This window comes from Trichosurus vulpecula, chromosome 7 (genome assembly GCF_011100635.1).
Source record: "Trichosurus vulpecula isolate mTriVul1 chromosome 7, mTriVul1.pri, whole genome shotgun sequence".
NCBI lineage: Eukaryota > Metazoa > Chordata > Mammalia > Diprotodontia > Phalangeridae > Trichosurus > Trichosurus vulpecula.
In genome coordinates this window covers 265,760,193-265,864,833 of record NC_050579.1, presented here as the reverse complement: position 1 = coordinate 265,864,833, position 104,641 = coordinate 265,760,193, and the positions used below count along the sequence as shown (strand labels likewise).

General features: G+C 40.5%; 6 protein-coding genes, 1 non-coding gene and 1 pseudogene across 7 annotated transcripts in view; 5 read left to right on the top strand and 3 right to left on the bottom strand.

The window, feature by feature from the left end:
- Positions 1-35,752: 35,752 nt before the first annotated feature.
- LOC118858505 (olfactory receptor 2H2-like) lies at positions 35,753-36,691 on the bottom strand. Its single transcript, XM_036769042.1, has one exon. It carries the CDS (start codon positions 36,689-36,691, stop codon positions 35,753-35,755), a length of 939 nt encoding a protein of 312 aa, XP_036624937.1.
- Positions 36,692-43,551: 6,860 nt separating this feature from the next.
- Positions 43,552-43,688, top strand: LOC118858847. Its single transcript, XR_005010970.1, has one exon. It is a non-coding gene; the product is annotated as a small nucleolar RNA SNORA16B/SNORA16A family (small nucleolar RNA).
- Positions 43,689-50,963: 7,275 nt separating this feature from the next.
- On the top strand, positions 50,964-53,811 carry LOC118857249 (ubiquitin D-like). The gene is made up of 2 exons (XM_036767914.1): positions 50,964-51,169; positions 53,049-53,811. Exons 1-2 carry the CDS (start codon positions 51,143-51,145, stop codon positions 53,514-53,516), a joined length of 495 nt encoding a protein of 164 aa, XP_036623809.1. The 5' UTR covers positions 50,964-51,142; the 3' UTR covers positions 53,517-53,811.
- Positions 53,812-54,960: 1,149 nt separating this feature from the next.
- On the bottom strand, positions 54,961-62,959 carry LOC118857980 (putative olfactory receptor 2I1). The gene is given in 3 exon segments (XM_036768426.1): positions 54,961-55,053; positions 55,092-56,033; positions 62,933-62,959. Coding segments are annotated over 3 exon segments (1,062 nt in total).
- Positions 62,960-65,748: 2,789 nt separating this feature from the next.
- Positions 65,749-66,687, bottom strand: LOC118857243 (olfactory receptor 2H2-like). Its single transcript, XM_036767910.1, has one exon. The coding sequence runs from the start codon at positions 66,685-66,687 to the stop codon at positions 65,749-65,751; it is 939 nt and encodes a 312-aa protein (XP_036623805.1).
- A 2,973-nt stretch (positions 66,688-69,660) lies between these two features.
- On the top strand, positions 69,661-70,333 carry LOC118857979 (annotated as a pseudogene).
- Positions 70,334-78,346: 8,013 nt separating this feature from the next.
- Positions 78,347-85,442, top strand: LOC118857128 (ubiquitin D-like). The gene is made up of 2 exons (XM_036767765.1): positions 78,347-78,385; positions 84,670-85,442. Exons 1-2 carry the CDS (start codon positions 78,368-78,370, stop codon positions 85,135-85,137), a joined length of 486 nt encoding a protein of 161 aa, XP_036623660.1. The 5' UTR covers positions 78,347-78,367; the 3' UTR covers positions 85,138-85,442.
- A 13,158-nt stretch (positions 85,443-98,600) lies between these two features.
- Positions 98,601-104,641, top strand: part of LOC118857978 (putative olfactory receptor 2I1) — a 17,443-nt gene continuing 11,402 nt past the window's right edge. Inside the window, exon 1 of the mRNA XM_036768425.1 lies at positions 98,601-98,668. Within this exon, the coding sequence (XP_036624320.1) occupies positions 98,601-98,668 (68 nt within the window). The remainder of the gene's footprint in view (positions 98,669-104,641) is intronic.

Here is a 104,641-nt window from a genome sequence, read left to right as displayed (position 1 = left end):
CTTTAATAGGGATGGTCTCCACATCCTGGAGCATGTTTCCATCAGAGTTTGAGAAATCTCCTCTGCACTTAAAATATAAAGAGAATATGTATAGGAGATGAATGCAATAGCATTATAAGGAATCCTTCAGCAGTAAGATTCTTTGAACACTGCTTCCTAGGGGAAAACAAAGTATGAGAGCAGTGAAACAAAATCTTTATTATTTAATGACCAAAAGACAAGACTGTGCTGCTTAGATTTTTGTGTCCTGTGAGCTCCCAGGCACTCATTCTTTGTAGGGAGATAGCTCTTGGCCCTTATTTTTCTTGTTCTAGAACTTGATTTATTGCCTCTTCCTGACCACATGACTTGGCAGAGAGGTGCTTGGCCCCTGACATCCTATTTAAAGCTAAAGAGAATTAATGATTTCTATTATAAAGGCATATTATATAATTATATATTCTATTATATAAAGACGTATTATATTATTATAAAGACAGAAGGAACATAGATAATTGATATCTACTGAATCCCATCTTCTTCTGATATAACTTCAAGGGAGGAAGGAGGAGGAAGAAAATAACTATGGCCTGGATAATTCCTCTTAGGCAGTGTACAGAAAGAGAAATGGTTTACCACCATCATCATGCGAAAATTAAAAGTTTGAAGGTGAAGTTTTTTCCAGTAGATGAGCTTACAAAGGAGAAATCAGAGTCTTCCTTAGCGTGAGTGGTGGTGATGGGGGAACCTAGTGGAGGAACACTGTCTGGTGGAATGACAATACATTGTCTACAGAAGAGTGGTTAGGAAGACTTCCTCCTGGCCCACCTGGCCCTGCCCTGCCCCCTTCACTCTGGGAAGGAGTTAGAGAATCATAGAAGCCTTAAATTAGAAGGGACCGTAGCAACTCTACTGCAACCCATTTCCCCCAAAGGCATCCTCTCTGCATCCATGCACTTCCTGAAGACCTCCAATGGAGGGAATCCCATTCCCTCCCAAGGGAACCCATCCTACTTCTGTACAGCTCTAACTATTGGGAAATTTTTCTTGACATCAGGTACAAATGGACTTCTTTGCAACTTCTACCCAGTCCTTCTCATTCTGCTTTCTGAAGTCTAATCCCTCCTCCACACAACAGCTCTTCAGAAACTATCCAGGGCCGTCTCTAGTTGTCCTGATGATATAGATCACCCCTGGGCCCAGATGGCTCCTGAGAAGAAAGTGAGGTTGGTGACTTTGCACAGCTCTCCTTCACTTAAATCCAATCCACTTGCAAGTCATGGTATCACCTCCCTGATTTCCTGGTCCTCTTCAAGAATGAAGGACAAACAACTTCAGATACTTAGGATCATTGATGTAGGGCCAGAAGGGAGCCATCTAGTCCAACTTTAAAGAGGACGTGACTGAGGCTAGGTGAGGTTATTAATTGCCCAAGGTCACACAAGTAATAGATATCAGAGATGGGATTTCAACATATGTGCCCTCATCGTCAGTGCTCTTTCTGATGTACCACTGAACACAGCTGTCGTGTCCCTGCTGCTTCCTCCCTGCCCCCTGCAATCTTCTCTAGGCCAAATATTACTAGTTTCTTCAACTGAACCTCAGGGGGTAGAATCAAGGTCCTTCACGACCCTGATCTCCCTCATATGGACACTCTTGGGTGTAATTACCAAAATCCTTCCTAAAATGATACAGAACAATACTATAAATATAAAATACCACGGGACTATCACCTGTTTCAGGAAGCTATGTTTTTCTTTTTTTTTTTTTTGCAGGGGGGAAGGCAGGGCAATTGGAGTTAAGTGACTTGCCTAAGGTCACACAACTAGTAAGTGTGTCAAGTGTCTGAGGCTGGATTTGAACTCAGGTCCTCTTGACTTCAGGGCCTGGTGCTCTACTCACTGCGCCACCTAGCTGCCCCTAAGTTTTTCTTAATGTACCCCCAAATGACATCACGTTGTTGACTCATTGAGCTTTCAGTGTATCAAAACCCCAAGATTTTTGTTTTCAGCAAACTACTATCTAAACGTGTCTCCCTCATCTGGTGGCTGTGAAGTTGAGTTTTTGAACTTAAGTGCAAGATGTTACATTATTTATTAAATTTCCTCTTACAAGATTCAAGTATTTCTAGATCTTTTTAGATCCCCTGTCATCCAGTGATTCAGTAAGATTTATTTAGCACATATTACTATGGACCAGGCACTGTACTAGGCATACAGAGAAAAAAAAAGAAATAATCTTGTATCCTCAAGGAGTCTGTATTCTATTGGGGAATATAACATGTAAATATGAAATTATGTCCCAATTGGTTTTAAGGAGGAGGAGTTTTTTGTTGAATGTGACATTTGAGCTGAGCTTTGAAGGAAGCAAAAAGATTCATGGAGATAGATGTAAAGAAGGAGTGTATACTAGGTATGGGGGACAGCCTATGCAAAGACATAAAGACAGGAGATGAAACATCTACAAGGAACAGCAAGTAGTTTGATTTGACCAAAGAAGACATGAAGGGGAATAACGTACAATAAGCCTATAAAGCTTTAAACATCAAACGGAAGCTCGCATTTTATCCTGGAGGGAGGAGGAAGCCCCTGGAGTTTTTTGTGTGAAGAGAATGACATGGTCAGACCTGTGCTTTGGGAATACCACTTTGGCAGCAATGTGGATGGGCAGTTAGGTGGTGCAGTGTTTAGAGAGCCAGGCCTGGAGTTAGGAAGACTCATCTTCCTGAGTTCAAGTCTGGTCTCAGACACTTACTAGTTGTGTGACCTTGGGCAAGTCACTCAACTCTGCCTCAGTTTCCTCATCTATAAAAATGAGCTGGAGAAGGAAACGGCAAACCACTCCAGTATCTTAGTGAGAAAAACCCAAATGAGATCACGGAGAGTCAAACATGACTGAAAAATGACTGAATGAAGCAGCCATGTGGAGGGTGGGCAGGAGTGGGTAGGAAAGGAGCCCACTTGGAAGGCTGTTGTTAACTATTTCTTCCTAACTGGGTTATCTGCAAACTTGATGAGCCTTTTATGCTTTACACATGAAATGATTTATGTTCCTTGCCTCCCCCCCCCCCCCCCCCCCCAGTAATTGATTAAAATGTTAAATAGTGCAGAGGCCCGGGGCATGCCACTGGAGACTTGCCAAGTTTACATTCAACTATTAGAGACTACTCCTTGAGTCTGTCTGTTCATCCAGTTCTGAATCTGTCTAATTCTGTTCTTGTCTAGCCTATAGCTCTCAATTTTTTTCAACAAGGATAGCGTAATATATTTTATTGATCACTGATTAAAAATCTACATAAGCACTTTATGGCATTCCCCTGGCCCACTAATTTAGTAACCCTGTCAAATAAAGTAAAAAAGATGATTACGGTGGGACTTGTTCTTGAAGCCTCTTTGTGATCACCATTTCCTTTTCCAGCTATTCATTAATAATATATTTAACAAATGATTCCAGAATTTTGCCAGGAAACAAAGTGATCACAGTTGGATAATGTGTAGACTCCAATAATTAGCATTTACATAGCACTTTATGGTTTGGAAAACACTTCACAAATATTAACTCATTTTATTCTCACAGCAACCCTGGGAGGTAGGTGCTATTACTTATCTCCATTTTACAGAAGGGAAAACTGAGGCAGAGGTTAAGTGACTTGCCTAAGTTTATGCAGCTAGTAAATATATGAGGCCACATTTGAACGCAGCTCTTTCTGACCCCAGGTCCAGAGCTCTATTCCCTGTACTACCTAGCTGCCTCTAGAGACATTATACTCATTTCCATCTTTTTTGAAGGGGAAAACATGTTTACATTTCATTGTCCTTTAGTTGAAAGGAAAATTCTTCATTTTGGTTTTTCACCCTGATTAAAAGGCAAAACTCAAGACAAAGAGAATTAAAAAGATTTCACTATGAAGTATGTCAAGTTGACAGGCTCATCACTGGAGATCAGCAACGGCTTCAAGATGGGAGACAGCTTTAATAGGTAACTTTAGGGCAATCCAGACTGGTCCACCTCAGCAAAAGAGGCTGGGCCTTTGCATCTCAGTTCATCCCCAAGGTAGCAAGAATGTGACACTTCGCAGGTAATACGAAAAGCTGCAGGCTTGGTGTCTCCTTCTCCACCAGAATCCTCCCCAACGCTGATTGATGAGCAGAGCTGGAGACAATGGGTTGCTGTGTCAACATAATTTTAACTTTCCTCACTAGTCTCAGCTCATTTTGAACTTTAGCATTCCTGACATTGTTCTTATAGGACCGTGCCATGCTTTATATTCATCATCTTATCAGCCCTTGCTTCCATTTTCCATACATATCCTTTTAAAATATATTAGTTGGAGAGTTGTTCATTCATCCACTTAAGATCTCTTCAGACAATTCCCATGTTTTCCTCAGTAGAATTGTTGATATCCTTAAGGCTTATAAAGCAACCCTAACATCTGTTTCCCTGCCCTGCTCCTGCCCCACTCTGGTCTTATCTACTTTTTAAAAAAAATTTAAGTTCCATATTCTCTCCCTCTCTCCTTCCCCTCCCCACCTTGAGAAGGCAAGCAATTTTGTATAAATTATTCTTGTGAAGTCATGCAAAACATTTCCATATTAGCCATGTCACAAAAGAAAGAAAAAAAACAAGAAACAAAGAGAAAGTTAAAAAAAAAGTATGCTTTGATCTTCATTCAGACTCCATTAGTTCTTTCTTTGGAGGTGGATAACATTTTTCATCACAAGTCCTTTGAAATTGTCTTATATTGCTTAGAATAGCTAAGTCATTTACCGTTGATCATCAGGCAATATTGCTGTTACTGTGTACGTGTTCTGGTCCTGCGCACCTCATTTTGCATCAGTTTATACGTCTTCCCAGGTTTTTCTGAAATCCTCCTGCTCATTATTTCTTATAGCACAATAGTGTTCCATCACAATCATACCACAACTTGTTCAACCATTTTCCAGTTGATGGGCATCCCCTCAGTTTCCAATTCTTTTTTTTCCACCATAAAAAGAGCTGCTATAAATATTTTTGTACATATAAGTTCTTTTCCCTTTTCTTTGATCTCTTTGGGATACAGGCCTAGTAGTGGCATCTCTGTCTTTTCATCAATCTGGGACAGGATTCCCCTTCAGGATTCTGACCTCCTTCCTGCCCTAGTTAATACTTTTGTGCTCAGAACTGCCAACATCAAGTTTAAAATAGCAGAGAGGAAATAGCTTTTGCTTAAGATCAGAGTTTACCATCCAAATTGCCAATTCTGCTCTAGCTGACTTTCTGACCTTTTGGACTCTGGAACTGTCTGCCTAGAGTGAAATGCAGATACTTGTCCTCCCTGCCTTAAGTAGCTTTCCTTTGTTTCTGGTTCAGTCCTCAGGCATTAGAGAATGTCTTGTTATTATGATGTCATAAAACATGAATGACTTCTAATTTGAAATGCAAAATTTTCTTGCCTGACCTATTCCTCGGGGATTATTTATCATATATGGGTTATGGCCTCAAAAATCCTTTCAACTCCTAAGAATAGATTCTTGCCCTTTTTTGGATAGCTCTTTTCTATTGCTGCCCTTGTATGACAGAGCTTTATTCAGGCTCACTTGTACTTAGGTGTTGGAATATATCTCTACTTCCATAGTACCCTATCCCTGAACACGGGCCCTATTTTTTTTCAGCATCACCTAACCCCACTTTCCCCCAACTTGGCTATTAGAGAAAATTGCAACTTCTAGGGCACCTTGGACCATGCATTAGGTGACAGGCCTGTAAGAAATTTGTATCATTTGTACCTCATGGCTTTTACTATATTATTTCTAGTTTTGTATTGTATGTGTATGTTGGGGAGGGATGGATATAGAAGAAGCACTAGCAGCTGGAGACCAGGAAAGGCTTCTTTCAGCTTTGAAGGAAGCTAGGAATTCCATAAGAGATGGAGGTGAGGGAATAGTACACCCCAGACGTGGAGGACAACCTATGCAAAGACATGGAGATGAGAGACTGAATGTCATAGGTGAGAAACAGAGACAAGGCTGGTTTAGTTAGACCATGAAGTCTGTGAAATATCATAAGCCTTGAAAGGTAGGTTGGAGCCATGTTATGAAGGGCTTCCTTCTAGCTTCTGGCCCTTTACGTCAACCATTTTCCCTCCATGGCTTGCCTTAATTCCTCTCCTCCCCATTAATTAGTCAAATATTCATTGAATGTGATATATACTAGGTGTATCCATCCCCTTTCAAACCACCACCAGGAGGCCTTTGTTGATTCTCCCCTAATCTATCCTAGTCTTTTATTACTCGTACACACACACACACACACACACACACACACACACAGAAAAGCCAAAACACAAAGCACTTTCAAATTTTGCACACAGTGGAAATGTTTCCCTTTTCTGTCATTAGACTGGACCTTACTTTTCTTGTTCCAGAGCTTAAGATTTATTGCCTCTCCCTGACCACATGTCTTGGCAGAGAGGTGCTTGGCTCCTGACATCCTGTTCAAAGCTAAAGAGAATTAGTTTTGTCCAATTCTCTATATTATTATAAAGACATCATGCAACTATATGCTATATTCTATTACTATAAAGAAAGAAGGAACATAGTTGATATCTACTGAATCATATCTCCTTCTGATGTAACTTCAAGGGATAAAGGAGGAGGAAGAAAACAACTATGGCCTGGATAATCCCTGTTAGGCAGTGTACAGAAAGAGTAGTTTACCACCATCCTCATTCAAAAATTAAAAGTTTAAAGGTGAAGTTTTTCAGTAGCTGAGCTCACAAAGAAGAAATCAGAGTCTCCCTTAGCATGAGTGGTGGTGATGGGAGAACCTAGTGGAGGAACACTGTCTGGTGGAATGACAATACATTGGCTACAAAATAGTAGTTAGGAAGACTTTTTTTCCCCAGGTCCCCCCTAAACCCCCCCCCCCCCCGCCTTCACTCTGGGAGGCAGTTACGGGATCATGGAACTCAAGTTGGAAGGGACCTTAGCAACTCTACTGCAACTCTTTTCCCCAAAGGCATCCTCTCTGCATCCATGCACTTCCTGAAGACCTCCAATGGAGGGAATCCCATTCCCTCCAAGGGATCCCATTCTACTGGTGTACAGCTCTAATCATTAGGAAAATTTTTCCTGACATCAAGTACAAATGAACCTCTCTGCAACCTCTACTCAGTCCTCCTTATTCTGCTTTCTAGAGTCTAATCCCTCCTCCAGATGACAGCACTTCAGATACTTCATCCAGGGCCATCTTCAGGCGTCCTGATCTATATTTGGGCACTGGGCCCAAATGACTCCAGAGAAGAAAGTGAGGCTGGTGACTTTTCACAGTCCTTCCTCACTTAAATCCAATCCACTTGCAAGTCATGGCATCATCTCCCTGATGTCATGGTCCTCTTTGAGAACAAAAGACAAACAACTTCAGATTAGATTGAACATTTCTAAAGGGAGAATCATAGAACCATAAAATTTGAGAGTTGGAGGATATCTCAGCATCCATCTTGTCTAACCCATTCATGAAATGAATTCCCTCTATAATATACGGACAGCCCATTCTGCTTTTGGATAGCCATAATTGTTGGAAGTTTTTCATGAGATCGGGCCTAAATTTGCTTTTTCATAATTTCTACTTATTGTTCCTGGTTCTTCTTTCTGGGACCAAATGGAATTAGTCCTTACTCCACATGGCAGCCCTGCCCTTCAAATACTTGAAGATAGTCATCAAGTCTCCTCTTCTCCCAAGTTGTAACAGCAACCACACTGGTATACCTAGGATGGCTGCTAGCATAGGTTCTTTGATCTGCTTTTCTAAAGGAAATCAACTTTAAAGGGGTCAACAATCTTGCCTTAATTAAACATGTGTATCATTTACTTAGTTCAGGGGAAAAGTCAGCATCCTGAATTTCAGAGGAAATACAAACAGAAATTACAAGCAGAGAAAATACACATAGCAAAGACCAACTGTAACAACAATATTGCTAGCAGCTACTGTGGCTGTGTAAGACCAATAACACTAGCACACAGAAGGGCTGCCAACACAGGTTCTTTGATCAGCTTTTCTAAAGAAAGCAACTTTAAGGGGTTAACAATCTCAGTTTAATTAAACATACAAATATCATTCATTTAGTTCAGGGGGAAAAGATTAGCCCCCTGAACTTCAGAGGAAATACAAACAGAAATTACAAGCATACTTATATAAACAGAGCAAATAACACAAACCAATATCCATAGCAATACATAGTTACCAGAGAAGCACCAATATCTGGGTTATCAAAGCTAGGGGGGCTGTTTCAACTGCTTGCCCAGAGTCTTGTCACCAACACTCTTTCAATGAGGCAAAATGCCAACCTCAGAGCTCTTATACCCTGTTCAGGACCCTGAGGGCTGGGGCCAACTTAGCATTTAGGGTATGAGAAAGTTCTTCAATCACTAGCACCATATCATATACATATCAATGACTACTTCGGATTGCTTAGTGCAGAGAAACTCCAAAATAAAAAGATCCCACTTTACCTGCCCCATTCAAACAAAGATGAGACTCATTAAAGGTACTTGATAACCTTAGCATCCCAAAAGAGAAGAACAGCAAAAAGTCCTCCCCTGATTACCATTACACCAACAGACAGGGCTTCTGTCTGAGAAATTAGCACAGATCAACAGACATATCCAACTGTCTGACCGAAGCTATATATACATAGTTACCAGAGAGAGAAGCACCAGCATCTGGGTTTTCAAAGCCAGAGGCTCCTTAACACCTACCCAGAGGTTCATCTGGTCAAATCATGCAAACACTCTTCCAGTGAGTGATCCCCAAAGCAAAATGCTAACCTCAGAGTATATATACACTTCTCAGAGCCAGAGGACATCACAACCCTAATGACCCAGTGCCTCATTAAAAATTAGCAAAAGGTGTGGGCCTTCCCACAAGCAAGCTTCCCCCTTAGGCAAGTTCCTCCCCCAGTGGGCTCCATGTGAGGCCTATGAATGGGTGTGGAAAATTCTCAAATCCCATTATCATTACACAAGTCTTATTTTCTATAGGTAAATTATGCTTAGTAACCTCAAACCATCCTCATATGAAGCGGACTCAACTTTTCACTATCCTCATTGCCCTTCTCTGGACAATCTCAAGCTTATCAATATCTTTTTTTAACTGTAATGCCTGGAACTGGACACAATATGAGGGCAGAGTACGGAGGAACTATCACCCTTATTCCTGGAAGCTTTGCTCCTCTTAATGCAGTCCAGGTGCCTGTCAAAATCTCTAATCAGCTTGGTCTTTATGATCAGAGACCTCCAAAAATGTGCACCCCACAAGGTCAAAAGGGTCTAGGAGCAAAGACTACTGAATGCCTCACTTTAGGTCTCCTAGAGTTCTAACCTTTTTGGGGATGCCTCATTAAATGATGGTTCTCAGGATATCCAGGTGGGGAATGTGGGCTCTTCAAAAGCTAGAGTCCATTAAGACTCTAGGCTCCCTTCTTTATTATGGGAAACAGAGTGTCAGATTATTCTGGACTATTTTTGGAATTATCTGCCATGTTCATGGCAGGTTGCATAGATCCAATTTATCAAGCCCATTTTTCTTAGTAATTGTATTTCTTTGCTTTTAGAATCCCATCTGAAAACTGGCTGCAATGGCAATTCATTTTTACGGGTGTTGTGGGCTGGGTCTGACTCAGCCAGTTCCTTGTTAGTTAAGTATCATATTAGAGCAAAATGAGACATTCAAGACATTCGATGGTTAACAAAAGGAGATTCACTAAGGATATGGTCTAGGACAAGGGTGGAGAACCTGTGGCTTCAAGGCCACATGTGGCCTTCTAGGTCCTTTGGTGTGGCCTTCTGACTGAGTCCAAGTTTTATAGAACAAATCCGTTCATTAAGGGGATTTGTTCTGTGAAGTTTGGATTCAGTCAAAGGGTCACACTTCAGGACCTAGAGAACCATATGTGGCCTTGAGGCTGCAGGTTCCCCACCCTTGGTTTAGGGACACTGAGAATTGATTCAACTGAGTGAAGCTCTCTTGCCTCTGAGTTCATCATAGGGGTCTACCAGCCAAGGGTGGAAGTGTCTGGCTCAAAGTTTGAGCCTTTTAGTACTCAGACAACCAGGAAATGATGCCTTGAGTCCTCTGAGCCAATTAAACCCGGAGGATGATTTCAATACCTTTTAAGGAAACACTAGCCTAACTTGCATGGGAGTGAGGGGCTACAGTACTGCACTCACCACACCCTACCCCTTGATGGTAAGGTCCTTAAGGTCTTCAAGGAAACTTTGTACCACTTAAATAACTTTTGGGCTATTATCGGTCACTGCTGTCCTTAGGAATGCAAGCAGTCTGATATAAGTAGCCCTAAAGGAGGGGAAAAAAACCCCACTACGCTAGAAAGATAACAAAAGAAAACAAATAATGTAAGCCTCCTAAAAGAGTGTCCACATATGAGAGAGCTAAGAACAGAAATTCCAGGCTTCATCTTCCCCTTTAGAAGGATTGGAATTCCTAGATCTGAACCATGGGGCAGGTGATGCCAAGTCTTTGCAGTTTAGATTACGTCTCCATATAAAGGGGTGACTATGAGTAGGAGCAGCACCAGGAAAATCAGGGCTGCAGAAAAAATGATGACACTTTCTATAAAGTCACTGATTCTTATCAGGGGTCAGGAAGAATTGTCTTACACCCATTTAGTGTTCCCAGGACCATCAGCCAGGACCTTACTTTCTCTTCAAGCCTCATGGGGGGAGGGGAATTTCAAACATTTGTGCCACTAGGGGCTTCTAAGGATTTGTCCCTCCTGTGGGGAATAGGTTTACATTCACCTCCCCTTTGATGCCGGAAAGCAAGCCATCTCCCAACAATGTCACCCATTGGTTCTCCAGGTCCTCCATGAGGAGGAATAGTTTTATAGCAATATGGAGCCAGTTGGTTTTAGATTACATTAAGCAAAGGGCTGGAGTGAGTCTGATTTTGCCAGGGCTTATGTCAGTTGCCACTTCTGAGGTTACTCACTCTGATATTGCTGTGCTGCCATTGCCATTTGTGCCTGCCCCCCTGGATCAAATGCTACCTCCATGTGGGACTGGGGCCCAAGTTGTATTATGATACTTCCACTTCTTCCATTTGCCAGGGCAGGACAACCGCCACTACTTGAGTCTGAGATCTGCCATAGGCAGAGGACTGACTATATCTCTATGTCAAAGCAAAGTGTGCCCCTCCCATGCTGAAGCAAGTGTTGTCCCTTGTTTCCTGGGCCAAATTCCCCTTCCTTCCCCACCCCACACCCTACCTGGCCCTCATGGGCCAGGTACTGTAGGCTAGAACATCATTGCCCCTGGTTGGTCCATCCTTGTTGATGAGGTCAGGTCCCCTCACATGGGGCAACTCAGACAATTCCAATGGATTTTGGTTGATCACGCCAGGGCTAGAGTTCTTGAGTTCTTCCTGTTAGTAGTCATCCTTTTCGTTGTAGGAAATTCTCTACACTGCTCATCTGGTCATCAGGGCAGAGTATGGAGACTTGTATTGTCTTGAGATATCCACCAAGTGTTAAGGGTCCTACTTCATGTGTGGGGGCTGTCTTATGGGTGACTATAAGATGATCAGAACACCATATTAGAATGACCTGATTCCACTAAAAAACTGTGGCTTGAGCCTAAGCCATTTGGGCCAACCATGATGTTTTGGGGTTACCATCTTTGTCTTTTAGGGAAAGAACTTGCCTAATCTACATTGTAGAGGGAAGGGAAGCAGAGAGAAACCCTGGAAGATTTTGATCCTAACATATCATATCTCCTCCATCTTATGCTTGTGATATTGAATTTTTTTGTACCCAAGAGCAATTGAATTTAGCCCAATGCTCTAGCCTGTGAAAATTCTTTTGGATTTTGTCCCTTTCATCCATTGTGGTAGCTATCACCTCATACCCAATTTTGTATCATCTTCAAATGCAATGAACATACAATCTATGTCATTGAGAAAAAGTGTTAAGTATCACAAGGCCAAGCACAGATACCACTGGAGACCTCCAACCATGTTGATATCGAACCATTAACTACTCTTTGAGTCCAGATACCCAACAAGATGTCAATATTGATTGCATTATTGCTAAATCTACATCTCTCCATTTTCATCTGAAGAAGAATGTAAGATATGTATCAAAAGCTTCACTAAAATCTAGGCAAAATGTATCCACAGAATTCCCCTCATCTACTAGCTTAATAATCCAGTGAAAAAAGGACATTAAGTTAGTCTGGCATGACCTGTTCTTGATGAAACCATGATGACTCTTTGTAATCCCTGGTTCCCTTTTAAGATGTTCTCCAAATACCTCTTTAATGATCCATTCTATAGTTTTTACAGAAGTAGAAGTCAAGCTTCTGATCCCATAGTTTGCAGACTCTGCTTTCTTTCCTTTATTTGAAAATCAGCACAACATTTGCCCTTCTCCAATCTTGTGGTAACTGTCGTATGAACCATGATCTTTTACACATCATTGAGGGTGGCTCAGCAATCACACCCGATAGTTCTCTTAGGGTCAGGGGATGTAGTTCATGTGGGCCAAGTGACTTGAATTCTCAATAGCCCTTCCCATTACTCAGGAAAAGCTTGTACAAAGGGTACATAGTGCATGATTTTGATTAATGCCAGGTGTAGAGGCTTTAGACTGAACTTAATTAAGCCTGGTCACAGCTTAAAGGAAGCCAGGCATTCAGTAATTTAATTAACGAAGCAGATTCACTGTAGCCTCTCTGTTTTGCTCATTTGCACTTTTCTGGGCCTTGTGACTGTAAAGGACATTTTGTGCATTTGCTTCATGTGGACATTAGCATCTTTGAATAGTGGGATATCAACAGAAGGAAGGAATTGGGGATTGCCTGGATGAGGTGGAGAGAAAGAACAGGGAAGCACCGCTGAAAATAGTCATCATTTTAAAATACTAAGTATGTTTATAAAATACCCACTATGTGTGATGCTCTGTGCTGAAGGGGCACTAGGGTTGCAATAATGAAAAATAATAGTCTTTGCCTTTGAAAGATTTATAAAGAGAGTATTGTAGTTAGGAGAGGTTTGCAAAAGCATGATTTTGGAAAGTGTTTTAAAAATTTATTAGTTTATTAAAAAATATTGCTCCTTTATTTTTAACCTCACCTTCATTTCTATGTACACACACACACACACACACACACCCCTTCCCCTCCTGTATCAAGGAAGTTACATTTCCTGTGACAAAGAATAAGAGAAAAAAGGCAGTTCAGCAAAATTAATAATCAATAATATATGTTTGACAAATACATTCAATGTTCTGTACCCACAGTCCCGCACCCCTGCAAAGAAGGGAGACATATTTTCTTATCTCTTCTTCAAACTTTTATTATAATTATTCAGGGTTCAGTTTGTTGTTCTTTTACACTTGAAGAATTGTATTTATTGTTTATATCGTTTTCATGGTTTTTCTTACTCTGCTTTGCAATAGTTTATATATCTTCCCATGCTTTTCTGTATTTTGTATATTCATCATTTCTTGTGGCTTAGTAATATTCTATTACATTCATGTACTAAAATTTGCTTAGCTCTTTCCCAATTTATGGGTTCTATTTTATTTCTAGTTATTTGCTAGATTTAAAGTAGGGTTAAGTTCTGAAGTCATGGTCAGGAAAATTTAAGAATAAAATGAAGATCAGGATTGGAATTAATCCCAAGTTCAATGCTAAGGTTATTATTAGAGCTGATGCAATTAGTGAAAATTTATGGTTCAATTCAGTTCAATAAGATTTATTAAAGCACCTACTATGTGCCAGGCACTGTGCTAAGTACTGTGGAGACAAATAAGGATGAGACTCTCTCTGCCCTCAAGGAGCTTACAATCTGTTCTTGAAGTTGAGAGGAAGTAGAGCCCCTGATGGAAAATGGAGAGTTATCTGGCACGATCTGAGCCTTCTATAAGGGAAGGAGAAGTTTATTGATCTGCCCTCCATAAAAGCAACTGAGGGCATTGAGAAGGTGTGGAGCGTCAAAAACTGAGTCAGTCTGCACAATGATGAGATTTCAGGTGATGAGCTTATCCTATGGGAACCACGATGTTCTGTGGGTGTCCACACCAAGCAGGCCCACTTGGAGAGTTGGTTAAGAATAGAGTTAGGACTACAATTAGAATTAATATTGGAATTAGGTTTATTTGGGTTATGATTTGAATTAAACTTGGGCTTTTGTCTTCTTTGTTCTGTTCTTTGTTCTTTATTTTGTCACCTGCATGTGGGCACTTTAGCACAAGGAAGGTTGCCTTAGGGAGGCAAGGAAATGGCATCTTTACAAATCTTATTTGAGCCTTCCTACTGGTTGCCTGAAAGGGAAGCCTGTCTCCCAACTCCTACATACCTACCTTCCACATACCTAACTTCAGCAAAACTCAGATGATTAGATAATGAACAAGAAATCCAATGAGAAACAATGTAAGTGTCTTTCTCTAATCTGGAAGCTTATAGACAATAGGAAATGGGGCTCCCACAGCAAAGCCAGTGACAGCACAGGGTAGCTTCCTAGCATAAACAGAGACTACCCAGATATGTAAGATGTGTAGCCTATGAAGCTCTGTGTTTAAAGGCAGAAAGAACGGAAGGTTCATTTGATAATGCCCCAGGATGGAAGCTTTGAAAGCCTTGGGGAACTGAAGTAGGCATCAACTAGTAACCAGCTAGGTGCCTCAGTGCTCAGGTCAAGGCCCAGGGGCTCTTACATACTTAATACTCTGTTCCAAGAAGTCAGAGAAGGCCCTGGATTCTGAACCTCAAAGATCCCAGTCTAACCCAGGCAGGTAGAGGTAATTTTTTCCCTCCATCTTTCCTTCCTGTTTCTTTCTTTTAAAAAATATTTATTTATTTTTAGTTTTCAACATTCACTTCCATAAGATTTTGAGTTCTAAATTTTCTCCCCCTCCCTCCCCTCTCCTTTCCCCAAGACTGCATGCAATCTGATATAGGCTATTTTCACATTAGTCATGTTGTAAAGAAGAATTAGAATCAATGAGAGAAACCACGAGAAAGAAGAAACAAACAAACAAAAAAAGAGAGCAAATAATATGCTTTGATCTGCATTCAGACTCCATAGTTCTTTTTCTGGATGTGAATAGTATTTTCCATTATGAGTCATTGCTGAGGAGAGCTAAGTCTATCAAAGTTAGTTATCATACAATGTGGCTGTCAGTGTGTACAATGTTCTCCTCTTTCTGCTCACTTCACTTAGCATCAGTTCATGCTGAGTTCAAGTCTTTCCAGGTTTTTCTGAATTCTGCCTACTCATCATTTCTTATGGAACAGTAGTATTCCATTACATTCATATACCATGATTTGTTCAGCCATTCCCCAGTTGATGGGCATCCCCTTATTTTCCAATTCTTTGCTATCACAAAAAGAGCTGCTTTAAATATTTTTGTATATGTGGGTCCTTTTCCCATTTTTATGATCTCTTTGGGATACAGACATAGAATTGGTATTGCTGGGTCAAAGGGTATACACAGTTTTATAGCCTTATGGGTATAGTTCCAAATTGTTCTCCAGAATGGTTAAATCAGTTCACAACTCCACCAACAATACATTAGTTTTTCAATTTTCCCACATCTTTTTCAACATTTATCATCTTCTTGTTCTGTCATGTTAGTCAATCTGATAGGTGTGATATGGTACCTCAGAATTTTTTTGTTTTGCATTTCTTTATTCAATAGTGATTTAAAGCACTTTTTCATGTGACTATAGATAACTTTAATTTCTTCATCTGAAAACTGCCTGTTCATATCCTTTGACCCTTTATCAATTGGGGAACAACTTGTATTCTTAGAAATTCTACTCAATTCTTTATATATTTTAGAAATGAGGCCTTTATCATTATATGCTGTATTATCAATATATGCTGTAAAAATTTTCTCCTAGCTTTCTGCTTCCCTTCTAATTTTTGTTGCATTGGCTTTGTTCACGCAAAAACTTTTCAATTTAATGTAATCAAAATTATCCATTTTGCATTTCATAATGTTCTCTATCTCTTATTTGGTCATAAATTCTTCTGTTCTCCATAAATCTGACAGGTAAATTATTCCTTACTCTCCTAGTTTGCTTATAGTGTCAGCCTTTATATCTAAATCATGTACTCATTTTGACTTTATCTTGGTATGTGATGTTAGATGGTGGACTATGCCTAGTTTTTGCCATACTATTTTCCAGTTTTCCCAGCATTTTTTTGTTAAATAGTGAGCTCTTATCCAAGAAGCTGGAGTTTTGTGTTTATCAAACAGTAGATGGCTATAGTTATTGACTACTGTGTCAACTACAGTACCAAGTATTTTGATGATTGCTGCTTTATAATACAATTTAAGATGCGGTGTAGCTAGGGAGGTAGAGGTCATTTCAGGAACCCAAAGGGCTTGGAGCCAACACCCCACCACAAATCTCAAAGAGCAGCAGGGGAAGGGACCTAGTCCTAGCATAAAGTCCCAATTCAGGAGCTAAAGTTGGATATATAAGTAAATCAAAGAAAATACCACCCAGAATAAAAAATTACTGCAAATCTAGAGATTCCCCCAAAGAAAGGCACACGTAACTCAGTAACAACTGCAGGCATAGATTGAAAAGGAAAAAATGAATTTTTAAAAGGATTACATTAATATTTAGGACAAATGAAGAAAGAGGTAGAAATGAAATAAAAACTTTAGGGGAAAAAATTGGAAGGAGAATAATTAGCTTAGAAGAAAAAGTGATAACATTTACCTCAGAAATGGAAATCCTGAAAACTAAATAGTTCAAACGGAAATAAATGATTTCATGAGACAGCAAGAAATGTTAGAACAAAATCAAAAGATTGAAAAAATAGAAAAAATATATCTGATATAAAAAACAACTGACTCAGAAAATATGACAGAGGGAATTTGATAATTATTGTAATCATAGAAGAAAATACCTGGCAGATCTATGAATGGGGGAAGAGTTCATGACAAAATAAAAAGTAGAGAGGTTCATGGGAGGCAAAATTTTGATTACGTAAAATTAAGAAGTTTTTGTGTAAACAAAACCAATGCAGTTAAAATTAGAAGGCGGGAAACTAAGAATAAAATCGTTGCAGCACGTGTGTCTGATAAAGGTCTAGTTTCTCAAATATATAGGGAACTGGATCAAATATTGATAAATGGACAAGGGATAAGAACAGGCAGTTTTCAGAAGAAATCAAAGCTATCAATAGTCCTATGAAAAATGCTCTATATCACTATTGGTTAGAGAAATGAAAATTAAAACCCTGAATTACCATCTCATACCCATCAGATTGGCTAACATGACAGAAAAGGAAAACGAGAAAAGTTGGTGGGGTTTGGGAAAATAGGTTGACTAATGCACTGTTGAAGGAGCTGTGCACTTGTTCAACTATTCTGGAAAGGAATTTGGAACTACACCCAACTGTGAATATAAAATTGTCCATACCCTTTGACCCAGCAATACTACCTTTAGGCCTATCCTTGAAAGAGACACAAAAAAGAAAAGGACCCAAATGTACAAAAATATCCATAGCAGCTTTTTTTGTGGTGGCAAAGAATTGGAAATTAAGGAATGCTTATCAATTGGAGAATGGCTGAACAAATTATGACATACGAATATGGTGGAATACTTTCTTACTATAAGAAATGAAAAAGAGGACGGTCTGAGAAAAACCTAGGAATACTTAAATGAACTGATGCAGAACCAGGAGAACTACTTACACAATAGTAATATTGTAAAGATAATCAACTATGAAAGGCTTAGTAACTCTGATTAATATAATGACCTACCACAATTCCACAAGACTCAAGATGAAAAATGCTACTCATCTCTAGATAGAGAACTGATAGACTCAGAGTACAGTTTGAAGCATATATATATTTTCTCTTTTTTCTGGGACATGGCAAACATAAAAAATTTGTTTTGCATGTCTTCATATTTGTAATGTGTTTTGTATTTCTGACTTACTCAATAGGTTAGGAAAGGGTGGGAGAAGGGATAAATTTTGAGCCAAAAGTAAAATAAAATTGAATAACTTAAAAAAGAATCATTGCAATCCCTGAACACTACAATAAAAAAGCCTGGACACCGTTTCAAGAAATTATTAGCAAAAATTGTCCAGATGTGTTAGAACCAGAGGACAAAGTAAAAATAGAATTGACAGCTCACTTCTTGAAAGGAAACACAAAAGGAGAAGTCCTAGAACATCATAGCCAAATTCCAGACTTCCACATTAAAAAAAAAATACTGTAAGTATCCTGAAAGAAGCAGTCAAAGAGCTAGGAATTACAGCAGGTTCACACAAGACTTGGAATATTTTTACTAAAAACAAGAGAATATTTTGGAACATAATATTCCAAAAGGCAAATGAGATAGGTTTACAGCAAATAATAACTTACCCCACAAAGCTAAGTATAATTCTATAGGAGGGGAAAATGCACAAATGACTAGAGGACCTTCAAACATTTCTTTTTTTTCTTAGTTAAATACAATAAAACTTTATTTAAAAATGTAAAAAAAAAACCATTTTTAGCTTGAGGGCCATACAAAAACATATGGTGGGCTGAATTTGGCCCATGTGCCATAATTGGCCTATTTTAGATGCTTTTAGCAGTGCTTAGCTGAACTGGGATGGGGGCTCAAGCCAAATGAGGCACAAGTCTATACGCAACACACTGCTCCCAGTAGGTCGTGTTAATCCAAAGGTAAATGGACCACAGTCCATAAGGTCCTTTTCATCTTCAAACATTTCTGATGAAAAGACCAGAGCTGAAGAGAAGCTCTGAAATGCAAATATAAGTCCAGTCCAATCCAGTATGGCTCATTCGTTTAGCCATTTGAAAGAGCTGCAAGATGATGCCATGGATGTAGAGATCCTTCCAGATCCTCAGATGTAAGGAGGGGACCCGTACAGCCTCCTCTTCATCTCCTACCAGGCTGCAAGACTTCATCATGTCCCTGTCCTTGGTACCCTCTTCTCACCTCCTCCTGCTTTTCAGTACCTTTTTTTGTGTTGTCTTGCTCCTCCTTCCTTCTCAGGAGATAGTTAGCATTTTTCATCATAAGTCCTTTGGAATTGTCTTGGATCATTGTACTGCTGAGAATAACTAAGTCATTCACAGTTGATAATTGCACAATATTTCTGTTATTGTATACTATGTTCTCTTGGTTCTGTTTGCTTCAATCTGTATCAGTTCATGTAAATCTTTCCAGTTTTTTTCTGAAAGCATCCTCCTCTTCATCTCTTATAACACCACAGTATTCTATCACAATCATATACCACAACTTTTTCAGCCATTCCCCAATTGATGGGCATCCTTTCAATTTCCAGTTCTTTGCCACCACAAAAAGAGCTCCTATAGAATTTTCGTACATATAAGTCCTTTCCTTTTTTTAAATCTCTTTGGGATATAGACCTAGGAAAGTGGTATTGCTGGGTCAAAGGGTATGGACAATTTTATAGCCCCTTGGATATAGTTCCAAATTGCTCTCCACCAACTTCACCAACTCCACCAACAGGGCGTTAGTATCCCAATTTTCCCATATCCCTTCTAACATTTGTCATTTTCCTTTTCTGTCATATTAGCCAATCTGATAAATGTGAGGTGGTACCTCAGAGTTGTTTTAATTTACATAGTCAATAGTGATCTAATACATTTTTTCATATGGCTATAAATACCTTTATTACTTCATCTGAAAACTACCTGTTAATATTATTTGACCATTTATCAATTTGTGAATGAAGGCTATTTAGGGGCAAAAGACCTTTGGTGCATCTCAACTATTCAGTGCTGATGGAGCCACACTGATCAATGATAAGGATATGATAAGAGATGGGCTGAACACTTCCCTATTGTTCCCAACAGACTGTCATCAGGCAATGCCAGAGGCATTGACTGTTTACCTCAGGTTAAAGTCAATCTCTCTCTAGTCTAACCTCCAACTGAAGAAGAAGTTTTTTTTGTTTGTTTTTTTTTTTTTTTTTTTTTTTTTTGCTTTTTGGCAGGGCAATCGGGGTTAAGTGACTTGCCCAAGGTCACACAGCTAGTACCTGTGTCAAGTGTCTGAGGCCGGATTTGAACTCAGGTCCTCCTGACTCCAGGGCTGGTGCTCTACTCAATGTGCCACCTAGCTGCCCCTGAAGAAGAGGTTTTGAATGCCATTAGGCTCCTCTCATGTGGCAGAATGCCTGGTGCTGATTCCGTTCCACCAGAGATCTACAGGGCAGGGGGTCCACTGATCATTAGAAAAGCTGATGAGAATATGGCAAGAGGAGGCTATCTTCCAGGACATCAATGATACCTCCATTGTCCATCTCTATAAAGGTAAAGGAAATAGATTGTCCTGTGATAATCACAGGGGTGTCTCTTTCTTAATCCTTGCTGGCAAGATTCTTGCCAGAGTCCTCCTTCATATGCTGATCCTTCACCTGGAAGATGGTCATCTACCTGAGAGCCAGTGTGGCTTCAGAAAGGGCCGAGGAATGTTTGATGTGGTGTTTGCCGCCCGACAACTCTAGAGAAACGCCAGGAGCAGAACAGCGGTCTGTACGTAATGTTTGTTGACCTAACAAAGGCCTTTGATACTATCAATTGCGAGGGCCTATGGAAGATCATGGGAAAATTTGGTTGCCTGGAGAAGTTCATCAATATCAAATGCCAGTTTTATAATGGCATGCTTCCATGGGTTCTGGATAATGGATGGTGCCCTTGTGCTTTCCCAGTCACCAACAGAGCGAAGAGGGCTCTTTGCTTGCTCCCATGCTTTTTAGCATGGTGTTTTCAATGTTATCTTGACGTTGTCGCACACCTTCGATGAGGACAAAAGTGGCATGAAGGTCAGCTATTGCACTGATGGTACATCATTTACCTTGAAAAGGCTATAAGCCAAGATTAAAGTGGAGGAATAGTTGATGCATGATTTTTTGTTCACAGATGACTGTGCACTCAATGCAGCCTCTGAAGCTGGGATGTGCTAATTTTGGCCTAACAATTAACACCAAAAAACAGAAGTTCTCTCCCGGCCAGCACCACACCATCCATGTGTGGAACCATCATTTACAGTAAATGGAGAAATTTTCAATGTGGTAGATAAGTTCACTTACCTTGCCAGTATACTTTGCAGGGATGTACACATAGATGATGAGGTTGACTTTCACTTTGCCAGAGCCAGCTCAGCACTTGGAAGACTCTAAAAGAAAGTGTGGGAGAGGAGGTATTAGGCTGCCTACCAAATTGAATACCACAGAGCCGACCTCATTGTGCTGACCTCATTGTGCTATGAAACCTGGACAGTATACCAGCACCATTCCAGGAAACTGAATTGATTCCATTTGAATTGTCTTAGGAACATTCTGAGGATCACCTGGCAAGATAAGGTGCCGGACCCTGAGGTCCTTTCTGGAACTGAACTGCTAAACTTTCAAACTCTACTGCAGAGAGTGAAACTCCAATGGACTGGCCACTTTGTTCAAATGTCCAACATATGTTTGCCTAAAAGACGTTAACAGAAAAATTACACAAAGTAGATGTTCACACGGGGGTCAGAAGAAGTGATAGAAGGACACTCTTAAGTTCTCTCTGAAGAACTTTGGTATTGATTGTGAGACATGGGAAACACTGGTATAGGAACACTCAGCATGGTGTGCCCACATCAAAGAAGGCACTGTACTCTCTAATCAAAGCAGAATAAAAGTAGTTCAAAAGAAAAGCGAGATGTACAAATTTAGAGATCTCCATTCTGAATGTTTCCTACGGACTATTTGTGCCTGACTCGTGGTAGCACCTTCTAAGCTCATATTGGTCTGATCAGCCACTGTCAGATACAATGTACCTTGACCCTGACATCATGGTGTCATTTTGGTCCTCTTTGAACCAGAAGGACAAACAACAATTGGGGAATGGCTTGTATTCTTATAAATTTAATTCAGTTCTTTATATGTTTGAGAAATGAGGCCTTTATCAGAGGAACTTGCTACAAATCCCACCCATGTAGTTTCCTGCTTTCCTTTTAATCTTGGCTATATTGATGTTGTTTGTGCAAACCCTTTTTCACTTAATATAATCAAAATTATCCATTTCACATCCCATAATGCTCTCTTTCTCCTATTTTCTAATAAATTCTTCCTTATCCATAGAGCTGACAGGTAAACTATTCCATGCCTTCCTAATTTGCTTATTGTATCACCCTTAATGTTTAATCATGTGCCCATTTGGACCTTATCTTGGTATATGTTGTGAGTATCTTAGTATATAAAGAAACTGGGAAGCCTCCCTGGGCAAAGAAACTAATCTTTATTAATAGAAACAAAGGTGGGGTCTATAGTCCACCCAGTATGGTCTGAGAACTCAAATAGCAGAATTCAGTTTTTTATAATTCTCTTGATTCATGTTTGGTGCAAATGGACTGCTTATTGACCATTTGGTCAATGCCCTTTTATTCAAGCAGGCTCTTGGCTCAAGAAGGCCATGATGTCTCAACACATAGCTCATTTCTTATGATGTTACAATAAAGCTGCTCGTTACCTTTGATGTTATGGTAAATCACATGTACATTTTTCATGGTGTTACAATAAGCACTTTTACATAATAGGTTAGGTCCACCTTTTACCCAGTATTTTAATATAAAGATGATTATAATTATACTCCTAAGATGACTACATCTTAGTTTCTGTTATACGCAGGCTTTCACCTGGGATTATACTCTTCCTGTAAATCGCACAGTTCCTTCTTATCCTATTAGAATGATAGATGATTGGCAAGGCAATGCAAAACAAAGTACTCAAGGCATTGATTATTGATTTTACCTGCTACAGATGTTAGTCTATACCTAATTTCTGCCAAACTGTTTTTCAGTTTTCCCTGAAGTGTTTGTTAAATAGTGAGTTCTCCTCCCAAACACTGGGGTCTTTATGTTTATCAAATACTAGATTACTAGGGTAATTACTTCTAGGCATTGTGTACCTAATCTATTCCTCTGATCTACCATCCTATTTCTTAGGCAGTACCAGATTGTTTTGATGATTACCACTTTGTAATGGACTTGCAGTATGGACTTGCAGGAGCCAAGATGGTGGAGTACACAAGAAACTGTCTTAACTCTCTCATATTCACCTTGAAACAACCATAACATAGTACTCCCCACCCTCAATAAATCCTTGAACAACAGGACAAGAAAAAAGATGAGGTGAAACAATCTTCTAGCTCAAGAAACTTGGAAGGTCAGCAGGAAGGCTGTCTCACTTGAATAAAAGGAGAGCACAGTCTGGGACAGAAAACATCCTGGCAAGCTAGCAGCAAGCCCTACCTCAGCAAATCATTGGGAGGTCCTGAACCCTAGTGCAGTGGAGCAGGCAAACACCAACAACAGGACCCCCCACATGCCTCAGCATAGCCAGGCTGATCGACAGATGGCAGTGCTGGGAAGTACCATGTGCTTCAGAGTAGGCCCCTGCAAACAAGCAGATGCCAGGGCTGGGAGCCACCCACATATGTCATCAAACCTGGACCCTGCACATGCCTAAGCAAACAGGCAGACACCAACTCTCGGACCCCTATAGGCTTCAGCACACCTGCAGATGACAATGCAAGGACTCCCCATTGGCCTTAGTACATGGGCAAACACCAGCCCTGGTAGCCCACTTCAGCACCAGGTAAGCTGCCAGACACCCCTATGGCTTCCAGAAGTGCTAGCTGCCTTCCCAACTCACTCCCTTAGCACAGCACCAGACACAAGGGTCCCCCATGGGTTTCAGAGCAACACCATGTAATAGTAAAAGGAGGGACTTTTTGCTGTTGACCTTTAATGATTCTGGCCTTTGTTTGAATGGGCAGATAAAGTGGGATGTTTTTGTGTTTCTCAGCACTGAGACAATTGGGAGCCATTGATTTGTATCTGATGTGATATTGGGGGTGGGGAACATCTCCACACCCAGCCTGGGTAAGGTCAGGGCCCTCTGGCCCTGAACAGGATAAATAAACACAAAGGTTAATGTTCTTGCTCTGAGCTCTTAGCCACAGCAAGAGTGGCGTGTGACTCTGGGCCCGTCTGGAGACTCAGATGTTGACAACTATGAATTGTATTTGGTCTGTAATTCAGGGTTCTGGCTTTTCCCCCTGAACTAGGTGGATGTTATTTGTATGCTGGATTAAAGTAATATTGTTAACCCCTTAACGTTGCTTTACTTAGGTAAAGCAGATCAAAAGGACCTGTGTTGGCAGCTTTCTGGGTGCTGGTTGTGGGTGGATCTTACACCCCCACAGAAACTGCTAGCTGGATTGTTGATACACACCAGGGCAGCACCAGGTTAATAGCCAGGGCCTGTAGCCACTGGCACAAGAAGCTTGGGACAGTGAACCTTCCATCCCAGGAGCAGAATTCAAGTAAGGATAAGATGAGCAAAAAACAACAAAAAAGAATATGACCATAGAAAGTTATTATGGTGACAAGGAAGATCAAGACACAAACTCAGAATAGGACAACAATGTCAAAACACCTACGGGCAAAGCCCCAAAGAAGAACCAGAATTGGTCTCAAGCTCAAAAAGAACTCATGGAAGAGCTCAAAAAGTTTAAAAATCAAATAAGAGAGGTAGAAAAAAAATTGGGAAAAGCAATGAGAGTGATGCAAGAGAATTATGAAAAAAGAGCCAACAGCTTGGAAAAAGAAAACAATTCCTCAAAAAGTAGAATTGGCCAAATGGAAAAAGGGGTATAAAAGCTGAGGAAAATAATTCTTAAAAATTAGAATTGGGCAAGTGGAAATTGCCCTGAGAGACATCAAGAATAAATCAAACAAAATCAAAAGAATGAAAAAATAGAAGAAAATGTAAAATACCTCATTGGAAAAACAACTGACCTGGAATATAGATCCAGGAGAAATAATGTAAGAATCATTGGACTGAGGGGTGGAGCCAAGATGGCGGCAGGAAAACAGGGACTCGCTTCAGCTCTCCCCCAAATCCCTCCAAACACCTGTAAAAAATGACTCTAAACAAATTCTAGAGTTACACAACCCAAGAAATGACAGAGTGTAACAAGTCTCCAGCCCAAGATGGCCTGGATGGTTGCTGGGAAGGGTCTATCACACTGTGCTGGGAACAGAGTAGAGCCTACCATGGGCTGCATGTGGACAGACCAGGCTGGAGCAGACCAGGTAAAGCAGGCCTCAGGGCACTGAATCACTGGCAGCTGTCATAGTTACCAGACTTCTCAACCCACAAACACCAAAGACAACATAGCAGGTGAGTAGGAAAACTGTTGGACCTGGGTGAGAGAAGGGCAAGATCTGGCCCTAGCCTTGGGGCAGCAGAGGTGGCTACAGCAGTGGTGGCTGCTTCTGGAGTTCCAGGCCCACAGACAGTGGGGGGAATTACACAAATGATCAGAGCAGGAGTGCAAGGATCTCTTTGCTGGCATTGAGGCAGGGTTCTCTTGCTTTGCCCTGCTTGGATCTGGGTTGCAGTTCTGGTTGGTGGTCCTTGGGGGAGGAGGAGTGCTAGTGTGGCAGAGCTTATGGTGGCTGTGGAGAAGGAGTCCTCCTGGTAGTTACAGGGCATAAAGGAGTGCTTACACTCACAGACCAGAGCACAGGCCAGGAGAGGAGTATCATACCACTTCAGAATAGAAGTAGCTCTGAAAGCAGCAGTGCAAAACCCCTGAAACTTGGGACAGAGCATTCTCCACTCTGAAAGCAGTCATACCTTGTCAAAGAGCACAAAAGTCAAGTAATTGGCTGGGAAAATGAGCAGGCAGCATAAAAGGACTCAGACTATAGAATCTTACTTTGGTGACAAAGAAGATTAAAACATATAGCCAGAAGAAATCAATAAAGTCAAAGATCCTACATCAAAAGCCTCCAAGAAAAATACGAATCGGTCTTAGGCCATGGAAGAGCTCAAAAAATATTTTGAAAATCAAGTAAGAGGAGTAAAGGAAAAATTGGGAAGAGAAATGAGAGTGATGCAAGAAAATAATGAAAAACGAGTCAGCTTGCTAAAGGAGACCCCCCAAAATACTGAAGAAAATAACATCTTAAAAATACACTAACCAAATGGCAAAAGAGGTCCAAAAAGCCAATGAGGAGAAGAATGCCTTAAAAGGCAGAATTAGCCAAATGGAAAAGGAGGTGCAAAAGATCACTGAAGAAAATACTGCCTTAAAAATTAGAATGGAGCAAGTGGAAGCCAGTGACTTTGTGAGCAATCAAGAAATTACAAAACAGAACCAAAAGAATGAAAAAATGGAAGACAATGTGAAATATCTAATTGGAAAAACCTGGAGAATAGATCCAGGAGAGACAATCTAAAAATTATTGGACTACCTGAAAGTCATGATCAAAAAAAGAGGCTAGACATCATCTTTTAAGAAATTATCAAAGAAAACTGCCCTAATATTCTAGATAGAATAGAAATTGAAATTGAAATAGAATAGAAATGAAATAAAATAGAAATTGAAAGAATCCACAGATAACCTCTTGAAAGAGATCCCCAAAAGAAAACTCCTAGGAATATTGTAGTCAAATTCCAGAGTTCCCAGGTCAAGGAGAAAATATTGCAAGCAGCCAGAAAGAAACAATTCAAGCATTGTGGAAATACAATCAAGATAACACAAGATCTAGCAGCTTCTACCCTAAGTGATCGAAGGGCTTGGAATATGATATTCCAGAGGTCAAAGGAGCTAGGATTAAAACCAAGAATCACCTACCCAGTGTAATATCAATTAAGGTGGGACTTTCTTACTATTTTAAAATGATTAATTAAGTATCTTTGATTGAGCCTTACTAGGTGCAAAGCCCCAGACCCCAAACCCCTATCTACTAGATGCTTAAGCCTATGTGGGTATGAAGCCCTCAGGGTCCTAAGGGGAGTTGCTAAGGCCAGAGCCAATAGTAGGAGCCTAAGTTCTGGTCACTCAGATGACATTTGATGATGACTAAAGAGGGTATAAAAAGCTAGAACAGAGCTATTTGCAAGGGCTTTCGCTCTTGGAGGCGTGTTGAAGTGGAGACTCTGGGCAGCTGTAGTTAAGAGTCCTCCAGCTGGATGTTCAGACTTTGTTAAACTCTGGTAACTATGTATTGAAATTTGAATCAGACAAGGTCTGTCTGTTGATGTTTGTAATTTGTTTGTATTTGCTTTTAAGTTCAGGGTGCTGACTTTTTCCCCTGAACTAAGCGAATGATATTTGTATGCTGGATTAAAGTAAGATTGTTAACCCCTTAACGCTGCTTTCCTTAGTAAAGCAGATCAAAAGAACCTGTGTTGGCAGCTTTCTGTGTGCTGGTTATTGGTGGGTCTTACACCCCTTCAGCAGCTGCTAGCAGATTGTTGAAACACTCAGTAAAACTGACTATAATACTTCAGGGAAAAATATGGATTTTCAATGAAATATAGGACTTTCAAGCATTCTTGATGAAAAGACCAGAGCTGAATAGAAAATGTGACTTTCAAATACAAGAATCAAGAGAAGCATGAAAAGGTAAACAAGAAAGAGAAATCACAAGGGACTTACTAAAGTTGAACTGTTTACATTCCCACATGGAAAGATGATATTTGTAACTCATGAGACCTTTCTCAGTTTTAGGGTAGTTGAAGGAAATATATATATATATACATATACATATACATATACATATACATATACATATATATGTATGTATATGTATATGTGAGTTGAATATGAAGGGATGATATCTAAAAAATAAAATTAAGGGGTGAGAGAGGAATATATTGGGAGGAGGAGAAAAAGAGAGATAGAATGGGATAAATTATCTCACATAGAAGTAGCAAGAAAAAGCTGTTATAATGTGAGGAAAGAGGGGTAAGTGAAAGGGAGTGAATGAACCTTGCTCTCATAGGATTTGGTTTAAGGAGGGAATAACATACACATTCAATTGGGTATCTGACTCTACAGAAAAGTAGTGGGTAAGGGGATAAGGGGGGGCAATGATAGAAAGGAGGGCAGATTGGGGGATGTTGTGGTCAAAAGCAAATACTTTTGAAAAGGGACAGGGTCAAAGGAGAAAATTGAATAAAGGGGGACAGGATAGGATGGAGGGAAATATAGTTAGTCTTCCACAACATGACTATTATGGAAGTGTTTTGCATAACGATACATGTATAACCTATATTGAATTGCTTGCCTTCTCTCAAAATCTCTCTCTTTTTTTTTCAGCAGTAGATGGCACCTACACAAAAGCTGACCAAGTACTGGGGCACTAAGACCTCAAAATCGAATGTAGAAAGTCGGGAATATAAAATGTATCCTTTTCAGATCATAACGAAATAAAAACTACATCCAACAAAGGGCAGTAGAAAGATAGATTAAAAATTAATTGGTAACTAAATAATCTAATCCTTAAGAATAAGTGGGTCAAAGAACAAATCATAAAAATAATCAATAATTTCATTGAAGAGAATGACAACAATGAGACAACATACCAAAATATATGGGGTGCAGCCAAAGAAAGACTTAGGGGAAAATTTATTTTTCTACATTCTTACATCAACAAAATAAAAAAGAACAGATCAATGGATTGGGCATGCAACTAAAAAAAACTAGAAAAAGAATAAACTAAAATACACCCAATTGAGCACCAAATTGGAAATCCTGAAAACCAAAGGTGAAATTAACAAAATTGAAAGTAAGAAAGCTATTGAGCTAATAAATAAAAATAAGAGCTGGTTTTATGGGATGAGCCCTCCCAATAAGATCAGGAGTGAAGCAAGGATGCCCACTATTGCCGCTGTAATTCAATATAGTACTAGAAAATGTTAGCTATAGCAGTGAGAGTAGAAAAAGAAATCAAAAGAATTAAAAAAGGTAATGAGGAAACCAAACTATCACTCGGCAGATGACATGATGGTATACTTAGTAAACCCTAGAGAATTAATAAAAAAAACTACTTGAAATAATGAGCAACTTTAGCAAAGTTACAGGATATAAAATAAACTCATATAAATCATCAGCATTTTTTTATATGACCAAGAAAGCCCAGCAGCCAGAGATAGAAAGAGAAATTCCATGTAATTTAATTATAAAAAATATAAAATACTTGGGAGTCTACCTGTCAAAACAAACCCAAGAACTATATGAATACAATTGCAAAACACTTTTCACACAAATAAAGTCAGATCTAAACAATCAGAAAAATATCAGTTGCTCACGGGTAGGCCGAGCCGATACAATAAAAATGACAATTCTCCCTAAATTAATTTACTTATTCACTTCCATACCAATCAAACTACCAAAAATTATTTGATAGAGCCAGAAAAAATTACAACAAAATTCATCTGGAAGAACAAAATATCAAGAATATCAAGGGAATTAATGAAAAAAAAATACAAAGGAAGATGGCCTAGCAATACCAAATCTCAAACTATAAAAAGCAGTAATCATCAAAACCATCAGATACTGGCTAAGAAACAGAGTGATGGATCAGTGGAATAGATTAAGTACACAAGACACAGTAGCCAATGACCATAGTAACTAGTGTTTGATAAGCCCAAAGACCCCAGACTTTGGGATAAGAACTCACTATTTGACAAAAACTACAAAACAATAGGACACAACCTAGGTATAGACCAACATCTTATACCACACATTAAGACAAGGTGAAAATGAGTACATGACTTAGGCATAAAGGGTGATACCATAAGAAATGTAAAAGAGCAAAGAATACTCTCTCTGTCAGATTTATGGATAAGGGAAGAATTTATGACCAAATGAGATTGCATTACAAAATGCAAAATAGATAATTTTGATTATATTAAATTAAAAAGGTTTTGCACAAACAAAACCAATGCAACCAGATTAGAAGGAAAGCAGAAAGCTGGGCTTTATAGCAAGTGTCTCTGATAAAAGCCTTATTTATCAAAACCATAGACAACTAAGTCAAATCTATAAGAATACAAGCCATTCCCCAATTGACAAATGGTCAAGGGATATGAACAGGAAGTTGTTAGATGAAGGAATCAAAGCTCTCTATAGTCACATGAAAAATACTCTAAATTACTATTGATTAGAGAAATGCAAATTAAAACAACTCTGAGGTACCACTCACCCTTATCAGATTGGCTAATGTGGTGAAAAAGGAAGAGGGTGTGGGAAAATTGGTACACTAACGCACTGTTGGTGAAGTTGTGAACTGATGTAACCATTCTGGAGAACAATTTGGAACTATGCCCAAAGGGCTATAAAATTGTCCATACCCTTTGAACCACCAATAATGCTACTAGATCTGTATCCCAAAGATATCATAAAAAAGGGGGAAAGACCTATTTATATAAAACATTTATAGTAGCTCTCTTTGTGGTAGCAAAATATTTAAAGTTGAGGGGATGCCCATCAACTGGAGAGTGGCTGAACAAGTTGTGGTACATGAATGTAACAGAATACTATTGTGGGATAAGAAATGATGAGCAGGCAAATTTCAGAAAAAGTTTGAAAAACTTGTATGAATTGATGTAAACTGAAATGAGCAGGAAAACATTGTACACAGTAACAGCTACATTGTGTGATGGTCAATTAGGAATGACAACTCTTCTCAGCAATACAGATAAATAAAAATAAATAATAAAAAGCAGATAAATAACTGGTGGAGTCTGAGTGCAGATAGAAGCATACTATTTTCACTTTATCTTTTTTGTGTTTTTTTTTTCTTTTGGTCTTTTTTATAACTGTGACTAATATGGAATTATAATTTACATGATTGGACATAGATAACATATATCAAATCACTTACAGTTTTAGACAGGGGAGAGGAGGGAACAAGGGAAGGAGAAAAATTTGTAACTCAAAATCTTATAAAAATGATTGCTAAAAATTTTCTTTACATATAATTTGAAAAAATTAAAATACTATAAAAATCAAAAAAGAAATCTAGTATGGCTAAGCCACCTTCCTTCACACTTTTTTCATTGATTCCTTTGATAATCTTGATCTTTTGCTCTTTTAAAATTAAAAAAAATATTTTCCCCAATTACATGAATAAACAATTTTTATCCTTCAATTTTTACAATTTTGAGTTCCAAATTCTCTCCCACTCCTCCTCCTCTCCCCCATCACTGAGAAGTCAAACAATTTGATGAAGGTTATACACATGCAGTCATGCAAAACATGTTTCCATATCAGGCATTTGTAAAAGAAAACACAAAGAAATTACCCAAGAAAAATAAAGAAAAATTTTAAAAAGTATGCTTTAATCTGCATTCAGATTACATCAGTTCTTTCTGTGGAAGTTGATAGCATTTTTCATCATAGGTCCTTCAGAATTGTCTTGGATCTTTGTATTGCTGGGAATAGCTAAGTCATTCACAGTTGATCATTGTACAATATTGCTATTACTGTACACAGTGTTCTCCTGGTTTTGCTTACTTCACTTTACATCAGTTCATGTAAGTCTTTCAAGTTTTTTCTGAAAGTGTCCTGCTCATCGTTTCTTATAGCACCATATTATTCTATCAATCGAGTGCCACAGTTTGTTCAGTCATCCCCCAAATGATGGGCATCGCCTCAATTTCTAATTCTTTATCACAACAAAAAGACGTGCTATAAATATTTTTGTATGTATAGGCTTTTTCCTCTTTTAAAAAAAATCTCTTAAGGACATAGACCTACAATACTAGTAGTAGTATTGCTGGGTCAAAGGTTATGCACAGTTTTATAGCCTTTGGGCATAGTTCCAAACTGCTCTCCAAAATGGTTGGATCAGTTCACAACTCCATCAATAATGCATTAATACCCCAATTTTCCCATATTTCCTACAACATTTAGATCTAACAGGTAAATTATTCCATGCTCCTCCAATTTGCTTACGGTATCACCAAGTATGTCTAAATCATGTACTCATTTTGCCTTTATATTGATATGTGATGTGAGATGTTGGTCTATACCTAGTTTCTGTCATCCTTGCTCTCTAGTTTTCCCAGCAGTTTTTGTCAAATAGTGAGTTTTTGTCTCCTGTCTGGATCTTTGTGTTTATCCAAAACAAGATTACTATGGTTGTTTCCTACTGTGTATTTTGCACCTGTACTACTCTGTTTTTAAATTGGTACCATATTGGGTTTTTTTTAATGATTACTACCTTGTAATACAGTTTGAAAGATGGTATGGCTAGGCCACTTTCCTCAGCATTTAAAAAAATTAATTCCCTTGATATTCTTGACCTTTTGTTCTTCTAGATGGATTTTGTTATTACTGTTTCTAGTGCTATAAAATAACTTTTGATAGTTCAATTGGTATGGCACTGAAAAAGTATATTAATTTAGTTAGAATTGTCATTTTTATTATATTGGCTTGGCCTATCTATGAGCAATTAATGTATTTCCGATTGTTTAGTTTGGACTTTGCGTGAAAAGCATTTTGCAATTGTGTTCATATAATTCCTGGATTTGTTTTGGAAGATAGACTCTCAAGTATTTTATGTTGTCTACAGTTATTTTAAATGGAATTTCTTGTTTTATCTCTTCTTTTTGGACTTTGTTGGTAATATGTAGAAATGCTTATGATTTATGTGAAGTTTTTATGTCCTGTAACTTTGGTGAAATTCTTAATTATTTCAACTGGTTTTTGGTTGATAGTCTTTGATTGTCCAAGGATACCATTCGTAAAAAGTGACAATTTTATTCCTCCGTTGGCTAGTCTAATTCCTTCAATTTCTTTTTCTTCTCTTATAGTTATATCTAGCATTTCTAGTACAATATTGAATAATAGCAGTGATAAGTCTAAATCAGTGCCAAAAGGTACAGAGATGAGGCAAAGTAGATGTCTCTTATAAAGCTCAAGAATAGTCATAGGGTTTGAGTTGTGGCCTTCTACCTGCCTCCTAGCTGTGTGATCCTGGGCAAGTCACCTAATCTTGTTTGCCTCAGTTTCCTCACCTGTCAAATGAGCTGGAGAAGGAAATGGCAAACCATTTCAGTATCTTTCCCAAGAAAACCCCAAATGGGGTCACAAAGAGTCAGACATGATTGAAAGACTGAACAGCGACAACAACAACCTACCTCCTGCAAACCAGATCACAACACTCTCCGTCTTGGACCCAACAGCAAGTTTTTTCAGGCAAAGATCTTTTTAGAGCCTCCTTAAACACAGTAGTCTCAATGAACCACGTTAAAAAGGTCACTATTTATACCCTAAAAGAGGAAGGTCAATGACAACAACAAAAGAAAAAGTAAGGGGAAAGTCCACATAAAGGTTCCTTTGATTTTTCTCATTAGTTTGGAAGATCAGAGATCAACTCATGAACCGAATCATGCTGAGAAAGTCCTGAGGCTAGGAGGAAGGAATTCCAGGTGCCATACCTTACATGACCACCAGAGGGCAAGAGACTCCCTATTATCAAGATACCTAGTAAAGTCTGGTTAGAGAAATTGTCCAAGTGGTTTCTCCCTCACTGAGCAGTTGCCTTTTTATAAACCGTGTTAGGCCCTTGGTATTTGTGCTTATGCCTTCTGAAGTATTCTGAAGCAGTCTCATGAAACAGAATGGCAAGAGATCATATGACTCTCCCCTTATCCTTCATTCTAACCCTAGAATCGGATTCTTGTATGAAAGTAGACAGGTGCAATAGGCAAAGTATTATGTCGGAAGGTAAGAGGCCCAGACTTTAGACTTCCTGACTTCCTGTGTGCTCTTCAGCAAGTTAGTGAAGCTTTCTGTGCTTCAGGCAGCTAGATGTTATAGTAGGTCGAGTGCTGGGCTTGTAGTAGGGAAGACCTCACTTCAGATCGTGCCTCAGATATTCGTTGTATGATCCTGGGCAAGTCACTTAACTTCTGTCAGCCTCAGTTTTTTCCATCTGCAAAGTGGGGTAACAATAGCAGCTACCTTCCATGGTCTTTGTGAGGATCAAATGAGATAATATACACAAATCTTAAGTGCTATATGAATACTAGCTATTGTACATTGGAAGAATAATGAGCCTGGAAGCAAGTAGATTTGGAATCATGGTGCTGCTACTTAGGATCATAGATTTGGAGCTAGAAGGGATCTTAGAGATCATTGAGTTCAACCCCACCATTTCACAGATGAGAAAACTGAGGCTGAGAGAGGTTCAGGGATTTGCCCAGGGTCACAGGGATAGTGTTTAAGGAAGGATTTGAATTCAGGTCTTCCTGACTCAAAGGCCAGTCCTCTGATCTCCATCCAGCTTAGCTGTCTTGACTTTGGGCAATCGCTGAATCACTTTCTCTCTCTAAGACTCATTGTTCTCATCTGTAAAATAAGGGGGTTGAACTAGATGACCTTTAAGATCCTTTCCAGCTCTAACATTCTCAATTAATAGATGAGTTCTCTTTTATTTGAAGTCTGTGAGAAAAGGTTGGATGCTGAAGAGATAAAAAAAAGAGAGAGAAGTACCCATAGGCATAAAGACATTTATAGCAGTTCTTTTTGTTGCGTCCAATGTCTCCAGCCTCCAAGGAACTGGAGATCGAGGGGCTGCCAAAATATTGGGGAACGGCTACACACTTTGTGAATGTGATAGAATACTACCGTGCTGTGAGAAATAATGAAGGGGATGGTTTCAGAAAGACTCGCAAAGACACGTGAACCGATATGAAGTGAAGCAAGCAGAACCAGGACGATAATGTATACAATGATAACAACATGGCAAAGACACACGACTTTGAAAGACTCAGGAACTCAAATCAGTGTAATGGAATCAAGTGCAATTCCAAAGGACTCGTGATGAAACATACTACCCAGCTCCACATAGAGAACTAATGTACTCAGAGTGCTGATTGAAGCATATTTCCTTTTCTTGGACATTGCTAATGCAGGAATTTATTTTGCTTGATTACACATATTTATATATGTATATGCCTTCTCATATGCCTTCTCAATGACTGGGAAAAGGGGTAAGTGGGAGGGAAAGAATTCAGAAGTAAAAATAAAATTGAATCAAAAAATAAAAGCCGAACAAAAGGAAAAAAAGAAAAGTCTGAATACAGCTTGGTTGAGTATTTTTCATCAGGTAACAGTCAAATTATGTCGATAGTTTCTATCTATGCCCAGAGACCATCTATAAATCTATAAATATTTTTAGTTTTGTTTTTGAGGGGGGAAGGCAGGGCAATTGGGGTTAAGTGACTTACCCAAAGTCACACAACTAGTGTGTCAAGTGTCTGAGGCTGGATTTGAACTCAGATCCTCCTGACTCCAGGGCCAGTGCTGTACTCACTGTGCCACCTAGCTGCCCCCTAAATTTTTTTCCATTAAGGTAAAAAAAAAAGGAGTAGAAGAAGAGGAAAAGCCAGGAAGAAGCAAAACAGGGATAAAATGTAGATATTGAAAAAGTTGGCAGGATCATAGGATCATAGATTTCAACTTTGAAGGGACTTTGGAAGCCATCTAACCAATTACCTTCATTTTGCAGATGAGGAGATAGGTCTACAGAGTGGGTGACTTGTTTAGGGTCACACAGGTCAAAGAAAATTCATGTGGTAATAGAGAAAGAGATGATAGTTGGAGACAGAAGACAGAAATGGCGAGAGGTGACCAGTTAAAACAGAGCTAGAGAAATGAGGAAATATTATGTAGCATAAAAACTAAAGTGAAGACAGAGGAAGGAAAAGATGGATATAGGGTAGAGAAGAAAAACAAAAGGAAGTTAGATATACAATGATTTCATATATTTAACAGAGATTCCCATCCCAAACAGAGCCCTTCCCCACTCTGAGGTTATGTGTTGAGTTGGTCGTTGGGTCAGTTGAAATTCCAGGTGAAACTGAGAAGCATTGGAAACATCCCTCCTAACTTTAGAAACATCTCAGTCTTAATGTCTCAGCTCTTCCTTGGTTGCTTGATCTTCTCCAACAGCCTCCCAAATGCCTCCTTCACCTCCTTGTTTCTCAGGGTGTATATGAGTGGGTTTAGTGCAGGTGTTCCCACAGCATAGAAAAGGCCAAAGAATTTTCCTCGGTCCTGGGCATAGGGGTTCTTGGGCTGGAGGTAGACAGTGATGACAGAACTGTAGAAGAAGGAGACCACCAGGAGGTGGGAGGAGCAGGTCCCAAAAGCTTTCTTCCGTCCTACTGCTGAGTTAATCTTTAGCACAGTTTGGACAATAGCACCATAGGACACGAAAATGAGAGTCAGGGGCACAACCAGGATCAGGACACTGGCCACAGCCATCTGGATCTCATTGTAAGTAGTGTTCTCACAGGAAAGGCGGATAAGGGCTGGGACTTCACATACAAAGTCATCTACTCTTCTGTGGGAGCAGAATGGTAAACGAAGAGTGGGTGGTGTCTGGACCACAGACTCCAATAGTCCAATGATCCAGGCTATAGTTGCTAGTTCCTGGGTAAGGCGGGGGTGCATAACAATGGCATAATGGAGGGGTTGGCAAATTGCCACATATCGGTCAAAGGCCATGACAGCCAGGAGGATAAACTCAGTGGACCCTAGGGCCAGGAACACAAAGAGCTGAATGGCACAGCTATTAAAGCTGATGGTCTTCTCTGGACCCCAGAGGTGGGACAATAACTGGGGAACACAGCTTGTGGTGAAGCAGAGATCCAGAACGGAGAGGTTGGAAATAAAGAAGTACATGGGAGTGTGGAGTTTGGAGTCCAGGATAGACAATAAGAGGATGAGTGTGTTGCCAACCAGAATCACAAAGTAGGAAGTCAGTACTACCACAAAGAGGGCTTTCTCTAATCTGGGGTGGTCAGAGAAGCCCAGGAGAATAAAACCTTCTGGGGAGCTTTTATTATTCATGGCCTTGCTTTGGTCTGGGCTCTGGAAAATAGAGGGGGTGGGGAGGAGAGAGAGAGAGAGAGAGAGAGAGAGTTGAGATATTTCTTAAGCTTTTAAATTTTATGTTGTTTGTGCCTGTGAACTTGTCAAAACACAGCAATGGGGGTATTTTTTTCCTCCCTTTTCTTATTCAGTCATGCAATTCCATTCACCTACTTCTCTATTGACACCCCCTTCCCATAAACACAATGTTACATAACATACAGTAGCTATCCTGATGTGGATCCCTAAGGATTAAAAGTAATATTAAGGGTTGCTTTTTCAGTACCTTGTGAGGTCCCTCCTGAGACTGAAGGCATCCTAGAGTCTCTCCCTTTATCCTGAGTTACCACAGAACTTCCCCCTTATCCTGGACCATGAAATTCCTTGTCTCCTGCCCCACCTTGGGTCATAAAATGTCTCCCTTGTGTCATTTGTTGTCCTCTACCTGTGTCCTTATCTTATCCTGTCCTTAAATCTCCAACCCCCATAAGAAACCCTAAAATTATCCTACCGGCTGTATAGCTTTTGGTCTATATAAGTCTGGTTCCTTCCCTACATCAGTGCCTTTTGTTTAGCTCCTTGCTAAACTCAGGGCCACTGCTTTTGCATCAATAAAGCTCCTAATGGCTACAGAAAAGGTCTAAGTGAATTCTTTCACATTTGATGAACCAGCTTTCCCAACTCTGACCTCATCACTTTTGGTGCCGAAACCTGGGAGTCCAAATATTAATTGGACTCCACTGATCTCCTAGCCACTGGGATAACAGGTAAGTGCGCTTTTCTTTGTTCTCTTCACCAGGCTTTTCTGCTCCCACTGTTTCCCTAGCAGTGAGACCCCTGGAGTGCCCAGACACTGCCAGCAGCATCTGAAGCTCCATTGACTTCTGGGTAGTCAGTTGGACTGTGGACCCTGGTATAAGGGGATGTCCTTGACCTAGGCTGGTCATTTTTCTTTCTCCCCTCTGTCCTGGGACACTGGGATGTGTGGTGAGAGGCTACTAGGAGGCTGCTAGGAGGGAAATTTGGGAAGGAGATCCTCAAAGAAAAGTGTCTAAGTGTTCCATTGTAACACAGCCTGACCTCAATATAATCTAGAAAGGTGATTTGTGAAGGGGATGTCTAAACAAAAGCTTAGTAAGAAATTTGGTCTCCAAAACTTAAAGAAAAAGCACCTTGCTCTGCTTGAGTGGACTTTTTAACCCTGTCTTGTTCCCCCTGCACCCTGGTTTACCCTGTTTTGTTCCCTTCCCCCGTGGGACACTGGGGGGAGGAGGGAGGTGGGCCTCTGTGTCTGGTTTTCCTTGGAGATCCCCACACCCCAATTTCAGGGTCTCTGTGCCCTGTGGGCCTCTGCGCCTGGTTTTCTTTGGGGGTCCCTGTGCCCTGGTTTCTAGCTCGGTCTCTGTACCCTGTGTTGTTAACTTAAAACTTTATATGCATTTTCTAGTACATGCAGCTTGAAATTCCTGAGATGGGAATAGAGAGCTGACTGTTCTCTATCTGATAAGTAAAAGAATAGGGAACTCCAGCCCAAGGAAGTAAAGGTTATTTGGAACTTGGAATTGTCACCACATGTCTTCAAAAATGTGAATTTATGGATAATAATCTTTTCTTTTAAGGTGCTAAGAGTATTAGGCCTCAGAAATTAAAATGTTACCACTAGGGATTATGCATCCAGATTTGATTTGCTCATCCAACTAAGTTATGGTCACCTGATTGGTAATTAATCGGTCCTCTTTCAGGTTTTAAATACATGACAATTGCTTGTGGTATGGTTATATTTCTAAATTTTCTTATATTGTGCAACTTGGTTAACATTACATTTTACCTATGTTGTTAGAAAAGCAATTCCTCTTATAATCTAGATGTTGTTGGATTAAGAATTGTGCTTAACTAAGAATTAAGGTTGTTAACTAAAACAAGTATTTTTGGAACCATCTATCATAAATTCTTATCAACCCTGTGTAAAGTCTGTATAGTGGAATTCCTACTGAGTAAGTTTTTAAAGGCCTGGTAAACTTTGTTATTGTGAAAAGGCTAGTTTAATCGGGTATGTTCTTGACTTAGGAAAAAAACTGAACTTCCTCCTCAAGGTAAATTCCTTTTGTTACTTAGGGATTTTCTATTATTGAGAATTTTGGTTTTATGGTATTTTGGGGATTTGTGACACTTAAAAGACACTTTACACCAACTTGGTTTTGATAAATCCCATTCTTTAAGGTTTCCAGCTAATTTATTTTGTGAAAATGTATTGATTATTCCCTTTAACATCAGGATAAATTGTAAGCTTTTTTTTGAAAGGGAAATACTTTTCACAAAGAAGTGTTTTGAAAAATCTTTTTGTGTGATTTTAAAGGCCTGCTATACTGATAACAGTTATATTCAAGCCTACTGTGGATTCTCTAAGTTTCACTCCTAGGTTTGTTGTGTCCTTAAATCAGCCTTAAATAGGTGCTTTCAGAGAAACAGAGTCATTGGTTCATGCTTCATGGATCCTAAGAAAGGACACTAGTCTCTTGAATGTTGGTCTGAAAGATTCAGGTTCCCACTTGAAATTTTTAAGGGATGGGCATAGAAGTGAAAAGATAGAATGGCTAAAAAAAAATAGCTTAGCAGATTTTTGATTGAAACCCCTTCTGACAACCCTGGTCATTCCCTTCCCTTGAGTCAAGAGGGTATCTCAGTACAACTGCAAATAGCCCTGGACTTTTTCTGTTAACTCCGTCTCATCCCAGATCAGATTAGGAAAAGAGAGTTTCACCCTTCCCCCACCGCCACCTGCAACTCACCTTCTCCCACCTGGCAAAAGGGGCATCAGCTACTGTGAGGGTCCCACTGGTGATGGCCCTGGGCCCGTGGGGCCGAAAGCCTGAAAGTACCTCCCAGGAAGCCAGCCAGTCACATGTGCACTTGGTAAGACAATCCATCTTTCTATCAATAATTTTTATACGATCTGGAAATGCAGTTGATGTCATCTGAAGTCTATTGTTTGTGATACAGCTAAGACAATTTGAAAATAATAAGATTGCTGGTTATGTTTTAATGCTAAAACCCAAAGCTGGTAATTGATTAGTGTGTGTGTGTTGTATGGAAAGGAGGGTTCTGCCCATTCAGAGCAATCCTCAGGCTAGTCAAAAGCACAGCCCACAGCAGCTCTAAGGATAGATGGGGTAGATGAGGCGGCACCTTCTCAGGGGTCCCTCTCCATCCTTACTTTTATAAGCTTGCCAAAGAGCTTGTTTCAGTTCTGGAGTTCCTAAACAAAGAACTTGGCATGCTGGGAATTTGCAAGTATATAGAAATGATCTCTAGTGGTTGGCTTTTGCACAAGGACAGATTTAAAATTGGATATGTAAGTCCTGGCTAAAAAAAATTTTTTTTTTTGTTTTGATTAGTGAAATTTGCCACCTGAGGTACAAGTTCTTGGGACCATAATGGACTGTGTTTTGAGTTATCTGATGAATCCTAAAAATCCATCAATAATCAATAGTCCATAATCTGCCATCTGAGAGAAATGCCACAAGCTACTCAGAGAGAATGTGACTGTTACAGGTGGCAGCCTGAGTCTGGAAAAGCTGAGAGGACAGTCTTAGCTTCAATCTAAGGTGGGATCCTCCTGGCTCAGTTCCTCATTGTGTTCCTTTCCCACCTGACTGTTCCTGAGTCTGGCAATGAGATGGAATTGATACAACATGGTTGTAAAACTCTGATATTTTATCTAATCATGTCCTTGTCTTTCCCTTTTATGGCAAATTTCTGTAATCAAAGCAAGTGGTCAGCATAAGATGTGAGCACAACTAAGTGTGTGAAATCTTGCTCTTTTCAATCTGAATGTGTAGTCATTCCATACTGCAAACAGTTGGATAAATTACTACTCCTGCATAGTCATGTGAAAGATTAAATCCCTGGAATAGGATGGTCTTTCTGAATATGGGAATAATTAGACAAAGGGAAAAGAAGTTTGTGAAACAAAGATACAAACATAATGTTGAACCATTATCTCAGGCTGGGATACAGCTGAGCTACTAGAACACAGTGCCTTGTGTTTAAGATTTGAGCTATTCAGCCTAAAATTGCATTCTTTTTTATATCTTAAATAGCTTAGTAAATGGGTATTTGGCCTAGTTATCTTCCTGTTACTAGACATGTGTCTGCATGGAATAAGGTCCTTAAATGTTTCAAAATAATGTTAGAATAATTGAGTATTGGGGCCGGAGCCAAAATGGCGGCTGGAAAGCAGGGACTTGCTTGAGCTCCCCCCCAGGTCCCTCCAAACACCTATAAAAATGGCTCTGAACAAATTCTAAAACTGCAGAACACATGAAATAGCAGAGGGAAGCAGGGCTCCAGCCCAGGACAGACTGGATGGTCACAGAGTAAGGTCTATCACACGGAACTGGGAGTGGAGCAGAGCAGAGCCCAGTGTGGACCGCGCCTGGACCAACCAGATTGGGAGCCAGGCAGAACAGGCCCTAGTGCCCTGAATCAGTGAGCTGTGGCAGTTACCACACTTCTCCACTCACAAGCACCAAACACAACAGAGAAAGTTAGTGGGAAAAGCTGCTGGGACAGAGTGAAAGGAGTTCACAGATCTCCCACCACCCTGGGGGCAGTGGAGGTGATACACCTCTGAGGCTGCTTGCGGAGCTGCAGCTGCAGTTGCTTCTGGCCCTAGGCTCACCTGGTAGGAGGAATTAAGTGGCAGATCTGAGCAGGAGTGCAGAGCCAGCTTAGATCTGAGTCTGTCTGAGTTGGCAGTTCTTGGGGGAGGAGTAGCACTGATGTGGCAGAGGAATAGCCCTGAAAACAACAGCACAGCACCTCAAGCTTGGGGCAAAGTACTCTCTACTCTACAAGCAGTCATACCCCAATGAAAAACTCAAGGGTCAAGTAAGTTGGCTGGGAGCATGGCCAGGCAGCAAAAATGGACTCAGATTCAAACTCAGACTTTGGAATCTTTCTTTGGTGACAAAGAAGACCAAAACATACAGCCAGAAAAAGTCAACAAAGTCAAAGAGCCTACATCAAAAACCTCCAAGAAAAACATGAACTGGTCTCAGGCCATAGAAGAGCTCAAAAAGGATTTGGAAAATCAAGCTAGAGAAGTAGAGGAAAAATTGGGAAGAGAAATGAGAGTGATGCAAGAAAACCATGAAAAACAAGTCAATGACTGGCTAAAGGAGACCCCAAAAAATACTGAAGAATAATTGAGTATTGGTACAACTGACTGAGGGACCTAACTGTTATTTTATTAGTTAATGAAACTAGATCAGAAACATTTTTGGTTTGGAGAAAAGAATTTCAGTGCCAATTTCTTAGAGGTAACTTATGGAATAGTTTTGCATTAATAGAAAAGTCAATTTCATTCAAAGTTTGTTACTATTGTGGAAATAATATCTGTTTATACTGTGTGTTCTATGGCACAAACGTGTTTTATTATAAGCAACTTATTGATATGCATTGTTTTGGAATTAATTACTTATGGATCCTCACAAGTCTTTTATGATAACTGGAGTAAAAGTCAGTCTCTTATAAGTAAATTTATCTCCATAACTATTGAACTCATTGCTTCTACCTGCAAAATGTTGTTACTTACATTTACATGTATAGAGTTGGATCCTCAGTAGCATCTGATCCTCCTAAACGAATTGGAAATGGAGTGGAAACTTTTGAGAAAATAACAAGATCAGAAAATCCTGTTTGTCAAAAGTAAATAATAGCACCATAGGGCTCTTGGTTTCTTTCTTTGTCACTTGTAATGTTCCTTCTATTTGAGCCCTGCGTATTGAACTTATCTGTCAGATTTGTGTCTTCTAGACTATTGGCTGTCCACCTGCAGATTCCTGTTCAACACTCTCCTCATCCCCTGGACACGGCTTCAGTCTCATCTTACTCCCCTCCCCACCCCACTCAGGCAGGGACAGCTCCTTTGTCCCTCTCTCAAAAGCATTTGGGTGGATAGTGAGGCAGACAGGAATGCTGAGGCAGATGAAGCAAGCAGGAGGCAGGATGTGAGATAACATGCAGGGCATGACTAGCTAGAAAAGTAATCAAAGAAGACTATGAATTGAAGCTCCTCACCTTGGGGACTTGCCTGTGTGCTTTCTAGCTATGCTGGGTTCTGGGCCCCACTGTGAACCACTTCTGTTTCTAGCTCACTGATTCCTGATTCCCACTCTATGCCTAGGGTTAGGCCTGCTTCCTCAGGACTGGAAGTCTAATGCCTTAATTCAAATAGGGAACTCTGTGGGCCAGGGCAGAGTGCACAATTGCTGGGTATGTCAACATCATTCCCAGGATATTAGCTTACTCCCCATAGCTCTCCCCCTATTCCTTGGAAACTCTGCATGGAACTTATCCTTTGAGAACTTGAAGGACATTACAGGCAGCCTCTTGGATACAAGACATCCACTCCTGCCTCGTGGTTCCTCCCCCTTCTTTCACTCATTTATTAATCATTTATTTTACTCTTTATTAATCATTTTATTTGCTCTTATATTTGGTCCGTGCTTGTTTAACCTCTTGGTTCATTCACTTTGTGTCTTCTTGCCTGCAGAAATTCCTCTTTCAGCTCTTAGGCTACCAGCCCTTACCCTTGGTGTCCCTGAATGGTTTGCCTCTCTCCACCCTGGACTCAGCTGACACTGCATTCCATACCCTGATGCTGACCACTTCTCCTCAATCTATTCTTGGCCCATGAAATGTACTCTTCACCCCTGTTCAGCAGTAAGCAGCTACTGAAGACAATGACCTTTGCCCCTTCCCCCCCAAAGATTTCTCCTGTATAGTGGTTGAGTGGGGAAATGACATGGATCCCTAAGGATCAAAAGTAATATTAAGTGGGCGCTTATCGAAGCTGCTGCAGCTCCTCCTATAGCTGTTGCAGTCAAAAAGGAGCCCAGAGTGTCAGCTTCCCAACGGTCCTTGTTCTATTTAACATTGTAGTAGAACAGCAACATTATGGGAAAAGATAGATGCTGCCTGTTTCCTGAACTCATCTGCTGGTGTAGACAAGGAACTCTTGGTACTGAACATGAGCTAAAGAGGAGGTGATGATCTTACTGGCCTTTGCTTGCTTAGCAGTGCCAAAGAGCAAGTCTGGAGCACACTGGCCAAGGACACCTGCTTACTTTCTGCTGGATCAGGTTTTATCAGAAGGGCCTGCTGGACCTTTACTACAAGATGGAGATGGTGTATAATCCATGGTTCTTTTTGATAAATGTCTGCTGAATTCTTTCTGGAAAGGCCTAATCAAATCACATTGGTTTGGAATATTTGGGTGGGGTATTACACAATGAGGGGGTGGAGAGAAAGTACAGGACTTGTAAACTGGATTTTTGTTACATGAAGGGATTTACTGGGAGAAGCTATCAATAAACAAAAATAGAAAAACTAAAAAAAAAAAGTAATATTAAGGATTGCTTTTTCAGTACCTTGTGAGGTCCCTCCTGAGACTGAGGGCATCCTTGAGTCTCTCCACTTATCTTGAGTTACCACATAACTTCTCCCTTATCCTGGACCATGGGATTCCTTATCTTCTGCCCCACCCTGGGTCATCAAATGTCTCCCTTGTGTCATTTGTTGGCTTCTACCTGTGTCCTTCTCTTATCCTGTCCCTAAATCTCCAACCCCCATAAGAAACCCTAAAATCATCCTACAGGCCACACAGCCTTTTGGTCTATATAAGTCTGGTTCCTTCCCTACATCAGTGCCTTTTGTTTAGATCCTTGCTAAATCTCAGGCCCACTGCTTTTGCATCAATAAAGCTCCCAATGGCTACAGAGAAGGTCTAAGTGAATTCTTCCACATTTGATGAACCAGCTTTCCCAACTCTGACCTCATCAATCCTTTCAACTCTGTTAACTACCACCACCACCCTCTACCCTTTTGATAAGAATTTTGTAAATATGAGTAAGAAAACCCAAGATGTCCTGATTAATTGGTTAAGTAAAGAGGAGAACATACACTGTGCTCCCCCCTCTTTTCTCATGTTCTTCTCTTTTTAGATGACAAGGATATTACCAAAAAATCATAATAGTAAAAAAAAATTCCTTTGTTTAAGAAAATGAAGTTTGTGGCCAGGAATATGTGTATATGGGATATCTGCTTGGCATTTGTTTTTCTGGGAGCCACACACTTTTACCCTGTTCTCCCTTATAACCAGTCTACAAACTTGGGGCAAATGGCTAGATTTAGTCATCTCTTGTGAGCCTGAGGAATGACCCACTGAAATGACCCAGAGAAAAGAAATGGGAGACATGATTCATGCACTTGAAAAACCTTTGGTCTAGTTGAAGAGACAGAGCAAACATAATAATGGGAAAAACTGGAAGGAAAATGAAAGATTAAAAAAGAAATAAATTGAATGTAGAAGACACAAGTTCATGACAATTAGGCTCATATTGAATCAAGGAAGTTCTTGGGGGATGTGGCCTTGGTCTTTGGAGTTAAGGTAGGAAGAGTTGGAAGATGACAGAGGCAGAAGGAAGGCTGCTTAGTTTGTTGGTAACCAAAAATGGGCTCCTTAGCACTTAGTCAACAAGTGCCCTTGACTAGTTTGGCTTTTTCCCCTGAACTGAATGCTGTTTGTATGTTGAATTGGAGTAAGCTTGTCGGCCCCTTCACCTTGCTTCCCTTGCTTAAGCTGATCGAAAGAACCTGTGCTTTCCTGGTCAACCCCTTCACCTTGCTTAAGCTGATCGAAAGAACCTGTGCTTTCCCCGGCGTACCTTACACCCCTGCAGAAGCCGGATGGTTAAAAGCAGCTCCCGTTGGAGCCAGAGGCTGCTGCTACAGCCACAGCCACAGCCACAGCCGAAGCAGGAGCTGCCGGTAGCAGAGCTGACCTACGGGAGGAAGCTGAACAAGGACTTGAGGCCAGTGGGTAATCTTTTTACCATAGAGGGGAAGCATGTATATGATTTTTCTGTATACCATCATGCTTCTCTGTGGCCTCCTGGTTACTCTTGTGAGGCGGACTTATTGGGCCTGGAAGTTTTTGATCAATATATCAAAATGGGGATGCTGGTTTGTGGATCTGTTATTCTGGAGCCTAAATATACGCTTTGATTCTTCTGCCTCCTACTTTGAGAGTTTCTTATATCCAGCGGTTCCGAACCTTTCAGACATATATATGATCCTCTTTGAAATTATAAACTCTGCCCTCCTAATACACTTAGGCCAAAACTCAGAGGTAAGAGAGTGAGATTATTCTGTAGGTCAGGTTGAGGGGAAGGGTACAGAATGCAATAGGCCATGGTGGGGTCAATAGTAGGATCATCTGGCCCTGAGAGGTCATCTTGGTCATAGTCTTGCCTCTAGGCAGGATTGCAACTTACTCTTTTTCCTGACTAATGATAGTCCATTATGTGTTTGAAGGCCCTTTCCTAGTGAGATCTAGCTATTTCTTTTTTGTCTCTGTCTTCCTCCATTCCTTGCATGAAAGAATATTCATTATCTAGCTATCTAATCCTCTCTTCGCATACTTATCTCACTTTTTCCTCTTCTCTTTTTATTTCTCTTAATCTTTCTGTTCTGACCTGTTTATCTCTGTCTCTCTTTGGGCTATCTCTTTATGTGACTTGCTTCTCTTCGCCTTTCATTCTCTGCTCTCTCATTTAACAAGGCTTTGACTATGGTACTTGTTTTATGTGCTTCATTTTCTCTCTTCTGTCTTTTTGGTTTTTTTTCCCTTACCTCTTTGTCTACTGCATCTCCCCCAGGAATTCTCTTCTGTTCCGTAAACAGGAGACAAGACCTCCTTTTTGCTAACTGCCAAACCTACCGCTCTCTGACAACCAGAGAAGAAATTTTCCACTTACCCCAAGTCACTGACAAAAATCTCCTCAGTGTCTTGCTGCTGGAGCTCCACTATGCCAAAGAGCAGTCTCTAGCTCCAATTAAATCATTAAGGTGAGAAAAGAAAAGAGAATAAGAGGAAACTGCTATAAACCCCTGTTTCAGAGCCAATGGGGGTTATACTTTAGATAGAACTTAAGGGGTTCCTACTCCACAAAATCTCCTTCTTCTGGGTAGTCTGGTGCAGATGCAAAGGGGAGTGGCAAAATCTTAAGTAATGGTTGACTTCTTGGGGGGTTGGGGAAAAACCTCTCAAATCCAGAGTAATGGCCACCTTATAATCTCACCAGCTAAGGACAAAATGAAAGGCATGAAAGAGACATTATGGTGGTATTAGGAGGTTACAGTGGTTGAGGAGGAACAGATCCCAGATCTCCCATCCCGTGGAGAGATGTAGCTCATTAATTCTGCTAAGACCCTAGGGAGAGGATGGGGTGGGTCCAGGATCTGGGCCCCAGGCCAGCAATTAGCTTTTGGGGCTCTTGATGTGGATGAAGAGAGAGAAAAAGAGCCCAGGGAAATGACTAGCACAGCAGCAATGATAGTGCCAGATAAAGTTGGTTGTCTTTTGCCTGATGGCGAAGACCAGAACATCCTGATTTCCTCTGGTTTCCCTTTCCCACACACTGGAGGATCCCATGAATCTTTGCTGCTTACTAATCCCTTCTAAGTTCCTAATGCCTCCAGCATCCCTCCCACCCAGTCCTTTCCCAGGAAAGCCTGAGCATAAGACATAGGTGGGGAGGATTTTGTTGTGTGTGGGGAGAGGAGGAAGAGAATGATAGTAGGTTCTTTTAAGTGAGTCAAATAACTTTCATTTTCTATCCAGACTGTCAGGATCAAGGCCTTGGCAGATAAGGTTGTTTATGCAACTGTCCAGAGTCCAGAGGAGCTTTCTGACCAAGCTTTATATGCCTGGAATTATAGAGGCTATATCTTAGAAATTAAACTGTCCAGGAAAAGGGTTTTGAAAATGAAGCCTTTAAGTACAGAAGACTTTAAAATACATTTTTACTTCAATGAAATGACCAGGTGTAAAATTAGCATAAACTCCAACTCAGGGCTCCAGACTCCCTCCCATCACACCATAGCATTGTAGAACTTCTGGAAAGTCCTAAGTAGTTTTATAAAGATTTTTCCTAGATATGCCCTAATGGGACTGGATAAAGGCACATCAAGGATTAGGGCAAGACTAGAGGCTGCTAAGGTAGGTGGCTGCCTGGGGTGTACACAAGACATGGGGGTGGGGGTGGGGAGGTACACTTAGAAGACCTTTAAATGAATCTATTTTTATTGACAATTTTTTAATACATCAAATTATTTCCCCACTATATCCCTCCCTATTAAAGACATATCTCTTGCAAAGGATTTTTTAAAAAACATATACTTGCTAGCTAGGTAACTCTGGGTAAATCTGCCTCAGTTTCCGCATCTGTAAAATGGGGATAATAATTGTACCTACCTCTCAGGATTATTGTAAGAATAAAATGAGAGAATATTTGCAAATCACTTTGAAAACCTTGAAGTTCTATACAAATATTGGACATGATGATGATAATGATGATGATGATGATGGCGGCAGCTAGGTGGGGAAACAGGGGAAGTCCCGGGCTTGGAGTCCAGAAAACTCACCTTCTTGAGTTGAAATCTGGCCTCAGGCACTTACTAGCTGTTTGGCCCTGGGAAGGTCACTTAAACCTGTTTACCTCAGTTTCCTCACCTGTGAAATCATTCCAAGTATCTTTGCCATGAAAACCCCAAATGGAGTCACAAGGAGTCACACATGACTGAACAGTATTATTGAACATTATTATCATTACTATTTCTACACGCAAACATGTCTCATGCATGCCCCTTCCTCTCCACTCCAACACCACTACCCTGATACAGGCTCTCATCCCCTTATGCCTGGACTATCCCAATAACTATTGCTTGGTCTCCTTGCTCAATGTCTTCCCTCCTCCAGTTCATCCTCCACTCAGTGAGCAAAGTCATTTTACAAAAATGTAGGTCTGAACATGTAAAGTGCCTATTCAATACATTCCAGTGTTTCTCTATTACCTCTAGGTTCAAATACAAAATGCTTTGTTTGTCATTTAAAGCCCTTCCCAGTCTGGCCCATTTCTACCCTTCCTGTCTTCTTGTACTTCACTCCCCTCAATGGTGCGATACAATAACACAGGCCTTCTGGCTGTTCCTTGTACGTAACACACCATTTCCTGACTTTGTACTTGCGGTCCCCCATGCCTCAGCTCCAATCTCACCTTTTAGAGGAGGCCTTTCCCCATCCCCTCACTCTCTCCTCCCGTGCCTTCCCTTTGGGATTACTTTTCATTTACACTATGTAAATGTATATGTAAATGTAAGTATGTATGGACAAATTTGTACCTTTCTCCCCCTTTAGAATGTGAGTTCCTTGAGGGAAGGGACCTTGTTTTGACTTTTTTTTTTTTGTATCCCCAGTGCTCAGCAGTGCTTTATACCCAGTAAGTACTTAGTACATGCATGTCTACTCCCCTTTTCAGATGTGTCAGCCATACAGTGCTCTGGTCTTTGCCTCCTCCTCCCCTACTGGAATCAGAGACATAGAGAACTTTTGTTTGGAAGGGAGGAGTGGGGAAGAGAAGGATGGCTAATCCTGGACTCTGTATGTTTCCTTTAAAGATTTATATAGGAACCCATTTGGAAAAGTATAAACATTCAACCAATGTGACGACTTCTTTTCATCCTTCTCCATTTGGGTGCTGTTATTTCTTGTAACCACCTCTGATTTCTTGAAACACTATTCGTTTCATTATCACTTTCAACTTGTTCTGGGGAATTCCTCCTAGCCACTGGTGACGTGTCAGAGTCCTGAAATCTCATTGGAAGGCCAAGGCTATGCAGCTGTATGGCTGAAAGATGCAGTCCAGGCTTGGAAACATAATTCAGGGTACAACAGGGACCTTACCCAGGAGGGAAATCACACAAATGAGCAAAGACCACGGGTTCAACAACAGTAGAATAGTGAAGCTAAGATGAAGAAATATTTCAACAATAAAAAGAAAAACATTTTAGAGCACTTTTCATTTGAAGATTTATCAGAAACTATTTTTACCTGTGGGACAGTTAGGTGGTGCAATGAATAGAGTGCTGGGCCTGGAGTCAGGAAGATCTGAGTTCAAATCCAGTCTCAGATACTTGCTAGCTGTGTGACACAACAGCCACAACAACCTTTCATATGTATATTTACTCCCACCCCAGCTCTGGTGGATAAAGAAGGATGATAGTGATTCCTTGCATGGGCAGATGGAGAGACCAAGATTCAGAGAGGTTTAGTGAGTTAGTTAAGATTGTACAATTTTCCTACTTCTTCCTCTTCCGCTCAGTATCACTTCCAAATGAGATAGTGACCTCTGTCTTGACCAAAGTCTTCAGCTCTTAGATGTTAGTAGGAGACTTGGAGAGGAAAGCAGAAGGAGAAGGACTGGATTACGCCTGTGTAGGGAAAGTGTGGGAGTCAACATCAATCTACTGGACTGAGGAGACATCTAAATGACAGCTGCGTAGGATGGATGAATAGATTCACGGGGGTGGTGGTGGTGGTGGAATTGGTGAAAGCCTCAAGAATACTCAAGACATTTTCTAAAGACTTGTTTCCTCTTCAGACCATCCAGGCCATCTGCCACTGCCACATTGCAATCAATCACTCCAATCAATCATTCAGTTAACTTACAGAGAGAAATGGTGGGAAAAACACTGGATTTGTAGTAAGAGGACCTGGGTTTGCCACTTACCAATTGTTTGACAGATAAAGACATGAACCTTCCTGGGCTTTCATTTCTTCATCTATAAAACGAGGGGGCTGGACTAGATGGTTAAGGTCCCTCTTAGCTTTGGATCCTATGATCCCACTGTGTACATCCTCTGTGCACAGTTTTGACCTGAAGGTACGGTGAGTGATATGAGGAAGAGAGAGACAGATATCCTGATTCCATGGAAATACTGGAGTATTAGAGGTGAGTCACATGAATATCACTGAAGATACTTAAAAAGCATCAAAATAAGTGCAAATGAATAAGTGCTAAAGGGTTCCAGGATCATATATCGGAGCCAAGTGAGATCAATCAGGGGAACTTTGCCAAATGAGATAGACTTGAACCAATGGGGAAGGAAACAAGATGGGGTGAGGGTGATTGGAGAGGAGAAGCCTAAGAGAAAGGCCCTCGTTGTTTGGCCCTTGGAGGTAAAAGCTGTGAGGCTGCCTTTTTCCATGTGGACCAATAGATGATCTTGAGATGAAGTTCATCCTCTCCCTACCTCAGTGGGAGAGAACTTCAGAGGCATGTGGAGGAAGCTAGCCCTTTAAATGAATGATGCTCTAGTTATGACCTTTTTTTGTTTCCCTTTCCTTAAAACTGAAAGTAAATTGGTGTCTGAGAACAGCAGCCGACCTAAGGCTGAAATAAACCACATATTCATACTAAGGTGGGGACTTTCCATCTTCTCCTTCCACCCCCAACTCCCCAGCCTCTTAAGATAAAAGTTTGGGAGGGAGACTCATCCTCATTCTATTCTTTCTCAGCTTCAGAGATGGCACCTAATGGCTCTTTTTTTGATGTAAGTCTGTATGTGTGTGTGTGTGTGTGTGTGTGTGTGTGTGTGTGTGTGCTCTCACCCATGGGACAAAGCTTTAAGACAAGGGGAGATAAATGAACTGGGGTGGGCTGATGATGAGGTTCTAGACTTGAGATGTTTAGCAGAGAAGGTTTCTTGTAGCAGAAGAGTTTTGAACTGAGTTTGTAAATGACAGGAAGGACATGGATTAACAGAGAAGAATCAGTTACTCTCCTGTCTTAAACATAACTTTATTTCCAGACTTCAACTGGGGATCACTGGAGTGGGGAGAGAAGTCTGTTTTATGATTCACTGGCAATGTTTGAAGTAGGTTAAGTTTCTTCCTCTAATAGAGTGCAATGTTCCAACTACTGGAAGTGGAAGGAGCACTGGCTTTATAGTCAAAGGTCCTGCTTTCAGATTACAGGTCTGTTAATATCTGTGGGACCTTCACATGTACAGGCCTCAGGTCCCTCATCTGTAAAATGAAGCAGTTTAATTAGGTGACCTTTAAGGACTCATGCAGCTTCAAAACCTGTAATCCTACAAGATGCTTAGAGATCTAGTTCAACATCCTTTTTCCTTACCCTTCCTTCTAGGTTTTCTAGGCTTGAGAGCAGGCTGGCATCTCTCCCATAATGGAGGAAATCAAGTTCTACTTACCTCACATAGTTGTTGAGAGGATCAAATCAGATAATGTAGGCCAAGTACCTTAGGAGTCTCAAATAGCTTTGTAAAGATCCGTTAGCAGTAGTATTTTTATAAAAGTGTTAACAGCTTGATGCTTTTACCCTCTCACGGGTAAAAGGACCACAGAGGAGGCAATGGGGGAAAGAGAAACAGAAAGAAAACTCAGATGCTTGAATTTCACTTTGGACCCCTTGAACCTTTTGGAGCTCTCAGTCTGGTATGGGGAGTGGTCACAGAATCTAGTCAGTCTGTCAATAAACATTTATGAAGTGCCTACTGTATTCCAGACACTGTGCTAAACTCTAAGGATAGGAAACAAGGCAGGACAAGCACTAAATAGGAACTCATAATCTAATGGGAAAGACAACAAGCAAATATGTATACAGGGAAAATAGGAAGTAAATACGAGAGAGAAGTTAGTAGGCTTAAGAGGATGGGAAAGGCTCCTATAGAAGATGGAATTTTGGTTGGGACTTTATTAAAGGAAGCCAGGGAATAATCAACTTGCCCAGGGTCATACAGCTAGGCCAGTGTAAGGCAGGATTTGAACTCAGTTCTTCCCGACTCCAAGTGGCTTCTTAACTGCATCAGGTGTAGACATAAGAGTTTAGACCAACAATAGACCAAGAAGAATAGCTGAGTACGGTGTAACTGACACTGATGAGGTGAAAAAACCTGGACATCCCAGATAAGAATTACCCTTCAAAGCTGTGCCCAGGGAGCTTTAACATGTATTCCAATGATGCTGCCATTGCTCAAAGCCAATTTGGAACTCTTCTTTTGGAAATGTTTTTAGAGTCACATATTCCTTGGAGGAGCCTCAATAGTGATAAATCTCCATCTTTTGGGGAATTGATTTGATTTTTGGAAACTTCTTGAAGACATTCTGGGACAAATCAAATAAACAAAGTGGGGCAGTTAGGTGGCGCAGTGAGTAGAGCACCGGCCCTGGAGCCGGGAGGACCTGAGTTCAAATCCGACCTCAGACACTTCACACATGTACTAGCTGTTGTGTGACCTTGGGCAAGTCACTTAACCCCAATTACCCTGTTCCCCCAGAAACAAAAACATAAACAAAGTGGATAGTCGAATTGAGGAATCTGATTTTCAATCAAAAAACAAGCTCGTGGCCATCTTGTGTGGCTGAAAATCAGGCTTTTAAAATCTCTACTCCTTTCTTCTTTGTCTCCAGGGGCATGTACATTCCCAAAGCCAAGAGCTAATGAAATTCACTGCCCAGAAGGATGACAGGGTAAAGAAGATTAATGAACAGATTAGGTCTAAAAACAAGGTCCCTGTAAAAAACCAGAAACTCCTCTTGGGATCCAAAACCCTAAACCCTGAAAAAAAGTTGTCCCACTACTGGTTGGACCCCAGCACAACTATTCACCTGACCCTCAAGGTGGTGGAACCAAGTGATGAGGAGCTGGAGGTGTTCCTGTTGGAGGTGGATGAAGGAAAGAAGTACCCGTTCCACATCCGACCATCCAGCTCAGTGTCTCAGGTGAAGGAGGTGATTAAAGCCATAACAGGAGTGCCCCCTAAGGCCCAGATTGTGAACTGCAATGGCAAGAAGTTAGAGGACGGGAAGATCATGTCTGATTACTGCATCCAGAAGGGCAACATCTTCTTCTTGTCGAGGATTTGCATAGGAGGCTAACCAGAGAGAAGGGAGCCTGGAGTCAAGAAGAAATACAGTTCAAATTCTTCCAGCTAATTCCTGCTTATGCCAAACATGATGCTTTCATCCCTTGCAACGAAAATTCAGAATGAAGTAGACAAAGTAGAGAAGGAAGAGTAGTAATGGTGGTGGCGGTGGTGAAAGTAGAGTAGTAAAGAGCAAGCAGAAAAAGAGATGGCTAGAGGAAAAGTAATTAAGGAATTCATTTCAAGGTTAATAATTCTGTAACAGTATACTTCTAATGTGATGCTTAAATAAAATCCTTTAAATGCTTTTTGTTGTCAGGGACTTGTGTTGCAATTATTGAAGGGGATACAAAATGAATTCACCCTAAGTCATGTAGCAAGTAAATTGTAAAGACTGCATTAGAACTTAACTCTCTTGACTCTCAGTTGAAGAATTCTTCCACTACAGTAAACTGGATGTTGGGAACAGGGAGATTATCTTGGTTTCTCTAGTTTAACGGTCAAGAGACCCCTTTCCTTTTCCTATACCACAATGGAGATAATTCATCTTGAAGAGAGTTACTTATCCTGCCACCATTAAACTATAATGCATGGAAGAGAAAGAAAATTGTTCTTTTGTCCTGCTTTTGACTGTATCTGATGTAAAATTATATCTTTTATACCTCCCTCCATCCTTTAAATGAATAATCCTTTATGTGTCCTGAGAAATGGGGCCAACAAGGAAAGATGCGCTTCTGCTTTTCTCTCCTACAAGAGTGGCTGGTGCCATAAGGGAGAGGAAGTCTTCCAGGAAATAGTTTTGGGGGGATTATTCTCCTGCTTGTGACAAGAGTTTAGGAAAGATGGTGGATTACTTATCTGTTGTCTTTCCTATTAAGCTTCCCTCCTTTAACCATCCCCAAACCCTCTAGTGGGACTTTGAAGTTTTATAGGATCCCATCCCACCCGTTTGTCTCCTTCTCAAGATTGTCCTTACATAACCTCCATGCCTTTTATATATGGGTCAAGTCCTTTTCTCTTAAATGTCCTTCTGCTTTCTATCCACTACTTCAATCCTTTGGTGTTTTCAAAATTTCAAAAAGTCCTTTCTCTTCCAGGACTATCTTTACTATGCCCACTCGTCATTTCTCGTTCTGATCCCTTTTGTATCCCCTCAAGGCCCTTTTAAGTATACAAGTCTGTCAATTGCATAGACTACCCTAGTCTGCCTGTTATGTCTGCTTCTTATGTGTTGGTCTCCTCTTACAGGGACCATAGGCAGGGACCATATGTCCTTTATCAAACTGGAAGCTTCTTAAGAACAGCAGCCCCATCTACTGGGAGAATATCTAAGTTGAGAACTATATTTCTCTTAAAATGTGGATATGCCTTCTCCTTCATCAGTCTGGGAGCATTCAATGGGCAAGATCTATTCATGCTCTTGGTTCTAGAATTTCTTGAGAGCTATCTCTTTGAGCTCACCACTCCCCAATCCATGAGGACTCAGAGTGATGGACTGGCCCACTGACAAATAATGTGACCCTTTGGTTGAGAAGAGAAGCTCTCCCTAACTCCACCCTCATCAATCCCTCCACTCTACTCTACTCACAAGCCTTTTTGCAGCCCCCTTCACCTCCTTGTTCCTCAGGGTGTAAATGAGTGGGTTAAGGGCAGGAGTGACCACAGTGTAGAACAGGGAGACGAACTTGCCCTGCCCCTGGGAGTAACTGTGTGTGGGCTGCAGGTATGTGTAGATGGCAGAACCATAAAATAAACAGACAGCCGTGAGATGGGAACCACAGGTCCCCATTGCTTTTCTCCTCCCTGTCTGGGATTTCATCTTCCACACCGCCTGGCCCACAGCCCCATAGGAGACCAGGATGACAGCGGAGGGCACCAGCAGTATAACTACCCGAGCAGCAAACATCTGCCGCTCCACGGTTCCCCCGCCCCCGCAGACCAGTTTCAACAGGGCTGGCAGCTCGCAGATGAAATGGTCCACAAGCCCGGGCCCGCATAACTGTCGGGTGGCCAGTAGTGTGGTCTGCGCCAGCGAATTGGTGAACCCACCCACCCAGCAGGCAACCGCCAGCCCTCGGCAGAGGCGGGGCGAGGCCAGGGCTGTGTAATGTAGCGGACGGCACACGGCGGCCGAGCGGTCCAGCGCCATCACCGCCAGAAGGACGCATTCAGTGGAACCCAGTGCCAGGAAGAGGTAGAGCTGGGTCATGCACCCGGCGCGGGACAGCGCCCTTGCCCAGCCCCAAAGGTTGGCCAGCAGCAACGGAACAACGCTGGTGGTGAAGCATACGTCCACCAGGGCGAGGTGGCAGAGGAAGTAGTACATAGGCGCGTGGAGGCGGGGATCACGGACCACCAAGAACACGAGAGTAGAATTGCCAACCAGGGTAAGGAGGTAACAGAAGAGGATCAGGGCGAAGAGTAGCGGCTGGAGCGATGGCCAGTCGGAGAATCCCACAAGGAAGAAGCGTTCGCCAGTGCTTTGGTTGGTCTAGGGAGGCAGAAAATGACCCAGAATTTTTTTGAGACGCTGTGTAAAGCCCAGACCAATTCAAACGTCCTCTTCCCCAAGTTTTCCCCAAGAGCTCACATTTATGTAGAACTTTGCGTTTTTACTAAGCCTTTTCTTGACAACTTTACCTCCTTTTTCATATGAAGAGGCAGAGGCTGAGAGAATGCTATCTCCTCCATGAAGGATAGGAATCAATTTTTTTATCTTTTAAAAATTTCACAATCTCTGTTCCTTCCCCTGAATAAGTGTTTCATAAATGTTTGTGAAAATGGATTGGATTGAGAGTGACTTGCCTAGAAACTGACAGGTCCTGGACCTGGACCTGGACTGGAGTTGGGGGGATTCTGTTGTAAGGGAAAGCACCATAGGCATGGAGTCAGGAAACCATCTCAGCTCCTTCTACTACTGAAATTTTGGATGTATGATTTGGAACTATGCCCAAAAGGCTACAAAACTGTGCATACCCTTTGACCCTGCAATACCACTTCTATATCTGTATCCCAAAGTCATCATAAAAATGGGAAAAGGACTAACATGTACAAAAATATATACAGCAGCCCTTTTTGTGTTGGTCAAGAATTGGAAATTGAAGGGATGCCCATCAATAGGGGAATGACTGAACAAGTTTTGGTATATGAATGTAATGAAACGCTATTGTTACATAAAAAATGGTGAGTAGGCAGACTTGAGACAAACCTGGAAAAGACCTGCATGAACTAATGCTGAGTGAAATGAGCAGGATCAGGAGAATGTTGTGCATAGTAACAGCAACATTGTGCGATGCCTAATAGACTCATCTCTTCTTAGCAATGCAAAGATCTAAGACAACTCGAAAAGGCTCCTGATGGAAACTGCTATCCACATCCAGAAAAAGAACTACAGAGTCTGAATGCAGATGGAAGCATACTATTTGCTCTTTTTTTGGTTTCTTTTCTCTCACAGTAGTCCCACTGGTTCTAATTCTTCATTACATCATGACTAATGGAACTATATGTTTAATATGAATGTATATGTAGAGCCTATATCATATTCCGTGCTGTCTTGGGGTGGGGAGAGGTGAAGGAGGGGGGTGAAATTTGGAACTCAAAATCTTATGGAAATGAATGTTGAAAACCAAAAATTAATAAACAAATATTTTTTGAAAAAATAAATTCTAGCTCTACCTAGAAGCTGGCTATTCTAGCTCTGGTCATCACCTATTTGATCTTGGTCAATTCACTTTGCCTCCATGGGTCTCAGTTTCTTAATCTGTAAAATAAAGGCTTTGCGTAAATGACCAACTTCCCTACCAACTCTATAGCCAAGTTCTTATGGCTCCAAATGCAGTACTTCCTATACTGCTTTGAAGGAGCAAAAATCAGAGATAAGGGCCAAGGTTTGGGAACATTTACTCGTCAGACCTTTCACAAGTCTGAAATCAGTGTAAGTTGAGCACAATAAAGATATATTTTATGTATAGCTTGGCTTGATAATAACACTATTGGTATTTTAAAATTTAAATTAATTACAAGGCCCCTAATTGAATTTACTATTAAAGTTTTTGCGATTTTATATGGGAATTTTCATTTTAAGATCCAGTTCTGTAAACTGGAAATGATTCTAGTGGTGCAAACTTTCTTTTTTTTTTCATCAGAGTTCCATCACAACAAAACAATGTGAATACCCTGCAATGATAACATTGCAAAGAAAGTCTGCCAGTATTTCAGAAGTTCTTTTCTGGAAAACAATGGTGGACAGAAAAGTGAATGGGTCATGTATACAGTAGAAGTAGGATGCTGTAGGGAAGGAACACTGAACTAGCTGATTATAACCTCTGAGTCAGTTTCCTTATCTGTAAAGTGGGACTATGAATTTCTTTATGGTATAGGATTGTTTTGAGGCTAAAGATAGTTTATCTTTAAGTATTCTGAAAAGCCTAGAGCACTAAACAAATGTAGGATGTGATACCATGTAAAAATTTATCTTGAGGCAGTTTTGGTGCAGAGGAATGGGCCCTGGGTCTGGAGTCATAAAGTTTGGGTTTGATTCCTGACTTTGCCACTTGCCATTTGTGTGACTTTGGGTAAGTCACTTCCCCTCTATGGGCTTCAGTTCTCTAATCTGTAAAATGAAGGGGAGAGTATGTTTAGTGACCTCTGAGGTCCTTCCAGTTTTGAACCTTGTGATCCTTTATTTAGGGGATTGAAGTCTGGTCAAAGATTAGAAAGTGGCTGTGGTATTAGTACAGGGTGGGGAACCTGCAGTCTCAAGGCCACATGTAGCCCTCTAGGTCCCCAACTGCAGCCTGAATCCAAACTTCACAGAACAAATCCCCCTAATAAAAAGATTTGTTCTATAAAACTTGGACTCAGTCAAAAGGCTGTACCCAAGGACCTACAAGACCACCTGGGGCCTTGAGTCCACAGGTTCCCTACCCCTGGTGTAGTGGATTGTATATGACCATTTGGAATTTTAAAACCTGAGTTTGAATCCTGTCTCTTTTTAGTTGTATGACTAGAGGTAAATCGCTTCACTTTTTCAGATTCTCACTTTCCTCACCTGCGAAATGAAGAGGTTCATAGAAATTTAGAGCTGGAAATAAACTTACAAGTCATCTAGGCTAAGCTCTCCTTACATATGAGGAAACGAAGGGCCTGGGTATTGAAGGGAGTTGTCCAAGGTTGTAAAACTAGGAAGTGGAAGAAATAAGACTTAAACCCAGGTTTTAAACTCAATGTGTAAAACCATCACAACATGTCTGGTTTCAAAGCTTAGACCAGATGATCTTTAAGGGTGCTTCCAGCCCTAACATTTCATGATTCTGAGATACAAGATGCTGACCATGAAAGCATCTCACTTCACTAGATTCCAAAGTTTTAACTGTTAGTCATTGAATCCTCGGACAAGGTGGGGCCTGAGAAGGACCTTAATTTAGAAAAGCCAAGATCATCTGCTGCATCCTGGCCCATAACCAGTCATCTTGACTTTTGTCTTGCCACTGGATTTCAATGGCTCTGGAGGAGAGAATGAGGCTGCCTCACTTAAATCCAATTCACCATGTCACTGGTCCTCTTCGAGAAGGAAGGAGCAGCAGCAGCAACAAGACTTGTCTGAGTCCTTTCAGGAACTAGGCAATGAATGTATCACAGATCTGGAGCTAGAAGGAATTTCAAAGGCCATCTAGCCAAACCTCTTCTTTTTACAGAGGAGGAAACTGAGGCCCATGAAGGTTAAATGAGTGTCCGGGGTTACACAGATGGTAAGCATCAGAGATGGGATTTTAACTCAGGTGATCTGACTCAACAGTCAGTGATCTACTGTAGGATGAGTGATAAGTAATTGTTTTTTTTTTCTAATTTTCACTTCTCTTGATCAGCATCATCTCCATTTTCCCTCTGCTGAGGAGCAGGCAAGAGATGACCCAGCTCTATGACAAAAGTCAACAAAAAGGAAACCCACAAGCAAATAATAGAATCAAAGAATCACAGAATGACAGAACTGGAGCTTTCGAGATCTTTTAGTCTCACATTCTTCTTTAATAAATTTGGAAACAAGTTCCTGTCATGGTTTTGCTACTTATCAGATCAGCTGTGTGTCTTTGTCCAAATTACTCCCCCTCTCTGGGTCTGAGTTTTCTCATCTGTAAATTGTGTGTGTGTGGGAGGGTGAGTGGACCAGATGATCCTTAAGGTCAGTTTTAGAGCTAAGTACTGTTGATCTGTCTGCTTCTAATATTATAGGGACTGTGTCTCCTGGTCTGGCATCTAGTGTTTGTACATTGCTATTTGTTATTAGAGTAAGGAACATATCAAATGACTTGTTACAATTGCATAAAATATGGCTGTTTGTAAAAATCACTTTGAGCATAAAAACCATATCATTCATGCATATGATATATCTTAACTAAATTATTTTATGTTAGACAAAATATATAACATAATAAAATATTACAAATAAAAACATGATATAGTATAAATAATATAAGATTATAATATCAATTAAAATTATTATTTTCTACAAGATTGTTTAATTAATTAAATAATCTTAAACATTTTATTTATCATTCCAAATGAAAAGTCATAATCGCAATTACTTTTAATTTTACAGAAAAACAAAACTAGGTAAGTTCCTAGGAAAATGGTGGGAGGAACTCCTCCCAGAGTTTCTCTTTTCCTGTATGTCTCTGTATCTCTAATATCACCATGCTTAGGGCCTCATCATTGCCTGATAGAACAAGAGAAAATAATGGCTCTGCTGCTCTGCATGACTTTAGGCAAGTCACTTTCTTTCCTTTGGCCTTTTCCTCCTGTATAAAATGAGGAGGCTGAACTAGATGTTCCCTAATGTCCTTTTCAGTTCTTACAGCCTATGATTCTAGGAGGGAAGGACTTACTTGAGATGCAAGTCATGTACCATTTCTTTTCCTCCCTTGCATTAGACAGGCTAGTACAGAAAACTTTCCAAGAAGATTGCTGGTGGTCTGATCAGGATAGTCACTGATTTCCACCCCCCCATTTTCTCTCAAATTTCTTCAGTCTTACTATGAAAATGTTAAAAGCTACCACACAAGGTTCATGTATTCCAGTGGTATTTCCAAGGGCCTCACAGAGGGACATAGTTACTCTGGGAGGGCTTGGTAGCTATCCAAATATTAGTGATGGTTCCTTTATTGCTACCTCTCACTCCCTGTCTCACAGGATTGTTGCAAAGAAAGGCCTTTGTAAACTATAAAGTGCTATACAAATATGAGCTAGTTGTAATGAACCTCTCCCCCGCCCCCTCACTTTTTCCTTATATTCCTTTTTTTGTCTGTTTCTCTCACTTTCTTGTCCCTTCTTTTCTAGGAATAAAAACCTCACAGCTTTCCCCCAGGTTCATTATTTGACCTATCCCAGACTTCTCTCAGTCTGAGTTCTTCTCTTCTTTCAATTTTCTCCTCCATTTTACAGAACTTATAGAAAGAGAAAAAAAAGAATGTCAGCAGTCAATAATGAAGAGGGAGTGCATTCCAGGCATTGCAGATGACTCTTGCAAATTCAAGGACATGAGAGGTCATGGGAACAGTTAGCAGTTTGGCTGGTAAGTAAAGTAAGTGAAGGGAAAAGTGTGAAATAAAACTCAAGAGGCAGGTTGGCACCAGATTGTAGATGCCAGTCTAAAGAATGTGCATTGTATTCTATAGGCATTAATGAGCTGCTGGAGATTTCTGAGCAAGAAAATGGCATAGACAGACCTATGCATCCGGAAGATGATTTTGGCAGCTGTGTTGTGGATGGGTTAGTGAGTGGAGGGAGTGAATTCAGGGAGACAGGTTAGGAGGCTACCATGAAGGCCCAAATCATCATTGATGGGGACCCTATATAAATAGTATGGTATCACTGTGTGGAGGGAAGGGGCAGATGTGAAAGTTGTCTGTGGAGTTAGAATCAGTGAGAATCGATAACAGATATTAGGGGTAAGACAATGGGAAGAGTCCAAGATGACTCAGAAGAGAAGGGAAGACTTAGGAAGGGAAGGGTACATTTTACCTGTCTGACGTATTCAAAGGCTAACATGAAGAGACATTCTTATTCTGATTAGCTCCATGAGGTAGAACTAGAGATAATGGGTAGAAGTGGAAAGAAAGTTGATATTTTTTATAGATGGGAGAAAAACTTTCTAACAATGAAAAGGTTCCAAAAGTGTAATGGGTTGCCTCAAGAGGTGGCGGGCTTCCCTTCACTACAAGTTTTTCAGTAGAGATTGATCAATTGGGGGTGTTATAGAGGTTTTCTTTTTGGGGGATGGGTTGGCCTAGGAGACCACTAAGGGCTCTTCCTATTTTCAGATTCTGTCATTTTGCATGCCCTAATTCGTAATACTCTCCCTACACCTTCATATTCCCAGACTTTCAGCACTAATTCTGGAGTCAGAGGACCTCAGGTTGGATCCCACCCATCTCTCAACCTTCCTGAGTCCTAGTTCCCTCATTTATAGAGTGAGGAGATTGGACCAAATAACCTCTACAGACCCCGCCAACTCTACATCTATGATACTATGACCTATAAACATCATCTTGCATGCTTTTACCAGGCACAGTTTTAGGTTTGTATCCCTTCACCATAAAAGCATCCAGGAATAGATTGACCCCCAAATAATCTGTTCTTGATTCCCCGACTACTCTGGAGGGTCTGTGCATGGAATATGGCATTCCAAGCTGGCTTCTTCCCAGAAAGCCCTTGATTTTGGTCCTCTGATAATAATGGCTAGCATTTATGTAGCCCTTTATACTTTGTGAAGCACTTTACAAATATTATCTCATTTTGTCCTCACAACAACCCTGGGAAGTAGGTACTGTTATTGTATAGGTGAGGAAACTGAGGATGGGAGTGGTCAAGTGATTTGCCAGGGGAACAAAACTAGTCAGTGTCTGAAGTGAAATCCGAACTCACGTCTATCCTGAGTACAAGTCCACTACTCCACTGTGCCACGTAGCTGCCAAGTAATCATAGCTCACATTTACATTCTCCTGAGACGTAGGCAATATGAGCATTAACTAGGATTCACATCTAGGTCTCCTGATTCAATGTCCGGACTTTTTTTTTTTTCTACATCAGTATAATTTAGTTTCTCAGCTGGGAGGGACCTTTGAACCCTTCAGAACTCTTCCATTTCATAGTGAGTTGTACAAGGTTACGGCTGGTGAAAAAAATTCAGAGACTGGAATCCAGATCTCTTGAATTTACTGTCTAAGACTCTTTCCTTGGCACTAAAATGAATTCTCCTGCTACTCCTTGCTCCACTTCTGCCATTTGTTGATGTAAACTCAGGGAATTCATTTCAATATGAAGAGAACAATATTAGGAAGAAAATCTACTGCTTCAAATGCCCCAGAATGCATCCAAATCTAGAATGTTGTCCTTAGCCTCATTCTACAGACACTAGAAGACCAAACTCACCTTTATCTCCTCTTCTTTCATTTTCATCTCACTCTTACTCTCTGGAGTTGAATTTCAGAGTTTTTGGCTAAAACGTTGGTCTATTGGTTTCCCTCTGGCTCCTCTGTGTGTGAATCTACAGTGAGATAAATTGAAGGTAGATGTCAGTGCCAGATGGCGCTGACAGGCATGACTGAGGGCTGGGAGGGGACTGCAGGATATTACATCCTAGATCTTTAAGGAGGAGGTGGATATGGGGACAGATATGACATCTGTCCTGATAGCAAACGGAGGAGATGATCCTTCTATGTCTAATCTGGACAGGAGTGGTAACAGTTGTCAGCTAGTACCCTGGGAGAAGTCCTGTGGTTGAGAGCTGGCAGGAGAAGAACTAAGGTTACCAGGAGAATATATAATCTTCCTGGGAGCAGCAGTAACCTTCCCCCTGATGCTGAAGGACAGGATGATGAAGGGTGAGAAGAGATGAGCGGGAGAGTCAGAGCTTTCAGTCTCCTGGAAGGGAACACTAAAGCTCTGGGGGCAACCATGCATCCTATTCCAACAATTAGTGTCTGGTATGGAGGAGTCTAGAGAGGAAGTCCCCAAGGTAAAGAAAGGGAAGTTTAGGCAAGAAAATCCCTATAGGACACTGTGTCTTAGGTAGCAAGAATTGGAATGCATTGCAGTGGGGTGGGAGAGGAATGGAGGGTTTGGAGGGCAGAATTAACCTAGTACTATTCATGTCCATTTTTTCACCAAGATTGCTCTTTTAGCAATCCCTACCTAAATTGCATCATTGAGATCCTGATCTCTCAATTTAGATATAGTTGTCTGCATAAAATCAGTATCTGAAAGAAAGGCCATGAGCTACTCAGAGGGAGCATGAGCTTGCTACAGATGGAAGTTTGCTTCTGGGAAAAGCAGAGAGTACCACCTTAGTCTCTAAGATGGGGTCTTTTTGGCTCAGTTTCCCCATTGTCTTCCTTTGAAAAAGAATGTCTCCCTCCTGGCTATTCCTGAGTCTGGCTGTGAGATGGAATTAAAATGAATGTTATCTGAATTGAAACAAAGCTAAGGATATTTTATCCTGTTATATCTGGCATGTCCCTACTTTTTGCTTTTATAGCAAATTTCTCTAATTAGAGTAAGTGTTCAGTAAAAGATATGAGCACATGCAAATGAAATCTTGTAGTTTTCAATCTGTATGTGTAGTCATTCCACATTCCAAACAACTGGGTAAATTAGTACACAGGCTTGTCATCTGCCGGCCTGCATAGCCAAGTGAAAAGAAGTTTCTGAACCAAAGTTACAAACACAATGTTAATCATTATCTCATAGACTAAGGATGGGATACATCTGAGCTGCTATGATAAAATGTGTGTTAGGTCTGAGCTATTCAGCTTAAAATTTTATTCTTTTCTACAACCTAAACAATTTAGTAAATGGGTACTTGGCCTAGTCAGTTGCCTGTTATTAGATATATCTATCTTTCTCCTTATATCTGGAGCCCTGCACATTGAACTTGCCTGTAAGATTTGTGTCTCTTAGACTACAGGCCAATTCACTTACAATTGGCAGCAAACAGTGGATGCCAGCCCATACTCACCCATCATCCCCTGGATGTAACCGTTCCTCGGTTCCAGTCAACTTCTTCTTCCCTGGGACTTGTTGAGACAGGGACAGCTTTATGCCCCTTTTCAGCCTGAAGAAGCTACAGAAGCAGAGAACTACCCTTTTCCAAAATGAATTTGGGTCCCAGCTCTTTGAAGGGGGGGTGGTGATGGAATACTAATAAAGCTGCCCCCAGACCCAGTGTTCTAACTTCCTTATGGGCCCCACTGAACAGCAGGCATATCCTGATTTAACCACAAGATCTGGCTTTAATCACACCTCAGGCCCCCAGACCCAATATAGCCATTGCCCCTAGATATCTACTGCCTTCAGATCCAATTCACATATTTGAATAGGTGTGTTCTTGTACTCAACTATAATCACATCATTCATTTAGGTCAAGACAGGACTACAATACCTAACTATCCATCTTGACCAGACAAGACCACAGTAGCTAACCAATTGGAGGGCAGCATGACCAGGATGTTTGACCACCAAACCACAGAAGAGAACCCTCCTCAATTACCTAATTCCTTAACAAATTCCTCCTGCCTTTTTGATATTAATCGTATTCCATATTCTATTTAAATGGTGATTGTGTAATGAGCATCTTTACCCTATAAAAATCCATCTTGCTTTCTCTGAAGGTGCTGGTTCCTCTTGGAATTCAGCTGGCTCCATGAAAGCTGTCAATTCAATAAATACCTAACTTGTATTAGAAGTAGTCTGACTTTGAATTCTTTGAGATGGTTCCACCGCAACACATCATGAAACCACAACAGTTTTTGGCCTCCTTGGGTGGGCAGAGTTTAAATCTCAGCAAGAAGATAGGCCTACAGAATAGATGACTTGTTTAGGGTCACACAGGTCAAAGAAGATTCATGTGGTAACAGAGAAAGAGATGATAGTTGGAGACAGAAGACAGAAATGGCAAGAGGTGACCAGTTAAAACAGAGCTAGAGAAATGAGGGAATATTATATATGATAAAAATTAAGGTGAAGACAGAGGAAGGAAAAGATGGATATAGGGTAGAGAAGAAAAACAAAAGGAAGTCAGATACACAAAGATTTCATATATTTAACAGAGATTCCCATCCCAAACAGAGCCCTTCCCCACTCTGAGGTTATGTGTTGAGTTGGTCGTTGGGTCAGTTGAAATTCCAGGTGAAACTGAGAAGCATTGGAAACATCCCTCCTAACTTCAGAAATATCTCAGTCTTAATGTCTCAGCTCTCCCCTGGTTGCTTGATCTTCTCCAACAGCCTCCCAAATGCCTCCTTCACCTCCTTGTTTCTCAGGGTGTATATGAGTGGGTTTAGTGCAGGTGTTCCCACAGCATAGAAAAGGCCAAAGAATTTTCCTCGGTCCTGGGCATAGGGGTTCTTGGGCTGGAGGTAGACAGTGATGACAGAACTGTAGAAGAAGGAGACCACCAGGAGGTGGGAGGAGCAGGTCCCAAAAGCTTTCTTCCGTCCTACTGCTGAGTTAATCTTTAGCACAGTCTGGACAATAGCACCATAGGACACGAAAATGAGAGTCAGGGGCACAACCAGGATCAGGACACTGGCCACAGCCATCTGGATCTCATTGTAAGTAGTGTTCTCACAGGAGAGGCGGATAAGGGCTGGGACTTCACATACGAAGTCATCTACTCTTCTGTGGGAGCAGAATGGTAAATGAAGAGTGGGTGGTGTCTGGACCACAGACTCCAATAGTCCAATGATCCAGGCTATAGTTGCTAGTTCCTGGGTAAGGCGGGGGTGCATAACAATGGCATAATGGAGGGGTCGGCAAATTGCCACATATCGGTCAAAGGCCATGACACCCAGAAGGATACACTCAGTGGTCCCTAGGGCCAGGAACACAAAGAGCTGAATGGCACAGCTATTAAAGCTGATGGTCTTCTCTGGACCCCAGAGGTGGGACAATAACTGGGGAACACAGCTTGTGGTGAAGCAGAGATCCAGAACGGAGAGGTTGGAAATAAAGAAGTACATGGGAGTGTGGAGTTTGGAGTCAAGGATAGACAATAAGATGATGAGTGTGTTGCCAACCAGAGTCACAAAATAGGAAGTGAGTACTACCACAAAGAGGGCTTTCTCTAATCTGGGGTGGTCAGAGAAGCCCAGGAGAATAAAACCTTCTGGGGAGCTTTTATTAATCATGGCCTTGCTTTCATCTGGGCTCTGGAAAATATAGAGACAGAGAGAGAGAGAGAGAGAGAGAGAGAGAGAGAGAGAGAGGGAGAGAGAGAGAGAAAGTTGAGATATTTCTTAAGCTTTTAAATTTTATGTTGTTTGTGCCTGTGAACTTGTCAAAACAGAGTAATTGGAGTATTTTTTTCTTCCTTTTCTTATTCAGTCATGCAATTCCATTCATCTACTTTTCTATTGGCGCTCCTTCCCATAGACACAATGTTATATAATATACAGTAGCCCTTCTTTCAACTCTGTTAACTAACACCACCATCCTCTACCCTTTTGATAAGAATTTTGTTAATGTGAGTACAAACACCCAAGATGTCCTGATTTATTGGTTGAGTAAAGAGGAGAACACGGACTGTGTTCTCTCTTGTTTTCGTATGTTTTGCTCTTTTAGATGACAGGGATATTACCAAAAAATTGTAATAGTAAAAAAAAAAAACTCCTTTGTCTAAGAAAATGAAGTTCATGACTAGAAGCATGCATGTATAGGATATCTGCTTGACATTTGTTTTTCTGGAAGCAGGAATGCATGACACAGCATCATCCATACCCTTTTATCCTATTCTTCCTTACAGACAGTCTACAAACTTGGGGCAAATGGCTAGATTTAGTCATCTCTTCTGAGCCTGAGGAATAGAATTTTCCTCTTTTGGAAAGCTAACTGGTTCAGAAAGTCTCTTCCACACTATATGCAACCCACCAAACTGACCCAGAGAAAAGAAATGGGAGACATGATTCATGCACTTGAAAAGCCTTTGGTCTAGTTGAAGAGACAGAACAAACACAGTAATAGAAAAAACTAGAAGGAAAATGAAAGATTAAAAAAATAAATTGAATGCAGAGGACACAAGTTCATAACAATTAGGGTCACATGGAATCAAGGAAGCTCTTGGGGGAGGTGGCCTTGGTCTTTGGAGTTAAGGTGGGAAGAGTTGGGACATGGCAGAGGCAGCAGGAAGTCTGCTTAGGCCAAATCTCAGAGGTAAGAGATTGAGATTGTTCCATAGGTCAGGTTGAGGGGGAGGGTACAGAATGCAATAGGCAACACTTAATGGTGGGGTCAATAGTAGTGTCAAATGGCCCTGAGAAACCGTCTTGGTCATAGTCTTGCCTCTAGGCAGGATTGCAATGAACTCTTTACCCTGACTAATGATAATCCATCATGTGTTTGAAGGCCGTTTTTTAGTGGGATCTAGCTACTTTTTTTGTCTCTGTCTCCCACCATTCCTTGCATGAAAGAATTTTCATTATCTAGCTATCTAATCATCTCTTTGCATACTTATCTCACTTTTTCCTCTTCTCTTTTTATTTCTCTCAATCTTTCTATTCTGACCTGTTTATATCTTCCTCTCTTTGGGCTGTCTCTTTGTGTGACTTGCTTCTCTTTCTCTTCATTTTCTGCTCTCTCATTTAACAAGGGTTTGTCTATAGTACTTGAAGGTACATTGTTTTATGTGCTTTGTTTTCTCTCTTCCCTCTCTCTCTGTTTTTGTTTTTTGTTTTCCCCTACCTCTCTGTCTACTGCTCTCCCCAAACTGTCTCCCCCAGGGGTTCTTGTCTGTTCCATAAACAGGAGAAAACCTCCTTTTTGCTAACTGCCAAACCTATCCCTCTCTGACAACCAGAGAACAAATTTTCCACTTACCCTGACTCAGTGACAAAAATCTCCTCAGTGTCTTGCTGCTGGAGCTCCACTATGCCAAAGAGCAGTCTCTAGCTCCAATTAAATCATTAAGGTGAGAAAAGAAAAGAGAATAAGAGGAAACTGCTATAAACCCCTGTTTCAGAGCCAATGGGGGTTATACTTTAGATAGAACTTAAGGGGTTCCTACTCCACAAAATCTCCTTCTTCTGGGTAGTCTGGTGCAGATGCAAAGGGGAGTGGCAAAATCTTAAGTAATGGTTGACTTCTTGGGGGGTTGGGGAAAAACCTCTCAAATCCAGAGTAATGGCCACCTTATAATCTCACCAGCTAAGGACAAAATGAAAGGCACGAAAGAGACATTATGGTGGTATTAGGAGGTTACAGTGGTTGAGGAGGAACAGATCCCAGATCTCCCATCCCGTGGAGAGATGTAGCTCATTAATTCTGCTAAGACCCTAGGGAGAGGATGGGGTGGGTCCAGGATCTGGGCCCCAGGCCAGCAATTAGCTTTTGGGGCTCTTGATGTGGATGAAGAGAGAGAAAAAGAGCCCAGGGAAATGACTAGCACAGCAGCAATGATAGTGCCAGATAAAGTTGGTTGTCTTTTGCCTGATGGCGAAGACCAGAACATCCTGATTTCCTCTGGTTTCCCTTTCCCACACACTGGAGGATCCCATGAATCTTTGCTCCTTACTAATCCCTTCTAAGTTCCTAATGCCTCCAGCATCCCTCCCACCCAGTCCTTTCCCAGGAAAGCCTGAGCATAAGACATAGGTGGGGAGGATTTTGTTGTGTGTGGGGAGAGGAGGAAGAGAATGATAGTAGGTTCTTTTAAGTGAGTCAAATAACTTTCATTTTCTATCCAGGTTGTCAGGATCAAGGCCTTGGCAGATAAGGTTGTTTATGCAACTGTCCAGAGTCCAAGGGGGCTTTCTGACCAAGCTTTATATGCCTGGAATTATAGAGGCTATATCTTAGAAATTGTTGTTGTTGTGTTTGTCCTTCCTTCTGGAAGAGGACCATGACATCATGGAGATGATGATATGACTTGCAGTTGACTTTGATTTGAGTGAGGGAGGGCTGTGCAAGGTCACCAGCCTCACTTTCTCCTCCCCAGCCATCTGGGTCCAGTGGCCAGATACTCATCAGGATGACTGGAGATGGCTCAGGATGCAATGGGAGACCCTGGCCCTTTTAGGCCAAGGTCTTTTCAGGTTCTCATTTTGAGTGAGGCAATGCCCATTCAATGAATAGGCCTCTTTAAGAAGTGAGGCAAGGATGCAGGAAAGATGGATGAACCTGAGGCTACAAAAAATATTTCTTTGGTTCCAGAGAACCTTTTGAAGAAGAAGAAAGCTTATCAAAGCAACTCAGCCTAAGCAAGCACTTTTGGAAAAGAGGAAGCAAAAGAAAGGGAGTCAGGTCAAATTCAGGCACCTGGAATCATTTGTCCATGAATCCCACTTGTGATCTAGCTCATCTCAGGCACCTGGATTCAAAGCCTGGGTGCTCTGTGCTGAAGGATGCACGTTGTCTGGCCTTTGTGATCTGTATGGAAAGGGTTAATGGAGTGAGTAACCAGGTGACAAAGATGATAGAGGAACTTTGAAGAAAATTTATAGTGGAGTCTTTGTTAAAATGACCCCAACTTTCTTAAAGAAGCTGTGCATTAGAGAGCCTTATGTAGCTTGGGGATACCCTAACCTAAAATCTGTCTGTGAGCTCATTCTGAAGTGAGGGCAAGCCCGGATAAATAATAAGAAAGTCTCTCTATTAGATACTACTCTGATAGAGAAGTGTCTAGGGGAATTCAGTATCATTTGCCTGGAAGATGTCATCCATGAAATCTGTTCAGCTGGGGAATATTTCTCTCAGGTCTCGAGGTTCCTGTGTCGCTTCTCTCCATCAGTGACCTGCCATGCTGCCAAGAATAGAATGGGCTTTCTCAAGGAAATGGGCTAATCTGTCTACCGAGGTGAAACATCAGTCACATCTTTCAGCAGCTGAACTAGGCCCAGGATCTCAGAAGACTTATATCATTTCTGAGTTTATACCCAGTATCTTCAAAGAAGGTTTCTTTTCTCCTGGAACTTTGTCCAGAAGCTAATGAGATAAAAGGAGCTTTTTCCACCTTCTTTACTTTTCCTCAAGGAAGAAACCATATTGGTTTACCCAGCTGGCTTCATCTTGTATTAAAGTCTCATGACCAGCAAAGAGGAGTGCCTATACTTCATATTGCAGGATTGGAAACTAGATTCAACCCATTCTAGTTTTTTCATGGTGGCCTCCCATCTGGAGAGCAGGCAATTGTTAGCCATATGTGGTTCTCTACTCCAAGGACTGAATGTTGTAAAATACACTTTGTCATTCTGCTCTTCACTTGAAACCTCCTTTTGGAACAAGGGAATGAGACCTGATCTGGGTCTTGAAATGACTTTCAAATATAATGAGCCATTGTCTCTGGGACTCTGTGTTTTTAATGATACCTATATGACTCATATGGTCCTGCCTAGTTATTATGTTAGTGGGCTTCCCATGCTTCGGCACCACTCTTATGCCACCACTGTACACTAGGTCCCATTCCTTCTTGATGTTAAAGTACAGATATTCACTGTAGTCTGCCACTAACTTAGCCCTTTCTGTGTCAATATGAATCAAATTACTCAGCTTTTAATTACCCTTAAAAAATAGAAGTGAGTCAAGGGATGGGCCCCTCAATAAAAAAAAAAAAAACTGGGAGGGGAGGACCCTCAGGGTTGCTGACCAAAAGAGAAACAGTTACTATTTACTATTTACATTCACTCTGAAGTAGGGGGCAGAGATTTTAGAAATTAAACTGATCAGGAAAAGGGTATTGAAAGTGAAGCCCTTTGTAGACTTTAAAGTACATTTTTACTTCAAAGAAAGGGCCAGGTGTAAAATTAGCTTATACTCGAACTCAGGGTTCCCGCCTCCATCCAGACTCGCTCCCATCGTATCATGGCATTGCAGAACTTTTTAAAAGTCCTAAGCAGTTTTATCAAGATTTTTTCCTAGCTCTGCACTAATGGGAGTGGGCAAAGGCAACATCAAGGAGCAGGGAAGAAGTGCAGTTAGCAGAATTTTAAAAGATCTATTTTCATTGGCAGTCTTTAAAGACATCACATTATTTCCTCACTATATTCCTCCTCATTTACGACCTTTCCTTCACAAAAGATTTATGAAGAGAGAGAGAACAACAGTTAAGCAAAGATAGGCGCCCATTGACCATGTATGAACACACACTGAATTTTCCACACCATTGGTCACCTGCCTATGCAGTGGAGGGATGGGCATTTTCTCTATTCTTCTCCAGGGCCAGTCGTAGTCATAATTCTATGTCTTGTCATCCTCCAGGGTTTGGTCTAAAAAAGACAAACTGACTTATGCTGTAAGCGAGTTTATTTCTTTCAAAGCGGGCAGGCATGCATATGAAAACATGGGAGCTGCAGTCACCAGCTGAGCTCAAAAAAGGGTTAGTTGAAGGAGATTCTATATCCACGGAGTGATATCCTCCTTCCTCCCCATTGCCTCAGGATGCCTGTGTGTTTTGTCAGCCAAGATTACAACTCCCAATAAGCAAGGAAGTACATCTAAGGATGTCTGTCCTTTTGTTAGCCAAGAGTGCCACTAGGATGTCTAGTTTCTGTCAGTCATAAAGAAGGGAATGCCTTAAAACAAGAAGTTGTCATAAGGATGGGATGGTGGGACCTGGACCCCAATAGGCAAAGACCATGTCTCTGGAAGCCCCCCTAATCTCAGTAGGCCCCTGTGAGAAAATTCTCTCCTTGTTACAGGCACATACAGAGTTGACTCCACAATTCCTTAGATAAAGGCTATCAGTACAGACACAGGGGTGCTGACCCAAGAACCAGGGTTCTGGCTCTTTCCCTGGCACCAGATCCCCAGGGACCATGCCTCTGGCAAATGTTTATATAAACAGAGCTATGTTGTCCTTCAATAAACCTATCTCTGTGGAATCCCTGAATTTTCCCATCCATCCCGGAAGCCCAGATCACTGACTGCACCCAAGGCACCTGGCCAACCCCAGAATACTTGTGCCTAATTAGCATACTTGGCATTCCTTTCCCTGTCCCTTTTCCATATAAGCTTTAGCATCATCCTCATTGGCTTGAAAGTTCCCTAAGGAATTTTGCCTGTTTCTATTGGAGTCACAACAAACTTTGCCACTTGACTGGAGGACAGTTCGAGTGCATGAATTCCTTCCAGGTGATGCCACCCTCTAACCTAATCTTTTGGGGATTCAAGCAATCCAAAACCATGTCAGAACCCCTAAACTGAGTCAACAACAAGAGAGCATCTTTACAACAGAGGGCCATAAAAAAGCAAGATAAAAAGAGAAAGCCATTAATCAAGTTAGTGTCTGGTTCAAGACCTTTGTTCTTTATCAATCATAGACAGGAGAATGCTCCCAGTCAGCTTAATCCAGGCTTGGGGTTGTTGACACAGCAGGAAAACTTTGGAGTTTGCTCAGAGAAGATCACAAACCGGCAGCAGGAGTGTCAAAGGTACACCTGGAGGAAACATCACTAACATCTATCTGCTCTGCTCATAGGCTCAATTCCTTGCTAATTTTTTGCTCTGGATTCACGAAGGCAATCTAGGGTATACTCTGGAATACGCTCAGAAATTATCCCAAATTGCAGAAACCTCTAATCAACGCAGGCCCACCCCAGTCTCCTGGTAAAATTCTCTTCTCCTTCCAGGGTAGCTTTCCCTTTCTCAATCCCCAAATGAACGCCTATAGACTTGGACATAAATCATAGTTAGTGTACTTTAGTTAATGGTACATAGTTACTCTAGTTTAATAGCAATGTAAAATAGCATAGAAACACATGTAAGAAGTATATAGACAGGGAATGAAAAGAGTATTTATAAGTGTCTGCTGTGCTAAGCACTTTACGAATAGGAGCCCATTTGATCCTCACAATAACCCGGAGAGGTAGGTATTACTATTACTACCACCCCCATTTTATATCTATGGAAACTGAGGCAGATAGAAGTTAAAAGACTTGCCCAGGGTCCCTTAGGCTACCTTTGAGTTCTGAGTTGAACTCAAATCTTCCTGAGTCCAGAGCCATGCCTCTGTCCACTGTGTCCCCAAGTGCCTTAGAGAGATAGCTAGATGGAGAAGTATTTATTAAGCATTTATTCTGTTCTAGGCACTTCATTAAGTACCAGGAATAGAAATAGTAGCAACCCCTCCCCACAGAAGCAAAAAAAAAAACCCTCAAGACAAAGTCTGTCTCCACACTGGAGGAGCTTACATCCTAATGGGGAAATAGAATAGATAAAAGGGAGCTTAGAAAGGAGGGGGATGGAGAGAGAAGAAGGTGGAAAAGTAGTGGGCAGAGGTAGGGGCTGAGCTGGGTCTGAAGGGAGCTTGACTGTTGGGAGAAGTTCTTCAGATGGGGAAAAACTCAGTGGGAGGAGGAGGCCAAGAGGTGGATGCTGGCACTGTGAGAAGGCCTCAGCAGCAGAGGGAGAAGTCATCCAGGGAGCTGGGGTAGAATAGCTACAGCTGGCGACATTGAATTGTTCTGTCTTTTCCACCTTGCACTCCTCTGAAACAAGACAAACGATTCCAAGGTCTTTTTTGGGTGGCATTTCTACAAATATTTAAAGACAGCTACCATCACTTCCTGTTCATCCCTTCAGGTCTCCCCCTCCCACCCACCACTTCTTTTTCTCTGCTTCCTTACTGGAGCTGGTTGAAGGGTAACTGAGAAATGGGAGGTGGAAAAGGGTGGGAAATCAAACAACCCAGCATTTACTAAGTGCCTCTTATATTTGCACTGCAGAGAGCTGTATTTCAAGTCAGAAGACTTGGATTTAAATCCTTGTTCTGCTGCTTATTACCTGTATGGCTACTGGGAAAGTCATTTCACCATTTGGGGCCTCACCATTTTCATCTATAAAGGGGTTAAATTTGGCAGCTCTAAAATCCCTTCTAACTCCAAATGTATGACCCTATCCCTGAATGGCTTTATTAGAGAATATAGAAGTGCAGTGGTAAGAAAGACTTCAGCACGAGTCTCAACTTAAAGACATGAGGAACAAGAAAACCAGGGCCCTTCTTCACCTGGAAAATCTCTGTAGAGCTAATTTGGGGATGCAGTGTGCCACACAGGGAGAAGAGGGGTAGGAAGAAAAGCAATGCTACTTTCAGTTTCCTAGAAATGGTGAATGTTACCAGAAGCTGAGCACACTCTGGATCTGGAAATCCCCAGGAAGAACTTTGAGATTTAACTCTCTGGTCCCACCCTCCGTGATATTTTAGGATTTGTTTCTTCAACAACCTCATGTTAATATATTTCTACTGCATCGTTTCTCTGCTGCATGTTAACTCTTACTCCCCAGCCCTCCATCTCTTTTCTCTAGAGAATCCTTTGCCACTGTGGTGCAAAGAGCCTTGGACCTGGAGCAGCAAAACCTGAGTTTAAATACTACCTCCTATACTTGGTAGCTATGTATCTTTGGGCAAGTCATTTAACCTCTGCCTCAGTTTCCTCATCTGTAAAATGAGCTGGAGAAGTAAATGGCAAATCATTCCAAGCATCTTCATCATGAAAACCCCAAATGGAGTCACAGTCAGAAATGTCTGAGCAACTATATTAGGAAGGCAGAATTTATGATTTCAAAGAGAATCTCATATGTGCCTAAAAGGTCCGGAACCGCAAGATACAAGGAATTCTCTAGGCAGAAGGCAGGAGAACTAAAGCATGTATTTACACTCCACAATAACAAGCCCACAAATCAGCATCCCCATTTTGATATTTTCATCAAAAGCTTCCAGGCCCAATAAGTCCGCCTTATAAGGGTAACCAAAAGGCCACAGAGAAGCGAGATAGTATAAGGCAAAATCGTATACATGCTTCCCCTCTACGGTAAGAAGATTACCCACTAGCCTCTAGTCAGCTCTGCTACCGGCAGCTCAGCTTCGGCTGTAGGTATCTCTGGCTCCAACCGGAAAAGGAAAGGAGGATCTTCAAGCTGTCCTCTCCCCTCTTATAGAGTTTTTGACATCATCAAGCGCCGCCTGAACAACCAGGGCCGATTGGTTCTTGACTTGGCCCCTCCCCCAGCGTAGACCACGTTAACACACCTCCCCTCAGCCAGCGCCACGACTCATCACACAGGAAGCTCTGGTCCTGCCCCGGAAGAGCAAGCCCCAGCGTCCAGGGAAGCTCAACGAGGCGAGCTGAGTCATTCAAAGAAAACAAAGTCCATTCTGGCTACAGCAACATTACTAACCATTATTTTTACCATTACTATTTCTACATGCAAACGTTTCTCATGCATGTCCCTTCCCCTCCACTTACACACCACTACCCTGACACAGGCTCTCATCCTTATGGCTGGACTGTTGAAATGACTATTGATTGGTCTCCTTGCTCAATTTTCTCCCCATTCCAATTACTCCTCCACTCAGTGGGCCAAGTCATTTTCCAAAAATGCAGGTCTGACCATGTCAACTGACTATTCAATACATTCCAGTAGTTCTCTATTACCTCTAGGTTCAAATACAAAATGCTTTGTTTGTCATTTAAAGCCCTTCACAATCTGGCCTCTTTCCACCCTTCCTGTCTTCTTGTATCACTTTGTGATACAATAACACGGGCCTTGTGGCTGTTCTTTGTACATAATAGTCCATTTCCTGACTTTTTACTTGCTATCCACCATGCCTCACCTCAAATCTCACCTTTTACAGGAGACTTTTCTTCTCTCTCTCTCTCAATCTCTCTCTCTCTCTCTCTCTCTCTCTGTCTCTCTTTCTCTGTTGCTGTCTCTTTCCATGCCTTCCCTGTGAGATTACTTTTCATTTACACTATGTAAATGTATATGTAAATGTAAATATGTATGGACAAATTTGGTCTTTTCTCCCCCTTTAGAATGGAAGCTTCTTGAGGGAAGGGACCTTGTTTTGCCTTTTTTTTTTGGTATCCCCAGTGCTTAGCCATGCTTTATACACAGTAAGTACTTAATATATGCATGTCTACTCCCCTTTTCAGATGTGGCAGCCATACATCCTCTTGTCTTTGCCTCTTCCACCCCACTGGAATCAGAGAGATAGAGAACTTTTGTTTGGGAGGGAGGAGTGGGGAAGAGAGGGCTGGCTAATCCTGGACTCTGTACTTTTCCTTTAAAGGTTGGAGTGAAGATCCAGCAAGTCAATATACATGAAACCATTTGGAAAAGTATAAAGCATTCAACAAATGTGAAGACTTCTTTTCATTCTTCTCCATTAGGGTGCTGTTATTTCTTGTAACCACCTCTAATTTCCTGAAACACTATTTGTTTCGTTATCACTTTCAACTTGTTCTAGAGAATTCCTCCTAGCCACTGGTGATGCGTCAGAATCCTGAAATCTCATTGGAAGGCCAAGGCTATGCAGCTGTATGGCTGAAAGATGCAATCCAGGCTTGGAAACAATTCAGGGTACAACAGGACATTATCCAGGAGGGAAATCACACAAATAAGCAAAGTCCATGAGTTGAACAACAATACAATAGTGAAGCTAAGGTGAAGAAGTATTTTAGCAGTACTTGCCTCAGACACTTGCTAGCTCTGTGACACAACAACCACAACAACCTTTTGTATGTGTTTGCTCTCACCCCAGTTCTGGTAGATAAAGAAGGATGATAGCGGTTCCTTGCATGGGCAGATGGAAAGACCATGATTCAGAGAGGTTTAGTGAGTTGGTTAAGATTATACAATTTGCATACTTCTTCCTCTTCTGCTCAGTATCCCTTCCAAATCAACTAGTAACCTCTGTCTTGTCTCAGCTCTTAGATGTTAATATGAGGAAGGCAGAAACAGAGGGACAGGATCATGCCTGTGTAGGTAAAGTGTGGGAGTCGACATCATTCTACTGGCCTGAGGAGACATCTAAATGACAGCTGCATAGGATGGATGAATGGGGGGGGGGGAGGGGGGTGGTGGTGGTCTTGGTGAAAGCCTCAAGAATACTCAAGACATTTTCTAAAGACTTGTTTCCTCTTCAGACCATCCAGGCCATCCACCACTGCCACATTGCAATCAATCATTCTAATCATCTGTTCCAATCAATCATTCAGTAGCACATAGAGAAATGGTGGGGCAAACACTGGATTTGTAGCAAGAGGACCTGGGTTTGCCACTTACCAAATGTTTGTCAGACAAATCCATGAACCTTCCTGGGCTTCATTTCCTCATTTATAAAATTCTAGCTTTGGATCCTGTGTTCCCACCGTGTACATCCTCTGTGTACAGTTTTATCCTGAAGGTATGGTGAGGGATATAAGGAAAAGGGAGACAGATGTCCTGATTCCATGGAAATATTAGAATATTAGTGGACAGCCACATGGATATCACTGAAGACACTTAAAAAGCATCAAAACAAGAGCAAATGAATATTAGAAAACTTTTCTAAGTGCTCAATGTTTCCAGAATTATATATCTGAGCCAAGTGAGGGAAATTTTTCCAAATGAGAGACTTGAACCAATGTGGAAAGAAGAAAGATGGGGTGAGGATGATTGGAAAGGGGAAACCTAAGAGAATGGTCCTCGTTCTTTGGACCTTGGTGGTAAAAGCTAGAATGGAGGAATGTGGGGTTGCCTGTTTCCATGTGGGCCAGTAGATAATCTTGACATGAAGTCCATCCCCTCCCCACCACCATTGAAGAGAACTTCGGAGACCCACCATGTGGACAAAGCTAGTCCTTTAAGGGAATGTTGCTCTAGTTATGACCTTTCTGTTTCCCTTTCCCTCTCTCTCCATCCTTCTCCCCCAACCTCCACCCAGAAAAACTGAAAGTAAATTGCTTTATGAGAATAGCACTAGACCAAAGGTTGAAATAAACCTAAATAAGGTGGGGAATTTCCATCATCTTGCTCCACCCCCAACTCCCCAGACACTTAGGATAAAAGTCTGGGAGGGAGGCTTATTCCTCATTCTACCATTTCTCAGCTTCAGAGATGGCGACTTGTGTACTTGTAAGTCAGTGTGTGTTTGTGTCTGTGTGTGTGTGTGTTTGTGTGCGTGTGTATAGGACAAGGCCTTAAGACAAAGGGGAGATACCTTTATGAATTGTGATGGGGTGAGAATGAGGTTCTAGACTTGAGATGTTTAGCAGAGAATGCTTCTTGGAGTGGAAGAGTTTTAAACTGAGTTTTTAAATGAGAGCAAGGATATAGATTAACAGGGAAGAATCAGCTACTTTTTTAACAGAACTTTGTTGGAAGACTTTAACTTCAGGGTTCATTAGCAATGTTTGAAGCAGGTTAAGTTTCTTCCTCTAATACAATGGAATTATGGGAAGTGGAAAGAGCACTGGCTTTGTAGTCAAAGGCCTTGCTTTCAGATTCCAGGTCTGTATAATATCTGGGGGACCTTCACATGTACAGGTCTTAGTTCCTCGTCTATAAAATGAAGTGGTTTAATTAGGTGACCTTTAAGGACCTGTGCAGCTTCAAAACCTGTAATCCTATAAGGAGTTTAAAGATCTAGTCCAACATTCTTTTTCCATTCTGAGGCTTTCTAGGCTCAAGAGCAGGCTGGCATCCCTCCTATAAAAGAGGAAATCAAGTTCTACTTACCTCATATAGTTGTTGAGAGGATCAAATCAGATAACGTAGCCAAAACACCTTATAAGTCTTAAATAGCTTTTTAAAGATTAATTATTAGTAATATTTTTATGAAAGTGTTAACAGCTTGATGCTTTTAGCCACTCAAGGGTATTTGCCTTTCCAAAGAGGAGGCAATGCTGGAAAGAAAAACAGAAATAAAACTCAAATTGTGGAATTTCACTTTGGACCCCTTTATCCTTTTGGAGCTCCCAGTCTGGTATTGGGAGTGGTCACAGAATGTAGTTATTCTGTCAATGAACATTTATGAAGTGCCTACTGTATTCCAGACACTGTGCTAAACTCTAAGGATAGGAAACAAGGCAGGACAAGCACTAAATAGGAACTCATAATCTAATGGGAAAGACAACAAGTAAATATATATACAGGAAAGATAGGAATCAAATAGGCGAGAGAAGGCATTAGAATTAAGGGAGGATGGGAAAGGCTTCCTATAGAAGATGGAATTTTAGTTGGGACTTAAAGGAAGCCAGGGAAGCCAGTAGGTGGAGATGGGGAAAGAGATCATTCCAGGCATGGGGAACAGCCAGAGGAAATGTCCATAGCTGAGAAGTGAAGAGTCTTGTTCTTGAAACAGCAAGGAGGCCATTGTCACTGGATTGAACAGTGTGGCAGGGAATAAGGTGTAAGAAGAAGGTAGGAGGGGGCTAGGTAATGAAGGGCTTTGAATGCAAAACAGCGCATTTTACATTTGACCCAAAAAAGACCTTTGCAATCATCTCACTAAATTTTAAGGACTACTATCTCCACACAACTAAAGAATTTAGCACTAAGTCCTTCTATATAAAAGAGTGATGAAATCTCTTTCTAAAGTTGGAATCTAAGGAATCTCATTCAGGTGATCATGGGTTTTTGAACGAATCACATAGAAACAAATATATTTTAAAAAGAGAAATCAATAAAGGGTCAAACGAAGTTTTCTAATAAATAATTTCTGTGCTATAAAGAAAACTGCTGCTTTTACATTTATCATAGACCAGTAGAAGGAAAATAAATCAAAGAACCAGGAAGTGGTACTACTTTTTAAGATGGAAAAACTTGCAATGGTCTAGTTTGGTTTTTATTCCCTTTATTTCTATATGGCTTTCATGCAAACCTCTTCTAAATGTCTAAAATAGTTATGCATTTAAAATCTGAGAATATAAGTTCTTTAGTCAGAATCTCAGTAAATCCTAAAACCATTGAGTCACACAGAAGCAACCACCTTTCATCATTTCTTAAAGAGAAATGCCCCAGGTGCTGCTATGTTAGGTTGAGGTTTCTTCTACAGGTGACCTCCGATGCCAGACAGATTTGGGTCTCATCCGCTGGGGAGGTATAGCCCATCCCTTTCCCCCTTAATTTCTTGTAGGGCAAGATAGATTTCTATACCCCATTGCCTGTATGTCTTATTTCCCAGTTGCATGTAAAAACAATTTTTTAAACATTTGTTTTTAGAACTTTGTGTCCCAAATTCTCTCCCTTCTTTCCTCCCCATCCACCCTCCTTGAGAAGGCAAGAAATTCAATATAGGTTATACATGTATTGTTATGCAAACACTTCCATAATAGTCATGTTGTGAAAGACTATAATTCCCTCCAAAGTATCCCCTCCCCATTTACTCAGTTTTCTCCTTCGACGCTGTCCCTTTTCCAAAGTGTTTGCTTTCGACTACCTCCTCCCCTAATCTGCCCTCCTTTCTATCATTCCCCCCCATTATCCCCTCCCCCCTACTTTCTTGTAGGATAAAATACCCAATTGAGTGTGGATGTTATTCTCTCCCTAAGCCAAATCTGACAAGAGCAAGATTCACTCATTCTCTTTCACCTACTCCTCTTCCCTTCCATTATAACAGCTTTTCCTTGTCACTTTTATGTTAGATAATTTACCTCATTCTATCTCTGCCTTTCTCCTCCCAATATATTACTCTCTCATTCCTTAATTTTATTTTTTTAGATCTTATCCCTTCATATTCAACTCACCCTGTGCCTTCTCTCTCTCTCTCTCTCTCTATATATATATATATATATACATATATATACACTTATACATATATATACAGACATATATATATATATATACACAGACATATGTATATATATATGTATGTATGTATGTATATTCCCTTCAACTACCCTGATACTGAGAAAAGTCTCATAAGTTGCATAAAAGAATTCAAATTTAATAAGTCCCTTTCTCTTTCCAATTTACCTTTCCATGCTTCTCCTGATTCTTGTGTTTGAAAGTCAAATTTTCTATTCAGCTCTGGTCTTTTCAACAAGAATGCTTGTAAGTCCTCCATTTCATTGAAAATCCATATTTTGCCCTGGAGTATTATACTCAGTTTTCCTGGGTAGGTGATTCTTGCTTTTAATCCTAGCTCCTTTGACCTCTGGAATATCATATTCCAAGCGCTTCCATCTCTTAATGTAGAAGCTGCTAGATCTTGTATTATCCTGATTGTGTTTCCACAACACTTGAATTGTTTCTTTCTGGCTGCTTGCAATATTTTCTCCTTGACCTGGGAACTCTGGAATTTGGTGACAATATTCCTAGGAGTTTCCTTTTTGGGATCTTTTTCAAGAGGCAATCAGTGGATTCTTTTTATTTCTATTTTACACTCAGATTCTAGAATATCAGGGCAATTTTCCTTGATAATTTCTTGAAAGATGATATCTAGGCTCTTTTTTTGATCATGACTTTCAGGTAGTTCAATAATTTTTAAATCATCTCTCTTGGATCTGTTCTCCAGGTCAGTGCTTTTTCCAGTGAAATATTTCACATTGCCTTCCATTTTTTTCATTCTTTTGGTTCTCTTTTATAATTTCTTGATTTCTCATAAAGTCACTAGCTTCCACTTGCTCCATTCTAATTTTTAAGGCAGTATTTTCTTCAGTGGTCTTTTGGACCTCTTTTTCCATTTGGCTAATTCTGCCTTTTAAGGTATTCTTCTCTCTTTTTGGAGCTCTTTTACCATTGGGGTTAATCTATTTTTTAAGGTGCTATTTTCTTCAGTATTTTGGCAGGTTTTCTTTAGCAAGCTGTTTACTCGTTTTTCATGACTTTCTTGCATCACTATCATTTCTCTTCCCAATTTTTCCCCTACTTCTCTTACTTGATTTTTGAAATCCTTTTTGAGCTCTTCCATGGCTTGAGACCAATTCATATTTTTCTTCGAGGCTTTTGATGTAGGATCTTTGCCTTTGTTGAATTTTCTGGCTGTTTTGATCTTCTTTGTCACCTAACAAAAATTCTGTAGTCCCAGTCCTTTTACGTTGCCTGCTCACTTTCCCAGCCAATTACTTGACTTTTGAGCTCTTTGTCAGGTTATGACTTCTTCCAGAGTGGACAGTGCTCTGTCCCAAGCTTTAGGGGTTTTGTGCTGCTATTTTCAGAGCTACTTCAATTCTGAGGTGGTATGATACTCCTCTCTTGGCTTGTGCTCTGGTCTGCAAGTGCAAGCATTACTTTCTGCAATGTAACTACCAAGAGGACTCCCTCTCCCCAGCCACCACAAGCTTTGCCAAGGACTGCCAACCTGGATTTTGACCCAGATCCAAGTAGGGCAAAGCAAGAGACTTTTGCCTCGGTGCCAGTAAAGAGATCCTTGCATTTCTGCTCTTATCAGCCACCTGATTCCCCCCACTGTGGGTATGGAACTCTGTAAGGAGCCAGTGCTGTTGCAGCCACCTCTGCTACCGTGCGTCTGGGACCGCATCACACTTCTCTCACCTAGGGGCAAAAGTTTTCCCACTGACCTGCTAAGTTGTCTTCAGCATTTGTTGGTTGAGAAGTCTGAAAACTGCCCCAGTTCAGTGATTCAGGGCCCTGAGGCCCTCTCTGCCTGGTCTACTCAAGCCTACTGTGTCTTGGTGTGTCCCAACTGGGCTGCGCTCCTCTCCCAGCATGGTGCAATAGACCCTTCCCAGTGACCATCCAGGCTGTTCTGGGCTGGGAACTTGTGTGCCTCTGTTATTTTGTGGGTTTTGTAGTCCTAGAATTTGTTTAGAGTCATTTTTTACAGGTGTTTGGAGGGATTTGGGGAGAACTCAAACAAGTCCCTGTTTTCACACAGCCATCTTGGCTCCACTCCTCTTTTTTTTTTTTTTTGAGGGGATTCTGAGGCAGAGCAGGAGCTACTTAAGGTCCAGAGTTTGTTGTGTTATGAAGTCAAGAGTATGTGTTAGTGAATGCAATTTGTGAGATTGGCATCAACTAGTGTATTGATTATCAGAATGAGCAGAGAGTAGAAGCCCTTTGCTGGGAATCTCAAGTTTGCCACAGATCCTAGGAAGCTTCAACGTGTTAGCTTCTACATTTTCAGAGAGGTATTTAATGAAACCAACATGAATTAAAGTCCATTCCAAGGAATATCAATCAATTTCTTGTTCGAGGGTTTCTTTATGAAGGATCTTGAAGTAGAGGGTGAAGAATTTGATCCTGAAAAAGTTCCCTACAATCATTCAGTGTCTACAAAATATGTCTTTATCCCGGCCTCTTTCTTTTTAGCCACTTCATTTCCAGGAGGGGAATGCAGGTGTAGGGCCACTTAATGTGTTTATGATTGTGAGGAAGAGAGAATGATTAGGTAACCTCATTCTGATGCTGAGGGAACTAAGGATGGGAAGAGTTAAACAATTTGCCCAGGGTCATACAGCTAGTGCAGTGTAAAGCAGAATCTGAACTCAGTTCTTCCTGACTCCAAGTGGCTTCTTAATTACATCAGGGGTAAACATAAGAGCTAAGACTAACAATAGACGAAGAAGTATAGCTGAGTATGATGCAAATGACATTGATAAGGTGAAAAAACATTACTTAGTTAGACTATAAAATGAGGAAGGTTGGCACTACCAATCTCCTTCCAAAGGTACTTTCAGCTGTAACAATCTGATTCTGTGATTAGTGGAGAAGAGCTCCTTGAAGGCAGGAACTATGTCTTTTTTGCCATACACTCAGTGATGGTTCATATTAAAAGCTTTATAAGGCTTGCTGGATGAAAGGTAGCAGAAGCCAGTCCAGGGAGAGGAAATGTCATTATGAACTTAACAGACCTTTCAAGGACTTATTCTAAGCCCAGCAGTGTGCTAGCCATTGGGGGTAATGCAAAATGAATAATCTCTGCCTCAAGATTATTGAGTTAGTCAATACACATTTATTAAGAGCCTGTTTACTATGTAGCAGGCACTGTGCTAAGCTCAAGGTAGTTTATAATTCAGTGGACACTGCCACAAATTATAATAATAAAAATAGAGCATTGTAAGAGCAATGAAGTGATATAAAATGCTTCCTCCAGACACATAAAATGTCTGAGGAAGGAAAGACAAATTTCTGACTGGGCGTATCAAGGAAGGATTCATGGAGGACTGGTGACATGTGAGTTGGATCTTAAATGATGGGAAAGATATCAACCATCAGAGACTGGGGAAGGGCATTTCAGATCAAAAGAATGAAGTAAGCAAAAAATGGAGGAAAGAAAGGATAAATCGAATACAACAGGAATTGCTAGTAGTCCAGTTAGGTTAGGACACAGTCTATGGAACAATGATGCTATATTGTGGAGGACCTTAAGTGCTGACCTGATCAAGGACCTCAAAGGTGGAAAGAAGCAAGTCATGAGCTTTTAAAATCTCTACTCCTTTCTTCTTTGTCTCCAGGTGCATGTACATTCCCAAAGCCAAGAGCTAATGAAATTCACTGCCCAGAAGGATGACAGGGTAAAGAAGATTAATGAACAGATTAGGTCTAAAAACAAGGTCCCTGTAAAAAACCAGAAACTCCTCTTGGGATCCAAAACCCTAAACCCTGAAAAAAAGTTGTCCCACTACTGGTTGGACCCCAGCACAACTATTCACCTGACCCTCAAGGTGGTGGAACCAAGTGATGAGGAGCTGGAGGTGTTCCTGAAGGAGATGGACAGAGGAAGGAAGTACCCGTTTCATATCCGACCAACCAGCTCAGTGTCTCAGGCGAAGGAAGTGATTAAAGCCATAACAGGAGTGCTCCCTGAGGCCCAGATTGTGAGCTGCAATGGCAAGAAGCTAGAGGATGGGAAGATCATGTTTGATTACTGCATTGAGAAGGGCAGCATTTTCTTCTTGTCGAGCTTTTGCATAGGAGGCTAACCAGAGAGAAGGGAGCCTGGATTCAAGAGGAAATACAGTTCAAAGTCTTCCAGCTAATTCCTGCTTATGCCAAACATGATGCTTTCATCCCTTGCAACGAAAATTCAGAATGAAGTAGACAAAGTAGAGAAGGAAGAGTAGTAATGGTGGTGGCGGTGGTGAAAGTAGAGTAGTAAAGAACAAGCAGAAGAAGAGATGGCTAGAGGAAAAGTAATTAAGGAATTCATTTCAAGGTTAATAATTCTGTAACAGTATACTTCTAATGTGATGCTTAAATAAAATCCTTTAAATGCTTTTTGTAGTCAGGGACTTGTTGTGTTGCAGTTATTGTAATTCATAATACTCTCCCTACACCTTCACATTCCCAGAGTTGCAGCACTGATTCTGTAGTCAGAGGACCTCGGTTCAGATCCTACCTATCACTTAATCTTCCTGAGTCCTAGTTCCTTCATTTATAGAGTGAGGGGATTGGACCAAACAATCTCTGAAGACCCTGCCAGTTCTACGTCTATGATACTATGACCTATAAACATCTTATACACTTTTACCAGGCATAGTTTTAGGTTTGTATCCCTTCACCATAAAACACTCAGGAATAGATTCACAACCAAATATTCTGCTCCCGGTTCCCTGCCTACTCTGCGGGGTCTGAGAATGGAACATGGCATTCCAAGCTGGCTTCTCCCCAGAAAGCCCTTGTTTTTGGTGCCCTAATAATAATAGCTAGCATTTATGTAGCCCTTTATAGTTTGTGAAGCACTTTACAAATATTGTCTCATTTTATCCTCACAACAACCCTGGGAAGTAGGTACTGTTATTGTATAGGTGAGGAAACTGAGGACGGGAGTGGTCAAGTGATTTGCCAGGGGAACAAAACCAGTCAGTGTCTGAAGCCAAATCTGAACTCAAGTGTATCCTGAGTACAAGTCCACTACTCCACTGTGCCACGTAGCTGTCAAGTAATCATAGCTCACATTTACATTCCCCTGTGACATAGGCAATATGAGCATTAACTAGGATTCACATCTAGGTCTCCTGAGTCAATGTCTGGACTTTTTTCTTTTTTCTACATCAGTATAATTTAGTTTCTCACCTGGAAGGGCCTTTGAATCCTTGACAAATGTTCCATTTTGTAGTGACTTGTACAAGGTTATAACTGGTGAAAAAAATTCGGAGACTGGAATCCAGATCTCCCGAACTTTTTGTGTAGGACTCTTTCCATGACACCCAAATGAATTCTCCTGCTACTTTGCTCCACTTCTGCCATTTGTTGATGTCAACTCAGGGAATTCATTTCAATATGAAGAGAACAATGTTAGGAAGAAAAGCTACTGCTTCAATTGCCCCTGAATGCATCCACTTCTAGGATGTTATCTTAGCCTCATTCTAAAGACAATGGAAACTCACCTTTATCTCTGATAAAAAATGCCTTCTGTCCCAGCAAGATAAGTTAGGGTACTGGTCAAACCCTTTGCCCTGATGTTTGAACAATCTGGCTAGCAGCTTCTGTAGGGGTATAAGATTCACCCACAGCCAGCACCCAGAAAGCTGCCAACAGCACAGGTTCTTTTGATCTGCTTAATTAAGGAAAGCAAGGTGAAGGGGTTGACAAGCTTACTTTTAATTCAGCATTCAATATCATTCAGTTAGTTCAGGGGAAAAAGCCAGCACCCTGAACTTCAAAACAAAATGCAAACAAATTACAAACATCAACAGACTTTGTCTGATTCAATCCCAACACATAGTTACCAGAGTTCAACAAAATCTCAACATCCGGGTTTACAAGCTGGAGGGCTCCCTAGCTACAGCTGCCCAGAGTCTCCTCATCAACACCATAGCCAGAGCCCTGCACAAATGGTTCTGTCCTCCCTTCTTATAGGGCTTCAGACATCATCAAACATCATCTGAATCACCAGAGCTCAGGCTCTGGTGATTGGTTCTTGAGTTGGCTCCTCCCCTTAGGACCCTGGGAGGTTCACATCCACATGGATTACGTTAACACCTAATGGGGTTTGGGCCTGGGGCTTAGCACCTAGTAAAGTTCACTGAGATAAATTGAGTCACTCAAAGAAAACAAAGGCCATTCTAGTTACACTCCACCCCTTGTTCTAGGATACATAATCTAATCAGCCATGTATCCTATGGAACATACATTGTGATCCAATTACAAAGGAAACTAAAACATATCATTCATAATAAAGCAAAACATATCATTCAGTGACATTCCCAAATATTGGTTTGCAATTCAAATGTGACCCACCTCTAGGTCCCAGGAAGATAATCTCTTCAACCAATCATTCCCAAAATAATTGTTAACTATTCAAATGTCCACCCCTAGGTCAAAGAAAGTTAATCTCTTAAGCTCATAAAGTGTCCAAATAAAGTGCTTCTTCAGCAGCACACTGCCAACGCAGGCTTTTTCCCAGTACCCTGAGGCATGGGCATGCTTTAGTTAGTAAAGTCCTAAAGCAAACAGACAAACAAATAGAGTTCTCTTGGGGATGTCTCCTCCCCAAACTGCCATTGCAGGCTTCCACATGGCACCCAAAGTCCCAATTTCAAAGAAAGAGTCCAAAGTTCTTTTAGGGTCTGTTCTTCCCATTAAGTTCCAGTCCCTGGTTCCAAGTCCTGAGGGTCCCCTGGGCAATAAAGCCAACAGGGTGGGGTCCCTGGGGGTCCAAGTCACTTCCCCCACCCCAACAAAAACAAATCCATGCCTCCCTCCTGGATCCTGAGCAGCCCAAGCTGAAGGGACCAAAAAGGCAGACTCAGTGCCTTGCTGCAAAGTTTCCATCTTGCCCCAGGGCTAGACTTCAGGCTCCTGGGTTCCAACTCCAGCTGGCCTCACCTGGCTTCTTCTGGAATCTTGATGTAGGTGGTTCCCCATGTTTGTGCTCACCTCACCAAAGTCAGCTGGAAAGCAGCTCACTGCTCTCACCTTTCCAAAGTTCTCATGCAGGCAGTCTCTTGGATCAATATTTTGGCAGCCGCTGTCTGCTTCTTCTTTCTCCTCACCAGCCCCTCCTGCCAAATCTGTAGGAAGGCCATTCTCCAAGTCTCCAAGGCCATTCTCCACTCCTGTTTCAAAACTCCATATATAATATAATCTCAAGACATTCACTCTTTCAGCACAGTCCTCCTGGGCCAGGCTTATCAGCTTAAGCCCTGGGAAGAAGGGATTATCTCCTGCTCTGGGCCCCTGGGAAACCATGCCCAGCACTTCCAACAGCCTGTTTTCCTTCAGGACTTTGTTGCTCCTGAGGCTGCACAGAACCATAGCCACTCCAAGTACAAAGAGTAATCCAAAAACTGGGAAATATTCAACCAACCCAGTACCCCAATACGCCATGCTTCCTTGTTAAAGCCAGACCCTACCGACTACGCCATATGTTTGAACAATCTGGCTAGCAGCTTCTGTAGGGGTATAAGATTCACCCACAGCCAGCACCCAGAAAGCTGCCAACAGCACAGGTTCTTTTGATCTGCTTAATTAAGGAAAGCAAGTTGAAGGGGTTGACAAGCTTACTTTTAATTCAGCATTCAATATCATTCAGTTAGTTCAGGGGAAAAAGCCAGCACCCTGAACTTCAAAACAAAATGCAAACAAATTACAAACATCAACAGACTTTGTCTGATTCAAATCCCAACACGTAGTTACCAGAGTTCAGCAGCGTCTCAACATCTGGGTTTACAAGCTGGAGGGCTCCCTAGCTACAGCTGCCCAGAGTCTCCTCATCAACACCATAGCCAGAGCCCTGCACAAATGGCTCTGTCCTCCCTTCTCATAGGGCTTCAGACATCATCAAACATCATCTGAATCACCAGAGCTCAGGCCTGGGGCTTAGCACCTAGTAAAGCTCACTGAGATAAATTGAGTCACTCAAAGAAAACAAAGGCCATTGTGGTTACACCTGATGTGGAAGGTATACCAGAACATGCTAGAATCAGGAACATCGAACTTTTTAGACTCATTTTTCCTTGGTCTTAACACAATCCCTCTGCTCCAATTGAGCTGTCCTATTCTCTGTTCTTTAAATACAATGGGCATCTCCTACTTTATGGCTTTGCATAATACCTGGAGCTCCTCTCATACTTGGGTCCCCAGAAAACTTCCCTAGATGAAAAAGCATGTTGTGGGTCCAGCTTAATGAGCTCTGACTGGTTTCTTTTACTAGACCAGAGAACACATTTCAAAGTAAGATATTTAAACGAATAGTATAGCAAAATAAATAAGAAAGACCCCCAATATGCAAAGGCTACCTACCGTACTACAAGTAATCACTAAGAAATTCTTATGAAGGGTACGGTATCTGCTTTAGGTGCTTAATATATGTTTATTTACTATTGACTATTTACATGTCAGCCACGAATGTCCTCTGGTAATGTCATTAGCTAAGTTGCTATCTCTAAAGAGTTGAGATCAGCCTGCTTTGGATGGTAGGATTTCTGTTACCATGTCCACTCTCTACCTCCATTCAGCTGCTCTCTACTACCATCTTCTGGCATTTCATTTTTTAGCCTCTTTAGATCTTCTATTCTCTTGTACCATCTGCTTGATGTAGCTGTCAGGCAGCCTGTGTTCTGCAGGAGGAAGAGCCAAATAAATCCAGCCATTTTTAGTCCCACCTGGTCAGGTAGTTAGGAAAAGCCAGCAGAAGTCCTTAGGCTTAGATTAATTCTGGCCTTAGGATTGAGTTTTCTCTTACTGGGTTTGACCTCCATGTTCTCAGTTTCCTACATGATTTAGGGGTCGAAAATTACTTTTATGTCTTCTCATATTTCCCAGTCATTTAGTTAGTATCCTGAGAATTCTGCTTATCAAAATCCCTTAATGCATTTTGGGGGAGTTAGCGGGTGAGAGTCTCTTCTCAGTCTCTAGGAATGCTCCCAGTTATCTTGCAAATCAATTTGGCCTGAAAAGGCCCAGGTAGAACCTGTGGAAATGTTAACCTCTGCCCTAATCCTTTTGCCTAAATTCCTGCTATCACCACAATCATTGATTTCTCCAAAATATGCTGTCCTTCCCTGGGAATTCCCTCCCTTCCCCTTTTACCTTTCCAAATAAATCAATAAATCCACCTTTCAAAGTTCAGCTTAAGTTTTACCTCCTCTGTGAAGCCTTGCTTGACGTTTCCCAGTCCAACAGTTTTCTCTGACCTGTGATTTCATTTAATACTTACTCTCTTGACCATTCACTTGGCAATTATTTCACAAATACTGCTTTGCATACTGGCTTCCTATCACCTGCAGGATCAAATATTAAATCTTCTTTGGCTTTTAAAGTCTTTCATAACATGGTCCCCTCCTACCTTTCCCTGCTAGCTACTATCCCATTTTCCCTGCCTCCCCATTTTATGGCTAATTTCCTTTCCTTTCCTTTCCTTTCCTTTCCTTTCCTTTCCTTTCCTTTCCTTTCCTTTCCTTTCCTTTCCTTTCCTTTCCTTTCCTTGCCTTTCCTTGCCTTTCCTTGCCTTTCCTTGCCTTTCCTTGCCTTTCCTTGCCTTTCCTTTCCTTGCCTTTCCTTGCCTTTCCTTGCCTTTCCTTGCCTTTCCTTTCCTTTCCTTTTCCCTTTCCTTTTCCTTTTCCTTTTCCTTTTCCTTTTCCTTTTCCCTTTCCTTTCCTTTCCTTTCCTTTCCTTTCCTTTCCTTTCCTTTCCTTTCCTTTCCTTTCCTTTTCCTTTTCCTTTCCTTTCCTTTCCTTTCCTTTCCTTTCCTTTCCTTTCCTTTCCTTTCCTTTCCTTTCCTTTCCTTTCCTTTCCTTTCCTTTCCTTTCCTTTCCTTTCCTTTCCTTTCCTTTCCTTTCCTTTCCTTTCCTTTCCTTTCCTTTCCTTTCCTTTCCTTTCCTTTCTTTTCCTTTCCTTTCCTTTCCTTTCTTTATTTACTATTGTCTGGGGGGCAGAGCTAAGATGGTGGCTGGAAAACAGGGACTGACTTAAGGTCTCCCCCAAATCCCTCCAAACACCTGTAAAAATGGCTCTAAGCAAATTCTAGAGCTACAGAACCCACAAAATAACAGGTAGGCAGGTCTCCAGCCCAGGACAGCCTGGATGGTCACTGGGAAGGGTCTATCACACAGCTCAGTGAGGGCTGCACGATGACAGACCAGGCATTGAGGAGATGGGATGGAGTAGGCCTTAGGGTCATGAATCACTGAGCTGTATCAGTTACCAGACTTCTCAACCCACAAACGCCAAAGACACCTTAGCAGGTCAGGGGGAAAACTGCTGCATTTGGGTGAGAGAAGTTTGCAGTCCGGCCACAACCCCAGGGGCAGCAGAGGTGGTCCAGTGGTGGCAGCAACAGGAAGCTCCTGCAGCTGCTTCTAGCACTCCAGCTGTGGTTGCTTCTGGCCCCAGGTCCACCCAGTGGAAGGAATCAAGCAGCAGTTCAGAGCAGGAGTGCAGGGAGCATTTTACTGGTGCAGAGGCAGGGTTCTCTTGCTTTGCCCTGCTTGGATCTGGGTCATGGTCCTGGTTGGTAGCTCTTGAGGGAGGAGGAGTGCTGGTGTTGCAGAGCTTGCTGTGTAGAAGTAGCTCTGAAAATAGCAGTGTAAGACCCCTGAAGCTTGGGACAAAGCACTTGCCACTCTGAAGGCAGTGATATACTGACAAAAAGCTCAAGGGTCAAGTAGTTGGCTGGGAACATGAGCAAGCAGCAGAAAAGGACTCAGACTGTAGAATCTTTCTTTGGTGACAAAGAAGATCAAAACATACAGCCAGAAGAAGTCAACAAAGTCAAAGAGCCTACATCAAAAGCCTCCAAGGAAAATATGAATTGATCTCAGGCAATGGAAGAGCTCAAAAAAGATTTGGCCAAGCAAGTAAGAGAAGTAGAGGAAAAATTGGGAAGACAAATGAGAGTGATGCAAGAAAATCATGAAAAATGAGTAAACAGCTTGCTAAAGGAGACACAAAAAATACTGAAGAAAATAACACCTTAAAAAATAGACCAACCCAAATGTCAAAAGAGCTCCAAAAACCCAATAAGGAGGCAGAATTAGCCAAATGGAAAAGGAGGTCCAAAAGACCACTGAAGAAAATACCACCTTAAAAATCAGAATGGAGCAAGTGGAAGCTAGTGACTTTACTAGAAATCAAGAAATTATAAAACAGAACCAAAAGCACAAAAAAATGGAAGACAATATGAAATATCTCATTGGAAAGACCATTGACCTGGAGAATAGATTGAGGAGAGATAATTTAAAAATTATTGGACTATCTGAAAGCCATGATCAACAAAAGAACCTAGACATCATCTTTCCAGAAATCATTAAGGAAAACTGCCCTGATATTCTAGAATCAGAGGGTAAAATAGAAATTGAAAGAATCCGCCAATTGCCTCTTGAAAAAGATCCCAAGAAGAAAACTCCTAGGAATATTGCAGCCAAATTCCAGAGTTCCCAGGTCAAGAGGAAAATATTGCAAGCAGCCAGAAAGAAACAATTCGAGTGTTGTGGAAACACAATCAGGATAACACAAGATCTAGCAGCTTCTACATTAAAGGACTGAAGGGCATGGAATATGATATTCTGGAGGTCAAAGGAGCTAGGGTTAAAACCAAGAATCACTTATCCAGGAAAACTGAGTATAATACTCCAGGGCAAAATATGGATTTTCAATAAAATAGAGGACTTTCAAGTTTCTTGATGAAAAGACCAGAGCTGAATAGAAAACTGACTTTCAAATACAAGAATCAAGAGAGCCATGAAAAGGTAAACAGGAAAGAGAAATCTTAAGGGACTTACTAAAGTTGAACTGTTTTGTTTACATTCCTACATGGAAAGATGATATTTGTAACTCATGAAACCTTTCTAAGTATTATGGTAGTTGAAGGAAATATACATACACACATATATATATGGCACAGGGTGAGTTGAATATGAAGGGATGATATGTAAAATAAATAAATAGATAAACAAAGAAACAAATAAATACATAAAATTAAGGGGTGAGAGAGGAATATTTTGAGAGAAGGAGAAAGGGAGGGATAGAATGGGGTAAATTATCTCACATAAAAGTGGCAAGAAAAAGCAGTTCTATTGGAAAGGAAGAGGGGGCAGGTGAAAGGGAATTAGTGAATCTTGCTCTCATCAGATTTGACTTAAGAAGGGAATAACATACACACTAAATTGGGCATCTTACCCTACAGGAAAGTAGGGGAGAAGGGGATAAGAGACGGGGGATGACAGAGGGGAGGGCAGAGCTAGGGAGGAAGTAATCAAAAGCAAATATTTTGAAAAGGGACAGGGTAAAGGGAGAAAATTGAATAAGGGAGACAGGATAGGATAGAGGGAAATATAGTTAGTCTTTCACAACATGATTGTTATGGAAGTGTTTTGCATAATCATACATGGATGGCCTATGTGAATTGCTTGCCTTCTCAAGGGGGGATGGTGGGGAGGGAAGAAGGGAGAAAATTTGGAACTCAAATTTCTAAAAACAAATGCTCAGAAAAAGCTGTTTTTACAGCCCCTGGGAAATAAGACATACAAGCAACGGGGTATAGAAGTCTATCTTGCCCTACAAGAAAGTAAGGGGAAAGGGGAAATGGGGGGGGGGGAGGGAGGGCAGATTGGGGAAAGGGGAAGTCAGAATATATGCCATCTTGAGGAGGGGGAAGGTAGAAAGGGGGAGAATATTTTTAACTCAAAATCTTGTGGAAATCAATGTTTAAAACCAAAAAAAATTTAAATAAATATTTACTATTGTCTGGCAGAGTTATTTAAAAAAAAACTTTATTCTTTATTTATTTTTTACAATTCTTTTGAAAACATTTTGGGTTGTGAATTCTATCCCTTCTTCCTCTCGCTCCTCCACCTATTGAGAAGGCAAGTAATGTGATATCAATTTTGCATGTGAAATAACGCAAAACATATATCCAAATTAGATATATTGTAAAAAAGAAAAGAAAAAGAAAATGAAATAAATATTCTTCATTCTTTACTTAGATTTCTTCAGTTCTCTCTGTGGAGTTGCATAGCATTTTTCATCATAAGTCATTTGGAATTATCTGGGAATATTTCATTGATCAGAGTATCTAAGTCTTCCACAGTTGATCATCATTACAATATTGCTGTTCCTATGTATAATATTCTCCTGGTTCTGCTCACATCCCTTTGCATCAATTGATAAAAATCCTCCCAGGTTTTTCTGAAACCATTTTGCTCATCATTTCTTATGGCTCAATTATATTCCATCATAATCATGTAGTATAACTTAGCCATTCCCCAATTGACGGGCATCCCTTTAATTTCCAATTGTTCATTCCCATGAAAAGAGAGACTGTAAATAAATTTGTTTTTTAACATATAGGCCCTTTACCCTTTCCTTTGATTTCTTTGGCATACAGACTCAGTAGTGGTATTGCTGGGTCAATTACATGTAAAAACAAATTTAAACATTCAATTTAAAAAATTTGGAGTTCTCCTTCCCTTCCCTTCCCTCCCTCCTCATTGAGAAAACATGCAATTTGACATAGGTTATACATATGGAGTCATGCAAAACATTTCCACATTAGTCACATTGTGAAAGAAAACACAGAACCCTCCCCTCGACCCCAAGAAAAATAAAGAATATTAAAAAAAAGTTTGCTTTAATCAGACTCCACCAGTTCTTCCTCTGGAGGTAGATAGAATTTTTATTTTATCATTAGTTCTTTGGAATTGTCTTTGGTCATTGTGTTGCAGAGAATAGCTAAGTCATTCACAACTGATCATCATATAATATTAGTGGTACTGTGTACGCTGTTCTGGTTCTGCTCACTTTACTGTGCATTAGTTTGTGTAAGTTTTTTCAGGTTTTTCTGAAAGCATCCTACTCATCATTTCTTATAGGTATGCATAGATTTATAGCCCTTTGAGCGCATCATTTTCAAGAATTCTGGGACCCGTTCACAACTCTACCAACAATGCTTTAGTGTCCCAATATTTCCATATCCCTTCCAATATTTGTAATTTTCCTTTTGCGTCATACTAACCAATCTGATGGGTGTGAGGTGGTACCTCAGAGTTGTTTTAATTTGCATTTCTCTAGTCAATAGTGACTTAAAGCATTTTTTCACATTACTATAGAGAACTTTAATTTTTTCTTCCGAAAATTATGAGGCTAAACTTGAGAAGGTTGTCTGTAATAGGAGTGCATCTACTTTGTTTCCCTCACTTTCTTTTAAACTCTCCATAGCCTTATCATTCATTTGAAACTGCTCTCTCTCTCAAATTACTCACAAATTGCCAAGTCAAATGGTCTTTTCTCAATCTTCATCCTTTTTGACCTCTCTGAAGCCCTTAAAATTACCAACCACCTTTTCCTTGACATTCTATTCTCTCTAGGTTTTCATGATACTACTTTCTCCCCTACCTTTTCCCTCTCCTTCTACCTCTCTGATCACCCCTTCTCAGTCTCCTTTTCTTGATCTTCATGGGTCTTCCAAAAGGCTCTGTTGTTTTTTGTCATCCCTCTATCTCTTCTGCTAATTACAGAAATTCTCATGAACAGTTGGGGTAGAAGTGAGGATGATAAGATTTAAAAAAGTAAAACCATTTAGGAATGGGTAAAAAATTATCTTATACAAATGAGGTATGAGAGGAAGAACCAACATAGAAGAATTAGATGGGGGAGGAAGGCTGGTAGTTCTGGAACCCTACTTTCATGGGGAATGGGTTTAAGAGGCAACATTACACATATGTATCAGAAGGGTATAAAAGTCTTTTAACTTCAAAAAGAAATAAAAGGCTAAGGGGATGGGGAGGGGGAGAGGATAAGGGTGGAATTTTTAGAGGGTGAGCATGAGGGAATAGGATAATGGAGGCTATAGAAGGGTGTTTAGATTAATGGCAATGGGAGGACAAAAGAGGCATCTTTGAGCGGGGTGTAAGTTAAGTAATAGGTGGGCAAGGTAGTGGGTAGAAGTAAAGTAGAAGAGTCAGCAGGGATAGGAAATAAGAGATATAAACAGTACATAAAATAAAGATCAGGAATAGAATGCTAATCATGAACTCAGACAAAGTTAAGGCCAAAATAGATTTAGTCAAAAGAGAAAAGTAGGGAAACTAGACTGGGTGTCAGCCATGTTCATCAATGTTGTTTTGGACTATCTAAAATAACTAGATAGTATAAGGTTAGGGTATTGCTGTAGTGTAGGAAATGATGCGTTGGAGGACTTGGAAAATATGGAAAGACTGGGACTTATGAAGGAAGAGGTTATCCACACTCTGAGAAACAGAGGACAAAGAAGTATAGTAGAGCCTTATGTAGATGCTTATGAATGTATTTGTCTATATACGAGCATGTTTATAGATATCTGTATGTATGTGAGTGTATGTATGTATGTGTATGTATATATCTATCTTTGTATATGTGTATGTATATATGTGTACAAGTGTATGTTTATATGTGTGTGTATATAAATGTACATACAAATATACACTATATATATATATATATATATATATATATCTGTTCTCAATTGTAGCCTTCTTGGAGGAGGGGAGCAAGGAGGAAGGGGGAAAAAGAAAAAAGTTGAAAAGTGCATAGTAGAGGACAAAAGAAAACTTACAAAGACACAAAGAAAAGATGGATAACACTGAACACAATGCATATTCTTTATTATATAGGTTTTCTTGAAATGGAAATTTATTGCTGTATATTTTGAATGCTCTTCTAAGTTATGCTGTGTACATGACAATGTTTTTTTTTCCTTTTTTTATTTTGTATTTAAGTTTTAAAAAAGTGGCATTGTGGGTGTTGTGTCACATAGCTACCAAGTGTTTTAGGCTGGATTTGATCTTCCTGACCCCAGGCACAGTATTCTATCTACTGTACCATCTAGCTACTCCATATGTAAAAGCGCTTTCTGATAAATCTTCAAATGAAAAATGCTCTAAAAATATTTTTACTTTTTATTGTTGACATACTTCTTCATCTTAGCTTCACTACTGTATTGTTGTTGAACTCAAGGTTTTTGCTCATTTGTGTGATTTCCCTCTTGGATAAGGGCCTTGTTGTACCCTGAATTATGTTTACAAGCCTGGACTGCATCTTTCAGTCATACAGCTGCATAGCCTGGGCCTTCCAATGAGATTTAAGGATTCTGACACATTGCCAATGGCTAGGAGGAATTCCCTAGAACAAGTATAATGAAATAAATAGTGTTTCAAGAAATTAGAGGTGGATAGAAGAAAAAAAAGGCAAAACCAGGTCCTTTCCCTCAAGGAACTCACATTCTAAAAGGGGAGAAAAGTCCAAATTTGTTTATACGTATTTACATATACATTTACATACTGTAAATGAAAAGTAATCTCAAAGAGAACGCATGGGAAGAGAGAGAGAGAGAGAGACAGAGAGACAGAGAGACAGAGAGAAGGCCTCTTGTAACAAGTGAGATTTGAGCTGAGGCATGGGGGATATGGAAGGGAGTCAAGTACAAGAAGACTGGAAGGGTAGGAAAGGGCTAGATGGTGAAAGGCTTTAAATGACAAACAAAGCATTTTGTATTTGAACTTAGAGGTATTAGACAACCACTGCAATTTATTGAATAGCCAATTGACATGGTGAGACCTGCATTTTTGGAAAATGACTTGGCCCACCGAGTGGAGGAGAAATTGGAGTAGGAGAAAACCGACTGATAGTTATTGCCACAGTCCATTCGGGGTTTTCATGGTGAAGATACTTGGAACAATTTACCATTTCCTTCTGTTGCTCATTTTATAGATGAAGAAACTGAGGCAAACAGGATTAGGTAACTTGCCTAGGGTCACACTGCTGGTCAGTGTCTGATGCCAGATTTAAACTCGGGAAGATGAGTCTTCCTGACTCCAGGCCCAGTGCTTTATCTGCTTCACCACACAGCTGCCCTCATAGCAGTAGTTGTAGTCATGGTAGTAGTAGTAATATCCAGCATTTGTATATATATTGCCAATGTGATACTCACAGTGGCTGCTATGAATATGCAGGCAAATTCCCAGGTTTGAATTGCAAGATTCAAACTTCCTGCTCCACCCATTCGTCAAGCTCTTCCAACTACAGGCTCCATGTGACTGAGACTCATGTGACTCAGACTCATGTGACTCATGCAGATTATAATTATTAATAATTATCACGGGATTATTAATGGATAGGAAAATTCTTCCTACTCCATTAACAATACATTAACAATAGTTTGGCCCCAAGATCTTTCATATCCATTACATAGGTCAATGGTAGTTTAGGGACAACTGGTGTCAACAGAACTTTATAACAATATAACAAGGATAACACAAAATAAGCACGTGAAGCAATATCTTATTGTGGGGCTTGGGCATTAGCACCCCATCATTCTACCCTCAAATGAATGAGGCCCCAAATCCCTTGGGGTACTGGGTGAAGGTCTCTTCTTCTATAGCTACTTTCTGCTGAAATTGGACATCGAGCTGTCCCTGCTCCAAGAGGTCCCATTCAAGGAGTCAGTTCTTTAGCCAGCATCCGGAGCATGACTGATGCCAGGTTCAGGGGTGACACAGCACAGTCTTGGACAGGGGGTGACATCCAGCTTAAGAGGTGAGGCATCTACAGGTAGAGGGCACCAAACCTGCAGGAAACAAATCTAGCAAACAAGTTATAAAGCCAAAAAGAATAAGGAGACAACAACCAGAAGAAGGGTTAAATATAAGGTAAGCCATGTTTCTGAAGTCCATGAACCCCCTACCATAACGTTATTCATGGTAAAATATATGAGTTAAGGGTACAATTTGGTAATCATCTTCTTCCAAATAAACAACAGTTACAGTATTATCTTTCCTATGTGCTATAATTTCCACAGCCTTTTTAATATCATCTGGCTTCCATTTTACCCATACTTTAGCTCCCAATTTTATTCTATCAGTAGAATCAAGCCCTTCATTTCTTCTGATAGTTATTTCAGAAGGAGGATGAGTTTTCAAAAGGGTTATTGTTTCACAAGGAATAATAATCACTTGAACTATTCTGTCATTTCTACAAAACTGTATGGGTTCTTCACCCAAATTTTGGAATGTCACAATAATCTCTCCTTGATAACTGGAATCTATCACTCCAGCCAATACATGTATTCCTCTAGCTGCTAATCCTAGTTTAGGTGACATCCATCCAAAACGATTCTTAGGGATTCTCATACATATTCCAGTAGAGATTTTTCTTATTTCTTTTCTATCCAACCAAAAGTCCTCTAAACAATGTAAATTATATCCTGCTGAACCAGGTGTCCCTGGACATGGTGCTGGGACATCTTGCCTCATAGCCCAATACTCAATATTTGGGATCTTACATGTTTGCTGTTTGCTAATTTGCAGATTTGGGGGTCACCATTCTGGCTAGAGGTGTACTTCCTCCCAATGGTCTATTATTTAAATTACATAAACCAGTGAACAAATTATCCTTCCAATGTTGATAGGAATTATTAGAACTTAACTTACTTAACTGTTCTTTCAATAATCCATTCATTCTTTCAATTAACCCAGATGCTTGGGGATAATATGGAATATGATATATCCATTCTATATTGTTTAATATGCAGTATCTCTTTATTTCATTATCTTTGAAATATGACCCACTGTTACTTTGAATCTGCATTGGGGTTCCATAATATAGACTTATATCTAGAGTTTTATAGGTGTTTTCTGGGTTGCATTCTTATAAGGACAAGCCACTAGCACACTTGAATAGGTGTCAACACAAGTACAAATAAATTTGCATCCTCTATCTTGGGGTAGTGGTCCAATATAATCTATTCGCCTGTTATGGTAATTAAGGTGGGACTTTTTTTTTTACTGTTATCTCTTTTCTAATGCTGAGGTAATCTAGTACCTTTGTTGAGTCTTGCCTTTCAAATGTAATGGCAAGCAAAGTGAACTTTTCATTGTCTTTGTTTTAGAATGCTTCTCAGCACTAAGGAATCTTTGATTGAATTGGGAGTCTTTGATGACCTGCTTAGGTCACAGTTCACATGAATTTGGGATGGATGGTTGTGACGCCCTTTGACACTGAAATGTGTATGTAAGATCTGAGGCTGATGTTTTGCCCTTGGGGGCACACTCATTGGAGGAGTATTGATGATGAAGCTCTGGGTAGCTGAAGGAGCCCCCCCTCCCCACTTTGAAAACCCAGATGTTGGTGCTTCTCTCTCTGGTGACTACACATGTATAGCTTTGGTCAGACAGCTAGAAGCCTGTCTGTTGATCTGTGTAATTTACTCTGTTTTTAATTTCTATTTGTATTTGCTCTGAAGTTCAGGGTGCTGACTTTTCCCCCTGAACTAAGTGAATGATATATGTATGTTTAATTAAAGTAAGATTGTTAACCCCTTAAAGTTGCTTTCCTTAGAAAAGCAGATCAAAGAACCTGTGGCTAGCAGACCTCCTGTGCACTGGTGTTATTGGACTTACACAGCCACAGTAGCTACAAGTAACGTTGTTATAGCAACTTTGCTAATGACATTACCAGAGGATATTAGTGGCTCACACGTAAATAGTCAATAAACATGTATTGAGCACCTACTACCAGGTACTGTACCCTCTATGAGAATTTCTTGGCGATTGGTGATTCCTTGTAGTATGGTAGGTAGCCTTCGTATATTGGGAGTCTTTTAAAAAAATTTAATCATTAACTTTTAATTTTCAACATTCAACATTCACAACATTCACTTCTCCCCCCTCCCCCAAGAGGGCATGCAATCTGATATACAATCATGTACAATCATATTAAACATTTTCACATTAGTCATGCTGTGAAAGAAGAATCAGAACAAAAGGGAAAAACCATCAGAAAGGGAAAAAACCAAACAAAATAGTATGTTTCTATCTGTATTCAGCCTCTTCAATTCCTTCTCTAGGTGTGGATAGGATTTTCCATCATGAGTCTTTTGGTATTATCTTAGATCATTGTATTGCTGAGAAGATCTAAGTCTTCAAATCTGGTCATCTCACAATGTCGCTATTACTGTGTACAATATTCTCCTGGTTCTGCTCACTTCGCTCATCATCAATTCATGCAAGTCTTTCCAGGTTTTTCTGAAGTCCACCTGCTCATCATTTTTTATAGCACAATAGTATTCCATTATATTCATACACCATAACTTGTTTAGCCATTCCTCAATTGATGGGCATCCCCTCAATTTCCAATTTTTTGCCACCACAAAACCAGCTGCTATAAATATTTTTGTACATATGGGTCCTTTCCCCTTTTTTATGATCTCTTCAGGATACAGCCCTAGAAGTGGTATTGCTGAGTCAAAGGGTATGTACAGTTTCATAGCCCTTTGGGCATAGTTCCAAATTGCTCCCCAGGATGGTTGGATAAGTTCATAACTCCACCAGCATTATGTTAGTGTTCCAAGTTTCCCACATCTTCTCCAACCTTTATCATTTTCCTCTTTTTGTCATATTAGGTAATCTGATACATGTGAGGTGGTACCTCTGAGTTGTTTTAATTTGCCTTTCTCTAGTCAATAGTGATTTAGAGCACTTTTTAATATGATATGGATAGCTTTAATTTTTTTCATATGAAAACTGCCTGTTCATATCTTTGACCATTTATCAATTGGGGAATGACTTGTATTCTTAAAAACTTGACTCAATTCTCTCTGTATTTTAGAAATGAGGCCTTTATCAGAGATGTTGGTTGTAAAAATTGTTTCCCAGATTTCTGATTTCCTTCTTATCTTGGTTACATTGTTTGTGCAAAACCTTTTTAATTTAATGGAATCAAAATTATCCATTTTGCATTTCATAATGTTCTCTTATCTCTTGTTTGGTCATAAATTCTTTCCTTCTCCATAGATCTAAACTATTCCTTGCTCTACTAATTTGCTTATGGTATCACCCTATTATCACCTAAATCATGTACCCATTTTGATCTTATCTTGGAATTTGATGGAAGATATTGGTCTATACCTAATTTATCATCCTATTTTCCAGTTTTCGCAATACTTTTTGTTAATAGTGAGTTCTTATCCCAGAAGCTGAGGTTTTTGGGTTTATCAAACAGTTGATTAGAATAGTCATTGAGTACTGTGTCTTGTATACCTAACCTATTCCACTTATCCACCACTCTGTTTCTTAGCCAGTACCAAGTAGTTTTGATGATTGCTTCTTTATAATATAGTTTGAGACCTGGTATGGCTAGGCTGCCTTCTCTTGCATTTCTTTTCATTAATTCACTAGATATTTTTGACATTTTGTTCCTCCAGACGAATTTTGTTATAATTTTTTCTAGTTCTACAATGTAATTTTTTGTAGTTTGTTATGGCACTGAAAAGTAAATTAATTTAGATAGAATTATCATTTTTTTTTTAGCATATTTGCTTGGCCTACTCATGAGCAACTGATTTTTTTCAATTATTTAGATCTGACTTTATTTGTGAGAGTAGTGTTTTGTGATTGTGTTCATATAGTTCCTGGGTTTGGCAGTTCCTTGGCAGATAGACTCCCAAATATTTTATATTGTCTACATTTACTTTAAATGGAATTTTTCTTTCTATCTCTTGCTGCTGGGCTTTGTTAGTAATATAGAGAAATGCTGATGATGTATGTGGACTTGTCTTATATCATGCAACTTTGCTAACTTTCACATAGTTTTTTAGTTGATTTTCTAGGATTCTCTAAGTATACCATCATATTATCTGCAATTTCTTTTTCCACTCATTGCTAAGACTAACATTTCTAGTATGATATTGAATAGCAGTTGTGATAATGGACATTTTTGTTTCACCTCTGATCTTATTGGGAATAATTCTACGTATCCCCATTACATATAAAGCTTGCTGATGGTTTTAGATAGATACTACTTAACATTTTAAGGAAAACTCCATTTATTCCTATGTTCCTTAGTGTTTTTAATAGGAATGGGTGCTGTATTTTGCCAAAAGGTTTTTCTACATCTATTGAGATAATCACATGATTTCTGTTAATTTTGTTATTGATATAGTTGCTTATGTTGATATTGAAACAATCCTACTTCCTGGTATAAATTCCATCTAGTCATAGTGTCTAAGTTCCTGTAATCTCTTTGCTAATATTTTATTTTAAATTTTTGTGTCAATATTCAATAGAGAAATTGATCTACAGTTTTCTTTCTCTGCTTTGCCTCTTCCTGGTGTAAGTATCAGCAGCATATTTGTATCATAAAAAGAATTTGGTAGGACTCCTTCTTTGCCTATTTTTCCCCATATAGTTTATATAGGATTGGAATTAATTGGTCTTTAAATGTATGGTAAAATTAACCTGTAAATCCATCTGGCCCTGGAGATTTTTTTCGTAGGGAGTTCATTGATGGGTTGTTCAATTTCTTTTTCTGACATGAGGTTATTTAAGTATTTTATTTCCTCTTCTGTTAATGTGGGCAATTTATATTTTTGTAAATATTCATCCATTTCACTTAGATTGTCAGATTTATTGGCATAAAGTTGAGCAAAATATCTCTTAATTACCATCTTAATTTCCTCTTCAGTGGTGGTGAATTCACCCTTTTCATCTTCAACACTGGTAATTTTGTTTTCTTCCTTCTTTTTTAAAATCATACTAACCAAAGTTTTATCCATTTTATTGTTTTTTTTCCACAAAACCAGGTTTTAGTTTTATTTATTAGTTCAATAGTTTTCTTACTTTCAATTTTCTTAATCTCTCTAATTTCTCAGAATTTCTAATTTAGTATTTAACTAGAGATTCTTAATTTGTTCTTTTTCTAGCATTTTTAGTTGCATGCCAAACTCATTTATCAATCCTTTCTCTATTTTATTCATGCAAACATTTAAAGACAAAATTTCCCCTAAAAACTGCTTTGGCTGCATCCCATAAATTTTGGTATGTTGTCTCATTATTGTCATTCTCTTTGATGAAGTTATTGATTGTTTCTCTGATATGTTGTTTGACCCATTCATTCTTTAGGATTAGATTATTTAGTTTCCAATTAGTTTTCAGTCTATCTTTCTATGGCCCTTTATTACATGTAATTTTTATTGCATCATGATCTGAAAAGAATGCATTTAATATTTCTGCCTTTCTGCATTGGATTATGAGGTTTTTATGCCCCAGTACATGGTCAGTTTTTGTGTAGGTGTCATGTACTGCTGAGAAAAAGTACATTCCTTTCCATCCCCATTCAGTTTTCCCCAGTGGTCTGCCATATCTAACTTTTCTAAAATTCTATTCACCTCCTTAACTTCTTTCTTGTTTATTTTGTGGTCAAAGTTATCTAGTTCAGAGAGGAGGAGGTTTACGTCCCCCACTAGTATAGTTTTTCTGTCTATCCTTCCTGTAACTACTTCTCCTCTAAGAATTTGGATGCTATATCACTTGGTGTTTATATGTTTAGTATTGATATTACATCATTGTCAAGATTAAATTTTCTTCCTTATCTCTTTTAATTAGATCTATTTTTGCTTTTGCTTTGTTTAGGGTCAGGATTGCTACCCCTGCTTTTTCTTTTATTTCAGCTGAAGCATAACATATTCAGCTTTATCCTTTTACTTTTACTTTATGTGTATCTCTCTCATCCAAA

Excerpts from the sequence above, each read along its gene's own strand:
- LOC118857243 (XM_036767910.1), bottom strand. The coding sequence starts at position 66,687 with ATGATTAATAAAAGCTCCCCAGAAGGTTTTATTCTCCTGGGCTTCTCT.
- LOC118857249 (XM_036767914.1), top strand. The coding sequence starts at position 51,143 with ATGGCACCTAATGGCTCTTTTTTTGAT. Across the intron at positions 51,170-53,048 it reads CTAATGGCTCTTTTTTTGAT|GGGCATGTACATTCCCAAAG; the intron begins GTAAGTCTGTAT and ends CTTTGTCTCCAG.
- LOC118858505 (XM_036769042.1), bottom strand. The coding sequence starts at position 36,691 with ATGAATAATAAAAGCTCCCCAGAAGGTTTTATTCTCCTGGGCTTCTCT.